The sequence below is a fragment of the Eubalaena glacialis genome, chromosome 1, assembly GCF_028564815.1.
Source record: "Eubalaena glacialis isolate mEubGla1 chromosome 1, mEubGla1.1.hap2.+ XY, whole genome shotgun sequence".
Taxonomy (NCBI): Eukaryota; Metazoa; Chordata; class Mammalia; order Artiodactyla; family Balaenidae; genus Eubalaena; species Eubalaena glacialis.
Genome location: NC_083716.1, coordinates 205,799,262 through 205,926,490, shown reverse-complemented (window position 1 = coordinate 205,926,490; position 127,229 = coordinate 205,799,262). Strand labels below are relative to the sequence as shown.

General features: G+C 38.3%; 4 protein-coding genes and 1 non-coding gene across 8 annotated transcripts; 3 read left to right on the top strand and 2 right to left on the bottom strand.

Annotated features, from left to right (window-relative positions):
- Positions 1–17,866: 17,866 nt before the first annotated feature.
- ORC2 (origin recognition complex subunit 2) lies at positions 17,867–67,004 on the top strand. Of its 2 annotated transcripts, XM_061203787.1 has the most exons (19): positions 17,867–18,126; positions 19,540–19,639; positions 21,198–21,244; positions 22,178–22,281; positions 22,748–22,891; positions 33,951–34,040; positions 38,597–38,689; positions 39,359–39,390; positions 41,332–41,392; positions 43,819–44,012; positions 45,004–45,102; positions 53,892–54,001; positions 56,104–56,236; positions 57,064–57,160; positions 59,112–59,258; positions 59,864–60,035; positions 62,358–62,419; positions 63,480–63,598; positions 65,747–67,004. In XM_061203787.1, the coding sequence occupies exons 4-19, from the start codon at positions 22,185–22,187 to the stop codon at positions 65,831–65,833; spliced, it is 1,737 nt and encodes a 578-aa protein (XP_061059770.1). In that variant the 5' UTR covers positions 17,867–18,126; positions 19,540–19,639; positions 21,198–21,244; positions 22,178–22,184; the 3' UTR covers positions 65,834–67,004. The 2 variants fall into 2 exon arrangements, with proteins under 2 accessions (XP_061059770.1, XP_061059776.1); XM_061203793.1 differs by lacking the exon at positions 19,540–19,639.
- Positions 67,005–70,333: 3,329 nt separating this feature from the next.
- NIF3L1 (NGG1 interacting factor 3 like 1) lies at positions 70,334–86,733 on the bottom strand. 2 transcript variants are annotated; one of them, XM_061186246.1, is made up of 7 exons: positions 86,662–86,733; positions 83,499–83,959; positions 82,153–82,315; positions 78,695–78,821; positions 76,915–77,053; positions 75,238–75,321; positions 70,334–71,745 (listed from the first exon to the last, which is right to left on the bottom strand). In XM_061186246.1, exons 2-7 carry the CDS (start codon positions 83,932–83,934, stop codon positions 71,561–71,563), a joined length of 1,134 nt encoding a protein of 377 aa, XP_061042229.1. In that variant the 5' UTR covers positions 83,935–83,959; positions 86,662–86,733; the 3' UTR covers positions 70,334–71,560. The 2 variants fall into 2 exon arrangements, with proteins under 2 accessions (XP_061042229.1, XP_061042238.1); XM_061186255.1 differs by lacking the exon at positions 86,662–86,733 and adding an exon at positions 86,269–86,392.
- Positions 86,734–86,930: 197 nt separating this feature from the next.
- On the top strand, positions 86,931–96,898 carry PPIL3 (peptidylprolyl isomerase like 3). Its single transcript, XM_061186268.1, has 7 exons — positions 86,931–87,082; positions 87,621–87,694; positions 88,811–88,885; positions 90,401–90,494; positions 90,867–90,934; positions 93,742–93,860; positions 96,210–96,898. Exons 2-7 carry the CDS (start codon positions 87,692–87,694, stop codon positions 96,334–96,336), a joined length of 486 nt encoding a protein of 161 aa, XP_061042251.1. The 5' UTR covers positions 86,931–87,082; positions 87,621–87,691; the 3' UTR covers positions 96,337–96,898.
- On the bottom strand, positions 94,820–94,926 carry LOC133079041 (U6 spliceosomal RNA). The gene has a single exon (XR_009698016.1). It is a non-coding gene; the product is annotated as a U6 spliceosomal RNA (small nuclear RNA).
- A 12,454-nt stretch (positions 96,899–109,352) lies between the features above and the next one.
- On the top strand, positions 109,353–117,947 carry CLK1 (CDC like kinase 1). Of its 2 annotated transcripts, XM_061186227.1 has the most exons (13): positions 109,353–109,459; positions 110,980–111,143; positions 111,468–111,696; positions 112,699–112,789; positions 113,189–113,255; positions 114,383–114,499; positions 114,589–114,755; positions 115,642–115,736; positions 115,827–115,956; positions 116,650–116,732; positions 117,186–117,265; positions 117,364–117,454; positions 117,578–117,947. In XM_061186227.1, the coding sequence occupies exons 2-13, from the start codon at positions 110,980–110,982 to the stop codon at positions 117,719–117,721; spliced, it is 1,458 nt and encodes a 485-aa protein (XP_061042210.1). In that variant the 5' UTR covers positions 109,353–109,459; the 3' UTR covers positions 117,722–117,947. The 2 variants fall into 2 exon arrangements, with proteins under 2 accessions (XP_061042210.1, XP_061042218.1); XM_061186235.1 differs by lacking the exons at positions 109,353–109,459; positions 110,980–111,143; positions 112,699–112,789 and having other exon boundaries at positions 111,607–111,696.
- The last annotated feature ends 9,282 nt before the right edge of the window (positions 117,948–127,229 follow it).

Below are 127,229 nucleotides of genomic sequence, written 5' to 3'. Positions count from 1 at the left end.
AGCAATATTTCCTTATGTGATTGAAAAAGGTATATAGTGTGAAGCTTATGGTTCCATAACAGAATGGTGACCATGTCATTTAAAGTGTATATACAGTATAAAATATCTTAGTTGCAGTAGTCTCGGCTATATAAGGTCAATATTTCCAACCTACATTCTCAAACTCCACTTAGTAGTTTTAAAGTAATTATAATTATTTATTAGACACTGGAATACTGAGAATAACTTGTTTCAAATTGTTCTGTTTGCACTATATTTGTGACTATTTTAATGAAGTGGGGTGTTTTTGCTACCTCACTTGGATAGGTTAGTATGGATCCATTTTTTGAGTACTTTAGTTGTTGACAATCAGTTGTCTCATTTACTTCTCTGCATGTTCATTTGTAAATAAAAACACTAGTATCTGTCTTTAGTGGGTAGTACACTATTTATACAAACACTGGCAAGGAGGATCTCTCCATTTCTGATCTTAGATTACAAAGTGAGGTTTATGGTTTTGTTTTTTTTTAAATCAGTATTCAGCTACATACTTGTTTTTCAGTTTAAAAATGTTTAAAGGCCATGCCAGTGGTCAGAAAATCTGCAAGAATTTCAGAGCAACTTTTCTATACTATGGCTATGTTAAACAGTCTGAACCTGAGATTTTTATATTTCAAGTTGAATGATTAGTCATGTTTCAAACCACGAAGTCGGTTGAGACACTTATTTGTAAGACTTTAATTTTTTTAAAGTGCTTTTTAGAAACAAATTGTTAGAAAACCAATTAGAAATAATTGATAGCTTAAACTCTAAATATTAGAATATTTGCCAGATTATAAGAAGATGAAATGCAGTGTAAAACTGTTAACATGCTAAAAAAAAATCATGAGTCACCAGATTGGTACAACTTTCCATTGCCAAGGTGGTCATGCTGATAATGTAAGACATAAATTTTAATATTACCTGTGTTGTGTACCTAATGGGTATATCATATTGGCACTGAACATACATAGGAAATGCTATTCATAGAGTCAACCAATGTGCACTTAAACTATATTAGATTTTTGGCAGTGCCAGAAATTTGTGTGGTGATCTCAACCCATTAGAATTAGAGGAGTCATATCATCCAACCTTCCCCTGCCCATATAGGTACATTCCTTCTGAACCTGACCACACAACCACAAAATTTTCGTTAACTTCAGTCTCTTCAGTATTTTTGTAGTCTTTGCCATTAGTCACATGAGAAATACACACAAGAGCAAACAGTTCAGGATAGACATTAGCAGAAAGCTGGGAATGATGTGAAATAACTGGCAGCATAGTACAGATATGTAAGTTCTATGTTTTGTTTCTGGATTTTAAGAAATTGTTTACAAATTAAGTCACATTCGGATGTCTGCTATTATGCTATTCTGTTTAATATAGATTTTACCCCCAAAATTAGAATTAGGTGTAGCTTAAAGTATAAATGAGTCTTTTTTTCATAATTGCATACCTGGAGGTAGGTTTAGTAAAGAAAGTCTTCTGTTTTCAAAGAAAATGAACTTAATTGGACAATCCATCCCCAACTACAGAATTGATATCAATCTGGTTTGCTGTATTTGAGTGTCAAAAGTGCCGTGTTAATTATATCAGAGGAAGTTCTTCACATCTTCATAAATTACAAAATTTACCAAAGAAAATGTATTAACCAAATATAAATTTTGGAGTACCTAACTGTTAAGGAATGAGGCCCCTTTAACATAAAGGATTGATTTCTAGCCCTGGGGGGAAATGTTCTTCCATCTGGAACAGATATACAGTACTTACAAGATTCCATTTGAGGTTTTCTTATCATGTTGTTAAAATGTCAACATTTATACTTCCAGCAAAAGTACCAGTTAAAGGTTAAGTCCAAATATTATTTCTTACGGCACATTTTCATGTCTCCTTAACTCAGATTGAGGATTCTGCTCATCAGTATTAAATAAAAGGGGGAGGGAGGAATTCCTAAAATTGGCATATTGTATGATATTGTGACTTTTGAAAAATAAAATTGACGGGTAAATTATGGAAATGTATCTTTTTAAATGGGCAATGTCAATTATATCTAGTAAATATGATATTGGCTAAAACACTATGTTTACGTATTTATGTACATGATCACTCTGGGTATTGTTTTTTTTCTTTGCAGAAAAACAGGATTGGGTTCAGAAAGCTGAAATATTCATTTTTAAATGTATAGCTTAATAAGAACTAATGGATTTACTTAAACTATTAAATAATGATTTTTTTGGAAAATATAAAACTGTATATTAACTGATGTTCCAAACAGGCTCTATGTATTATTTTTTTTCATATCAGGTGGTAGTTAAAAAGTAATGAATGTGTTGATCAGCTATCTTACAAAAGAAGGTTGGCTTTCTAACAATTACTAATGTATGTTTTTGTGGGGTTTTTTAAGTTTTATCATCCAAACTGAATTGAGAGATATGTTCAATGTTCTTTGTTGGTTTTAAAATATTTGTAATAAGTTCATTAACTACAGTGGATTCTTATTCTAAAAATTATGCTGGCTTTACATTCAGTTTAACTGGTTAAGTGAAACAGTTTTTATGGTGCAGATTATTTTCCCACTTTCTCATAATAATTTGGCTTTCCTGAGCTACAATTTTTGAAAAGTTTTTACTGCTGTAACATTAGGTAGTCTGATCTCTGTCACAATGGACAAGTATACAGGAAATAGCCCACTTTCACATGTTTGCTTCATAAAAGGATATAGATTGTATAGGTCAGCTCTTGCATTTTTGTTTGTTTGTTTGTCTTTTAACCAGCATCAACCTATTGCTTGGTGTAAACTTCCCAAGTATTCAGAGAATAGTGCTGGTTAAAACTTAAATAGGCTAGGCATGAAGAAAATATGATCTCTATTGACTGATGTCCTTTCACACTAGGACTAGTGAAAACATTCATTTTTTTTCAGAACTGAAGATAAAAAACCCATACATTTAAGATCATATTTATTGGTGCATGTAAGCCATTATCTTAACTGTCTTACTGAACTGGTTAATGCTGTTGATTGTTGAAATGTGAAATGTAGTCACTGTTGACCTTGTAAATATCTGCCAGAGATGAAAAAATATTTTAAGTTATTGTAAATAAAGATGTATAAAATTCATTAACAGTCTGCAATGCAGAAACATATCTAAGATGTTAAATATTGTGTTTCTTGAGAGATGTGTAATTTTTCCCTAGATGTATCCAGATATATTAAGAATGTAAATTTTCTTTTGTACAGTATAAAATACAGCTTTATTTGGCTTTTGACTGGATTTCCCGGAGTTAATTTTATATCTACCTAAGTTTCATAGCTTAAAATGGTCCTTCATTGCATTTTTTCAAAGCATGCAATTTTATTTATGCATGTCTGAACTTTTTACTTTTTAAATTTATTTTTCTAATACAGCAGGTTCTTATTAGTTATCTATTTTATACATATTAGTGTATATGTGTCTCCCAATACCAGTCTCCCAATTCATCCCACCACCACCCCACCCCACCCCACCCTGCATTCCCCCCTTGGTGTCCATAAGTTTGTTCTCTACATCTGTGTCTCTATTTCTGCCTTGCAAACCGGTTCATCTGTACCATTTTTCAGGATTCCACATATATGCGTTAATATATGATATTTGTTTTTCTCTTTCTGATTTACTTCACTCTGTATGACAGTCTCTAGGTCCATCCACATCTCTGCAAATGACCCAATTACGTTCCTTTTTATGGCTGAGTAATGTTCCATTGTATATCTGTACCACATCTTCTTTATCCATTCGTCTGTTGATGGGCATTTAGGTTGCTTCCATGACCAGGCTATTGTAAATAGCGCAGCAGTGAACATTGGGGTACATGTGTCTTTTTGAATTATGGTTTTCTCAGGGTATATGCCCAGTAGTGGGATTGCTGGGTCATATGGTAGTTCTATTTTTAGTTTTTTAAGGAACATCCATACTGTTCTCCATAGTGGCTGTATCAATTTACATTCCCACCAGCAGTGCAAGAGGGTTCCCTTTTCTCCACACCCTCTCCAGCACACCCATTCTAACCGGTGTGAGGTGATGCCTCATTGTAGTTTTGATTTGCATTTCTCTAATAATTAGTGATGCTGAGCAGCTTTTCATTGCCTCTTGGCCACCTGTATGTCTTCTTTGGAGAAATGTCTATTTAGGTCTTCTGCCCATTTTTGGATTGGGTTGTTTGTTTTTTAATATTGAGCTGCATGAACTCTTTATATATTTTGGAGATTAATCCTTTGTTGATTCATTTGCAAATATTTTCTCCCATTCTTGGGTTGTCTTTTTGTCTTGTTTATAGTTTGCTGTACAAAAGCTTTTAAATTTCATTAGGTCCCATTTGTTTATTTTTGTTTTTATTTCCATTACTCTAGGAGGTGGATCAAAAAAGATCTTGCTGTGATTTATGTAAAAGAGTGTTCTTTGTATGTTTTCCTCTAAGAGTTTTAGCGTGTCTGGTCTTACATTTAGGTCTTTAATCCATTTTGAGTTTATTTTTGTGTATGGTGTTAGGGACTGTTCTAATTTCATTCTCTTACATGTAGCTGTCCAGTTTTCTCAGCACCACTTATTGAAGAAACTGTCTTTTCTCCATTGTATATCCTTGCCTATTTTGTCATAGATTAGTTGATCAGAGGTGCATGGGTTTATCTCTGAGCTTCCTATCCTGTTCCATTGATCTATATTTCTGTTTTTGTGCCAGTACCATATTGTCTTGATTACTGTAGCTTTGTAGTATAGTCTGAAGTCAGCGAGTCTGATTCCTCCAGCTTCGTTTTTTTCCCTCAAGATTGCTTGGGCTATTCGGGTTCTTTTGTGTCTCCATACAAATTTTAAGATTTTTTCTTCTAGTTCTATTTTAAAAATGCCATTGGTAATTTGATAGGGATTGCATTGAATCTGTAGATTGCTTTGGGTAGTATAGTCACTTTCACAATTTTGATTCTTCCAATCCAAGGACGTGGTATATCTCTCCATCTGTTTGTGTCATCTTTGATTTCTTTCAACAGTGTCTTAGTTTTCTGAGTACAGGTCTTTTACCTCCTTAGGTAGGTTTATTCCTAGGTATTTTATTCTTTTTGTTGCAATGGTAAATGGGATTGTTTCCTTAATTTCTCTTTCTGATCTTTTGTTGTTAGTGTATAGGAATGCAAGAGATTTCTGTGCATTAATTTTGTATGCTGCAACTTTACCAAATTCATTGATTAGCTCTAGTAGTTTTCTGGTGGCATCTTTAGGATTCTCTATGTATAGTATCATGTCATCTGCATACAGTGACAGGTTTACTTTTCCAATTTGTATTCCTTTTCTTTTTCTTCTCTGATTGCTGTGGTTAGGACTTCCAAAACTATGTTGAATAATAGTGGTGAGAGTGGACATCCTTGTCTTGTTCCTGATCTTAGAGGTAGCGCTTTCAGTTTTTCACCATTGAGAATGATGTTTGCTATGCATTTGTCATATATGGACTTTATTATGTTGAAGTAGGTTCCCTCTCTGCCCACTTTCTGGAGAGTTTTTATCATAAATGGGTGTTGAATTTTGTCCAAAGCTTTTTCTACATCTATTGAGATGGTCAGATGGTTTTTATTCTTCAATTTGTTAATATGGTGTATCATATTGATTGATTTGCATATATTGAAGGATCCTTGCATCCCTGGAATAAATCCCACTTGATCATGGTGTATGATCCTTTTTATGTGCTGTTGGATTCTGTTTGCTAGTATTTTGTTGAGGATTTTTGCATCTATATTCATCGGTGATATTGGTCTGTAATATTCTTTTCTTGCAGTATCTTTGTATGATTTTGGTATCAGGGTGATGGTGGCCTCATAGAATGAGTTTGGGAGTTTTCCTTCCTCTGCAAATTTTTGGAAGAGTTTGAGAAGGATGGGTGTTACCTCTTCTCTACATGTTTGATAGAATTCACCTGTGAAGCTATCTGGTCCTGAACTTTTGTTTGTTGGAAGTTTTGTAATCACAGTTTCAATTTCATTACTTGTGATCGGTCTGTTCATATTTTCTATTTCTTCCTGGTTCAGTCTTGGAAGGTTATACCTTTCTAAGAATTTGTCCATTTCTTCCAGGTTGTCCATTTTATTGGCATAGAGTTGCTTGTAGTAGTCTCTTAGGATGCTTTGTATTTCTGCGGTGTCCATTGTAACTTCTCCTTTTTCATTTCTAATTTTATTGATTTGAGTCCTCTCCCTCTTTTTCTTGATGAGTCTGGCTAATGGTTTATCAATTTTGTTTATCTTCTCAAAGAACCAGCTTTTAGTTTTATTGATGTTTGCTATAGCTTTCTTTGTTTCTATTTCATTTATTTCTTCTCTGATCTTTATGATTTCTTTCCTTCTGCTAACTTTGGGTTTTGTTTGTTCTTCTTTCTCTAGTTCCTTTAGGTGTAAGGTTAGATTGTTTATTTGAGATTTTTCTTGTTTCTTGAGGTAGGATTGTATTGCTAAAAACTTCCCTCTTAGAACTGCTTTTGCGGCATTGCATAGGTTTTGGATTGTCGTGTTTTCGTTGTCATTTGTCTCTGGTATTTTTTGATTTCCTCTTTGATTTCTTCAGTGATCTCTTGGTTATTTAGTAACATATTGTTTTTTGTTTTTTGTTTTTTTAAAGCAGAAGCTGCAAGATCTCTATTTTTTTTAATTAATTAGTTTATTTTTGGCTGCATTGAGTCTTTGTTGCTGCACACGGGCTTTCTCTAGTTGCGGCGAGTGGCAGATACTCTTCGCTGCAGTGAGTGGGCCTCTCATTGTAGTGGCTTCTCTTGTTGCGGACCATGGGCTCTAGGTGCACAGGCTTCAGTAGTTGTGGCACACAGGCTCAGTAATTGTGGCTCACAGTCTCTAGAGCGCAGGCTCAGTAGTTGTGGTGCATGGGCTTAGTTGCTCCATGGCATGTGGGATCTTCCTGAACCACGGCTCGAACCCATGTCTCCTGCATTGGCAGGCAGATTCTTAACCACTGCACTAACAGGGAAGTCCAGTAACGTATTGTTTAACCTCCATGTATTTGTGTTTTTTACGTTTTTTTTCCCTGTAATTTATTTGTAATCTCATAGTGCTGTGGTTGGAAAAGATGCTGATATGAGTTCAGTTTTCTTAAATTTACCGAGGCTTGGTTTGTGACCCAAGATGTGATCTCTCCTGGAGAATGTTCTGTGTGCACTTGAGAAGAAAGTGTAATCTGCTGTTTTGGGATGGAATGTCCTATATATATAAACTAAATCTCTCTGGTGTATTGTGTCATTTAAAGCTTGTGTTTCCTTATTCTCTGTCTGGTTGATCTGTCCATTGGTGTAAGTTAGGTGTAAAAGTCCCCCACTATCATTGTGTTACTGTTGATTTCCTCTTTTATAGCTGTTAGCATTTGCCATATGTATTGAGGTGCTTCTATGTTGGGTGCATATATATTTACAGTTGTTATATCTTCTTCTTGGATTGATCCCTTGATCATTATATAGCGTCCTTCGTTGTCTCTTGTAACATTCTTTATTTTAAAGTCTATTTTATCTGATATGAATATTGCTACTCCTGCTTTCTTTTGATTTCCATTTGCATGGAATATCTTTTTCCATCCCCTCACTTTCAGTCTGTGTGTGTCCCTTGGTCTGAAGTAGGTCTCTTGTAGACAGCATATATACAGGTCTTGTTTTTGTGTCCATTCAGCCAGTCTGTGTCTTTTGGTTGAAGCATTTAATCCATTCACATTTAAGGTAATTATCAATATGTATGTTCCTATTACCATTTTCTTAATTGTTTCGGGTTTGTTTTTGTAGGTCCTTTTCTTCTCTTGTTTCCCACTTAGAGACATTCCTTTAGCATTTGTTGTAGAGCTGGTTTGGTGGTGCTGAATTCTTTTAGCTTTTGCTTGTCTGAAAAGCTTTTGATTTCTCCATTGAATCTGAATGAGATGCTTGCCGGGTAGAGTAATCTTGGTTGTAGGTTCTTCCTTTTCATCACTTTAAATATATCCTGCCACTCCCTACTGGCTTGTAGCGTTTCTGCTGAGAAGTCAGCTGTTAACCTTATGGGAGTTCCCTTGTATGTATTTGTCATTTTTCCCTTGTTGCTTTTAATGATTTTTCTTTGTCTTTAATTTTTGTCAGTTAGATTACTATGTGTTTCAGCGTGTTTCTCCTTGGGTTTATCCTGCCTGGGACTCTTTGTGCTTCCTGGACTTGTGTGGCTATTTCCTTTACCATGTTAGGGAAGTTTTTGACTATAATCTCTTCAAATATTTTCTCGGGTCCTTTCTCTCTTCTCTCTCTTCTTCTGGGACCCCTATAATGCGAATGTTGGTGCATTTAATGTTGTCCCAGGGGCTTCTTAGGCTGTCTTAATTTCTTTTCATTCTTTTTTCTTTATTTTGTTCTGTGGCAGTGATTTCCACCATTCTGTCTTCCAGGTCACTTATATCCGTTCTTCTGCCTCAGTTATTCTGTTATTGATTCCTTCTAGTGTATTTTTCATTTCAGTTATTGTATTGTTCATCTCTGTTTTTTTGACCTTTAATTCTTCTAGGTCTTTGTTAAACATTTCTTGCATCTTCTCGATCTTTGCCTCCATTCTTTTTCTGAGGTCCTGGATCATCTTCACTATCATTATTCTGAATTCTTTTTCTGGAAGGCTGCCTATCTCCACTTCATTTAGTTGTTTTTCTGGCGTTTTATCTTGTTCCTTCATCTGGTACATAGTGCTCTGCCTTTCATTTTGTATATCTTTCTGTGAGTGTGGTTTTCATTCCACAGGCTGCAGGATTGTAGTTTTTCTTGCTTCTGCTGTCTGCCCTCTGGTGGATGAGGCTATCTAAGAGACTTGTGCAAGCTTCCTGGTGAGAGGGACTGGTGGTGGGTAGAGCTGGGTGTTGCTCTGGTGGGCAGAGCTCAGTAAAACTTTAATCCCCTTGTCTGCTGATGTGTGGGGCTGAGTTCCCTTCCTGTTGGTTGTTTGGCCTGAGGTGACCCAGCACTGGAGCCTACATACAGGTTCTTTGATGGGGCTAATGGTGGACTCCGGGATGGCTCACGCTAAGGAGTACTTCCCAGAACTTCTGCTGCCAGTGTCCTTGTCCCCACAGTGAGCCACAGCCATCCCCCACCTCTGCAGAGACCCTCCAGTACTAGCAGGTAGCTCTGGTTCAGTCTCCTATGGGGTCACTGCTCCTTTCCCCTGGGTCCTGATGCACACACTACTTTGTGTGTGCCCTCCAAGAGTGGAGTCTCTGTTTCCCTCAGTCCTGTCAAAGTCCGGCAATCAAATCCCACTAGCCTTCAAAGTCTGATTCTCTGGGAATTCCTCCTCCCATTGCCAGACCCCCAGGTTGGGAAGCCTGACATGTGGCTCAGAACTTTCATTCCAGTGGATGGACTTCTGTGATATAATTGTTCTCCAGTTTGTGAGTCACCCACCCTGGGGTTATGGGATTTGATGTTATTGTGATTGTGCCCCTCCTACCGTCTCACTGCAACTTCTCCTTTGTCTTTGGATGTGGGGTATATTTTTTGGTGAGTTCCAGTGTCTTCCTGTCGATGATTGTTCAGCAGTTAGTTGTGATTCCGGTGCTCTCACAAGAGGGAGAGAGTGCACGTCCTTCTACTCTGCCATTTTGAACCTATCTCCCTGAATTTTTAAATGTATATGATACCCTATTAAGGAAATTTATAAAATTAAGGCAATATATAAAATTACATATAGCACCCAAAGTAAGAAATAACATGTAGGCAGGAGAGAAATTAATCCATAAAATGTGTTCCACACTTTTATGTTATTGTTGAGATACAAATTTCTCTCTGAACTTTATAGCAGCCAAATACAAAGAGGCATAGATTAGTCATGTGATTTTCAGATATCCTTAAGATAGAACAAATCAACTTCTCAGGTGAAGCACGACTGTTTCTAATACTGAGACATTAGAACTAATTTTCTTTCCTGGGTCCTTATAAGAGGAGCCATCATTATTACAGTACCATTTACACTCTTCAGCAATGTATGAAAGTGCCTGTTTTCCTGACAGTCTTACCAGCAGTTAGTTCTCTAATCAATAAACTTTTCACTCTTTCCCACATTGTCTTTTCTAAAGGTACTACTTTAGCCTTCTCTTGGAATGTGGGTTTAATGAAGGGCTGAGCCCCAGGCCTCCTTTTCCCTTCCCTTTACATGCACTCCCTAGAAAAATCTCTTCTATACCTTTTCCTTATGGCTATTATTCCTTATTGATGGACCAAAACTTTGTTTTCTCTTTTATATCTTGTTATGCCTTAATCCAAAATTGCTGGTGTAGATTAGCAGTTCCAGAAGAGTGGCTTAAGGCAACTCACCAAGCCTGTTTTTTTTTCTCCTCGACTCTAGTTCTGCATTAGTTAGGAAGAATGAGCTTTACCAGTTGACAGTTTCAATTTTCCTTTTATTAAAAATGTATTACTTGGGGCTTCCCTGGCATTCCAGTGGTTAAGACTCCACGCTTCCACTGCTGGAGGTGCAGGTTTGATCCCTGGTCGGGGAAATAAGATCCCGCATGCCATGCAGTGCAGCCAAAAAAAAAGTATTACTTGCTCATTTTGAAAACCTTAGAAAATACAGAGGAAGTACAAAGGGGAAAGTCACTTTAAGGTACTGTAATAAAATAGTGAATATTAATAAGATAATGGAGGCACTATCCCTCCACACACATACAAGTCTGGTCCAGGTCACAATACTTTATGGTCCAAAGATGAATTAAACAAAAACAACATTTATTCAGTGCTAGGATGTGCCAGGCACCATTCTAAACACTTTGATGAAAGTGCCACAATTCAATATTCAGTTAATACAAGTGTCTGATAAGTAGTTATTCTTCCTATTTAAGAAAAGGAAAGTTCATCTGTCCAAGGTCACAGAGCTAGTAAATGGTAGAGCTGAGATTGAACCCAGACACTCAGGCTCACAGACTTGTGCCAAGGCCGCTGTGGAGTTGGGAAGGAAGGGGAGATTTGACCTCAGTAGAGCTAGATAACTAACAGGCAAATTAAATCCATGAAAGAATTGAGTCCTAATACCCTAGGTATCCATAGTTATAAATTAACTTTTCTCCTACATATATACAATGGTTCTAATTGTGTACTATCCTTAATTATGTACCATTCTCTGGAGAAATGAGAAAATAGTCTTTCTGTGGTTCATATGAGGAACCTCAATTGAGAAAAGCTGGTTTGGACCATAATAAAGTAGAAGAGGCTCCCAAAATACAGAACTTAAAAATATTTTAGTTCCTTCCTCCCAACCACTGTGGAAAAAAGTGGCCAGGTAACTTAGGAAGAAATCAGTATTTTGTTAGACTTACTTGAAATTATTTTATGATTTAATGTTATTTTAAACTACATGGGAGAGGGTAGAAATAAGTCTTTTGTGTTTAGGGTCTCTAAAGGTCTAACTGTGGCCCTAGGTCATAATCCAAATAGGATGGATATAATCTGTGGTAACAGCCCTAGTTTTGTTCAAGATGTTATATCAGAAAGGGGTGGTACTGACTTTTAAAACTTGAAGGGCCAATCACTTTTGGCACTTTGTCTTAGGGAACAATGTTTAGTACACACTGAATGATGAAAACTTTTTTTTATGGCAGATTATGTTAACCAGTACAAACTTAGGTTCTGAATCACTGTATAATTTAACTAAAAAGCACTATTACATTCAAAAAGATTAATCACAGGATTTTAAGAAATCTATAGACATTAATTTATTATCAACTGCTATAAATAATGGTGTTATGCACACTGTAAAATTATTTCTGAATTGAAGATTATAGTCTATATCTAGTTTCCCAGAACTTGAATTACTGTATACACATTTTTTAGGGCTTACTCTGCCAAATCTTTCACTGCTAATTTGTGTGTGATTTATGAAGGCCTCATCCCTGGTTCAAGAAAATCCTGCAGATAAAATACCTTCTGGTTACCATATTCTTTTATTCCTAGATGCTAAGAGGTAATCACTTTTGTTTCTTGAGCATGATTAAAATCAATTGATATCTTTAAATATCTCTCAGTAGAACTTACTTGCTGAGGCATCTGCCACTGACATTCTAGACCTACTATACCCTTATCAATGTGTGTTTAATGCATAACATCTAGGTCATTTCATATCTGACAAAAATTTATTGCCAGTTTTCATTCTCCCTAGCTCAGTGGTTTTCACCCCTAGCTGAACATTAAAATCATCTGGGAATTTTTTTTTTTTTTTGGCTGCACTGGGTCTTCCTTGCAGCACACGGGATCTTTGTTGTGGCCTGCGGGGTTGCGGCATGGGGACTCTTAGTTGCGGCATGCATGCAGGATCTAGTTCCCTGACCAGGAATCAAACCCAGGAGCCCTGCATTGGGAGCTCAGAGTCTTACCCACTGGACCACCAGGGAAGTCCCTGGGAATTTCTTTTTTAAATTCTGATGAACAGGCCACATTCAGGCCCTCTGGAATTGGGATGTGGCATCAGTAGTTTGTTTGTTTTTTTTTAAATAAATTTATTTTATTTTTGACTGCGTTGGGTCTTCATTGCTGCATGCAGGCTTTCTCTAGTTGTGGCGAGTGGGCGCTACTCTTTGTTGCAGTGCGTGGGCTTCTCATTGAGGTGGCTTCTCTTGTTGTGGAGCACGGGCTTTAAAGTGCAGGCTCAGTAATTGTGGCGCACTGGCTTAGTTGCTCCACGACATGTGGGATCCTCCCGGACCAGGGCTCGAACCTGTGTCCGCTGCATTGGCAGGCGGATTCTTAACCACTGAGCCACCAGGGAAGCCCAGCATCAGTAGTTTTAAAAGCTCCCCAGGTAATTCTCATGTGTAGTCATCATTGAAGACTCTCTTTAATCCTATGACAATCTTCTGGCATTCATACCTAAACTTTCCTTCTTCCATCCAGAACCACTGACTCAGTAAGAATGTTTTCCTAAAGAAATATGTAAAACAGTAACGACAATATAAGAAAGGCAGTAATCCATTCCATAAAAAAAAATATTCATTCATATCAATGTTGCAATTTGCCTTCTCTATTACCTTAATCAGGTCATTGAACACTATGGGCATCAATACAATTTCATTGGCCCCAAACTTAAGCCCCCAACACTTTGAGGTCCTTGTACTTCTTGGCCTGCCCTAGTTCTATTCCTTTCAGTTTCTGTCCCAAAGCTTTATCACTTTAAGTATCACTTTCTCAGCAGCCTCAACTCTTGCTTCCTCCATAAAATGGAGGTCATCAAGCTAGAACACTCTTAACTTCCTCTTCTCACCTACCACTTCAAAGAACAACTATATCTGCAACTATCCTCATCCCCTTGCTGCCTGCCTCAGAAGATGAAGTATCTCACTTAAATTCTTATTGTACTCAACATCTCTGGGTAATTCTTAATTTTCCCCCTTTGGATTTAATCTATACGCTAATGACCCCTAGATCTCTCTCTCTCTCTCTCTCTCTCTCTCTCTCTCTCTCTCGACCTTGACCTCTTGAATGAATTTCAAACTCATATCCAACTGTTTGCAGGATGTTTGAATATCCCTCAGGCACTTCAAAGTCAAGATGCCTCAAGCTAAACTCAATTCTTCTACTCCTTCCCTCTATTTGTAATCTCTCTTTCATAGCACAATTGGGAACTTATACCCAAGCAACCAAACCAGAAACCTGGGAATTATATCTTTCCTCTCCCTTACCTCTATAACCTGTCTCCAAATCTTGCTGACTTTGCCTTTTTTTTTTTTTTTTTGTAAATCCATCATTTCCTCTCAACTTTTACTACTACAGCTCAAATTCATGTCTTATTTCATATCCACACTGCTTTGATAGCCTCCTAACTAGAGCCCGTGCTCCTCTCAAATTTATCTTCCTTTAGTGATTAATATAAAACTCCTATCAATTATTCAGTGGTTCCACCACAGAGGATACATTCTGTGTTCTTTAGCCTGGCCTTTACTTCTCCCATCACATCTCCTATCATTCTTTTTTTAAAAAGATTTATTTATTATTTATTTATTTATTTTATTTATTTTTGGCTGTGTCAGGTCTTAGTTGCAGCATGCAGGATCTTCGTTGAGGCATGCAGGATCTTTCATTGCAGCGCGCAGGCTCTTTGACATGGTGCTCAGGCTTCTCTCTAGTTGTGGCGTGCAGGCTCCAGGGCATGTGGGCTCTGTAGTTTGCGGCACGCGAGGTTAGTAGTTGTGGCATGCGGGCTTAGTTGCCCCATGGCATGTGGGATCTTAGTTTCTTGACCAGGGATTGAACCTGCATCCCCTGCATTGTAAGGCGAATTCTTTACCACTGGACAACCAGGGAAGTCCCTCTCCTATCATTCTTACTTACACTTAAGGTTTAAGTAACACCAAACTTTGTATTACCACACCCAGTTTGTATTACCATATTTTCTTCCTGAAATTCCTTCTCCACCCCTGTTCTCTACCGTTTAAAGTTGGAATGGCCTTTACTCTGCTACCCCACCCTCTTACTCACTTACCCACCAGGCTGAGCTAAATGGTATTTGTCCTAGCAGTTCTCAGTAAATTCTATCTTTGCACTTAACACCTTAGTATTGAAATTATCTGATTCCTTCTACCCAACTAGAATCTTAAGGGTAAGGGACATACCTGGGCACTATCTATGTTCCTGGTACAGGTAGGCGCTCAGAGTTCATTGAATAAACTGAACAGTTCAAAAAAGAAGACCCAAAGACAAAATGGATTTTTTCAAACAGCAAAAGTATCAATATAAAGCTTTTCATAAGACTGGCAATAAAAACAAAAGTTAATTGAGTTTCCCAAATTTAGGAACGAATGCAAATATCTCTTAACTTGTCCGCAAGAACTACCTGGTCCTGGTTGATTAACCTAGATCTTTCACTGACATCTATGCAGCTATTTAAGTTATATTTCAATTTGCAACATAGGAACTGGTATTCTTGAATTTGATCTTCTAAAATATGGTTTGGGTAAAAACTCTTGTTTGAATATAAAAATAATTAAACTTGAAAAAATGATTTCACATTTTTTAACTCAGTCATCTTCCTGAGGAAGAAATACATAAAGACATTCTGATTTGTTGTGCTGACAAATGAGATCATTGGTGAAGAAAAATGTGCAGCTGATATCTTGATGCTCAGTCTGCTGTTTAAAAATTAAAACTTTAAGTTATTTTTTCTTTAGAAATCTAAACTTGATGACCCACATTCTTTTTTATATTCCTTCTTTTATAGATATAAAGTCTTTATCTCTGAGGTATTTTTAATTACAGTTCAGAATAAATTTTCTTCTGGTTCCTACATAGTCTTTTTGCTCCTGGTCTATTTGTTTTGTCTCCTTCAGAATTGAGGCTTTATTCAAAAGTTTGGTGAAGCAAAAATTGACTGGAAAGTCGGCTTGCAGGGGCAGGGAGTATCAGCTAGCAGGTTTCAATGTGGATCAACAGATCAACTGGCTTTTCCCATTGGGGTCTCTTCATCTTCTGATTAGTCTTCTGAAGAAGAAGTGTTTAAATAAATGACTAGTTGCCAGTGCTCTCTGGGAGCCAAACAATAGAAAATTCCTAGTCTCCCACATAGTCTTCCAGTTCCACCCCCACCCCCAAATTCAGTATGACTTCTCATTTCTACTCTGTTGGGTCTCAATCCTCTGGTTCACCTTGTAAACACCTGCTATTATGCTAAGTATGACAAGAGATCTAGGATCTAATTGTTCCTTGTTTCAGACTTTGACCAGTCCTCCAGTTCTCAGTCCCATTCTCCTCTTCTGACTTCAGAGGTTCCTGTACACTAATTCCTGAGACTAACTGGAGTTCTGGGACAGGAACAGACTTACTGTCGTCATCCTTTGCTGGCCTGGGTTTCAGCTTACTCTGCTTTGCCTGATCACCATACATCTTCCAAAATTTTATTAACTTATCTCACTTCCTTTCCTGTTCTTTTGTGTGTATGTTTATACTTAAAAAAATTTTTTTGACTCTGTTATTTTAGTGGCATTTCAAGACAGTGTTCAATTCACCATGTTTAATCAGATTCTATTAGAGACTTTTAAAGCCTGGCCCTAAATTTCAAACTATAACCCAATTAACTGCTGGCATCTCTGCCCCCTTAAGATATACACAAAATTGACTTGGTCCTCTCTTTCTCTTGGAAAAATCTAATGTTCTACACAAAATGTGTGTGAATACATGCGGGAGTTGCCATTTTATGATCGCCTCTATCTTCAACTTCCTACCACTTCTGAATTCTGGATCTCCATTCTGAATGGTATGGCTCTTTGTTTTTATCTAGCCTAGTATCAATCTAGAAGGGAAACTCAGCTCCTTCCCTCTATTTTCCACACATATACCATTAAAAACAAAATCACACCAACTCCTCTGAGTTTGCAGAAGACTTTAGTGAAGATTTGAGGGGGAGATGGAAGAGAGTTTACATCATAGAAACATAAAGAACATATTAGTTGAATATTAAATACTCCCAGATCTTCACATTTTTAAGAACTTTTCAAGCACTTCACCGTTAACTGTTGGCTACGTTTTCTTTCATCTTCTCTCTACTCAACCCCCCAAATTCTTTATCTCCAATGTAGAGAAAATTACCTTTCTCTTTTGTTTTCTTAAATCCTGCTAACCAAAATGGAATACTGAGCTATCCAAGCTACAACCATTTCCATTTCCCAATCTGATGTCCTAAACAGCTTCCAAAATGGTGTGATTCCATCTGTCTCTTCCTTCCCTCTGCTCCCACTCTTTACCTCCTTTATCCAGAATGATCTTTCAATACAAATCTGACTAGTGCCCTAAGGGCCAAACTAGCCCTTCATAACAACAGATCCAACTTTGGCACTTGCCTCTTGGCCCTTTATACACCCACTATATTGATTTGGGCCTTCTACCTGGAAAACTTCACCCCTCCTCTTTTTCTGGCTTAAAGCTACTCAATCCTCAGGTTTCAGTTTAAATATCTCTTCCTCCAAGAAATTGTTCCTGAATCCTGCTGTACTTTAATTAGATACTCCTGCCAGTGGTTCGATAAACACTGGACTTCCCAAATCGTAGCATTTTCCTCTATATTGTCTGTTCAGTATCTTCCCGTATAGGATCTACTGTGAGGGCAGAGACCGTGCTCAGCTCGCTCAAAAGTGTAACGTTATTATCTTGTACGCAGGTTTTGTTTTGAATGAATGAATGAATCCAAATAAAATCGTATTATTAGTGGGTAACACTGTTATCCCAGCAGGTTCATTCCTTTTCTTCCTCATTATCTTTTTCCTCAGCTTTCTCCGCGTCTATTCCTTCTGTTTTCCCTGTATCTTCATCCTATTAGCAGTCTAATTCCCATCTCCACATTCAGTGCCCCAGCCGTAATTCTCTTCTTACCAGAGAGCATTGCTCCCCGCCTCCCCACCCCAGACCCCTGAGATGCACTTGATCCTACGTTTCACGGCAAATGAGGTAAAGTTGTAAATAAATAAATAAATAAATAAATAAATAAATAAATAAACTCAAATTCATTCCCATTATCTTTTTCCTCAAAAGAAGGTATAAAGAGAAACCAATGAACGCTTTCAAGATTGCGTCAAGACAGAGAGAGCCCACTCAGCCCACTCCAACTCCTCCAGTTTCCTCAGATCTAACCAACACTTCCTTCTCCCTTCACCGGAAACGGAAAGAGGAAAAGCAAAGCCCAGAACCCAGCGCTTAGGGATTCGTTTTCTTCGGGTTTCTTGTGGGCGAGGTCATCAGGCCGGCGCCGACTGGCGGGCAGAGCCGTCGCTCTCAGCCAACTCCACCTCCTATTGGCTCCCTGGGGCTCCGCCTCCTGAGCAGGGCGGGAGATTCGGTGTGCAGCAGGGAGGCTGCCCATCCCCCCCCGCCGGCCTCCTGAGCGCCCCTGCTCGACCCTGCGACCCGGCAACCCTGCTTCTGCACTGCCTAAAAGAATTTGGCCTTTCCCGCTGGGGCCGAAGCCGCCTTTCCAGCGGCGACCATTCAGCGGGGTAGCGTCCGGCAGGCACGAGGCGGCCGCCGCCGCGCCACCCGGAGACCTGGCGGTGCGTGGTTGGGCGGCGGGGCAGCCTGCCTCCCTCTCCTGCTTAGCTCGGGGCTTGTGAGGTGAGTCCAGGTGCACCCAGTCCCCGGCCTTCGCCTCAGCACTCCGGGCAGGGTCGCTGCGCCTCCCTCTCTGCCCTCCCCAGGCTGCCTCCGGCCCCGCCGGGCTGAGGACCCTCGGCTGGCCGAGCACGGCCAGCTGGTCAGTTGCGCGAGGCCCAGACTGAAGTCAGTAAATACTTGTTGGGGTGAGAGGCTCCCTCTTTAAAGACCGTTCCTCTGTCCAGCAGTGATGGGCCTTCTGTGCAAGGGGTGTCTGTTACCAACGTATCTGTTTCCCGGCGCGATGAGCCTTCTGCGTGCAGAGGGAGAACTGTAAAAATCCATACCGAAAGTAGTAAGGTGTCCTGGGAGAGGAGCAGGTACAATGAGGGCTGAGGAGGAAGAGATCTTGTCCCAGAACTACCACTGGAGCGAGAACCCTTTGATGTCATCCCAGCCTGGAATCACCAAATGAATCCTCCTAACTGAACACAGTCACCCTGGGACAGTGCTTGGTTGTAAAATGTTGATAAATCAGGCTCCTTTGGTAGAGCTTTTTAAGTTAAAACAAGTTGATGCATTACTTTTCGCTTTACAGCTGAAATCCTAATAGAACCACTACACCTTCCCCTAGTTAAATTGCAATCTGAAGAAAAATAGCATGGCCCTACACCTTTGTGTGATGGCACTGCACATTAAATGGGCATCATTCATTCAGCATTTATTGAGCACTTTTTCTGTTAGATGTGCTGACGAAAATTGATCAGTAGTCGATCTAAGGAAGAAGTGGAAAATTTTATTTGAGCCAAACAGGGTTATAACTCCGAGAACAGCCTCTCAGAAAGCTCTAAGAACTGTTCCGTTTGTTAGAAGTCAAAGCACTGTTAGATGTTTTTGAGACTGTGGGCTGTACATTAAATGGCATATTATTGACGGTTTACACAATCCAAATCTACACATACAAAGCAAATAGTGGGTCATGGGTCATCGTGGCCCCTTACAAGATAAGAAGGAAGTTATCTCCTAAAGAGGTCTGGTTAATGCAGATGCGCAATACACACTAAAGTGGAGGGAGGAGGCCCAAATAGGCAAAGAAAAATTTTATGTTTATGTTTAAATATGTTTTAAATCGTCTTGCCATAAAATATGAATTTTATTTCGTCAGACATTAGTTGGGATATGGAGTTGTACAAGAGATCTGCATGGTTAAGTTGAAATTTAAAGTAAAAATACCCATAGTAAGGAACCTAGTTAGCATTTTCATAGGCCAAGCACAGGGTCGCATTTAATTGTCACAACTTTGTCCAAAGTCACACAGTTGTAAGTGTGGAGTTAAGATCGGAACCCAGGTTTATCTGATATTAAAATTGGTGCATAGCCACTAAACTATACCACCTTCTTTTTTTAAAGGATTATGTTTTTTTTTAATTTTAGCAAATCTTTTATTTGCTCTCAAAGGAGAGTGTATTGTGTTAACGCTCATTTGGTGCTGCTGTATTACCTTGTTAACTCCTTGAAGAGAGTCTACTTAAAAGTAAGTACCAAGACAGTGCCTTGAAGAGTAAGTGGTCACTAAATATTTTCATTTTATTATGAGATTGTACTGGGGTTTTTTTGTTTTTGTTTTCAGAAAATGTTGGAGAAGAAGGAAGGAAAGGTTTCTTTCAAGGTTTTTGTAGAAATTTCAATTTTTTGATTCTGTACTGTATAATAAGATGCCTTAAAATCTAGAAAAGGAAATTACGTATAAATGCATTTGGCTACAAACAAGACTAAGTTAGGCTGCCTCTGTCCAGACAATTCTTACATAAAATACCATACGGAAATTGCCTAGGACAATATTAAGTTGTCTAGAATATTTGTTTTTAAATTTTCCTTGAAAATCTTTTTTTTTCCCCCTGAAGGGACTACTAAACTTTTGCTAATAAGAGGTAATGTAACTGACCTTTACTCCTTTTGATTGCCAGGAAGCTAAGAGCCCAAATTCTTTGTATGATTTTATTTTCTGCCTTTCTTTATATTTTCCCTGATCCAGATTCCCTATTAGTGTGTATAGTTTATCATTTGTTGTATTGCACTGCTTATTGTCATTGCTTCAAATCCTTTGTAGAACACAGCAGTATATAGTTTTAAATAATGTAGACTATGCTTCTCTTAAACGTATGCTTGATAGAACTAGTGATGTTTAACCTAATGAACTAGAAACCTAGAGGAACTGTAGAAGTTCTTGGATATTTGAACCGCTGTGTGGGAGAATGACTAAACATATTATGAATAGTTTCCAGAGGTCAAGACAAGCATTTAGGATAACAGATTTGTATTTAATGGCAGGAGAAGTGTGTCATTTAATAAAATGATCAGGGTCTTTGGAATTAGTCAAACTTGGGTTTCAGCCCTAACACACTTTCTAATTGTGTGAATTTGAGTGAGTAATTTAATCTTTAACCTCAGTTTACTCATCTGTAAATTGGGGGAATTATATATATTTTAACCATCTCAGAGAATCTGCGGATTTATTGATCTGGTATATGTAAAAGTGCCTAATACAGTGCCTGACAAACAGCCCCTTAAAAAAACTTTATTTTATACAGATAGAAATTGTGTTTCTTAATTTTGTATAAATGTCACATAGATGCATTAAACTTCTTCTCTAATGCACCCAATTCCCCATAATAAGAAGCAGTATCATGACCAGAAGGTTGGTCCAAATGGATATGTTCTACTGGCAGTGGCCATATAAATTATAGATGAAGTTTAATCTTTGTACACAAAGTATAAACCTAATGGAATTGTTGTGAGGATTAAATGAGAATACATATAGAATATTCAGAAGTGTGTCTAGCACATAGTAAGTGCTCACATTTTGGCCTCCCTCCACCTACTTGCCCCCACAAGTTAGATCTTCTCAGTCTCTAAGGCTCCCTGGCCAAAATGGTAATGGTCATTTTGCCCTTTACTGTGCCATCATAACAACTTTGGCTTTGTAAGATCTGCCTTTATCTACTCATCTTGTTTGTTAAAACTCATGAACTTCTTTGGTTGCTTTTGTTTTCCTATTAGCTGGCCTGACTGAGTTCTTTTTCCAATTACAGGTGACTACTTGAATTTCCCAGCTGCAGAATATGTAGTACCTTTAAAGGTAAATGAAAACTGAGACAAATCATTTAAGTGTGCTAGTTACAAAAGAAAACTTGCCAACATTTAGTAAGTTATCTGCATGCAGATAACTGACTCATGGGGGACTCAATCAGTAGATCCTCTTGTCAGGGGAAAAGGCATAAATAGGATTTATGAGAGAGAGAAGAGAGAAAAAAATTCATTTTTTGAGTAAACTGATTAGCTGACAACTAGTTGGAATCGTTTATTTGTTTCAGGCATTAGCATTGTAAGTTCTGAAACTAAATTTTGTCAGCGTAGCCAGAGTTGATCAAACTTTTGCTTGCCAAATCTGAAATTTGTTCAGTGAAGAACTGACTCTAAAGTACTGGAAAGATTCATGCTTACTCTTTAGTTACTGAGATACCTACAAAGCCATATTCATGATTGTCAAGTTGTTTGGTGAGCATGCAATTTAATAGTAAAGGGGGATATTTGAAGATTATTTGATCCAGGCTTGGTACACCAGTGAAGCACACAGACTTCCCCCAGTGGACTATATCTTTCTAGTGGACAGATATGAAAATCCACCAAACCATTATTCTTTGTTTGGCTGCCCCTTTTCTAAACTCTCATGTATTAACCTCCCCCTTTCTAATAATGTTGTTATTCTGTATATTGGTTAGAGCTTTCTTTACAGGCAGAATTGTTTTCTTGTCATTATATTTTAGTTGCCTTGATTGGATTTGGCTTTTTGCTAATCTCAGGCACTTCTTCCTCTCTTCCATTTTTCAGATAAGAATTGAGTTACTTATTATCAAAAACACAATATTGATATAATAATGAATAATGTATTTTTCATACTTAAAGACTTTTAAAACTATTATGCAAATACATGTATTCATTATGTGAATGTTTATTTGGCTGTTGATATGAATTTTTCATCACTTTTGAGTGCTTTATTGCTTTTGTTTAGGTTGGCAATGATGAGCAAGCTGGAATCAAAGGAAGATAAGATGCTGGAGGTTCAGTTTGTGGGAGATGATGATGTTCTTAATCACATTCTTGATAGAGAAGGAGGTACTGAATGATTATACAATTGAAGGGATGCTCATATAATGGTTATGTATTATTTCACTTTAAAAATAATTTAATCTATTTTGAAAATACAGCACAGAATATTTGATCTAGTAAGACTGCAAATAAACCTTAATTTTTAGTTTATTCCATTCAAAATGTTTTGAAAATTAAAAATAATAAAGCCTCATCTAATGTGAAATGCTTAGTAGTGGTGGTAAGTGATAACCACCCATTGTAATTAAAATGTGTAGTTATTTTGACCCCCCAAAATATATAATTTCAAGGTTTTGTTTTTTTAACTTATAAACTGTGGAAGAGAGATCTGTACTTGAATCAAAGAGAAAACACTGAATTTTTTTCCAGCTTTTAAGTAATGACTATATAATAGTATAGTTTATTTATTTAAATGTAGTGTTTAGAAAGAATTTATACCTGTCATGTTCTAATTCTTTGGATGTTCTTATAGGAGCTAAAATAAAAAAGGAGCGAGCCCAGCTTTTGGTCAACACAAAAAAAATAATAAAGAAGCCAGAATATGATTTGGAGGAAGATGACCAGGAAGTTTTAAAAGATCAGAACTATGTAGAAGTTTTAGGACGCCATGTTCAAGGTATTTGTGGGGTTAGGGGTGTGGTGGTTGTTGGAGTTGGGAGTGTACGCTCATATTTCTGTGGGTGGCCGAAATTGCTTTGCAGGATACATAAAGGTAGTCTGGTAGGTTAGGCAACATTGTGCTACAATTTTTTTCCCAATTTTTTTTTTAATATTTATTTATTTATTTTGGCTGCGCCAGGTCTTAGTTGTGGCATACAGGATCCTCGTTGTGGCATGTGGGCTCTTGGTTGTGGCATGTGGACTCTTAGTTGCGGCATGTGGGATCTAGTTCCCTGACGAGGGATCGAACCCGGGCCCCCTGCACTGGGAGCACACAGTCTTACCCAGTGGACCACCAGGGAAGTCCCTTTCCCAATTTTTTAAATTGTAAGATACCCATAACATAAAATTTACCATCTTTACCATTTTTAAGTGTACAGTCCAGTTATATTAAATACATTCATAATGTTGTGCTACCATCACCATCATCCACCTCCAAAACTTTTTGTGTGGTGTGCTATATTATTTTATTTCTCATCAGAAGAGCATTGCTTCAGGGCTTCCCTGGTGGCGCAGTGGTTAAGAATCCGCCTGCCAATGCAGGGGACGTGGGTTCAAGCCCTGGTCCAGGAAGATCCCACATGCCGTGGAGCAACTAAGCCTGTGCGCCACAACTACTGAGCCTGCGCTCTAGAGCCCATGAACCACAACTACTGAGCCCGTGCACCTAGAGCCCGTGCTCCACAACAAGAGAAACCACCACAATGAGAAGCCCACGCACCGCAGCCAAGAGTAGCCCCTACTCACTGCAACTGGAGAAAGCCCGTGCCCAGCAACAAAGATCCAACACAGCCAAAAATAAATAAATAAAATAAATAAATTAAAAAAAAAAAAAAGAAGAGCATTGCTTCAGATTTTTTCTCTACAGTTGGAAAGGTTGGAAGCACTGAGTTTCTACTGTAGGTTTTTTAATCTATACATAGTTCTTTTTTTTTTAAAAAAAAACCAGTCTGGTGCTTAAATATTTTTAGAAAGATAGTCTACAGACCAAGCACTCTAAAGTTATTTTTTTAAGATATCTGTACTTTTAACTAATTTGAAATAATTTCATAAAGCAAGTCACTTTATTATTACCTTGATCTTCTTTACAGAAATAGTTAGAAGGAAGATTCCAAGAAGTAATGTGTTCCAACCTAGGCATACTAGTGTTATGTTTTTTTACACCTAAGCCAGATTCCTGCCAGATTGTGCTTAAAAAATCTTAGTCTTGAATTATAATTTACTTAGGGCTCAAAGAGCACAGATTTATATTAGGGTGCAAGGAGCATAGACATACTTCAGTTGACTTAAAAAAATAAAGATCAAGGAACAAAATCAGTATTGTTGGGCACTAGGGGCATTGGAGCTGGGAGCATGTTAGGAAATGCGAGACTTTGCTTTCACATATCTCCTGGTCTCCCTCATGTCATCTCTGTGCATCAATTCTGTTCTCTCTATGCCACCTGTCTCCCTCACGTACATGTCTTTTACTCTCTCATATTTGACTTATAAATGGCCACTGTGACTACTCCCAACCTTTTTGTCACCTCTTGAGTGATACTGCTTCTGGATTTGTTCCCAGTGTTAAATGATATGATATACAAAACAACCATTGTCCCTCAGTAGGCTTACTGGACAGAGCATATTCTTGTTTTTTATTTATTTATTTATTTATTTTTGGCTGTGTTGGGTCTTCGTTGCTGCACGCAGGCTTTCTCTAGTTGTGGCGAGCGGGGGCTACTCTTTGTTGCCGTGCGCGGGCTTCTCATTGTGGTGGCTTCTCTTATTGTGGAGCACGGGCTGTAGGCGTGTGGGCTTCAGTAGTTGTGGCACGCGGGCTCAGTAGTTGTGGCTCACAGGCTCTAGAGCGCAGGCTCAGTAGTTGTGGCGCAGGGGCTCAGTTGCTCCGCGGCATGTGGGATCTTCCCGGACCAGGGCTCGAACCCGTGTCCCCTGCATTGGCAGGCGGATTCTTAACCACGGGCGCCACCAGGGAAGCCCTTAGGGCATATTCTGAATAGAACTTTGGATTCTTGACTATTGTGTTAGACCTAAGAAGACATTGAAAACAATATTTTTTCTAAGTGTTTTCTTTAAAATAGTTTCTTACTGTAATGGTAGTACATATCTGTAGTAGAAACTCAGTGCTTCCAACCTTTTTCTCGTAACGGCACCCACAGCAAATGATATTTGGAGGCACACTGAAATAAAGAGGAAAATTTGGGATTTCCCCGGTGGTCCAGTGGTTAGGACTTGGCGCTTTTACTGCTGTGGTCCAGGTTCAATCCCTGGTGCAGCCAAAGAAAAAGAAAGAAAAAAGAAAAGAGGAAAATGCTCCAGACCAAGGATAAATGCCTTGGGCTTCTGACCCCTGTTCCCACCCCCTTTGCAGGCCCTGACTGCATCCTCAGAGGCCTGAGAGGATCAATACTCAGCACACCTGTAACCCATGTCTTTAATTTCTGCACACTGGTTGGGGAACTTTGCTTTAAAGCTGTATTTCTCAACCTTTTTAAATTATTATCCCCTAAGGAACCTTTCTAGACTTTTTCTCCTTATCACCCCCCACCCATGAAATTTTAATACTACATATATGCTGTATATCTCTTTATGTACTAAGATTCTTTGGAGGGCAACAGACCATTGCAATATCTAAGATGTTTTCCACACTCCCCCTCCTCCCACCAAGAGCCATTTCCGTTGCATCAGGAGCAGTATTATTCCTGTTGAGAATGCATGCTTTAAGAACATGAACCTGGGACTTACCTGGCGGCGCAGTGGTTAAGAATCTGCCTGCCATTTAGCTATCAGGAACAATGTTGCTATGAATATACATCTATCCTGGTACACACATGTACTAGTTTTTCTAGAATATATCCCAAGTAGTGGAATTTCAGGGTCATAAGATGTGGGTGTCTTCAACTTTACTGGATAAGGCCAAGCTGTTTTTGTGGTTGTTTAACCTGTGGTCTCTTAAAAGTTCATAGAGTCTGTCATACAGACTGAAGTAAGTCAGAAAGAGAAAAACAAATATCGTATATTAACGCATATATGTGGTATCTAGAAAAATGGTACAGATGAACCTATTTGCAGGGCAGGAATAGAGACACAGATGTAGAGAACGGACATGTAGACACAGGGGAAGGGGAGGGTGGGATGACCTGGGAGATTAGGAGTGACATATGTACACTACCATGCATAAAATAGATGGCTGGTGGGAACCTGCTGTATAGCACAGGGAGCTCAGCTCGGTGCTCTGTGATGACCTAGATGGGTGGGATTGGGGGGTGTGGGGGTGGGAGGGAGGTCCAAGAGGGAGGGGATATATGTATGCATAGAGCTGATCCACTTCGTTGTACAGCAGAAACTAATACAACATTGTAAAGCAATTATACTCCATCAAAAAAAAAAAAAAGTAAACTGAAAAAAAAAAAGAATCCACCTGCCAATGCAGGGGACACGGGTTTGAGCCCGATCCAGGAAGATCCCACATGCTGCGGAGCAACTAAGCCCATGCGCCACAACTACTGAGCCTGCGTTCTAGAGCCCGCGAGCCACAACTACTGAGCCCGTGCACCACAACTACTGAAGCCCGCGCGCCTAGAGCCCGTGCTCCGCAATAAGAGAAGCCACTACAGTGAGAAGCCCACTCACTGCAAGGAAGAGTAGCCCCTGCTCGCTGCAACTAGAGAAAGCCCACGTGCAGCAACAAAGACCCAACGCAGCCAAAAATAAATAAATTAATTAATTTTTAAAAAAAGAACATGGACCTGTTGACAGTTTGGTGTGTATCTGTCTGTCTGCACATGCATGCACACACCTAAGTTTGTCTCGAGTCCAGGAAATGGGGCTGTTCATTTGGCTATGGGCATGTACGACAGAGGAGCCCGTAACTTACAGTTAAGTCTTGCAACCGTGACTTTTCCTGTTTTGCTTTGTTTTTTCTTATTTACCAAAATGTGTATGGGGTGGAGAGTGGTGTTTCAGATAAGGTGTAGGAAGGAGAGTTTTCTTATTTTTTTTTAATTAAAATGTGTGTTTTTATTTATTTATTTATTTATTTATGGCTGTGTTGGGTCTTCGTTTCTGTGCGAGGGCTTTCTCCAGTTGTGGCAAGCGGGGGCCACTCTTCATTGCGGTGCGCGGGCCTCTCACCATCGCGACCCCTCTTATTGCGGAGCACAAGCTCCAGACGCGCAGGCTCAGTAATTGTGGCTCATGGGCCCAGTTGCTCCGCGGCATGTGGGATCTTCCCAGACCAGGGCTCGAACCCGTGTCCCCTGCATTGGCAGGCAGACTCTCAACCACTGAGCCACCAGGGAAGCCCCCTTAGTTTTCTTTTAATGTTTTCTTTAAGGAAGAAAAGGTGACATCTATTACCATCTTCTTTAACTTTATTTGAGATACTGAACGATAAGCTTCTGCCTAATCCTTAATTACAAACAGAAGACAATAAGGATTTTTTTTTTTTTTTTTGGCAACACATCTTACTTAGTTCTCCAACCAGGGATCGAACTTGTGTCCCCTGCAGTGGAAGCACTGAGTCTTAACCACTGGACCACCAGGGAAGTCCCGATAAGCATTACTTTTAAAACACAGAGAGACATTTCACAAAGAATCTTAAGGAATATTTAAAAGGAAAAAAACTTTTCAACAAGGACCTTTAAATACTTTATTAATCAATCCCTTTACTTACTATTGAAGTATAAGCTGCTTCTTAATAAGCAACACATATCTTGACATACCTGGCATAACTCTTATATTCTATTAATCCATTCACTCTGGTGAAAAATCATTGCATGGAGGTGCTAGGTGATCTCAGGCATTAAACAGAAGGTTTTCTGAAAGATCTCCCCCAATCAGACAGGCGTCCTCAAGAGCAATTTGTCTTATTGATGCTTCCCTTAAACAATTGATTTGTTTTTTAATTTTGTGAACAGAATAATTCTTTAATTGATTATAAGTTGGCTGTTAGAAAATTCTGAGACAAATATGTGGTCTATCCATAGTATTTTTAAGAATTTGTTTATTTATTTTTGGCTGCGTTGGGTCTTCATTGCTGTGTGCGGGCTTTCTCTAGTTGCGGCGAGCAGGGGCTACTCTTCCTTGTGGTGCACGGGCTTGTCATTGCGGTGGCTTCTCTTTTTACGGAGCACGAGGTCTAGGCGTGCGGGCTTCAGTAGTTTTGGCTTGCGGGCTCTAGAGTGCAGGCTCAGTAGTTACGGCCCACAGGCTTAGTTGCTCTGCGGCATGTGGGATCGTCCCAGACCAGTGCTTGAACCTGTGTCCCCTGCATTGGCAGGAGGAGTCTTAAGCATTGTGCCACCAGGGAAGTCCCAATCCATAGTATTTTTAATTTAGCCTTATTCAGAGTTCCATTTTTGAACTTAAGGATGATGTCAGATTTTTAATTGTGGTTAAATTAAAAATCTATTTTTTAAAATTGTGGTAAAAAAATATTGTGGTAAGATATACATTAATATAAAATTTACCATCTTAACCATTTTTAAGTATATAGTTCAGTATTAAGTATATTCACATTATTTTACAACCGATCTCTAGAACTCTTTTCATCTTACAAAACTGAAATTCTGTACTCAATTAAACAACTGCCCAGTCCCCCCTCCCCCCAGCCCCTGGAAGCCACCATTCTACTTCCTTTGACTCTATGAATTTGACTACTCTAGGTACCTCATATAAGTGGAATTGTACACTATTTGTCTTTTTGTGTTTGCCTTATTTCACTTAGCATAATGTCCTCAAGGTTCATCCATGTTTAGCAAGTGTCAGAGTTTCCTTCCTTTTTTTTTTTGAATTTCCTTCCTTTTCAAGGCTGAGTAATATTGCATTGTATGTATATACCACATTTTGTTTATCTGTTTATCTGTTGATGGACATTTGGGTTGCTTCAGCCTTTTGGCTATTGTGAAACTAATGAGAACATACTGTATAGCAGAGGGAACTCTACTCAGTGCTCTGTGGTGACCTAAATGGGAAGGAAATCCAAAAAAGAGAGGCTATATGTATATGTATAGCTGATTCACTTTGCTGTACAGTGTAATAATGCTACTAGGAATATGGGTGTACAAATATCTCTGTGAGATCTTGATTTGAATTCTTTTGGGAATATTCCCAGAAGTGGAATTGCTGGATCGTATGGTAATTCTATTTTTAATTTTTTGAGGAACCACCATACTGTTTTCCATAGCAAGTACATCATTTTGCATTTCCACCAACAATGCACAAGGGTTCCAGTTTCTCCACATTCTAACCAACACATGTTGTTCCTGTTGTTGTTGTTTTTTTAATAATAGCCATCCCAATGTGTGTGAAGTAGTAGTGTTATTTCTTTCTAAATTTAACATATTGTTAAATTCTTAGAGATTATTCTCTGGACAAAAAAAACTCTAATAACTGAATAATAATATATTCTAACTTATAAATAATACATAGTTTCCTCTGTTAGACTTCTGAATTATTTCTAAGTTTTTATTATTATAACTAATGTAGTAGTGATTACCCTTGAACATAAATCTTTGTTCAGATGTCTTATTTTTTTCATCAGAGATTCTTCAAATAGAATTACTGGTGAAAGTATATGAGCTTAATTAAAAAAAAAAGTATATGAACTTTATAAGGCTTACATATTGCTAAATTACTTTCTAGGAAGATTGTATCAACTAGTATTAAGATCCCTCATCAGCATTAAACATTTTTTCTTTTATTTATTAACCATTTTAACTTCTTCTGTGAATTGTATGTTCATAGTTATTTTGGTATTGTCTATTTTGAGTAATTTTAAAACTATTAAAAAGTTTTATTTATGTATTATACTAAATCCCTGTTGGCCAGTGTGATTAGAGCCATTGTTAATTGGTCAGTTTATCAAAATATCAGAACAAGGAAATCATAAAAATAATTATATACTCTAAACATTTTGTTTTACATATAAACATATATGTAGATATTTATGTATCATTGTCTTTTCTTTAAATATAAATTTGCCAGTCAGCTGGTTGAAGAACAGCAGCACCTTTTTGTTCTGGTTTTGGGTTTTTTTAGATAGCATATCCATAATGTATTATCTAGGATTTCAAGTTTTATTTCCTTCCATTAGATTGATCATTTAAAGACACTTCTGATGCAGTCTGAATGTCGTGTGCTTTTATGTTTTTCAATTTTTTTCTTATATCTTTTATGGTTTCTCATCCATACCTAATTTGAAATCAGTTGTTTTAGTTAATAACTTTTATCAAGTCTTTCTAAAGCATTTAATTTAGTTTACATAGAAACTACTTGATATTTTTTATTCATATTTTGTCTGTGTGCCAGACATTTAATTTACATAATTACAGTAACAAGTTCTCCATAAACAGACTTATCCATATGTGTATATTATAGATATATGATAGAGGTAGCATTGCAGATCACTAGGCTAAGGATGAACTGGTCAATAAATAGTGTTGGAACAATTGAGTATCCTTATGAAAAAAAGAAATTGGATTCCTAACTGCCATCATAAACAACTTAATTACCTTAATTAAAGATTTACACATGAAAAGCAAATTTTAAATGCTTTTACAAGAAAATATAGGAGAATATGGCTTTGGTCTTAATTATAGAAGAATTTCTTTAAAAATGTGTAATCAAAAGAAAAGATTGACAAACTAATTAAAATTGAGAACTTCTCAAGAAGACAAACCACAGCTAGGAGAAAATATAGCAAAAGACATATCTATTAAAGAACTGTTACCCAAAATATACAAAAAGCTCTTAAAACTCAACAATAGGAAAACGAACAACCTGATTAAAAAATGGGCAAAGGACCTGGACATCTCACCAAAGAAGATACACAGATGGCAGATAAGCGTATGAAAAGATGTTCAACATTATATGTCATTAAGGAATTGCAAATTCAGACAACAGTGGGATACCACTACACATCTATTAGAATGGCCAAAATCCAGGACTTCCCTGGCAGTCTAGTGGTTAAGACTTCACCTTCCAATGTGGGGGGTACGGGTTCGATCCCCGGTCGGGGAGCTAAGACCCCACATGGCTCACAGCCAGAAAACCAAAACAGAAAACAGAAGCAATATTGTAACAAATTCAATAAAGACTAAAAAAAATGGTCCACATCAAAAAAAAAAATTAAAAAAAAAAAAAAAGAATGGCCAAAATCCAAAATATTGAGAACACCAAATGCTGACAGAGATGTGGAGTAACAGGAACCCATTTACTACTAGTGGGAATGCAAAATGGTACAGCTCCTTGGAAGACAGTTTGGCAGTTTATTACAAACTAAACATATTCTTACCGTGTGACTTAGCAGTTGTGTTCCTTGGTATCTACTCAAATGAGTTGAAAGCTTTTGTCCACCCAAAAACCTGCACACACAGATGTTTGTAGCAGCTTTGTTCATAATTGCCAAGGCTTAGAAGCAACCAAGAAGTCAACCAAGGATAAATAAACTGATACATCCATGCAGTGGGATATTATTCAATGCTAAAAAAAATAATAAGTTATCAATCTATGAAAAGACATGGAGGAGCCTTAAATGCATATTGCTAAATGAAAGAAGTCAATCTGAAAAGGCTACATAACTGTATGATTCCAACTCTATGACGTTCTGGAAAAGGCAAAACTATACAGACAGTAAAAAAAGACATTGCTTGCCAAGGGTCGGGGGCAAGGAAGGGATGAATAGATGGAGTACAGAGGATTTTTAAGGCAGTGAATCCATTCTGTATGATACTATAATGATGGATACATGTCATCATACTTTTGTCAAAACCTATAGAATGTACAACAGCAAGAGTAAACCGTAGTGTAAACTATGGACTCTGGGTGATAATGAAGTGTCAACATAGGTTCATCGATTCTAACAAATGTACCACTCTGGTTTTTTTTTTTTGTTTGTTTTAATTTTAATCATTTATTCATTTTGTTTGTTTTTTTACAAATGTACCATTCTGGTGTGAGATATTGATAATGGGGGGAGGCTGTGGATATGTAGGGCAGGAGATACATGGGAAATCTCTGTACCTTCCACTTGAGTTGGTTGTGAACCTAAAACTGCTGTAAAAAATAAAGTCTGTTTTTTAAAAATTCAGTACTTCTCTTCATCAAATGACATTATCAAGAAGTGAAAAGACAAGACACAGGATAGAGAAGATATTTCTTCTTCTGGAAATAAGAAACCCGTAAAAAGGTGTTAAGCTTCATTAGTGACTAGGGAAAGGAAATTAAAATGCCTTTCCCCGTGAAATTCATTTTGTACCCACTAGATTGGCAAAGATTAAGGAGTTTAGATAATACCAAGTGTTCGTGCATATACACACCAATGGGAACTCTTAAGCAGTAAAGGGAGCAAACACTGACTTTGGAAAAGTTTGGCACTTTAATAAACTCATTAAAAGTTTGGGGACTTCCCTGGCATCACAGTGGTTAAGAATCTGCCTGTCAGTGCAGGGGATGCAGGTTCAATCCCTCGTCCGGGAAGATCCCACATGCCACGGGTCAACTAAGCCCGTGCGTCACAACTACTGAGCCTGTGCCCTAGAGCCCACGAGCCACAACTACTGAGCCCGCGTGCCACAACTACTGAAGCCCACATGCTCTAGGGCCTGTGTGCCACAACTACTGAGCCCACGTGCTGCAACTGCTGAAGCCCACATGCCTAGAGCCCATGCTCTGCAACAAAGAGAAGCCACCACAATGAGAAAACTGCGCACCGCCGCAAAGAGTAGCCCCCACTCACCGCAACTAGAGAAAGCCCGCTGGCAGCAATGAAGACCCAATGCAACCAAAAAAATTTAAAAAAAGTTTGGCACAATAATAAACCCATTACATGTTAACATAAATTACATGTATTTTGATGAAAAACATCTATTTCAAAAAATTATTGAAGAGGGCATAGTTTTACATTTTTGCAAATCTCTTTAATGTCTGACCTAATAGAAGACAGCTGGATTTTCATATCTGCTCACTCATTCTGTTAGCTGACAGGGTGGTGATGTCACCACACATCATGTAGTTTCTGGATTACCTCAACATACACTCATGATTGAGGGTCCGAAAGTCAGATCTTGTCTTAGTGTTACTATGAAACAGTTTCAGCCTCAGGGACCTCAGAGACGCCCTACCCGCCACCCTGCAACAGACTACATTTTGAGAATCACTGTGATAGCAAGTAGACTACTAGCCATGAGTGTCCGGTATGTTGTAGGTAGCAGTTGTTATTTAAAGGGAGGATTAAAGAATGAAATTAAGTCAGGGTCTTAGTTGAGAGTAAGAGAACTTCTATCGTATAACAACTGTTTAAATCTCAACCTCAGGGCTTCCCTGGTTGCGCAGTGGTTAAGAATCTGCCTGCCAATGCAGGGGACATGGGTTCGAGCCCTAGTCCAGGAAGATCCCACATGCCGCAGAGCAGCTAAGCCCATGCGCCACAACTACTGAACCTGTGCTCTGGAGCCCACGAGCCACAACTACTGAGCCCGTGCTCCTAGAGCGCATGCTCTGCAACAAGAGAAGCCACTGCAGTGAGAAGCCCGCGCACCACAACGAAGAGTAGCCCCCGCTCGCCGCAACTAGAGAAAGCCCGTATGCAGCAACGAAGACCCCACGCAGCCAAAAATAAAATAAATGAAATAAATAAATTTATTTAAAAAAAAAAGCATAACTAATAAAGTCCCTTTTGTCCTCCCTCCTCAGGGGCAACTTCTATCATGAATTGAATGCATATCCCTCTAATCTGGAGTGTTTTTTAGTGGGCTTTTTATTGTTGTTGTGTTTGTTTATATATATTTTTGTGTATCTGTGAATAACATTTTTTCTGTGTTTTAAAATTTATGTAAACAGTATCATAGTCTACTGTGTATTTTAAATATCTTATTTATAAACATGTATTGTTAAACATTTATGCAAGACAGTGAGGGGTACAAATCCTAAGTTTTTGTTAAAATTCTGTCTTTTTTTTCCTGTTAATTAACCTCACCCATTTTTCCTAAATGTATGTTGCATTTTTCTTTCAGAATCCTTGAAAAATGGCTCTGCTACAGATGGTGGGAATAAAGTTTATTCTTTTCAGAATAGAAAACACCCTGAAAAGATGGCTAAATTAGGTATGTTGCTTTTCTGACTTCTGTAATCACTATTCACCTTTTCTAAGAAGGTGTATTTAACCACATTTCCCACTGTTATCACCGCATTGCATTCACTAAAAGAATGAATGAGGAATGTTATTTTATTTTCAAGCATACTTAAAGTTATTAGTTTTTTTCATGCTCAGATGTCTTCTGTTCTCAGCTAGGTTCTAAGGTTATAGTAGAGACCCTGTCTTAGATTCCTTCCCACAACATCTAGCATAGGCTCTTAACAAATTTTTGTTACGTAAACGAGTGACTTAAGTCACACAGAGGTATTCTGAATTTATTGAATAAGAGTTTTACACTGTATGTAGAAGAAAAGAGTTGTTCGTATTATAGAAAATTATTTATGTAAAATTGTTAGGAATGGGCTGTTCTAACATTTTTCTTACCCAGGTTACCACTTATACTAATTACACATGAATTACTGATTTTCAGAGAACTAAACTTAAATAAATTATATATAACATTAAAATTAAACTGGCAATTTAATTCTTTTTAAAAATTCAGGTGGCACTATTCTTGGATCCTGTGGCATGAGGGGTCATCAGTTTTGAAAGCTTTGAGGAAAGGAAATAACATGTGAAAGCACTTTAAAATTAAGGACGTCCATAAGTATATGGAAGTTTGGGAATACCAAAAAGTTAAGAGCAAGGGAATAATAATTAAGTACCTGGCAAAATGTAGTCGTTGTACAAGAGGACTTATAATCTATAATTATAGAACATCTATATATGTGTCTTAAGTGGTGTATTTTTATGCAGTCATTGTAGCCAGTGATCATTTAAACATTCAAAGTCAAATGAATGTCACACTTGTTGAGTGTTGACACTGATGAGGGACATATAAGAAGTAATTATAAGACCTGTGTTTCTGAACATAATACAATTTAAGCATTTGCAAAATTCAGTTTTTCTGAAAGGTATAATATTATATGCATCATTAATTTTGAACCTAACATGGTACATACAATAATTTACACTAATTGATGTGTTTCTTAGAGTTTATTATCTACATAAAGAAATTTAAAATGTTTTTGATACAAATGTACTTATTTACAAAACAGAAATAGACTCACAGACCTAGAAAACACACTTATGGTTACCAAAGGGAAAAGTGGGGGGAGGTTTAAATTAGGAGTCTGGGATTAACAGATACACACTACTATATAGAAAATAGATAAACAGCAAGGATCTACTTACTGTATAGCACAGGGAACTATACTTGATATTTTGTGATAACCTATATGGGAAAAGAATCTGAAAAAAATGGAATCACTTTGCTGTACACCTGGAACTAACACAACACTTTAAATCAACTATACTTCAATGAAAAATAAATTAATTTAAAAAAAAATTAAAAAATTTTTGATCTGTAAAAATGACTGAATTCTGTATAGGATCTCTGGGACACCAGAGGAAAATGCTAATATAATTACTAGAGGAAAGATCAGATAGACACCAAGGCCAAAGTGAAACCCTAAGGACAGTGAAGCATTGGAGAAGGAGAACTAATAGTGAAAAGAAAAATGGAACCTCATTGGAGTAATCAAATAGAAGTTCCCTGAGTGGATAGTCAACATGCACATAACTGCAATGATACATGTCTCATATCTATATGTGCTGTGAGGAACTTAAGTATTGTTATGATGGGCATTTCTGTCATCAGATCTGAAAGAAATATAGTCATGAAAAGATAGTTTTCTGGATAGTTTAAGACTGATCATACTTTCCAAAATCTGTGTTTAGTTAGGACCTGTGTTTAGTTATGTTGCTCTTTGACTTATTAAGTATTTTTGCTAATTGTGTTTACATCTAAATATATCAATAGAATAGAATGCCTTAATATTTTAAAATAAGTTATGATCTGTCAGAAAATCATATATTACTCTGAGTATAAAAGATGATTAAATATAATTGGACTAACCAAGATATAGGGCTAGAAATAGAGCAAGAGTTAGATTGGAAGGCTTTGTAAAACACAGAGAACACGTCCAGGATGAGTAAGTAAATGCCAAGAAAGAGCAAAAGTAGACTTACCACATAGAAAGGACAAGAACAGTAAGGAGTTTGACCAGCTTCGAGAAAGAGATGAATTTAAGGAAATTGAAACTAGATTGGATAGATAGGATCAGATAATAACCTGATGAGAAGTTATTATTAGGCAAAGAGGAGTTTTATTTTAAAATTTCTAATATGTTGCAGACCAGTTGTTGTATGAAATATAATACAAATGAATTAGAAAATTAAATAAAATATTTGCCCCAATTTTTTATTATTGAAATTAATATCCATACATGGATGACTGTCTCTTGTTTCCTTTCCTCTTCAATTCTTCCTTTTTCTTCCTTTCTCCTTTTGTAGTTTAAAGTTATTTAAAAGCAGAGAATTTTTGTTTCAATATAAAACCAAAATGATCTCAGCTAAGTTACTTTGTACTTTTGTGGCTTTTTGTTGATGTGAAGGGTTTTTTCCTATCCTGTGGATCAACAGCCTTTAATCCAAACATGGCATATTTTTCTGGTATAAAGAGAAGGCCAATGCCTGAGCTTTAGGTACCTGCAGGTTAGAATGCTTGGGAGGATGAGGGCAGTGAAGTAGAGATGGAATAACTACCAACAGTAGCCAGGGACCAGGCTAATACCATGGAACCCAGATGGAGGAACAATTTCAAAGAAAGATATAAAAAACTGTAATGAATGATACAGAGGATCAAGGAGGTTAAGGAAAAAGAAACCAGTGCATTTGTAGGGACTGTCATGAATATCTTGGGTCAGTTCCAAGATTGGATAAAGCTGTGTGAAATAGGTTAAAAAGAGTTTGAGTCAGTAAAGTGGCTTAATTTACACAAATTCAACTATACTTTCTCTTTAAAAAAAAAAAAAAGATGGAAGAGAATTTAAGTAGTGTTCTCAGTGAACAATGTTCTTAGTGTATGTTAATTGGGGAAATGTAAATCTCTTCCTTCAGTTAGACTCAATTCCCATATGCCTATCACAGTGTGAGAATGTGAGCATCTTTAAAGATAAACATTGTATTTTTCATTTTAAATGGCCCCCTTTTTTAAAAGTAAATTTATTTATTTATTTATTTTTGACTGTGTTGGGTCTTTGTTGCTGCGCACAGGCTTTCTTTAGTTGCGGCGAGCGGGGGCTACTCTTCGTTGCAGTTCGTGGGTTTCTCATTGCAGTGCTTCTCTTGAGCACGGGCTCTAGGTGCGCGGGCTTCAGTAGTTATGGCATGCAGGCTCAATAGTTGTGGCTCACGGGCTCTAGGGCACAGGCTCAGCAGTTGTGGTGCATGGGCTTAGTTGCTCCGTGGCATGTGGGATCTTCCTGTACCAGGGCTCAAACCCATGTCCCCTGCATTGGCAGGAAGATTCTTAACCACTGCGCCACCAGGGAAGTCCTGGCCCCTTCTATTCAGAAGCCAACTATTTCATCTGATGCTCAGTTGAAGAAATGCCATCTGGGACTTCCCTGGTGGTCCAGTGGCTAAGACTCCGTACTCCCAATGCAGGGGGCCTGGGTTCGATTCCTGGTCAGGGAACTAGATCCCACGTGCATGCTGCAACTAAGAGTTCGCATGCCGCAGCTAAAGATCCCCTGTGCCACAACTAAGACCCGGCACAGCCAAATAAATGAATAAATAAATAAATATTAATAAAAATGAAATGTTATCTGTTCAGTTCTATATCATATTTTATACATTATTAATATGTGTTAGGGTTTTAGACACAAGTAATAAAATAAACCACATTTTATGGGAGACTTAAGAGCTTTAAAAGTATGATTTTAAATATACACAGTTTTCAGTTGATTTTAATTAATTAATTAATTTATTTATTTATTTTTGGCTGTGTTGGGTCTTCGTTTCTGTGCGAGGGCTTTCTCTAGTTGCGGCGAGCGGGGGCCACTCTTCATCGCCGTGCGCGGGCCTCTCACTATCGCGGCCTCTCTTGTTGCGGAGCATAGGCTCCAGACGCGCAGGCTCAGTAGTTGTGGCTCACGGGCCCAGTTGCTCCGCGGCATGTGGGATCTTCCCAGGCCAGGGCTCGAACCCGTGTCCCCTGCATTGGCAGGCGGATTCTCAACCACTGCACCACCAGGGAAGCCCTTCAGTTGATTTTAGATCCCACTTTCTGGCCATTCTTTCTTAACTGTTAGCAAAGATGTGCCTCAAATATATATGATAAAGAAATGGAAGGAGTATAAACCTGTCAATGGAGAAGAGAGAGGGAGAGTGTGTGATAATTGGAGAAACCAGCAAGGTTAAAGTTAGCTCTTTATTTGTATTTTTTTGCGAGACCTGTGGGTAACTGAAGGAAGACTTGGAAGATGCTTGGAACACAGTGAGTAAAGGTGAAAGCAGTAGTACTCTTAATATGGCTAGGTTTATTTATCTTTCTGATATTAGTAGCAGCAGGTTTCTTATTTTTTTAAATTTATGTAAGTGAAAGAAGGCTATTTCCCCTCTTAATCTACTGTTGTCCATTAAAAGTTTTTTTAATATATTTCTTTTGTCTGTTTACAGCTTCAGAACTAGCAAAAACACCAAGAAAAAGTGTTTCATCCAATTTGAAGAGTGATCCTGAAATTACCACAGACATTCCTCAGTGTAGCAAGGGTAAGATTTTACTTCACTTCTTTAAAGAGAGTTTTCATAGTTGCTTCAAAGTTATAGTATGTTACTTTTTTTTCTTGTCTAAGTGCATTTTTATATATTTTCTTCTTTTCTGTTCTGAAAATTGATTCAGTAAATGCAGTTAGTACCCCAACCTGTGTGCTTTAGCATACCCATATTTAGCTATCAATAAAAGGGGAAAAGATCTGTGTGGGTTGAAGTTGTACAGATTGACAGGGCCAACTAGAAACAGTCTTAAATCCTGTTGTCATTTGCTTGAGTTAGCCAAATGTTTGTGGAAGATTTGCTTTGGCAAATACTATTGGAAATAAGGTTTTGGGGATTTGGAAGTCTTATAGTTTGGAGAATTGTGGAGCAGTTGTTTTTGAATGACCCATTCTAACTAGATTAAATAGTGTACTTTTAAAATAATGAAAAATGAAAAGGACTCCATTTTTTCTTGTTAATGAGTGCTACAGAAATGTCATTAATGGGAGAAATCATAAAATTAATAGTGACAGTTCAGCCTCTAGTGGAGATGCAGTTAATTGAGAATTCAATAATATGTAGTGGCTTCTGGGTAGAACCTGCACCTTTGCTTTTAATGAAACTAGGCTATTATGGAAAGTGAAGTATTTGTAGTAAGTAATTGTTTTTTGTTTCATTCTTTAGGGCATTCTGCTTCAGACAAAGTTCAGTTGAAGGTAAGCAATTGAGTAAAAACAAGGAAAACCCTTAGTGTTACAAAGTTAAGACATGATGAAAAATATCCATTTCATCTCTTAATTTAGATAATACTTTTATCATTTATAGGTATTTGCCAATTAAATACCTAACTTACAGATAAAGAATCTGAGGCTCAGAGAGGTGAAGTGACTTGTCTAAGTTCACCAAACTAGGAAGGAGAAAAGCTGGAAAATGAAGCTAGGTCTTCTGGACCCACCTGTTGTGCCTTTTCTGTGTCAGAACTATCCCTGGGTGTTTTTTTTGTTTGTTTGTTTTTAATTTAATTTAATTTATTTATTTTTGGCTGTGTTGGGTCTTCTGGCATTCTTTTTCAAGTTGTGGATCACAACACATTAGTGGATCTTGTTGATTCCCTAAGAGACCATCAGAAAATCTGTTAATCAGTGGTATTATATTTACATACCACAATTAAAGAGAACATCAGTCTGCGAGTCTTAGTGCACTGTCTTAGAAGGGGGAGTTCAGGAGAGAATATGTATAGGGCTTGGGGATCTGGACTCGAGGGGTTTAAGGCACATCTATCAAGATGGGGAACTGATCTGTATTAGACAGAATTCATGGCATAGTATTTTAGGAGTAGTGGACACAGTGAGGAGAGGGTCTTGAATTGAGTTTTGATAAGTAAACCAATGTTTGATAAGCTAGCTGTTTGCCCTGGTAAGTAGTCTGTTGTCCTGATGGGAAAATAGGTTGCCCAAATGAGCAAACTGTCAAGATAAATTAGTTTGCAGAAATTTCTGTAGCAAACGGTGAAGTTATTTAATAGTTTATAGCCTTATCTTTTTGAGCAAGAATTTTCTGAAATGGTTATTTTGACACAAATATTCTCAGACCTGATAATTAAGCTATATGGATATAGGTTGTCTCAACTCTCAGTCTTGAAATCAGTTTAGTAGGGCATGATCTACAGTTTAAAAAAATGAAATAGAATAAATTAGAAAATTTCTATTTTATAAGTATTATTTAATTATAATTTGGTTAAGTTATATATGCACATGTGTACTGGATCAAGGTGGCAAAACGTAAAAAAAAATTGTAAGGATCTGGACCAAAGAAGTTTGAAATATACTGTGATATACTTTATAAACCCAGTAGGTGATCAGATCACCTATTATAATAGTATTCTTAATATCCCAAATCAAAATTTAGTTATAATATTTGTAACTAGCACCCACAACTTATCACAAGATAACAGACTTAAATTTTTTGTCATATTTTCATGTTGCCAAAAAAACACAGGGTACTTTATCTTTTTATCAGTACTGTTAAGTTATCATGTATACACCAGTAGGCATTTTATTGTGCTAGAAATTGAATGGTGTTAAAGTATTGTATTCTGTAAGGAAAAGAAAAACGTGCGTTATAATCTGTAAAATGTTTAAAAAATTAAAAATACAGAAGTAAAAAGTAGAAATCTTTTTTCTCTCCTTCTCACGGACTACTTTAACACCAGTAAATTTCTCGTACATGGAAAGGCCCACTGCAGTAAGTATAGGAGTCCCATTTCCTTGCTTACTCATCATCCCTGGACAGTATTACCTTTTTTTAGAAAAAATATTCTAATCTGATGGGTGAAGAATGATTCAAAGGCTGATAAGCTTTTTCTTTACATAATAATAGAAGTGCATCCTTCGCAGGTGTCTGGAATACAACTTCTAGAACCACTCTAGGAATCCTACGGAATTCGTTGTATCGTTTTAGTTGTCATACTCTCCCCCCGCAACAAATTCATATATTGTTGTCTTCCAGGTCTAGGAAGGAGCTCATCTGGTTCTAATGTCTATTGAAAACAAAATATTTTTCTTCCTTTCTAGCCTTTCTTTCACTCAGAGACATCATTAATTTTCATGTCATCATTATTATTTGACTATTTATATTGCTTTTTTATTTTTAAACAGAACAATGATAAAAGTGAATTTCTGTCAACAGCACCTCGTGGGCTAAGGAAAAGACTAATAGGTGTGTATATCTTTTTACACCGAGTTTTTATAAAAAGAAGCATCTAAACAAGAGGCAATAATGGTTAAATATACAGGTTCTAGTCTTCGAATGCTTACTTTTTATTTTTGGGCTGCCACTTACAGGGACCTCTCTAGCCTCAATTTTTTTCATTTGCGAAATAGGGATAATAATGGTACCAGCCTCAGAGTTACTTTGAGATTAATTGAAATAAAGGATGTCAGAGTGCTTAGTGTAGTGCTTGACCTTGGTATGTGCTTAACAGGTGTTGGCTATTATTACCTTTTCTTATTAGAACTACTTATTGCTGTTTCTTTTCATGAAAGAAAGGATATGTTCATGTCTTCAATTAAGCTGTAGATTCCTTAAGGGCAAGGACTATATCTTATATTTTAACTCATAACACTTAGCACTATGTCTTTACATTATAGTCAATGGATATTGAGGTTAGTTAAAATTCTTCAATAAAATAACATGCCTTTTAGTTTATTTGCCTGAGACAGTTTTAGAAATGGTTCTGTTGATTTATTTAGAAGTTTTATCAATATATTGAAACAATTTTAAATATTTACAGTTGTACTGAATACTATACAAAGCCAAGTAAACAGACATGGTTCCCGCCTTTGGGAAAATTATAAATGGTTTTGGGTTTTTTTTATGTTTTGGGGGGGTTTTTTTGGCCATACCACGTGGCTTGCGGGATCTTAGTTCCCCAGCCCGGGGTTGAACCCGGGCCACGGCAGCGAAAGCGCTGAGTCCTAAACACTGGACTGCCAGGGAACTCTCTGGTTTGGGGTTTAAATATTTAACTTTGGGGCAAATGACTTTTTGACCTTTATATTTCTGAAAGATGTCAACTCCTTTCTTGGGGTTGACCCCTTGACAATAATGTTAGCTAACATTGTTAAATCTATGCCCTGTAGCCCTTATTTTTTCAAGGTATAGAGTTGATAATACATTTTTAATCAACATAAAAATTGTAACACTAAATTATTGTATATCTGAAGCAATAAAAGATGATATATGCAATTGATTATTATTATTTTATGTCAAATACATCCCACATCTTAAGTTTCCTCCTTATCCCACAGAAGAATCCTTTTTAGAGAGAAGGTGAACTTCCTTCTCCTTCTCAATCACCACCAAACAAATATATCAACATGTGTGATGTATTCATGTAAATAGAGTAAAGACGTTGTCTGGTACCTCCTACCACTTCTAACCCTTGCATCTACCATGGGCAGCAATCAGTGCAAATCTGAATCTGCTAAGCTATGTATGCCCACAAAATCAAGCCTTTTTTTTTTTTTTTTTCTTTTTCAGTATCTATATTTGTTATATGCTGACTCTGGATATTCTGAAATATGCTCTTCAAAATAAAGAGTGATTTGCTTAAAATTATTTCATTCATATTTTGGAAGTTAACCTTTTATGATAGTTTTATACTTATTTTGTTGAGTGTAAGTTTTATCCTTACTTTATGATTATAAAACTAGCTTTATTAGTTCTGGAGAGTGGTGGGGGTGGCTACAGTTTGTTTAAAAATATAATTCTTATATCTACTATGGGATGGATTGTGCGTATGTATTAGTAGTACTTAAAGTAGTAGCTGTCATTTATTGAGTGCTCTATCAGTTAGGGTGGCATTTTCAGTAGGCAGCAATGGAAAATTCTGTAACAATGGCTTAAGCCATGGACACTGAAGTATCTCACATCATAAGTCTAGGGATACACAGATCACGGTTGATGTAGTGACTCAACAGTGTCATGAAGGATACAGGTTCTTCCTATCTTTTCACTTTGCCGCTGGCATTTTTCATCTTTAGTTTTGATATTTTATATTGCAAAATGGCTTCCATAGCTTTAAGCTATGGGTATAAGTAAGGGGCTTTCCTTCCATAAGTGAGGAAAATCTTTCCCAGAAGCTTCCAGCAAATTTCCCCTCAAGTTTCATTGGTTAAAGGTTTACATAGCCAACTCTAGTTGCAAAGGAGGCTGAGAGAGCACGTATCTGGCAAAGGAAAAGACAATTAAATTACTGTGATTATTTATCCCTTAGGGTGGAGCACATTGCCACATTTTACAATGAATTCTATTAGCAAGGAAGAAGGAAAGAGAATGGTATTAGGTATGACTGACAATTTCTGCCACATTTCCTATGTGTTAGGCATTGTTTGTTGCTTTACATGCATTTCAATGTAATCTTCACAATGCTTTATTAAATTAGGCACTGGTAGCCTCATTTGATAAGTGAGGAAACTGGTGCTCAGAAAACTTACATAACTAGCTCTGGTGAAATCATCAGCAAGTAATGACAAAACCAGAAGTCACAATCTCTTACTTCAAAGCCCACACTCTTCTTAATACCCCACAATGCCTCTCTTGTCAAACTGTCCAATTTTCCCAATTGCTTCCTCCCCACACAGTTCCAAGGTCTCATTCTGACAGTGAAAGTGAATATTCTGCTTCCAACTCGGAGGACGATGAAGGGGTTGCACAGGAATATGAAGAGGACACTAATGAAGTCATATTGAGCGAACAGATTCAAGCTCAGAATAGAGTAGTTTCGGCTCCTGTTTGCAAAGAAACGCCTTCTAAGAAAATGAAAAGAGATAAAACGGTAAGTGAAGAGAGAGACTTTAAAGAAAAATCAGTAATATCTCAAAGATAAGCTACCTAAGAGATCCAAATGGGAGGATGAACATAATTTTTTTCCTTCACTTTTCTACATTTTCTCAGCCTTTCACATAAATTCCCGCATATATTTGTGTCTATTTCTGGACTTCGTATCCTGGCCTCTCTGTATCCATATTCATGCATCAGTACCATAGTATACGCTAAAGGTGACAATTCAGTTGAATAAAAAGAGCTTTTAAATAAATATTGATTGGATAATTGGAGGCAAGACTTCTCAGTATATACCTTTTTATATAGTTTCATTTTTGTAACGTTGCTGATGTAAAGTCAGTGTAAGTAATAAATGATGTGACTATGGACCCATGTTGCGTCGTTTGGAGAACACTGCACCTATTATGGCCTGAGAAAAGGCTAATTATCCCAGCGTGCTCTGTAAAGACTCAGAGCAGTCTAGGAAGCCTCCTGCTTGAATGACTTTCCATTCCTTCCTTACCACCACGGAGCTCAGTCCTGCCCCAAATCAGTAGAACACGTGGTGAGTCATTTTACTGGAATAGTAGGCAAGTCTTTTTTTACCTTGCTGTTGATGTCTTTCTCATTTCCACAGTCCTTCAACTGTACTAATTAAAGGATTTGCTAGGAGTGTGTGAGGCAAAACAAAGGTCCTGATGTGTAAAACCCTTTTTTTTTCCCAGTCTAAATGGGAATTATATGTTGGAATTTAGGAATCGTTTTTGGGCAGACTACTTCAATCTAGTGATTTTCTTCAACTTTTATGATCCTAAGAGTTACTCAGTTTTATTACTGGAATTAAATTTGCTTGGTCCTTAGTCTGTGTTGTTGCTTCAAAAAGAAAATACTGACTGCCAAGTAAAGAATTTCACATATCCTGTTTATGCTAATATTACTGTCTAGTCCTCATATAAAACAAATATCTGAAACTAAGAACTCACTTTGCTTTTGTCCACTTTCAGAGTGACTTAGTAGAAGAATATTTTGAAGCCCACAGCAGTTCAAAAGTTTTAACCTCTGATAGAACACTGCAGAAACTAAAGAGGGCTAAACTGGATCAGGTATGTTGCAAGGAGTGTTATTTGTAAATTCTTCTTATTGTGAGCTGAAAAATATAGTACATAAGCAGCAAATCTGAAGAGTAAGTGTACATAGCAGAATACTATCCTGATCAAATGAAACACAAATTAGTGTGACATCACTATTGCGTATTTTATTATGTAAATGGTAACTGGTTCATTGGATTAGAATTGTTTGACATACTCTAATTATACATATATAATTACATATTTTTCTCTTATTTATTGTTTCTTCAGGATCTATAATCATCAGGGTCATAGTTTCTTTTTTTTAATTTATTGAAGTATAGTTGATTTACAATTGAAGTAATTGTAATTTATTGAAGTATAGTTGATTTACAATGTTGTATTAATTTCTACTGTACAGCAAAGTGATTCAGTTATACCTGTATATATATTTTTTCATATTTTCCATTATGGTTTATCACAGGATTTTTTTTTTAACATCTTTATTAGAGTTGCTTTACAATGGTGTGTCAGTTTCTGCTTTATAACAAAGTGAATCAGTTATACATATACATATGTCCCCATATCTCTTCCCTCTTGCATCTCCCTCCCTCCCACCCTCCCTATCCCACCCCTCTAGGTGGTCACAAAGCACAGAGCTGATCTCCCTGTGCTATGCGGCTGCTTCCCACTAGCTATCTATTTTACGTTTGGTAGTGTATATATGTCCATGCCACTCTCTCACTTTGTCCCAGCTTACCCTTCCCCCTCCCCATATCCTCAAGTCCATTCTCTAGTAGGTCTGCATCTTTATTCCCGTCTTGCCCCTACGTTCTTCTGACCATTTTCTTTTTTTTTTCTTTTTTAGATTCCATATATATGTGTTAGCATACAGTATTTGTTTTTCTCTTTCTGACTTACTTCATTCTGTATGACAGTCTCTAGGTCCATCCACCTCACTACAAATAACTCAGTTTCGTTCCTTTTTATGGCTGAGTAATATTCCATTGTATATATGTATCACAGGATTTTGAATATAGTTCCCTGTGCAGGGTCATAGTTTCTTTGATATCCATGTACCATTAATCTCTGTTATCAGTTTAACCCACATATTCATTGAACCTCACACTGGTCATAAAACAAAGACTGACCTGACTCTCAGTTAAAAACCTTGCAAAAAGCAGAGAATATTCTGCTTCTTGCTATTATGGAAAGCCTGCCCATTGCAGTAAGGTAACAAGGTTGCTATATACTATGGTTCCAGTGTCTCGTTTTATAAAAAAATACCATACAGTTAGACTCAGGGCTTTGACAGATACCTCACTAAGAGAGGACAAAGAACCATCTGAATAAGAAAATCTTTCATTAGAAACTGGGCTTGAGGGACTTCCCTGGCGATCCTTGGTTAGGACTCTGTGCTTCCACTGCAGGGGGCATGGGTTCAATCCCTGGTCAGGGAACTAAGATCCCACAAGCCATGCAGCCAAAAAAAAAAAAAAGAAACTGGCTTGATAATTTAAGTCACAAAGAGATTGTTATTGACTCAGAGAGAATCAAGATTTTATCTGAAATAGGAATTCAGTGCAATTTCCTAAGGTATACAGGGCTTTTGACAGAGTTTTCCAGCTATAGAAAAGAGAGAAGAGAGGTTTACCATAGGGTAAACCTCTATGGCTTGGATGACATGGTGCTGTGTGGTTGGGGGTTTTTGGTTTTTTCTGTTTTGTTTGTTTGTTTCCACCTGTCTCATAGGTATTGCAACTCAGATCAGAGACTAGCTGAAAACATGTGTCAAGAAACCAAGCTGTTCAAGGAAGAGATGGCACTAACATCTGCGTAGTGCATGTATTTTTTTTTTTTTTTTATACAGCAGGTTCTTATTAGTCATCAGTTTTATACACATCAGTGTATACATGTCAATCCCAATCTCCCAGTTCATCCCACCACACCCACACCCACACCCACACCCACCCGCCACTGCTTCCCCCCTTGGTGTCCATACGTTTGTTCTCTACATCTGTGTCTCTATTTCTGCACTGCAAACTGGTTCATCTGTACCAGTTTTCTAGGTTCCACATATATGTGTTAATATATGATATTTGTTTTTCTCTTTCTGACTTACTTCACTCTGTATAACAGTCTCTAGATTCATCCACGTCTCTACAAATGACCCAATTTGGTTCCTTTTTATGGCTGAGTAATATTCCATTGTATATATGTACCACATCTTCTTAATCCATTTGTCTGTTGATGGGCATTTAGGTTGCTTCCATGACCTGGCTATTGTAAATAGTGCTGCAGTGAATATTGGGGTGCTTGTGTCTTTTTGAATTATGGTTTCCTCTGGGTATATGCTCAGCAGTGGGATTGCTGGATCATATGGTAATTCTATTTTTAGTTTTTTAAGGAACCTCCATACTGTTCTCCATAGTGGCTGTATCAATTTACATTCCCACCAACAGTGCAAGAGGGTTCCCTTTTCTCCACACCCTCTCCAGCATTTGTTGTTTGTAGATTTTCTGATGATGCCCATTCTAACTGGTGTGAGGTGATACCTCATTGTAGTTTTGATTTACATTTCTCTAATAATTAGTGATGTTGAGCAGCTTTTCATGTGCTTCTTGGCCATCTGTATGTCCTCTTTGGAGAAATGTCTATTTAGGTCTTCTGTCCATTTTTGGATTGGGTTGTTTGTTTTTAAATATTGAGCTGCATGAGCTGTTTATATATTTTGGAGATTAATCCTTTGTCTGTTGATTCGTTTGCAAATATTTTCTCCCATTCTGAGGGTTGTCTCTTCGTCTTGTTTGTAGCTTCCTTTGCTTTGAAAAAGCTTTTAAGTTTCATTAGGTCCCATTTGTTTATTTTTGTTTTTATTTCCATTATTCTAGGAGGTGGATCAAAAAAGATCTTGCTGTGATTTATGTCAAAGAGTGTTCTTCCTATGTTTTCCTCTAAGAGTTTTAGAGTGTCCGGTCTTACATTTAGGTCTTTAATCCATTTTGAGTTTACTTTTGTGTATGGTGTTAGGGAGTGTTCTAATTTCATTCTTTTACACATAGATGTCCAGTTTTCCCAGCACCACTTATTGAAGAGACTGTCTTTTCTCCATTGTATATCCTTGCCTCCTTTGTCATAGATTAGTTGACCATAGGTGCGTGGGTTTATCTCTGAGCTTTCTATCCTGTTCCATTGATCTATATTTCTGTTTTTGTCCCAGTACCGTATTCTCTTGATGACTGTAGCTTTGTAGTATAGTCTGAAGTCAGGGAGTCTGATTCCTCCAGCTCCATTTTTTTCCCTCAAGACTGCTTTGGCTATTCGGGGTCCTTTGTGTCTCCATGCAAATTTTAAGATTTTTTGCTCTAGTTCTGTAAAAAATGCCATTGGTAATTTGATAGGGATTGCATTGAATCTGTAGATTGCTTTGGGTAGTAAAATCATTTTCACAATATTGATTCTTCCAATCCAAGAACATGGTATATCTCTCCATCTGTTGGTATCATCTTTAATTTCTTTCAACAGTGTCTTATACTTTTCTGCATACAGGTCTCTTGTCTCCCTCAGGAGGTTTATTCCTAGGTATTTTATTCTTTTTGTTGCAATGGTAAATGGGAGTGTTTCCTTAATTTCTCTTTCAGATTTTTCATCATTAGTGTATAGGAATGCAAGAGATTTCTGTGCATTAATTTAGTATCCTGCAACTTTACCAAATTCATTGATCAGCTCTAGTAGTTTTCTGGTGGCATCTTTAGGATTCTCTGTGTATAGTGTCATCTGCAAACAGTGACAGTTTTACTTCTTCTTTTCCAATTTGTATTCCTTTTATTTCTTTTTTCTTCTCTGATTGCCATGGCTCAGACTTCCAAAACTATGTTCAATAATAGTGGTGAGAGTGGACATCCTTGTCTTGTTCCTGATCTTAGAGGAAATGCTTTCAGTTTTTCACCATTGAGAATGATGTTTGCTGTGGGTTTGTCATATATGGCCTTTATTATGTTGAGGTAGGTTCCCTCTCTGCCCACTTTCTGGAGAGTTTTTATCATAAATGGGTGTTGAATTCTGTCAAAAGCTTTTTCTGCATCTATTGAGATGATCATATGGTTTTTCTTCTTCAATTTGTTAATATGGTGTATCACATTGATTGATTTGCGTATACTGAAGAATCCTTGCATCCCTGTGATAAATCCCACTTGATCGTGGTGTATGATCCTTTTAATGTGTTGTTGGATTTTGTTTGCTAGTATTTTGTTGAGGATTTTTGCATCTATATTCATCAGTGATATTGGTCTGTAATTTTCTTTTTTTATAGTATCTTTGTCTGGTTTTGGTATCAGGGTGACGGTGGCCTGGTAGAATGAGTTTGGGAGTGTTCCTTCCTCTGCAATTTTTTGGAGGAGTTTGAGAAGGATGGGTGTTAGCTCTTCTCTAAATGTTTGATAGAATTCACCTGTGAAGCCATCTGGTCCTGGACTTTTGTTTGTTGGAAGATTTTTAATCACAGTTTCAATTTCATTACTTGCGATTGGTCTGTTCATATTTTCTACTTCTTCCTGGTTCAGTCTTGGAAGGTTATACCTTCTAAGAATTTGTCCATTTCTTCCAGGTTGTCCATTTTATTGACATAGAGTTGCTTGTAGTAGTCTCTTAGGATGCTTTGTATTTCTGCGGTGTCCGTTGTAACTTCTCCTTTTTCGTTTCTAATTTTATTGATTTGAGTCCAATCCCTTTTTTCTTGATGAGTCTGGCTAATGGTTTATCAATTTTGTTTATTTTCTCAAAGAACCAGCTTTTAGTTTTATTGATGTTTGCTATTGCTTTCTTTGTTTCTATTTCATTTATTTCTGCTCTGTTCTTTATGATTTCTTTCCTTCTGCTAACTTTGGGTTTTGTTTGTTCTTCTTTTTCTAGTTCCTTTAGGTGTAAGGTTAGATTGTTTATTTGAGATTTTTCTTGTTTCTTTAGGTAGGCTTGTATAGCTATAAACTTCCCTCTTAGAACTGCTTTTGCTGCATCCCATAGGTTTTGGATCTTTGTGTTTTCATTGCCATTTGTCTCTAGGTACTTTTTCTTTTTTTTAAAATAAATTTACTTATTTTATTTATTTATTTTTGGCTGCGTTGGATCTTCGTTGCTGCGCGCGGGCTTTCTCTAGTTGTGGCGAGCGGGGGCTACTCTTTGTTGTGGTGCGCTGGCTTCTCATTGCGGTGGCTTCTCTTGTTGCAGAGCACGGACTCCAGGCATGTAGGCTTCAGTAGTTGTGGCTCACGGGCTTAGTTGCTCCGCGGCATGTGGGATCTTCCCCGACCTGGGCTCGAACCCGTGTCCCCTGCATATGCAGGCAGATTCTTAACCACTGTGCCACCAGGGAAGCGCTATCTCTAGGTACTTTTTGATTTCCTCTTTGATTTCTTAGTGATCTCTTGGTTATTTAGTAATGTATTGTTTAGCCTCCATGTCTTTGTGTTTTTTATGTTTTTTTCCCCGTAATTGATTTCTAATCTCATAATGTTGTGGTCAGAAAAGATGCTTGCTATAAGTTCAGTTTTCTTAAATTTACTAAGGCTTGATTTGTGACCCAAGATGTGATCTATCCTGGAGAATGTTCCATGTGCACTTGAGAAGAAAGTGTATTCTGCTACTTTTAGGTGGAATGTTCTATAAATATCAATTAAATTTACCTGGTCTGTTGTGTCATTTAAAGCTTGTGTTTCCTTATTTATTTTCTGTTTGGATGATCTGTCCATTGGTGTAAGTGGGGTGTTACTGTTACTGTGTTACTGTTATTGTGTTACTGTTGATTTCTCCTTTCATGGTTGTTAGCATTTGCCTTATGTATTGAGGTGCTCCTATGTTGGGTGCATAAACATTTATAATTGTTATATCTTCTTTTTGGATTGATCCTTTGATCATTAGGTAGTGTCCTTCCTTATCTCTTGTAACAGTCTTTATTTTAAAGTCTATTTTATCAGATACGAGTATTGCTACTCCAGCTTTCTTTTGATTTCCATTTGCATGGAATATCTTTTTCCATCCCCTCACTTTCAGTCTGAATGTGTCCCTAGGTCTGAAGTGGGTCTCTTGTAGACAGCATATATATGGGTCTTGTTTTTGTATCCATTTAGCAAGCCTGTATCTTTTGGTTGGAGCATTTAATCCATTCACGTTTAAGGTAATTATCTATATGTATGTTCCTATTACCATTTTCTTAATTGTTAGGTCCTTTTCTTCTCTTGTGTTTCCCACTTAGAGAAGTTCCTTTAGCATTTGTTGTAGAGCTGGTTTGGTGGTGCTGAATTCTCTTAGCTTTTGCTTGTCTGTAAAGCTTTTGATTTCTCCGTTGAATCTGAATGAGATCCTTGCTGGGTAGAGTAATCTTGGTTGTAGGTTCTTCCCTTTCATCACTTTAAGTATATCATGCCACTCCCTTCTGGCTTGTAGAGTTTCTGCTGAGAAATCAGCTGTTAACCTTACGGGAGTTCCCTTGTATGTCATTTGTCGTTTTTCCCTTGCTGCTTTCAATAATTTTTCTTTGTCTTTAATTTTTGCCAGTTTGATTACTGTGTGTCTCAGCTTGTTTCTCCTTGGCTTTATCCTCTATAGGACTCTCTGCGCTTCCTGGACTTGGGTGGCTATTTCCTTTCCCATGTTAGGGAAGTTTTCGACTATAATCTCTTCAAATATTTTCTCGGATCTTTTCTCTCTTTCTCTTCTCCTTCTGGGACCCCTATAATGCGAATGTTGTTGTGTTTTACCCAGAGGTCTCTTAGGCTGTCTTCATTTCTTTTCATTCTTTTTTCTTTATTCTGTTCCGCAGCAGTGAATTCCACCATTCTGTCTTCCAGGTCACTTGTCTGTTCTTCTGCCTCAGTTATTCTGCTATTAATTCCTTCTAGTGTATTTTTCATTTCAGTTATTGTATTGTTCATCTCTGTTTGTTTGTTCTTTAATTCTTCTAGATCTTTGTTAAACATTTCTTGCATCTTCTCGATCTTTGCCTCCATTCTTTTTCCGAGGTCCTGGATCATCTTCACTATCATTATTCTGAATTCTTTTTCTGGAAGATTGCCTATCTCCTCTTCATTTAGTTGTTTTTCTGGGGTTTTATCTTGTTCCTTCATCTGGTACATAGCCCTCTGCCTTTTCATCTTGTCTATCTTTCTGCGAATGTGGTTTTTGTTCCACAGGCTGCAGGATTGTAGTTCCTCTTGCTTCTTCCTTAGTGCATGTATTTTTATATACGCAACATGGGGGAAGGAGAAGTGGATCTAGGGTCAAAGTAGGACTTCATAGGACCTAGAGACAAAAAGACATGTTGGAGGATGAAAGAAACACCTGTTACTGATAGTGAAGAAAGGGAGGTCTTTCATTAATTGTGGACATAGCTGACAGATACAGTCATAGTAACATGTGTCAATAAGCATTTATTTCTCATGTCTGCGGGTCACCTGGGAGTTGGCTGGTCTAGGATTTGCTCCACATGTCTGTCTTCCTTGTTGGACCTCCTTGGAAAGCTAGCAGAGGCATGTTCTTCTCATAACAATGTCAGAGACAGAAGAAGTAGAAAAACAAAAGACCTCCTAAAGCCTGGGCTCAAACTTTCTCAGTGTCACTTCTGCCTCATTCTAGTGGCCACAGTAAATCACGTGGCTGAAAACAAAGTCACAGAACAGGGGACTAGACTCCACCCGTTTAGTGGGAGGGATTGCAAAGTCACATGGCAAAGGGTGCGGATAGGAGAAGGGGCAAATATTGGGGCTAATAATGTAATTCTGCACAGATACTAAAGTTTGAAATGAAGGTGCATAGGTGACATAACATTTCAGAGTTCACACTAAGTGTGAGTATGCTCTGATAATCCAGTATAAATAACTACTGAAAATGACACTAGTGCTTTATTTGCTTTTCAGGGCCCTAGACGTTAGGAAAAAAAACATCAGATGGAGAGAGAAATTTTGTAAAGCTACTACTTTACAGTTTTACTTAGAATTTGTCCTGTTTCTCTTTAAGTATGTGGATGAATAAAAACTGTATAGGCTAGAGTGCCTGGAATCTTGGTTGCTGCTTTAGTCTTCAGTATTAAAAAAATATTTTACTTAAAGGATAGAATCATGAAAACACAGTAGTGCCAGGGTAAAAATGCATATACAGCTTTTTACTAGAGTTTTCATTTCAAGAAGTGAGCTGTGTTTGAGTCACTAGCATGAATTTCCAAGTTTTGGGTGCAGAGCAATGTATCTTCCTCAGTTTATTTTTACATTATTGTTTTAAAAACTTTGCCATACTTCCCAAAGATAAAGGATTTGTTAGAAACAGCTTTTAAAGAGGAGCAGTGAATTTTACTAATGATAATGGTAAATTATAAAGAAACTTGACTGTTTTCTGAGAATTAATATTGAACTGTTACCTTAAGCGTTTACATTTTTGCAAATCCATAGGTTTTTAAAAGAGTGTCTGGATTTGTTGTCAAAGCTGGGAGGCAGGTTTAATCGTCTCCTTATGGTAACAATTTTTTTAGAAATTAAAGACATATTCATATTTGGAATTTATAGTCATGTAAATGGTTCTAGAGAAAATGTAGCAAATTCTTTACTGTTTTACATATTTGTACTTAAAGAATGTATAAAACATTTTAAGAAAGAAATATTGAAATATTATGTGTATTCTCAGTAGATGTACTCATTACCAAACCTGATTAAAGTAATATTTCCACTGATGGCCTCTTCTAACCTCTACCTCTAAGGAAATATTTTTAGTGTGGATTGATGTGATGTATGTGGATTGAGAGTGATTTTCTTCCCTCCCTCTTCCTTTTTTTTTTAAAGCAAACTTTGCATAACTTATTGAGCAAGGTTTCTCCTTCCTTTTCTGCTGAACTTAAACAACTAAATCAACAATATGAACAGTTATTTCATAAATGGATGTTGCAGTTACAGTAAGTACTATTATCATTGTAAACCTTTGTACAATAAAGAATAATATATATTTACATGTCTATGTTAAAATCAAAGCAGTTTGACATTTAATTTTCTTTTTGCAATGAACTTGATATGTATTTTTATTTATATGTAAAAATTTGAAAAAACAGGTGTTTTCCCAATTTTATGACCCAGATGTAGAAATGCATATTATTATATGACTCTTCTCAGAAATTCCAATTTTCAAGAAATTTGTCTTTTCTAAGTTTAATCAGACTTGAAAGCTATTGTGTAAAATAGCCTTCCTTAGAATTATGAATTATTACTTATAAAAATATTTGAAAATATAATTTGTCAAGATTGATAAATATATCAGTTAGATTTTAATTCAGTTTTTTTAATTCAGAGTTTCTAAAATGAAAGAATATATATTTTTCTTTCAATCTCATTCTGTTTACATGTACTGTAGACCTTCAGAATTTCATGAGATCTGTTCTCTAAACATTATTTTACCATTTTAAAATTGTTTCTTAGAATATTTTTTTAATTTTATCATTTTTCAAATACCTCAGGTTAAATTTAAATTTCCATTAAAACACCTAGAAGAATGATAAAGATTAAAACATAGTAATTTTTTTCTATAATTACTTTTATATTCGTATTTAAAAGGACCTTAGTGTAAAGAAGTGCTTAAAGTGCTTTAGAAGGACCTTAGTATAAAGAAGTGCTTCACATTTTATGCTAAAATGTGAATGGTGCAGTAAGAACATAAAAATTGCCACAATTTTCCCCAATTGATCCTGGTTTTCTTTGCCAATAATAAATCAAAGGAGTATGCTAGTAAGAAAATAATTATCTTCCCTGTTAGGACCTCACCTTCTCTCAATAACTATTTATGGATCTGTTCATTTTGAATTTATAAGGCAGATCTTCACTCTGATCCCATCCCCCAGTCCACCAATTCTTCCTTCTTCCCATATGTCAACTTTGATAACTTGATTTGCTTTGCTTCCCAGCCTAGACCTCATAGTCAGCTACTTTAGTAGAATTGCTAGCTCTCTGAACTCCCTTGCTTCTTTTTTTCTGCTGCTTCTATCTTGCTAATCTCTGCCTTTGGGGGTTATCTCTTTTCTTTTCTATTTCCAGGCTATCCTGCATTGCTACAGAGCATCACATAAATACTGTTTCTGATTGACCTCCGTTAAAAAATCATGGAGTTGAATTTTAGCCTGACCCCTAGTGCTTGGTGTTCTGGGTTGTCTCATTTACTCCCTTGGCTTCAGTTGCTTTTTGTATGTGAATAACTGCCATAACTATATCTCCAGCCCAGCCAGATCTCACTCCTCAGCAGCAGATGTGAATGTATATTGGAAGTGTCCATGTGGATGTCCTGTAAATATTAAATCCCTCAATCCCACCTGCCCCAGCTACCTCACATAGTGGATGCACCCCATTCATGTAGTCTATGCCAAAAAACGAGCTATTCTTAGTAGTCCCTTTCACTTAACCTTCCGTGTCTAATCACTCTCCAAATCCAACCGATTTGATGTATAAAGCTCTTGACACATTTGTCTCCATGACACCTAATTCAAGTCCATAGTCTTTGGTGGTTTTACCCTCCTTCCTATCCATTCCCCCACTCAGTCAATGTAATCTTCTAAAAAGATCATGTTAACTTTCCTATTAAAACCTTTCACTTAACACCTATTTACTTTTAAATGCTCATGTTCCTTGGAATAAAATCCAATTCATGTCTTAGTTGATTTAACAACACCTTTGTGACCTGGCCCCTGATTACTTTTCCAGTTTAATCTATTAGTTAAAACTCTGCTTCAGCCTATAAGACTTCTTAGTGTCTTGTACCTAGTGCCATGTTCTCCCTTGCCTCTTATTACTTGAAAGGTAGTAGGAGCTTGAGAGAAAGTTGGAACTGCAAGCTTGGTGTACAGATAATAAAACTGTGCTTTTGCTTTATATAAGTTGGGAATCAATATAGTTATTTAGCCATGCCATTTCTTCCTGTATTCTTTATAAGCTTAAATTAAGGAAACTGGTTGATTATAAAATTGGCAATAAGAAGTACTGAACTTTAATTTCATGAGTGCTGTTTTTATTACAGCCTGGGGTTCAACATTGTGCTTTATGGTTTGGGTTCTAAGAGAGATTTACTGGAAAGATTTCGAACCACCATGCTGCAAGATTGCATTCATGTTGTCATCAATGGCTTCTTTCCTGGAATCAGTGTGAAATCAGTAAGTTTTAAAAATGTTAAAAGGAACAACATCATATCCCCTGCCAATCCATATCCCCATGTTAATGAGGATGCTATTTCATATTCTGGAGCATTCAGTTTTTGTTTTTATTGCAATAGTTTTCACACTAGTAAGATTGCACAGTGCTTAAGATCATGTGTTTGGACTCAGAGGGTTCTAGCTTTGAATCCCCATCCTTGAATTTCCTATTTGGTAACTGATAATGTATTAAATCTTAGGGAAATGTTAGCTTTGTTTACTACATTGAATACCAACAGTACTTCTCTCAAGGATAGGATTATGGGGGACTTCAATTTTATTATGCTTTTATGTCACTTTAGTGCTCTAAAAATAATAAAAATATAAGAATGGTTTATAGTTCTTTGATCATTTTTACTCCAGATGCTCATATCTCTTCATCATTTGGAAATTAATTTAAACCTTTTGAGTTCTGGATATTAACCAATGTAATATTCCTTTTTAGAAGTGTCCTTAATGTTTGGGTCCTCTTTCATCTGATAAATATATAGTTTTCTAATATTTCTTATATTGTTAGTTTTTTGTTTTGTTTTGTTTTTACTGCCTGCTTATGTTATCTTTACAACTTTGCTATTCTTCCCTGTTTCCTTTTAGTGATAACTTATGCAAAGAAATGAATTAGATGTACTTAAGTACCAGTAGAATTTTTGAAGTGATTTTTCAGACTTAGTGGGAAATCCAAATTTATTTTTAACTTATTAAAAAAAAGGATTGGTTTGCTAGTTGTATTTATCCTACATGACAGAATAAGTTATAACTGATGTACTTCTTGCACTTTTATGACATAGATCCTGAATTCTATAACAGAAGAAGTCCTTAATCATATGGGTACTTTCCGCAGTGTGGTGGATCAGCTAGACTGGATAATAAACAAATTTAAAGAAGGTAACGTGAAGGAGATGCTCTATAGTTTTAGGGTGAAGCTAAGCGTACACTTATTTGTGTACTAGTATACATAAAATTGAGGATTGTTTTAATAATGACACTTCTCTCAATGCTGATTTGATTTTGATTTCTTTAAAATAATTTGTCCTGTCTTCTTCTGTGAACTTTTTCTGTGAACTTCACTTACCTAGCAGGAAAGAATTACTCCTGCTACCTTGAATTTATATAGCCAAAGCCTCTTTTTCTTTCCCCCCAAAACCTTTTATTTCAGGATAATTTTCAAGTTTTGTTTGGCCTGTGTAAAGTGTTTCCAGTTAATTGGTACCTCTATGTCCGATAGTTTTATATTGTTTAATATGTTTATAAAGCATTCTTATCTTTATCCTGAGTAAATATCAATGCATTTGAATAATTTCATATACTAAAATCTGAGAAATGGGGAAAAAAACATTTGTTTGTTCTTTTGGTGTGAATGTTTTTGTTATATGAGTATTTCAGAAAATTAAAAATAAAATTATTTAGGGTCTAACAATTGTCATTTAGTCATTGCTTAACAATTAAATGGAGTAATTGGTTATGCTTAATGATTTAATGGATGATTTTGATATTGTTTGTACACTCACTAAAATAGGTGCCTGAGTCATTTTTTTATATATATTTATATGTAGTTACTCTATTATATATAATCCGTATTATAATAAATATTTATATATTATATAATCTGTATTATCTAAATATAATTTATATTTGTATTAAATAATTTATAATTATATAAATCATATAAATGTTTTTACATAGATATAATATAAATCTTTTATAATTATGAATTATATAAATTATAATTGTATATTACATATGTAATATAATAATTATATGTTTGTTTACATATAATTTAAATACCGACTATGGTGACTTCTAGAATTTAAGGAACCTTGGACTTCCAAAAATGTGTCATCTCAGAATCTTTGTCACTATATTGTCTCTCTTGTCCCTCTATCCCCAGTGGAAGAGAAATGTACTTATCCTCTTTAAAAGGCTCATCTTTTGTCATAAATGCTAATGTCCCATTTCTTACCAGCTCCTGAGGGACTTAGCAATGGCTTTTAAACATGTATAGAACTTCTTCCATCTTAGGAAAAATATTTACCTGATTCTACTGCCCTTTCACTCTATTTTATTTCCCTATTTCAATATGATTTGAGAGTTTTTGAAGACATGTCCTGCCTTCTACTTTTTACTTGTTTCCTTCTTAATTTCTTGCCTCTGTGCTACCTGAATTGTATGCTTGAAGATCACCTGTAATTTTTTTCATACTAAAAACACTGACCTTGCCTCACCCTTTGTTTATCTTGATCTCTCCAGTATTTGATGGTGTTGACATCTCCATCATCCAAATTCTTCCTTCACTGACTTTTATGATATTTTACTTCTCTGACCTTTCTCATGCTTTGGGCAATATCCTAAGCCTCTCCCCTTCTCTTCTTTTGTCTCTTGGCTTTTGTGATAACCAGAGTTTTCTATATTCTCTCTTAATGCTTAATGAGAACTCCTTTTTTTGGAGGAGGGGACCACTCCCTCCTTTATCCCACCTTGCAATTCAACATGCACAGATTCACCTCCAATCCAATATGTATCTTGCCTTATTTCCTATGCCATATTAAAACTCGTTTCTTCATGGTCTGATTCAAGTGTTAACCATTCCAGTTAAGTCTCTAACTGCTCCAGTGTCTACTGATTTCCAATGAATTTCTTTTTTTTTTTTAAGACTATAATAATGTCTTGCCTGTTTTATGAGTGACTGACATAGCTTCTCAAATAAATTGCATACCCCTAAGCAATAGTTCTTTTGTCCTGTGCTACTTTGATATATTCTTTAACACAGTCCTTGCATGTGGTAGGGGGCTTCACAAGTACTCACTGAAAATAATAATTGCATTCTCTTTCCTTTTAGAGTCTTCTTTAGAACTCTTTCTTCTTATCCACAATTTGGATAGCCAAATGTTGAGAGGAGACAAAAGCCAGCAGATTATTGGACAGTTGTCATCTTTACGTAATATATACCTTATAGCATCTATTGATCACCTCAATGCTCCTCTCAGTAAGTTAAATATTACTATTTTTCCTTCTTGAGATATCAGTCTTTGAAAATTAATTTTCTTAATGTTGTCACAGCATTTTTATTATTTTTAAGTATGCTTTTCCTTTGTTGCATGTTTAAAGACATAGTTGCCAAAAATATGTGTCCTCAATCTGATTTAGAACATAATTCTTGGAAATAAAAATTTAGATAGTAAAGGGTGTGTTTTACAGCTAAAGTTTCATGAAGGAGAGGAGACCCAACTATTATTTTGGTTTCTTTCTACTCTTCTTTGTGGAATTGCAACATTTATTTTATGCATTTAATTCAGACTTTGTGATAATCCTATAAAACAAAATGTTAAATTATTAAAATTTTTAAAAGAATGCCTTGGTAGTGCTAATATATTTTAACTTGTATTTAATATACAAATAAAGATTCAGATGTTGATTGACAGTGAAATTAGATTGTGAGGTACTGATTTGGATGGGGAAATAGCAAAAATGAAAATTTTCAGGATTCACTTTTTATTTAATGCTATCTTGTTCTTTCCTAGAGCGGAATCTAGTAACAAGACAATATGAAAATAATTAGTAATTCTTGTTTTCTTTGATCATGTACTCTAGTGTGGGATCATGCAAAGCAGAGTCTTTATAACTGGCTCTGGTATGAAACTACTACATATAGTCATTATACTGAAGAAACCTCCTATGAGAATTCTCTTCTGGTTAAACAATCTGGATCACTACCACTTAGTTCCCTAACTCATGTCTTACGAAGCCTTACCCCTAACGCAAGGTAAGAATGAAAACTATAGTTTCTTTTTCAAAAACCTCTATATATTTTAAGATATGCCATACTAGGTTTTAATGGCGATACTAAAGTCCTTACTTAGTTTGCAGGATTGAGAGAAATAGTAGTAATAATAGTTGCCAGTACTGGGTTATGCATTAGGCAGACTACTCAGTAGTAGTCTCAAATTGCCCGATAATAAAACAGGAGTACCAGCATTTTTGTTTTTAATAGATTTTTATATTTCTGAGTAAGAGCATCTCAGTGTTCATCATAGAGGAAAAAGCAGAATTTTGATGGATTTTACTTAAATTTGATAGTTATTTTTAATTACATATTGAACATTATGATTCAAACACGGGGCCCTTTACATGAAACAGCTCATTTGATCCTCACAGCTCTTCTCAGGTAGATAGTAAAGGGCACAGAGATTTTGATCCATATCTGCGTGGTCCCAAAGCTCATGCTCTTAAATCTCGAACATCTTCGTATAGTGTCTCCAGTGAAGCCCTTCAGCAGCCTAACCAAGAGGCATACCTGAATTAATAAAAGCTAATTAATAAAGGCTAAGGAAAGTTGTATACAGCATAAGCCAGCAAAAAATTAATTGCATAATTAACCTGTTGAAAAAAGGTGTTTAGTAGCCTCACAGGAGGCCACAGAGAAACGTTAAGAGGCAAGTCCTGAGCATTCCTTTCCCAACCACCCCCTGCCAGTATCTCATACCACAGTGCAGTGTTAAAACTAGGAGACTGACATTGGCATAATCCAGAGAGCTTCTTCAGATTTCACCATTGATATGTGCACCCATTTGTACATGTGTGTGGGTTTAGGTCTGTGCAGTTTTGTCACATGTGTAGCCTTGTGTAACTACCACAGTCAAGATACGCAACTTTATCATCACAAGACTCCCTTGTGATGTTAACCCTCAAATGCTAATTTCAGTGAATTTTGTTACTCTATAAAGCTGTTTTTGTACACTTGAAGATTATCATGCAGTAATAGTGAAATATGTATTAAATGAATATCTAATCAAAATTTTTGATGGAATTGGGAATAGAAAAAGTGTTCATTTAATTTTACTATTATGCTTACTCCTAATGGACTGTTGCAAGTTATTCCATATAAACTTGGGAATCCATGCAATGTTAATGCTCTAATGCAATTATTTTTTAGCTGGGCATACCTAAATGTCTGTGTGCTAGTCTCCAATGCTTTTTTGGTTCATTCTGTACACTCCAGTATAATTTAGTCTTTACTTGGTATGAATGTGATTGATCAAAAAATCTTCACCAAAATTCAGCAGTGTAGTCAGTGGTAGTACTTAGTTATAAAGTGGTCATTCAGATGATCCAAAATATGCTTATAGAAATTATCTTCTAGACTGTCATAAAAATGAAAATGCAAAAGGTTTAAAATTTTTGCCAAATCCAGGGATTTCTGGGGAACTTAGTTTATGTAACACTGCTTCCAACCCAATAATTCTACTTGGTACACACTCCTACAGAAACAATCCAAAATATGAAAGAGTATTTATTTACAATTGTATTTAATTTAATAATTTAATATTTTTTATTAATTAAAATTGGAAGTAATGTGAACATCCAAAACCAGTAGGGAAATGGTCAGTTTGTGGTATGATAGATGAGCAGACATTAAAAACTTTAGGAAGAATTTTTAAAGACATGGGAAAATCAATAAGTGAAAAAGAGAGGTATAAAATGGTGTATACCATATGTAAATGCATGAATTTATGTTTTCACACTGCCTTGTTCCACAAAGACTTGAGAAAGCAGCATATGCATGTATGATCTCCACATCAAATGTTAGTGGCTGTTATTTTAAGGTTATGGGGTTAATATTTTCCTCTTTAGTTTTGATTATATATTCCAAGTTTTCTATAGTGGACCAACCTGTAGTCTAAAAAAAACCAAGTTGACTCTGAACAACGTGGGGGTCAATCTGTGCCTAACTTACAGTCAGCCCTCCATATCCACAGTTCCTCCGCATCCGCAGGTTCAACTAACTGGGGGCTGTGTGGTACTGTAGTGTTTACTGTTGAAAAATATCCACGCATAAGTAGACCCACGCAGTTCAAACCCGTGATGTTAAAGGGTCAGCTGTACTCCTAGTTTTTCTTTAAAAGGAAATAAAAAAGCTTCTCCTTTTTAAGTAGACCAGGATACGATGTTCCTTGAGAAAGGAACAGAAGGTAATACAGACAGGCCAGGTGTTTCACACTCTTTGTGTATTTTACTATTAGCTGTTATCTTTGAATGCTAACATTGTGGATTTGAATTCCTGTTTGTTTGTTTTTTTTTTCCTTAGGGGGATTTTCAGGCTACTAATAAAGTATCAGCTGGATAACCAGGATAACCCTTCTTACATTGGTATCCAATATATATTTTTTAATTAATTTATTTTATTTTATTTATTTTATTTTTGGCCGCGTTGGGTCTTCGTTGCTGTGCGCAGTTTTTCTCTGGTTGCGGCGAGCGGGGGCTACTCTTCGTTGCGGTGCGCGGGCTTCTCATTGCGGTGGCTTCTCTTGCTGGGAGCACGGGCTCTAGGCGCGCGGGATTCAGTAGTTATGGCACGTGGGCTCAGTAGTTGTGGCTCATGGGCTCTAGAGTGCAGGCTCAGTAGTTGTGGCGCACGGGCTTAGCCGCTCCATGGCATGTGGGATCTTCCTGGACCAGGGCTCGAACCCGTGTCCCCTGCATTGGCAGGTGGATTCTTAACCACTGCACCACCAGGGAAGCCCCATGGTATCCAATATTTATGATATTAAATTGTGTGACTTTCTGTTTCATCCCATAAATTGTTTTTTCTAGAATCTAATAATAGCACTGCAGTTTTTCACAGCAGTGAATAAATGGTTTGCTCTGTGATATCGTGTCTGCCATATCAAAAATTTTCAAGCAGCCCTACAGATACACTGCTGAACAGGCTGTTTGCCAGTACAAATTGAAAGACAAATCCAGCTTACTTTTAAGATTTCCTGTGCTACCTATGGATGTGTGTCTACCAACTACATATATTTCATATGCTGGGCATCTTAGATTTTCTTCCCCTTGAGTGAAATAATGTGTTAAATTTAAACACACATTTTAATAATCATTCAGCTGTCATTTGACTTACTAGTTCCCTCTTTAAAAAAAAGTCAACTTTATTCGCGCTGTTTAAAACTGCCCATGGGATTATGTCATACTTGGCCACAGTTGACTGCTTTCAACCAATCAGTTCTCTTTTAAGAATGTAAGCCACAGTACATAACACCTAAGTATTCCCTAGCTTTGCTTCTTCCAGAGATACTTACTTCAACACTTACTGGCTGCTTTGACATACTTTGGTAATAGCACTTTTCTGTGTTCTTTGGCATGGGTATCCATATATGGGGTCATGTCTTAAATACTGACTTATGTTCACATTATCTTTTGAACTCTCCAGGACTTTCTTTTCAAGACTTTTACCAGCAGTGTCGGGAGGCATTCCTCGTCAATAGTGATCTGACACTTCGGGCCCAATTAACTGAATTTAGGGACCACAAGCTTATAAGAGCAAAGAAGGTGAGACTTTGCTGCTGTAGCATTGTGTGCCAGGATTAGTGTATCTCATTTACTTAAGGACAAGTATGCCTGATTATGAAACTGAGGTTGCCTGATGGGTCACAAGGATCCATTTAGGCAGTGTGCCATTTGAGTTCTGTAGACAGAGAGAAGGTAAAAGTACTCTGCTTCAGAGTAGAGCAGAAGACTTATGACTTCTAGTCCAGAGTAACAGGCCATTAGAAACGAGTCAAATAATCCTATTTCCTTCTCCCTCTCTTCCTTCTACCCTATCATTAATCCAGTCTATATTTATTGAGCACTAACTTTATATGAGATATTTCACTAAGCATTAGGATACAGAAGTTAGCAAAAACCTAATTTCTTTTCTTATAAAGCTTAAAGTCTAATGGAGGAGATGGACATTTGCCAAATAATCACACACACGTAAAATTTAAACTGTGGTAAGTCCTGTGATCAGAAGGGACATGGTTCTAAAAGAGCATATTACAATAGGTGGATTTGACCTAGTTATGGGTATCAGAAGAGACCACTGAGCTGAGACCTAGGAAGACTAGGAGATAACTGGTCAGAGAGGGAAGGGAAGAGAATTCTAGCCAGGAACAGCATGTAAAGAGGCCCCAGACAAAAAGGCAGCCAGCATGACACAAATGAGGCTGAAAAGATAGTGATGTAAGGGGTAGACTATGCATGACTTTTAGGCCAAGGAAAGGGTTTTAATCTTTATTCTGAAATAATGGGAAGTCATTTAAAAAATTGTTCTGACAATGGTATGGAGAGTGGAATGGGGCAGGGTAAGATGGTGATTGCCAGAAGTCAAGGCACAGAGACCAGCTAGAAAGGTGTTAGTAGCCTGGGTGAGATGATGGTAATCTGGACTAGGGTAAAGAGAGAAGAGTGGTTGGATTCAAAATTGACAAGAATCGATGACAGATTGGATATGGGAGCCAAGGGAAAAGAAAGTGTCAAGAGTGATTCCTGGTTTCTGGCTTGCACGACCAGAGAGATGGTGGGATCATTGGATGAGAAGCTGGAAGAGCTACATTTTGGGGGAGACATAGCATGAGTTCATGGTCTTATATGTTTGGACTTCCTCTGTTTGAGGTTCTTCTGAGATTTCCAAGTAGAGATGTCAGCTAGGCATTTGGATTCCTGGGACAAGATACCAGAGAAAAAGATCTGGGCTAGAGATACAAGGTTATGATTCCTACATATTTAAGTTATAACTGAAACCAGGCATTGGTGAGACTATCTAGAGAGAGGACATATAGTGAGATTAGAGGGCCAAGAACTAAGCCTAGCAGTGTGACACTTAACGGCCAAGTAGAAGATAAGCCTGCAGAGGTGAAACAGCCACAGAGCCAAGAAAACTAAGTTGTCACAGAAGCCAAGAGAAGCATATTTTAAGAAAGGTCAGGGACTTCCCTGGTGGTCCAGTGGTTTAGACTCCACGCTTCCAACACAGTGGGCACGAGTTCGATCCCTGGTCAAGGAACTAAGATCCCACATCCCACATGCTGCGTGGTGCAGCCAAAAAAAAAAAGGTCAGCAGTCTCAGGAGCTGCCGAGAGGCCAAAAAGACAAAGACTGAAGATATATAATGAATTTAGGAAACTGGAATTCCTTGGTGGGCTAAGCAAAAGCTCTTCTGGTGACATGATAATGGTGGCAGTAGGTAGGTTGGCCTGGGTTGAGTGAGAAGCAAGGAAATGGAGTCCACCATTTATAGACAACTCTTCTGGAAAGGTGCCAGGGTTATATGATGGATGGAGAAGAATGAGGAATCTAGTGAGGGTTATTTTAAAATGGGAGATACCCGAACCTATAGCCAGTGGGAAGGATCCAGTTGAAAGGGGACTAAAAGAACAGAGAAATCAGTGGTATAAGATTTTAGAAAGAGCAGGAAGGTGGAAAATTAAATACCCACCTTCTTATCCTTTAGTCTTTTCCACTATAAAGCGGCTTAACTATAAATTCAGTGTACTTAATAGATATATATGCCTGTGTGCCCTCTAGCCTTAATTTTTATACTTTTATATTTATATAAAATATGAATGAAATCAAATCAATTTTTTGTTTAACCTACAGTAGGATTCAAATATATCTCTTACGAATGACTAACATCCAGGGTATTCTTACATCTTTTAGGGAACTGATGGAGTGGAATATTTATTAATTCCTGTTGACAATGGAACATTGACTGATTTCTTGGAGAAGGAAGAAGAGGAATTTTGAAGCTCTCCTGTACTCTTGAATCTTCTGTGGAAGAGTTGTACCCCAGCTGCCACTCCTCTAGTCTAAAGTGTTGTGTTTACATCCAATGTTAGACTCTTTTTCCAATGTACAAGATTTAAAATTGGGAGGGGGAATGTCATCAGTTAGAACCTTGATTATTAGCCTGGCTGGTGTACCATCCTAGTACTATGCAGTGGTCCTCAAGTTGGAGACAACGTGCCTTTCATTCATTACCTCTCTGGAGACTCCTTGCTGGAAGGGACAGTGTGCTCAGGGACTATTTGGAACTGGATGTTTTGAATTCTTTTATACCAGAGATGATATTCCTAATATTTCGAGGGCCTTTTAACACTCCTGGAGCTATTTGCAAATGTGCTTGTTCCAGAGTGTGGAAGTACAAAGACACTGCAGCATCACGTAAATCGGCTTTATCTGCTATTCCATGTGTCAGAATTGAAGAGTATAACAGAGAAGGCAGATCCTCTCTTACTGTTTCTGAAATGGCTTAACAAAAGGTGTAAGACTGGGGGAAAGTAGGTGATTCAGCTTTCTCCTTTTGGATTTAGGCTACCTGCTGATAGAGGAAGAAGGAGCATGACGCTGTTCAGTTGGGAGAGCAGGAAAAACATGAAGCGTATATAGGGTGCATGCCCATCCCAGAAAGCACATGAACAGTGACAGATCGCGCTGCTCAGGACAGTTAATGTCTGTGCCGTCACCTTCATGATACAAGTTAGAAGCCAGGCTAGAGAAACACAAACCTGAATTTCATTTTAGTTATTTTTTCAAGGCAGCAGAAAATAAAAATTTAACTATTCTTGTACATCAACATGTTTTTCTTTTCTTGAATAACATGCAGATGAGCAGCATATTAATGGCTGGCTTTAAATGAATTTGATTTCTCTATCAAGCGGGCCTAAAATTCACTGTAAGACATTTCAGTTTTTTTCTTAAAATGACAATTTCAAACCTCCTAAATACGCAAGCCTTTTTTTCTCTTAGGAAAGAAAAGAAGGCTAATCTTGGCCACTGTAGTCAGCTGATAGTCTTCACATACTCCCTGAACTATTTCATACTTGGAAATGAAATTCTTCATTAAAATATCACTGTAATATACTGCATCAGCATTTCTCACTCATTTCTCATCTTGTAAACCCCTTTTATGAAAGTATTTCCCAAAATGATCAGAATTTTTAAAATCATTTCTTTGTGTCATATAATGAAGTAATTTTATTTTAAATCCATGTATTAAGGGGTTTAGTCTTAAGCATAATTACTAATCAAAATATTTAAATTTATACATGAATAGGATTCTAAAATTTTAAATTGTACCAAAGGATATTCAATGAAAAGTGATTTTCCTTACCATCCCCTGATCCAGTCCCTTAGGCAGCCACTGACAGCAGTTTAAGCATTCTTCCCAAGGTATTCTGTGCACATCTAAGGGTATTTGTCTGTATTTCTCATTTTAAAAACACAAATGGTGGCATATGATACTTGCTGGTTTGCACCTTGTTTTTGTTTTTTGCTTAATATATTTAGTTTATAATAACTTACAGTATAAAAAAGTATACGAAATCTTTAATGAACTAATGTGCAAACTTTGCATTTGCCCTTAAATATCTACTGGTTTATTTTTATAATTTTTGTGTCTATACTGTTTGCAAGCAGTATGTGTGAATAGTCTTTACTATTAATAAAGAAACCAATTTGGATATAACCATTTTTTTTCATTTATAGTACTGGGTGTTTTTTACTAAAGATATCTTGAAGTGCTTCACAAGTTTTATGAGTGCATCTTACAGTTTTATATGTTCTTCATTACCTTGTTTCAACATCAGTGTTGCTTAAGCTCTATCAGTTTGATTGCTAAGGCTCCAAACTTCTGCTGTTACTCGCTTCTCGCAAGATTGAACAGACCTGAAACCTTGAAAGATTCTTCTGGCTTCTCTTAATAAAATGGCTAAAATAGGCCAAAAAAGGCACAGGGGATGCAGGACAGACAGTTACACTCTACAAACTTGGCGTAATACTGAATTCCTTAGGCAGGGAGTTCTAAACCGGTTCTTGTGATACTCCAGAAACTGAACTTTCTTAGCATCATGTTTGTCATTTTAATATATGAACATGTCATTCATACAAAAGATCAGTAAGTTTGAGGGATGGTGCATAGGTTTTACTTAAAAAAAATATTACTAACAAAACTTTAGAAATCTACAGTTGACCCTTGAACAACACAGGTTTGAATTGTGTGGGTCCACTTAAATGCAGATTTTTTCCAATAGTAAATACTACAGTACTACACAATCCACGGTTGGTTGAACCCACGGATATATGAAGAGAAACAGCATACACAGGGAGAGCCAACTATAAGTTATACTTGGATTTTTTACTGTGCAGAAGGTCAGCACTCCTAAACCCCACATTAAGGGTCAACTGTATTCTTCCCCCCAACCAATTCAAACCTGGAGCCAGTAGCAAGTTCACAATGTATTTTCCTACATTCTAGGAGGTGAGGTGACTCTTCCAGCTTAGTCCTGAGTAGCTCTCAGATATAACAGTGAGTCATGAGAGTCTGCCTCATCACAGATTGTGTCTCCTAAAAGCCAAGGGATAAATAAACTGTCATGTAAATGACTTTCTCAGGCTTTTTGTAATTATTTGATTTCTCTCCCTTGGGAGAGTCTCGCATACTTTAATTTTTCAAATTGCTGTTATGCCATGTTAATTCATGTTTGTTGAGAACTTACTAAGTAGAAGGCTCTGTGCTAGGCAGTTGAGAGAATATGGAAATGTGATGTGAAACATCTAGTTGAGGTTTTAACAGCATTAAAAATTACAGTATCCTTAATGTGTTGAATAAAGTAAATTTGAAATAACTAATGCTATGGAAAATATAACTAAGCATGAGTATAACAAAGCTCACTACCAAATTTTCATTATTTTGGCATATATCACTTGGGCCTCAAGTCTTAAGTATTTAGGTCACCTAAACACTTCAGCATCTTTACTTTTGCTACCCAAAGTGTGGTCCTCAAAATGGCAGCATCAGCATCTGCTGGGAACTTAAGAAATGCTTGGGCCCTTACTCGAGCATCTGAATCAATCTGCATTTTAACTAAATCTCCAGATGTTCTGGTACACATTAAAGTTTGAAAAGCAATGATATATACAACTAAGCGATCAACATGTTAAAGTTAACAGTTCAGAAAATTTGACAGCTGAAAGTAAATAATCTTGAGTGGTACTTTATTTTTTAAAAACTGCACAGGAAGAAAAAAATAAAAAATAAAAATAAATCCTGCATAGGATGTGTTTGGGGGTATTTTTAATTATTTAGAAATGCTAGCATGCCAGTAAAGAAACTGGATTTAACATAAAATTACTTCAACTCCATTGAGATCCTTACTGCTGTCGTCAGTCACTGTCACAGATGAAATCACATCACACCTTGAATGTGCTATAAAGAAAAAAGGAGGGTTTGAGAGCTACTGGCCTCAGTTTATTTCTTCATCATCACCTCTGACCATACCTTCCCTGCGTTGTGCTTTCCACCGTGACAATAATGAATTAATTACTTGGGTTTTTCAATGTGCTGTGCTGTTTCTCTAATTAGTGCACTTGTTCAAGCTGTCCCTCTTGACTGAATTCTACCCCCTTTCCCCAGAAGACTTTCCCTATAAACCCTATGCGTATCTTTATCATAGTTACTTAAGAGTTTATTGTAACGGTCATCCAAATTTCTGTCCTATCCTCCCCACATGTCTATGGGCCCAGCACACAGAAAGCAAACAATGAATGAATGAATGAAGCAAATACCATTAAGACAGTCTCTCAAAGCTGCTATCTCATTCTCTCTACTTTGACAAAGCTGACCATCTCATTGAAGCTTTCTACTTCTTGGCTTCTGACACTTAGCTGTTCTCCCACCTTTCTTGGTGGCTCCTCCAACTCTAACTGGGGGGCATTTCATAAGGCTCACTCCTATTGGTTATTTCTGTAGTGAATCAGTATTACAGATGAACCACCAAGAATAATTTATGTTAGGATCCCAAAGCCTCCAGGAGAAAAAAGATTGGTAGGAAAAGGATCCTACAAAGGAAATATAAAATTCTATGCTTTCTCATCTTAGACAAATAGTATTTTAAAAGATTTGCTTTTGCCATTACCATAGTAACATGCTCAGTGGAGAAATTGGAAATACATATAAAAGCATTAAAAAGAAAAAAACTCGGGGACTTCCCTGGTGGCGCAGTGGTTAAGAATTCGCCTGCCAATGAAGGGGACATGGGTTTGATCCCTGGTCCGGGAAGATCCCACATGCCGCGGAGCAGCTAAGCCCATGTGCCACAACTACTGAAGCCTGCGTGCCTAGAGCCCGTGCTCCGCAACTAAAGAAGCCGCTGAAATGAGAAGACCGCACACCGCTACGAAGAGGAGCCCCCGCTCGCCTCAACTAGAGAAAGCCCACGTGCAGCAATGAAGACCCAACACAGCCAAAAAAAAAAAAAAAATTTATTTAAAAAAAAAAAACCAAAAAACCTCTCATCATACCCCCCAGAGAAAATCACAGTTAAAATGGATTTTTTTTCCCTTCAGGATTTCTTCCATACCTCTCATATCAGTTCTGTCATCAATGTATTTGATTAAGATACACTGTAGTTAAGCACACAGGCTCCGGAGCCAGACTGCCTGAGTTTGTGTCCTAACTAACTCCATCACTTCCTAGCTACGTGGCCTTGGGCAAACTACTTAACCTCTGTTTCAGTTCCCTCATCTGTAAACTGGGAGTAACAATACTTATATGCTTGTTTATAAAGGATTGAAAGTGTTTATACAGCACCTAGAAGAGTGCCTGGCACAAAATTAATACTGTATAAGTACTCACTAACATTATTTTGAAAGTTAACCATCTTTATATTGAATACATTACTAATAAAATTATAGGTGAGTTACCTAAAAAGCAATAAAGCAATAATTACATGAATAATGATCATGTATATTTAAAACAAAAAGCAAAACTCATCCTGAGGGACTTCCCTGGCGGTCCAGTGGTTAAGACTCTGTGCTTCCACTGCAGGGGGCACTGGTTTGATCCCTGGTCGGGGAACTAAGATCCTGCATGTGGCACAGCATGGCCAAAAACAAAAACAAAAAAAACTCATCCTGATGATAAATCTCATCCTGATTCTGAAATTTAGGTGGGAGATTAGTGATCTAGGAACAGAAACATATAGACAGACCTTATCACCCTCCAGAGGCTACTACCTATATATAGGTGTTCTAATCCCAAGTTTTTAAAGTTTCTATGTATATATATATTTTTTTTTTGGAAAAGTGTATTTTTAAAATAACTAAGGACAGAGAGATATAGAATGACACATCCCATCGATAATTAAGCTAAGGAGATGATTACTTGAGCTATTGATATTTCCCAAGAATGTTAAGTAAAAAGGTTTACTCCATCTTTCCTAGAGGTTATAATGAATACGTATTATACAATATATTCTTTAATTTGTTCTTTATAATTGTTCTTTAATGGTAATTACGTTATTGTTTTTACCTTCTGAGCTACAGAACATCTGGTGAAGCAGATCAAGAAACCAGAAATGATAATGTACCTTCTAAGACATTCTTTCAGAAGGATACCCCACTGATTCATGTTATGCATTTGAGTCGGGAGCCATTCGATTTGTAGATTGGGTCATCTGGTTGTTCCTGCATGCATTATACCACATGAAGAGGGTCCCTGTCTATTTCTGACACGATAATATTAATCTTATTCTCCAAGTAAGCACCCAGCATATCTCGAAGATCAGAAAGAAAGCCTCGTTCAGTGTTGCTATGTTCACAGAGGATCACATTTATTCCTTGGGAAGCAGCATCCAGAACATCATGATGGGACATCTCACCTGCCAACAAAAGAAAGGACAAATACTTAAATATTAGACACAGCATCTGTGGAATGCTGAAACATAACAGCAGAAATACCAACTTTGCATTCTGTATGAAGCAAATGTAATACAGCAGAACTTTACACAGAAATCTAGAAAGTTATATGCATGTTTCTTACATGTCCTCCAATTTAAAAAGAGATACAGAATTCCAAATTCTTTCTGCTTGGCAGATCCAAGGCAAGTAACCAAATTCACACATCCAACAGTATCTAATACTGCCATAACTAGACCTGTAGGAATACCCATTCAAAATGTTTCCACAGTAAAATAAATGACCATTGCTAAGTAAAATGGGGCTTTCAAAAAGTTTCTTTCTTATGTAACTATTAAATAGCAAATACCTCAAGAAAATCCTAGGCTTAGCGTGATGTGAAGCCCACACACTGCAACGAAGAGTAGCCCCCGCTCGCTGCAACTAGAGAAAGCCCGCGTGCAGCAACAAAGACCCAACGCAGCAATAATAAAATATAAAATGAATAAATAAATCTTTAAAAAAAAAAAAAAAAGGAAAATCCTAGGCTTACTTCCCAGAGACTCCTTTACACTTTGTGAGTACCAAAATTTTCAGCATCAACCGTAGTCTAATTCATAAGGATGAAATGAGCTTAAGGTTATTTCTAAATTAAAAGCAAGGTATTTTCCTTTGACTTAGGCAAAATGCCTAGAAATTCTGAAGTTACTGGTGGAAGAGGATCTCATCTTTTGTGAAAAGATTTTGGGAAAACTCAAATGTTTTGAATTTTAAAAAACACCATTTATGAATCTGATGACTTCCAACTTAAGAGCAAAAATATATTATGCACAATTTGGCTTGTTCATAAAAAGCGTAATTTTGAAATGTACTTAAGAGATATAAAGGCATTAAAAAATAAGGTTCTTAGAAAAAAAATCCCCCCTGCCCAAATCTTCAATTCCCCACACTCCCCCCTACCCAAATATGCATCATTTCATTATAAGGAATAGTTTTTATTCAGGCACCTTTTAAAACATCTTAATCTAAGTAACAGTAGAGAAAAAGTAAAAGGAGAAAAAGACACTAGGGTGGCTCAGTTAGAAGTCATGCTTTAGGAAAGACAATCTGGCTGCCTGGACTATTATAAATGCACTGGCTGGAGAAGGCATGGAAGTGGGAAAATCCATAAAGACCCTGCAATAACACCAGAAGACAAAGGAAAGAAAGGCTGGCTCAGGATGGCAGATATGGGAAAGAAAAAGCAAATGAAAGACAATTTATATTTGCAAGGAGCAAGCTCGCCATCTGCTGGTCTTTCTAGGATATTACCCTTTATGACCTAACACATCAAGCTCAAAGGAAGGGTGATGAAACTGGTCTTTTGGCTGGGGCTTCCCATCCCTGAAGTTATATTCAAAGTGATGCCTCACAGACCATAGACATCTTAAGTTAGCCAGATAAGAAGATATTTTCTGTTTCCCCAACTAACCAGATAGGAAGGACATTTTAACATTTTGGAACTGTGTGAATTTATCTTATGTACATATTGCTTTATAATAAAAAAACTAATTTAAAAAAAGTCACTATTTATGAAGAAACAGACACTCCAAACTGAGAGATATGCAACAAAGCAAATGGCCTACACTCTTCAAAAATGTCAATGCTCTGAAGACAAAGTTTAGAACTATTCCAGAGGTAGTGTGTGATCATGGATTGGATATCAACCTGAAATCATCACAACATGGTCATGTAAGAGAATGTCCTTGTTCTTAGGAGATACAATGCTGAGGTATTTAGGGGTAGAAGGTCACCATATCTGCAATTTATTACAAAACAGTTTGGGAGGAAACATGTAAATATATAAATATACTTATGCATACACAAATATATAGACACATATATTGTATGATATGTTACAGAGAGAGAGAGAGAAAATGTACAAATATGGCAAAATATAACCATTAGTAATCTAGGTGAAGGGTATACAGGAGTTCATTGTACTATTCTTGCAACTTTTCTCTAGGTCTAAAATTCCTTCAAAGTAAAATGTTAAAGTTTTAAAATAGAAACACCATGTTGTAAGATATCAAATTGCCTATACACTGAAAGTTTATTTCAATCTGGTATAAATTTGAGGGCTTATAAAAATCTCACATCTTTAGAAGGATAGAAAAGAAAACAGATAATGGTCACATACATTTTTAGTTGATTCAAAAAATACATCATGCTTGCTCAGATGCTGCACCTCTATACTTAGTGATGTGACAATGTTTCAAGTGCAGCAGCCTCTGTAAGGGGGTGTGCTAGACAATAAGGCATGGGTGTGGGTGGCAGGAGAGGCCTTAGTAATGGAGGGCCCCAGAGGTAGCCAAAGGAACTGGGGGGGGCTTAAGACCCTTGAGTCTAGTCCTAGAAGTGGGATAAGTAATCTTTAATCCCCAGTCTCCTAACCCTCAGGAGGTGCAGAGGTGGAAATACCGCTGGTAGAAGCAGTGTGCAAAGCGCCTCCAATTCCTTGGAGGAATGATGGGCCAAGTTACCAGTTAGGTACTACCCACAAGGACAGAGTATAAAGCCTGGGAGCCAAACAATTAATGTCCAATAAGAAATGCATACTGTAGGTTAAGAACAAAGTGACAGGAATCGGGAGAGGAAGTCATGACCACCAGGGGCAGGAGCTGGACACTGTCAAGAAAAAGCTTCTCAGGGGAGGTACCTTTGAGCTTACCACTAGAAGTTTAAGAAAGTGGCAAAGAGAAGACATCTTAGCCAGGGAAAACAGCATGAGCAAAGGCTGCATGAAAGAGGATGAAACACTTAGGCTTCACCAGGACAGCTGACGGAGATCACTGAAGGGTTTTTAGCCTGGATAATATTATACACCATCATATTTGTACTTTTTAAAGTTAGTTTTGGGGGAGTGTGTGGAAGATTAAGATTAGAGGCTTGATGAAGTACTTCAGGTAGAGGATGTCTGGATGGAGATACAGGTAAAAGTTCTAGAAAGATTTTGGAGTTATAACTGATAGAAACTGATGATTGTCTTTAGGGCTGAGTAAGAGGAACCATTTTCTACCTAAGACAACAAGGTAAAAAGTGTCCCATTAACTTACATAAGAAATCTGAGAGAAATCATGTTTAGGAAGAAGTTAGGTTAAATAAATGCTGAACATCAGTTTTTTAGATAATCCAATTGTTTAATGATTTTTTCCCCCTCCACAAAGAATATGGTATGTTCCCAATTTTGGCATAGTCCCTATTTATTTCAGGTTCAAATAACAGATCCATCTATATGTCAGATGCTGTCCTAAAACCTGCTATTATTAGATCCATCTATATGTCAGATGCTGTCCTAAAACCTGCTATTATTAGATCCATCTATATGTCAGATGCTGTCCTAAAATATGCTGTTTTTTAACTTGAAAGAAAATAAACCGAAGTAGGGAAGGGATGCACAAGAAAAGGGTAGAAAAAAGATCCAAAGGCTGTCCTACCTGTGAGGTAGAGGTCGGCCTCTGTTCCCTGAAGGACGCTGCTCCCAGAACCAGCGCACACGGCCACGACTTTGACTGGGGACTCTTCCAGATAAAGGAAACAAGAGGCCACTACTTTATAATTCCCCTTCATTTTAATATTATAATTTGTACCGAGAATCCTAAATGTAATGCAGATTTCACTCCTAGTCTCATCACCAGTACGTGAATTTTGCTTACCAAGTTTTAAAAAATAATAAAACACATCTTCACATAGGCAAACAGACTATTCCTTGGCAGTGCAGAGCTAACCCAAGGCAGCATTATTATTCCTTCAGATGTATGTTGCTGCAGAAGCCCACATAAGGCACCCCTGAATAGTATCAACCACTATTAGCACTAGGCTTTGGACTTTACTGCAATGCTGCTCAGTAAAGCAACCTCACCTGGGTCTCCAGGCAACAGTGAGAGGTAAGCAGGTAACTCTCTGTTCCCAGGTAAGGAAGCTAAGGAACTAAAAGGGCTAGTTAGAGGATGCTACGAATGGATCTGACACACATTTTTTTAAATACCGTATTTATCCTAAAAGAGCATCCTCTGAAGAGTGAAATACAGAATCTTTCAAGCCAAAATCCAATAAGTGTTTAGCACTTAGGTTTCTAGAATGGACACTTCATTAGTGGTATTTCAAAAGAGTGGCACTGGAGCTGGTCAGAAGTCCAATCCCATCTCTGCCACCGACCCGTTTTGGAAACGAACCCTCATGAGTTGTTTGATCCAGCTGTGGACTTTGGATAAGTTTCTCTCCAAACCTCAATTTTTTTCACCTATACAGTGGGAATAATGACACCTCCCAGACAGCTAACGACGGCTAGCATTTACTGCACTTAATGTGTGCCAGTCACATGAATTATACCACCACCTCGATGAGTTAGGTTTTATTATTTCTGCAGTTTTTACAGATGAGGCTACCAGGACACAGGGGGTTAAATAGCCTGTCAAAGTCACGCAGCAGACAGGACAAATGTGAACCCAAGGCGTTCAGATTCCACACTCATAACACCTGCACTCCACTCGCCGCCTTCACAGTGGGAACTCACACACTCAGGACACTAGGTACAGTGCTAGGCTCACTGCAGGGATCCAACAAATGTTCTGTCCGTTCCTTTTGTTACCCAGCATACTGGGGAAAGCCAAGAGGAAAGGCAGTGGCTACGAAACTCAGAAACTGCACTGGATCACATCACTTAGCACTACCTCACTATAAAATACTGCCAGTATTGTAAAATTTAAGATTTGCATTGTAACTGGAGCAATCACAATTTCCAGCTTTCTTCCTGGATATTGGTAGGATTGCACTTCATACTCTCCCTGGGTTGAATAATTCCGGACAATGAGTTGAACAGAATATGTATTTCCAGACTAGAATGTCTAACTGATGGTTTGAGACCCTCCCTCTGCAACAGTGCCCAGTCTACAAGAAGCAAACTTCCCCCACCGATTTGAGATGAATGTGGAGTGTGCCTGAGAAATAAATCTTGTTTAGGCCAATGAGATGTACACCACAGTATAACCTCAACCACCCTGATCGATAAAGTAAAGCAGTCATCTCCTGTGAGCTACTGACACAGCCAAGAGTTTCAAGTTTGTCCAACAGTATCAGTAAGTATACTGGACAAATAAAGGAGACATATTTACCTAAGGTCTTCCCTACTCCAAGAGCAAGGCGAACATGAGACAGTTTTAGGTGCCTTTTGATTTGCTCGATCATGGTTGCCAAGGAGACCGACTCATCCAGTGTGCATAACCGTCCCATCCCAGTATGTAGAAGCAGAGGCTGAAGAGAAACAGAAATTAGAAAAACTGTACGTCATCAGTCCTAGAAAACAAATCCATAGAACAAACAGCAAATGCTGAGATCAATAAAACAAGCATACTATCAGCTTGCTATAAAACCAGCTCCAGGCTAAAATTAGGGGATGCAAACCTGACAAAAACATTCTCTGACTTCTAGGAGCTCAGTCTCCTGGGAAGGCAGATGTTTAAACAATGAAAATAAAAGTGTTTTTAAATACAAAGTAGGTATTGTCCTTTTATGGGAGCACAAAGGAATGACAAAATAAATGAGTTGAGACTAGGGGAGGTGGGTACTTGGAGTAAGTGGAGTCAAACAAGGTTCTACAACGACTTGGGTCTCGAAGACAGACCAGAAAGGAGTTAAAAAAGGAGTGATGTCAAGGGCAGTGTGGTGGGTTAGGGGCAGGGTGAGATGTGGAGAGGCATTCTAAAGAGAGAGATCACGTACAAAGGTGCCAAGGTGGGAGAGACCGCACAGGGCAGATGGAAAAGCAGACAGTGTAGCTGGTATACAGAGCAAGGGATGTGGATGGAGAAGACGTGGAGACAGGGGTCCTTGCCAGTCATGAAGGGCTTCACACTCTAAGCTAAAAAGCCTGGATTGTCTCCTACAGGCACCCACTCAGGAGACTACTCATATCCCAAGTGAGAAGATGAGAGTTTCAACTACTGTGGTGGCGAAGCAAACGGAGAGGAGAAATATTTTGTAGATTGAGGGACAGAATCAGCAGGGCTTGGATTTACAGGGGCAAGGGAGAGTTGTGCAAACCGCAAATAAGATAGATGATGACGCCACCAATAAAACAGAAAAAAGTGGTATTTCAAGGCGTGGTATGGGGATAAGGTCAATACGTGTATATATTGGATTTTAAATACTTGTAAGAGTCATAAGTGGAAAATGTTCAGAAAGTGGCTGGAAATATAGGTTCTTTTAAAATTTTTTATCTTTTACCTTAAGAAAGCATTCTGAGACAGGAAGTAAAGACATAGGAATCATCATACAAATGGCTGTCAAGTTAAAGGAATGAATAAAACGGTCCAGGCAGAGGGTGTAAGAGACTGAACCTGTAACTGAGTCTCTAATCCTGAAGAAGTACCACTGTGGTCTAAATGTTTCTGTCCTCCTCAAATTCATAGGTTGAAATCCTAACCTACGGATTAGGAGGTGTAGCCTTTGGGAGGTACTTAAGTCATGAGGCTGGAACCCACACGAATGGGATTAGTGCTTTAGAAAAGAGGCTCCAGAGAGATCCTTAGTCCCCTCCACCATGTGAGGACACAGAGAGAAGGCGCCATCTTTGAACCACAAAGTGAACTCCCAACAGACACCACTCCGAATCTACCAGTGCCATGATCTTGGACTTCCCAGCCTCCAAAACTGTGAGAAATAACTTTGTTGTTTATAAGCTATCCAGTCTGTGGTACTCTGCTATAGCAGTCCAAACATGCTATAGTAGCCCGAATGGACTAAGACAAGTTCCAACATTTTCTTATTCCTGAAACATCTCCTGTTTTAAATATACTTTCCAGGGCATGACATGCCTTCAATCACCACTTTGTATCTAATAATTTACATATGAGTTTGTCAAACAAAAATGCACAGTAACATATTTTTTATTACCTTCTCCAGTGACAGAATTTCAGTCTTCTGATAATATTGTCTGTTCTGGGAAAGAAAAGCCACCACCTCCATCAAAGCTTGCTGAGTACAATTCAGACTGAGCCGTGTTTGCTCTTCATCATCAGTTCTAGAAAAAAAGTCACTTCCTGGTTTAGGATAAATATAAACAATGTATTTAAAAGAATCCACAGTTTACAACCTCCTATAATAGGAGATTAGATTTATATGGAATTTAGGATTTAATTCCAAGCCAAACTATTTTCTAGAATAGTGTTTCTCAAACTTTCACATGCATCAAAATCATCTCGTGGCCTTATTAAAACAGACTGCTGGGCCCTACCCCCCGAGTTTCTAAGTCAGTAGGTCTGAGTGGGGGCTAAGAATTGATCTTTCTAACAAGTTCCAGGGGACGCTGATGTGGCTGGTCCAGGGACCTCACTTTGAAACCCCTGTTCTAGAACAGTTCTCAGTCCTGGTCGTGCATCAGAAATCTCCTGCTGGCTTCTTAAGATAACAGCTGCTGGACCCTTCTATAGATCCAGTGAAACAGAACATCTATGAATGGGGCTGGGGCAAACTGAATTTTTTTAAAGCCCTAGAAAAGTTAATTTTCAAACATCACTGAATACAAGAATCTCCTGGACAGATTCTCAGGCAAACCCCATTCTAATTACACAGATCTAGGATAAAGCCAAAAATCTGCATTTTTCATAAGCACCCATTAGCAATGATTCAGAGGTCCCTGAATCACCGTTTAAAAAGCAATACCCTTTAAAAAAAATAAAAAAATAAAATAAAAAATAAAAAAAGCAATGCCCTTGGGAATTCCCTGGTGGTTCTGTGGTTAGGACTCGGTGCTTTCACTGCTGGGGTCCGGGTTCAATCCCTTCAATCCCTGGATCCCTGGTTGGGGAACTAAGATCCTGCAAGCTGTGGGGCGCAGCCCAAAAAAAAACCAATGCCCCAGAGCCTCTCCAAAAAAACTAGCATCAAGAAAGTTTTGTATTTAACCATAAACTCTAAATATAATCATAGAATTCTAGAACTAAGACACCTTACAAGATAATGCGGAAGTGTAGTTTCAACACTGGAACCATCTGCAGAGATTTGAAAAGAAAAAGCAAAAACAATGCCTGGCCCCCAATCTAATGGTAAATCCCAGATATTACCTGTAATATGGAGAAACTGGAACCAAACTAAATGTGCATCAGTTTTTTAAAAAGTCCATCAGTTAGGAAGAGGAATACTTCAAGAAATTACAGTACATTCATAATAAACACTGCATAGCAATTAAAAAGAGAGATGTACGTGGAAAGATTTCTAAGACATCTTAAGTTAAAAAGGCAAATACAGCATACCATTTAATTAAGAAAGCAATAAATAAGACAAAACTACACATTTCTTTGCGTCCCTATACGTGTTTGGAAAGATACCCACTTCTCTGAAAACAAAGGAAAAGACAACTTGAGTTGAAGATACCGGGATTGAGTAGAGGGGACAAGGAGAACTTTTGTATTGCTTAAATTTTTCATGCTTTATTTGTATAATTTTAATTTCAGTATTTGCACAGTATTTCAGTATGGTAAAAGACACCATGACTGGAACCTATGCAAAATCTTATAAACAATTTTTCTTAAGATTCTTGGAATTCCCCAATATTATTAGAGGACATTTACTATGATTTTACTATAATGTATCTACACTTAAAAACCACTTATCAAAGAGTCACTTTTTGGTGTAGCCTGATATAGATTTCCATTTTAGCTTTGTGCAGTGGCAGTATCGTAGCCAATGGGGTTTACCCAAGGTGCGATTATTGCAATAGATTTCCATTTTATAAAAAAGTCATTATATCTTTTTTTTTTTTTTTTTAAAGGCAAATGTTTAATGAATCATGCTCAAATACTAGCTAGTCAATGAAGAACTTTAGGTTCAAAGGGTCAGATATTCTGCAATCCCAAGAAATCGCAATCAGCTTCTCGTTCTGGTTGTGTATTTTCACATTGCATTTTGTGGCCACAAAATTAGTTGTACATTTTTGAGCGTTGATCTAACACTAAAAGATTCAAATTAGGAGGCTGAAAGAAAACATTTTGTATCTGTGTATTTAAAAAAAATCTGTGGATGAACAAGGAGCCAGGCGTCAGTTTCCAATGGGGGGAACGTTCTCATGGAGGTACTGTAAGGCCAAGTCAGTCCACTTCATTTCTTGTTCTTTAACAGACTCTGTGGTGCCGCCATTGTCCTGTTCAGGTTCAGGAAGCTCATTCAGCACCTGGCCCAGCGCGGCGCCCGCTTCCACCGGCTCTTTTTTTTTTTTTTTAACAATTATTAAGTCCTAGCTTTATATAACTTGTCTTTTATGATGCTTTAGTAGGTATTAGGGTAAATCAACCCCCCAAAAAATCTCTAATGAAGCAACATTTTTTTTTTAAATTAATTAATTTATTTTTGGCTGCACTGGGTCTTTGTTGCTGTGCAGCAACCGGGGGCTACTCTTCGTTACGGTATGCAGGCTTCTCATTGCAGTGGCTTCTCTTGCTGCGGAGCATGGGCTCTAGGTGCGCGGGCTTCAGTAGTTGTGGCATGCGGGCTTAGTTGCTCCACGGTATGTGGGATCTTCCCGGACCAGAGTTCGAACCCGTGTCCCCTGCATTGGCAGGCGGATTCTTAACCCCTGCGCCACCAGGGACGTCCCTGAAGCAACATTTTGGTATCTCAGCCCTAATTAAATAAATGATTGACCTTCCAAGAGGCACTTTAATGTATTTTTCTTTTCAAGTGTTTGGGGATCATCATTTGCTGGGAACTGATAAAAGTAAACCTATGGGGACTTCCCTGGTGGTGCAGTGGTTAAGAATCTGCCTGCTAATGCAGATTCTAGAGCACTCTAGAGCCCGCGAGCCACAACTACTGAGCCCACGTGCCACAACTAATGAAGCCCGCGTGCCTAGAGCCTGTGCTCTGCAACAAGAGAAGCCACGGCAATGAGAAGCCTGCGCACCACAAGGAAGAGCAGCCCCCGCTCGCCCCAACTAGAGAAAGCCTGCATGCAATGAAGACCCAAAGCAGCCAAAAAAATAAAATTAATTAATTAATTAACTTAAAAAAAAAAAAAAAAAAGTAAACCTATGTTATCAGCATATAACTAGGATATATCTGCATACCCTAAGGTAAAAATAACTTTCAACATTGCCAGGAAGATTAGAAATACTGTAGGATGTGTGGTATAGTCCCTCCCACATAGAAAATAGTCAATAAGTGTTACTTATCATTTTTATTGTTTTGAAAAGATCCCATGGTTCTCCTTAGGGACCCACAGGCAAATGAGAAGTATGCTGCTTTGTAAACCCACCCTAGGAAAGTGATTTGCTGCAAACTTAAATAACAGAGTCATAGAATTTGTAAGAAAGATTCTTACAAATTAATATATACAAAAAGAGGAAACGATATTGTACCTAGCAGAAAAAGAAGTGACAGATACACCTGCAATTCCTTTCACTGCAGAAATGACTTTGTCCAGGTCTTGGGTATGGGTAACATTGAATTCTACTCTGTGTGTTCCCTCTGTGGGGTAGTCAGGAGCTCTGGAAGCATGGATGGGCCTGGAGGTGCAAACTCCTAGAAAAAAAAAATTGTCAGAAATTGGAGTTTTTGTGGGTTTATTAAAAAATTAGAAAGATAAACCACTATGGGCAAAACTTCTAAGAAATGAGTATTTTTGAAAAGATTCATTCTCAGATGCTTACATAATATACACACACATACATATCCCTTATATATACATCCAACAATCCCTGTAATTTAGGGATTTAGTACAGACATACAGAATCAAATTTATTTTCAGATTTTCCAGAAGACTCTTAAATATCACAAGAAGTTGGACAAGACTGACTCATGAATTTTTACATAACATATAGAATTGTGACTGCCTAAATTTACTCATGTAAACTATGATTCAAGTCGCAAATGCTCATAATTTACTTGACCACATTAATCCAGATTATATCATCACAGAAGCTTCAGCCCAAAATGAGTAAACTAAAAAGACTTACTAAAAGCTAAAACACATATGCTGAATTCCCTCATTGTGCTGGGCATAAGGACTAATTCAATAAAACTCTATTTGATTGACATATGAAGTATATTTTGGAGAGGCTTGAGCTTTCAGTTCAGTTTAACAAGCATTTCTGGAGTGCCTGAGTGCCAGGCACTGTGCCACATGAGTAAGGAATCACAAAGCTCCATCAAAAATGAAGATTTCCTATGCTGTCCTTATTCACTAAGGATAAAAATTTCATTTTTCAAATGCAATTTAATTGCCAGATTTCAGCAAGATTATTTTAAAATATATTATATAAAAATAGAATAATGGGGCTTCCCTGGTGGCGCAGTGGTTGAGAATCTGCCTGCCGGTGCAGGGGACACGGGTTTGAGCCCTGGTCTGGGAAGATTCCACATGCCGCGGAGCTACTAGGCCCGTGAGCCACAACTACTGAGCCTGCGCGTCTGGAGCCTGTGCTCCGCAACAAGAGAGGCCGCGATAGTGAGAGGCCCGTGCACCGCGATGAAGAGTGGCCCCCGCTTGCCGCAACTAGAGAAAGCCCTTGCACAGAAACTAAGACCCAACACAGCCATAAATAAATAAATAAATAAATAAATAAATAATAAAAATAAAGGGAAAAAAAAACAGAATAATGGCCCCCATCCCTAAAACAGTTAAAACACTACTGGAAAGACATTCTAAAATTTCAAAGCACTGGTAGGGAAAATCCTGAATATGAAAGAACAAGAGGCTTCTCACCAAGCCCTTTAGCCAGCCAGTTGTTGACTCCCTGGGGAGCAGCATCATAGGCCGTGTGAGGAGAGTAGATCCCGACTCTGTTCTCCAGCGCCCGGATCACCAGGCGCTCTTTCCAGGTTTTCCAGGTGATGCGCTTCATAGGTCGGAAAATGGGCGGATGGTAGGAGAGAATGAGATCCGCCTTCTTCTGCAGCGCCTCCTCCATCACTTCTTCTGTCAAATCATTGGTTAGGAAGAGTGTGTTTACAGTGTGTGGTGGGCTTGGTTCCACCAGTAATCCAACATTGTCCCAACTCTCAGCAAATGAGAGGGATGCAAAGTCATTCAAGGAGGAAAGGAGAGCCTGTAGATCCATGAAGGAACGGGAAGAACCGCGGATCAGGGAATGGACTAGGCGGACTGCCGTGGGGACCAGGCGTACACGAGATGACAACATGCATAAGTCAGGTAAAACTGAGTATCTGAAGTCAAAACACAGAAAATGGACCTTTGAGACAGCAAAGCATGTGAGCAAAAGAGCTGTAGTCCTACGTGCCTGGCTTCAAATACTGGCTCTGCCACTTACCGGCACGTGGTATCACAGGTCAGTCATTTAACCTCTCTTAGCTTGTTTTCTCATCTACAAAATGGAGACACTATAACTTACCTCACAGGCCATCTGGAGGACTAAATGGATTAATATGTGTAAGTCACCTTGCACAAGCCTGGTGCACAACACACAATTATGTTCCTTCCCTCCTCCCTGCCCCCTCCCACACACCCTTGTTCTTGTTCTCCCCACCCGTGCTTCAACCACCCTTCTCCATTTCTCTAAATATTATCCTTTCTTCCAAGACCCTTTCGACTTCCTAAATAAAGCTTTTCTTGACAAACCTTCCCTTTCAGTGTCTTCCCTCTCCCTGTCCCACCTGCTTTTGCACTAGTTATTCTCATAATATTATATTCCTTTTTGTCTGTCTCCCCCAGTACGCTAAAGCTACTGGAGAACAGAAACTACCTTTTCTGTATCTCAGGATCACCAACATAGGCCAGCACTAAATGCTTACTATACAGACTGACACAGTCCCCCTTCCCCCATCATAGCAGAATTTGGAGTTACGGTGGTACATACTGACATTAAAAAGTGCTTTATCAAAAGAGTAACAATAGGGCTTCCCTGGCGGCGCAGTGGTTGAGAATCTGCCTGCTAACGCAGGGGACACGGGTTCGAGCCCTGGTCTGGGAAGATCCCACATGCCGCGGAGCAACTAGGCCCGTGAGCCACAACTACTGAGCCTGCGCGTCTGGAGCCTGTGCTCCACAACAAGAGAGGCCATGATAGTGAGAGGCCCGCGCACCACGATGAAGAGTGGCCCCTGCTTGCCGCAACTAGAGAAAGCCCTTGCACAGAAACGAAGACCCAACACAGCCAAAAATAAATAAATAAATTAAAAAAAAAAAAAAAAGAGTAACAATAACATATTTAAAAAGTTAAGTGTTTTGTATGGACACCAAGGGGGGAAAGTGGCGGGGTGTGGGTGGTGGTGGGATGAACTGGGAGATTGGGATTGACATGTATACACTAATATGTATAAAGTAGATAACTAATAAGAACCTGCTGTATAAAAAATAAATAAAATAAAATTCAAAAAAAAATTAGTTAAAAAAAAAAATAGTTAAGTGTTTTATCAGCAGCCAGAACCATGGGATGCACAGGTGAGTCACTCTGTGAATGGGTAGGGTCAAGGCAGGAAAGGACAGGAGCTGCTGCCCCCGAGCCAACAGCTACCTGCCACACAAAGGCCAGAATCAAGAGGTGGGAGAGGTGAAGATGTAGGGGCCCATACAGTCTGTAAGCCTTGTAGACATCTATATCCAAAACAAAAGATAACACTGTCAGCTCCATTCTTAAATTTAGTATCTATGAACACTTTTGTTTTTGAAAAAAAGCATTTCATGGTATGCAAAATAATTAACAAGAAAGCATAGTCAATTGTAAATTTAATGAAATACTCATAACTCAATTTCAAAAGCAAATTTTTTTCAATATTTGTACGCAGAAATATTTAATATTGGGACTTCCCTGGTGGCACAGTGGTTAAGGATCAGCCTGCCAATGCAGGGGACACGGGTTCGAGCCCTGATCCGGGAAGATCCCACCTGCCGTGGAGCAACTAAGCCCGTGCGCCACAACTATTGCGCCTGCGCTCTAGAGCCCGTGAGCCGCAACTACTGAAGCCCGCATGCCTAGAGCCTATGCTCTGCAACAAGAGAAGCCACCACAAGGAGAAGCCTGCACACCGCAACCAAGGGTAGCCCCCGCTCACCGCAACTACAGAAAGCCTGCGTGCAGCAACGAAGACCCAACGCCGCCAAAAATAAAATAAATAAAAAAGAAATATTTAATATTTAATGCACTTATTCAATATACAGTTTGGAGTGAGGTGGAACCACTCGAACCTGGGGTCTTGGAAGACCTTCTAAGGGTCCTTATACCACTTCCACTCTCCAGATTCCACGTCCTGATAATACTCCACTCTCCAGACTCTTCTAAATCTGGCAAACCCTCAAGTGAAGCTCTAGTGGGCCACCACGCCGGTTCTGTTACCTACTGTTACATCTGAAGGAGCCCTTGTAAGTAACAAAACACTCCCCATTTCCTACGAAGCTGAGTAGCTTGAAGTCACAATTAAAGAGAATGAGAATGGGAGGCGGCAGAGCATGGTGGGAAGAGCAGCGACTCCAAAACCAGACTGACTCCCAAAGCCACAGCTGTCTCAGAGGACTCTACCTCTGTGGTTTCCACCTCTGAAGGACGGTGCCCAGCTCCCAGCGTGGTTGCAAGGTTTAACCGTGAAGCTGGGAACAATGCCTGGCCTAGAGTCCGCACTGTTTGTTATTAAGATTCATTAGCAAGGCCCACTTTACAGCCTGCGAACTGCGCCCTCTTGTTTCAGTCCCACTTCAGGCCTTTTCTAGGACAATGAAGAGCGCAGGTGGCACGACCGATAAGTCCGTGAGTTAAGTCCACGGCCCCTCTAGAGCGCTATGCTCTCCCGCGGCAAGCCGGTTTTCTGCGCCTATCTCCTCCCCTGCCACCTTTCGATGCAGCAGGATCCTAAACCACAGCCCGCCGCCAAGACCTCAGCCACCCACGCTGGAATTTAACCCGCCCAAGACTCACCAGCCCCGGGAACTCCGCGAGCGCTACTTCCGGTCCTGCGCGGAACTTCCTGGCTTCGTGAAAGTGGGCGGGGCGGCGGAGGCGGCCGGAGGTGGTCTTGCCGATTTTGCGTCTGAGCCCAAGGCACTTCTAGAGGTTGACCAGAGTTACGTTTCTTGTCCTAGTGTAATTATTAAAAGATAATTTTGACCCTTTCATAGTCAAAAGTGTTCCTGGTGGGGAGAAATTAGTGTCTCCATAGTTCTAGTCGTTTTGGTTTGAGACGGGGGGGGAGGAGGGAGGAGGCGAGCAAGTGAGGGGCGTTCTCTCTAATGGGTCCCTTGCTCGACTTCCGGTGGCCTGAAGAAACTAACTTCGAATCGGTCAACTGCGATTGCACCTTTGCTCTTTTAACAACCGCTGTGCTAATCGAAGTGGTTAAGTAAGTATGGTGTAACGTCACTTATTCTTTCATTCACTTAACTCAAATGCTCGCAGAGCGCTGTGTATGTTAGTTCTTGGGTTGCTTCCAGTGAGTATTCTGTACGGGGAGGGTGTTGTTGAAATAAGACAATTAGTAAAGCATAGAGTATATTAGTGCTAAGTGCTATGGAAAAGGAAATCGTTAAGGCAGGTTTAAATAGAGTTATCAGGTCCAAACCAGACTTTTGAGAAGAGACTTGGAGGTGAGGAAAATAGCCGTGCATTTGTCTGAGTGTACGTGTTCTAGGCAAGGGGAACACCCAGTGCCTAGACCCCAAGGCGGGAATGTACCCGGCCCGTGAAGAGTGAGCAGTGGAAGTAGGAGTTGAGGGGCTTGAGACGAGTAGTATCGCCTGATTGCTTCCATAACCGGATTTTTATTACTTGGGGCAGGATGGGTGCTCATCGAGACTTTTTCTCTTAAATATGCGGTAAAGATGAGCAAGTGTGAGTTAAGAGAGGGAAATGAATTTAATTCTTTTTTCTTTTGGAAATAGAGGCTCGTTTTTGAACTTCTCTCAGTAAACTGAGAAAGTAACAGTACTTCCTGAAAGCATCAAGAAGAAAAATGGTAAATTTTACAGATTTCTTATGAATGTCTTTCATTATAAGTAATTTTTAGAAATTCAGTCAAAGGAAATAAAACTGCATGGAAATTTCAGTGACAAAACAGAGCAATGATGATCTGTAGAAGCATACAGTGTAAAGTGATTTCAGATTCTTTATGTTTTTCACTTAAAACACACAGAATTTACCTTTTATGGAAAAAGATTGATACAAGATGGATAGAGATGGAAAGGTGGTGTTGCAGAGTCAGAAGAGCATAGCCATGTGTGATCATTTTAATTGGATCCTTTTGCTCTTGATCTAAGGTGGACAACTAGAGCCTGAGATAGAAAGACAGCACACGCCCCTCCCCCAACACACACACACACAAACACACACACACACACACACACACACACACACACACACCCTCCCTCCTGCCCTCTGTCTTCAACCTGGTCATGCTCTGACTGCTAGATACTATTGTAAGAAGAAAATTTAAAAAGTAAGCCTCAGAAGTTTTCCACCCTCTCTGGAATGGGGTAACAAAAGGAATATTCTAGCTACCAAAACAACAGATTAAACAAAAAGCAAGCAAGAAGAAGTACTCTGGTTACCTCTGCACATTTACGATCTGAAAACACTGACGCTTTTTATGTCTGTTGTCTTTAGTGGAGAAAGAAATTGTTTTTTAAGTCTCTCGCCATTAAATTACATAAGGGAAATGGTGGAAACTATGTAAAAGTCATTTTCTTACTATTTTTCAATATATATTAATGACTTAGTGAATTGCCATTTAAGTCAGTAATACTAACATAAAAACTGTTTTTATTGATGAAAAATTCAAACTTAAAATGATTATTTCCATCACAATATTTGCTCCCAAATATTTTATCATAGATATCATTTTAACTTAACATTTCTATTTCTCCTCTGGAATTTTTTTTCTACTGCTGAAATAAATTTTGAAGAAATACAACTTATCTCTCAGAGCTACTGTGTGGGTGGATCATCTCTGAAATGGTGTTTCTTTCTGTTTTTATTCAGATAGTCATCTTTAATATCTAGTTAGGGAAATGATACAGTGCACAAAGTCACCTGAAGAAATCTCATTCGTTCTCACATTCTCTCTCCTTTTTAGTCAGTGACACTGCATACAGATGTAGGTGATATTAAAATAGAAGTCTTCTGTGAGAGGACACCCAGAACATGTGAAGTGAGTACCATAATGTATGTATAAAAGATGAGTTAATGCAACAGGATAACCACTTTGAAATTGAGTCATCTAACTTAAACAACATCCAAAAAACAAGTTTCTATAAAACTATTGTCAAGAAAAACCCGCAATGATAATTTCTGGTCTAATTTACACTTCTTTTTCTGATGTCAAAGGTGGATCAAAGAAAGGGTAGAGAATTTTTCTCTAACCATAGAGTGGCTGGTATCTTTTTCTTTTGGCTCATTTTCCTCAAGAAATGTAAATAATCATTAGATATTAGGTAAGAGAACTGTTCCCTACATTATTTCACTTGTTTAAATGACAAGGTTCTATCCTTGTCATTTAAACAAGGGAAAAAGAGGGAGTTCCCTGGCGGTCCAGTGGTTAGGACTTGGTGCTTTCACTGCCACGGCCAGGTTCAGTCCCTGGTCGGGGAACTAAGATCCTGCAAGCTTTGTGGCTCAGCCAAAAAAAAAAAAAAAAGAGATACAAGAAGGAAAAAGAGTCAGCTATATATATTCATTCATTAAGTAATTTATTTATGGAAGGCTGTCTTGCCAGCAACTAGAACTACAGTGATGAACAAGAGACATTCCTTGCTATTGTGGAGCTAATATTCTACCCAGGAAGATAGGAAGGGGGGAGGATTCATTCTAGAAAAAAAGTAATTCTAGAGGGTAATAATGCTTTGAAGGAAATAAAGTTTTGAGATAGAGAATAATGGGAAAGGATTTATTTAAAAGAAGGTGAGGGCAAGCCTAGCCAAGAAAATGATGCTTTAAAAACTGAGTGCGAAAGGTAATGAAGGCATCTCTCTGGAAGGACTTATAAAAAAGAACATTCCAGGGGTATAGAAGTAGCAGGTACAAGGGCCTTAAGGTGGGAAAGCCTGTGTTTTTTGGATGAATTTTCAGAAGCCTGATGGGGTTAACACAGTAAGCAGCAGGGAAGGGGTTATTATCATTATGAGATGTAGAAGTAGGCTAGGTCATGCAGGGCTTGCTAGGCTCTCCTGAGGATTTTGCATTTTATTTCAAGAACAGAAGGAAGCTATTGAAGAGTTTTAGGCAGTGACATTATCCAAAGTAATGCCTAAAAAATATCATTTAAATAGGTTGTTGTAGTGTTTTCAGTAAATACAATTGGCTTTTTTTTTTTTTTTTTTTTGGCTGTGTTTGGTCTTTGTTAATGTGCGCAGGCTTTCTCTAGTTGTGGTGAGTGGGCTTCTCATTGCAGTGGCTTCTCTTGTTGTGGAGCATGGTCTCTAGGCGTGCGAGCTCCAGGGCGCAGGCTCAGTAGTTATGGCGCACAGGCTTAGTTGCTCCGCGGCACGTGGGATAATCCTGGACCAGGGCTCGAACCTATGTCCCCTGCATTGGCAGGCAGATTCTTAACCACTGCGCCACCAGGGAAGTCCCTACAACTGGTTCTTTATCTTAAATATTCTTAAATCTTAAATGGTTGTTATCTTCTGCTACATCATTTCTCAATCATTGTTTTTATTCTCTTCAGAATTTCTTGGCTCTTTGTGCCAGTAATTACTACAATGGCTGTATATTTCATAGAAATATCAAGGGTTTCATGGTTCAAACAGGAGATCCGACAGGTAAGTTATTCCAGTAATACCTAGGGTATATACCTAGGGTATGTAGTGTGAAGAAGAGACTAGACAAAGAATAGAAAAATAAAAGCATGTGGGGTTTTTATAACTTACCTTAGCAAGAAATTTTTAAGCAGAAGCTACTAGCACCGAGCCCTAAAATATGAACAATATTGATAAGGAGGGTTTTTGGGTTTTGTAGAGATATTTTATTTTTATGGTTTTTAAAGTTCAATTTTGGTAAGTAAGAGAGGACATACCAAATTTTATTTGTATTTAAAGGGTTATGCTATATAAACTAGCCCTTATGTTTAGAAAATGAACCCTTTTTCAGCTTTAATTAAATACTTTTTTTCATTTGTTCATCTTGTAATATAGGTACTGGAAGAGGAGGTAGCAGTATCTGGGGCAAGAAATTTGAAGATGAATACAGTGAATATCTTAAGGTAAATCCAAAATACTTCAAAATCTATTTTTTCATGCTGTGTTTACACTTGGAAGCTTTGATACATATGTTGTAATAATACAGGTTAAAATAATTAGTAAAGATACTTTTTTGTAGTTTCTGCACACTTGATAAGTGATGTCAGGGAGAAAATATAAGTAGCAGTTCTAGCCTAATATATACTGGAATCTCACCATCACATGAATCTTGACATTAAGTGAGCTCATCTTTGGGTCCAATCTGAAATATTTAATCAGTAATGTACCTAAGGGACTTAATGCCTCACTGTAAAATTCATGTTGAATGACATGAATCATTAGCCTTTTTTTTTTTTTAATTTTTGGCTGCACCTTGTGGCATGCAGGACCTTAGTTCCCCAACCAGGGTTCGAACCCTCACCTCCCGCATTAGAAGGCGGCGTCTTCACTGGAACGCCGGGCAAGTCCCTCATTGGCATTTTATTTTGAGAGTGGAGAGGAGAGACTATCAGATCTCCTGCTTGCAATATTGCCTATTATCAATCTCCAACTTTTACCATCTTCTCTGAGATGTTTGAATATTCCTGTATTAACTTAATGTCTGTGGTAGATCTCAACTAGGTCAAAGAGAAGTGCATATAAATAAATCTTCATCATAGTAAAATTAGATATTTATATTTCCTTTTTTTTTTGTATTTTTCAAACTTTCTAAAGAATTTGTTTTTTTTCTAAAAATTAAAAAACTAGTACATGCCAATTTTTAAAAAAAATCAGTTCCATTCCCCAGAGATGACATGAGTTAACAATTTATTGTGTGGTCTTTCAAACTTGTATCTGCATAGAATGATAAGTTTATAATTAGGAAAAAAGACATCAGTTCTCCTCAATCAGAATATGTAATTTAGTATGTTATTTTTCAGTTATAGTAAAATATACTCAGCAAAACTTCTGAAAAATATTCGTTGCAGTGTTTATCTCTGGATGGTGACTAGGAGTAATTTATCCTTTTGCTTTTCTAGCATGAAGAAATATTGTTACAGAGTTGGGGTTAGGAGGTGATAAATTGTTTAAAAAGTCATCCTTTTTCTGAATTGGAAATGAAATGATTTTTTAGGCATTAATGAATGACTGCTTCCTTGGTAGTAATCTGTCATCCTATGCCAGTGGTTTTCAAACTTTGCTGTTACAGATTCACCTGTGGAAGTTTTAAAACTATAAAAGATTAGGGCCTTACCTCCCTAAGTCTAGAGAAAAAGTCAGTAGAACTGATTAGGACCTCGGTTGTATTCTAAGGTTCCCTGGTGATTCCTAGACAGACAAGGTTAAGAACTATTTTCTTATATACCAGACTTGAGGATGCGTATTGAATATTCACGTACTCTAACCCAGAAATTCCATTCCCACATGTTTACCCTAGAGAAATTCATGTACATGTGCACTAGGAAGCATGTACAAGAGTGTTCCTAGAGTACTATTGGTAATAACAAAAGTCTAGAAACAATGTCTGTTGATCTTTGAATGGACAAATTGTAGTATATTCAGAAGTAAAATGTTATACAGTGAAAGAAATCAGAACTACAGCTATGTATACATGTATGAATCTTAGAAACATAATGTTAAGTGTAGAAATCATTTCCTGGAAGACTACAAATAGTATGATACTATTTTATAGAGCTCAGAAACAAGCAAAAGGAAACAATATATTGTATAAGCATGTATTGAATGTAAAGATATGAGAACACTGGTTACCTCTTGGAGAGGCTGAAGTAATAGCTGAGAGGAGCACATAGGCATATGCAACAGTTTGGTAAATTTTAATTCTTAAAACTTGGAAATAGGTTAATGGGTGCTTATTTTATTAAGTTGTAAGTGGTACATATATTCTTATGTATGTATCAAACACCACGTATGTTATTGGTAGTCACCTTTTAGGGAACAGTAAAGCATTAATATCTCTATGAAGCTGCATCTCTGTAGTTTGTCTCATTAGTGTCCCTTGATGAATAGCTAAAGATAGAGTAATCATTGGAGTTACTTTTAGTGTATTTTATATTTGGGCATCTCCCTGTAAGACAGTTCTGTCTGTCTTCAATCTTATCAGTAAAGTCCTTTTAATTCCTGTACACAGTCCCTTGTATAGCAAATAGTATCATGAATATGAGAGCTAGACAAGGCCTTCCTTAGATCATCCAGTCCTGGGGTTATAAACTGACTGCCCATGGATGGAAGACCCACAGATGCATTCTCTATGGCCATTGGTTTAAAAAAATTGTAAACGTCATGAGGCCAGAGCTACACTATTCCTTTTGCCAGGCTCCACCATTCCCTAATGTTTACATTCTGCCCAATTATCAATTTATTATCTGGTAACCCTTGTGAGCATTTGAATTATGAATAAACCCCTGAATTAGTCCAACCTCCCTTGTTTTACAGATAAAGAAACTAGCCAGAGTCCAGTGTATATGTGAAGAGATTATGGGGATTCTGGTTTTGTTGTCTGCCTGATCATTTCATGCCAGCACACTGTTCCTTAATATAAATGTAAGAATTATTTCTATTATACATTGGTATTGCCAAAAGTGTTTGTGGCTCTGCTTCTCCAAAGATGAAATTAATTGGGGAATATGATTTGATATATAACAACTTAGATACAAGTTTCCAGAGGTACAGATAATACAGAAACTGAACATTTGGATTAGCCCTAATGGAAGCTGATTACATGTTTTCTTGATCCCTTAAATACTGGGAAGGTAGAGTGCACGTCTTGTTTCAGTCCTTTATTTGGAATACTTCTGTAAAAACAGCTAATACTTTGGTCTTTCTTTTTCAGCACAGCGTTAGAGGTGTTGTATCTATGGCTAATAATGGCCCAAACACCAATGGATCTCAGTTCTTCATCACCTATGGGAAGCAGCCACATTTGGACATGAAATACACAGTATTTGGAAAGTGAGTATTCTGGTTATGGTTTTCTTTGGAATTTCAATGCAAAGGATGCATATGAGTGGCTGTGATCATAGCATAACTAATACTCAAAGAGCAGTATGAGAGCTAAACGTACCTGAAATTTAAGTCCACCACGTAACAGCCCTGTGACCTTGGGAAACGTACAACCTCTCTGAGCCTCAGTTTTCTTATTTTGTAAAAGAAGGGCCAGTACTATTTTTTCAGGATCATTGTGCAACTTAACAGTATGTATCTGTTTTCATTAACAATAGCATCTTGCATCAACTAACACATCTGAAAAACAGTTGCTTAAACAAGATGGACTGGGATGGTGGTTCTATTATATCACCGGTGTTCCAGGTGCCTCTGTCATTCTTCTCAACCGTCTTTAGCTGTCATTCTGAAGCTCACTTCATGGCCATAACTTGGGCAGCACAGCCCCAGTCAGAACAGTTGTACTCCAAACAGGAAGAAGGAGGAAGGGCAAAGGTGCTTGCCAGCTGAGTCAGCCCCTTTCTCAAGAGCTTTCCTGGAAAGCCCAGAACTTACCTACAAGGGAGGGTAGGCAGTGTTTCTTAGCCAGACATATTGCCACTCGCAATAAAACCAGGCCTCTGTGAATAAGAAGAAGGGGAGACTGGATCCTAGGGAGTGTTTAGCAGTCTCTGCAATAATATCCATTACAAGCACTCTACCTGGGAATTGCTTTTATAAATCAACAGAAAGTCAGTTTGTCAACAAATATTTACTATGCTTAATAAACCAAGGCACAGTTTTAGGGTTTGTTTTATTTAACAGTTTGAATGCCAAGCTAGGTTAATTAAAAATAGAAGAGTCTACAACTTTTCTTTTTTATTCCATATACATGTCTAATTTATAGATTAATAATAATCAATGAAAAGGAATGTTATAGCCTTTAGTAGTTATATTATAGCCTTTAGGCCCTAATCTTTTATAGTTTTAAAACTTCCACAGGGTTCACAAATTTGCGTGTCTTCCTTGCTCAGGGGCCACGCTAACCTTCTCTGTATCATTCCAATTTTAGTATACACGCTGCCGAAGCGAGCACCAGACTCCCTTTTTTTTCTTTTCTCCCTTAACCCACCATTCAGAATTATTGATTAGTAATTACCAGGACTTATCTTACTGGATTGGTAAAAAAACTGTAGAGTTTAGAACAAGGATTCTTAATCTTTGGTCCAGTACCTCCTTGAAATTGTTTTGTATATACACATACATTTTTCTGAGAAAAAGGGTACATAGCTTTCCACCGGTTCTCAAAGGGGCCCATGTCCCAGATACTTAACTAGGCTTACTTGCCTCAGTTCTACATGCCCTTTTTTGCCTGAGATCTGTTTCTTGTACCCTCTTTTTCTCTTACTGACCCAGAAGGTGGGAAAGCCTTTATTTAGTTAGTTAGTTAGTTAGTTTTTACTGGAGTATAGTTGCTTTACAATATTGTGTTAGTTTCTCCTGTACAGCAAAATGAATCAATGATACATATACCTATATCCCCTCTTTTTTAGATTTCCTTCCCATGGGAAAGCATTTAAAACTTATAATTTCAAGACCTTAATTGTCCTACATCTGGGTGTAAAATCCAAAGGTTTGGTTATAGTATCACTTTAGTGGAAATGTAAAACAAAATGGAAATCTGTTAATCTTTTTTTAAGTACATAGTATGTCTTAGGAATTGATTTGAATTGCACTAGGAAGTATAATCTAAAAAGCCACTTTTTCTTAGCAAATGTTTTAGACTAACTTTCTAGAACATATTAGAAGGATAGCTCTCAATATATATATATTTTTTCTTGATAGAAACATGAAGTGGGCTTGCTGGAAGGGGGCTTAACTGTTGATCTTCTCTTCTCCTATTCTGAATATTGTTTTTTGTTGTCCAGAAGCAAAAAATAAAAACACCGTATTTAAACAATAAAGTGCAAAGAGGCCACCCACTTCAGGACCTTCAGTGTAGGGCAGTACTGATAATACTAGTGTCATCCTTACATACTTTCTCCAGGTTTTTCCTATAACAAAGAAAACCTTATGACTGGTTATATTGGCCCCATTTGTAGCTATTCCATGTGAATGAGGCCGAATGCAATGTTTAGATACTTTGGTGGGAATATTCCTGCCCATTGCTATTGTTGTCTAAAGGCATAAAAGTGAATTTTTGTTTCTGAATTTTGGCCCCTACCTATGGCAGAAAATCAAAGCGATATTTTACTGTACACTCAACTGGAGAATTCAAAGAACTATGAGACATGGTGAGAGACTGTAATTGCTATAGGTATTTGGATATTATGTTTCAATCTCAGGATATTTTCCAACATTATATTGTTTCTCTTTCAGGGTAATAGATGGTCTGGAGACTCTAGATGAACTGGAGAAGTTACCAGTAAATGAGAAGACATATCGACCTCTTAATGATGTACACATTAAGGACATAACTATTCATGCCAACCCATTTGCTCAGTAGCTATAATAGACCTGGACAAATACTTGGCAAACTATTTTGGAACACACCTATTATGGTTTACCCAGTTTTAATTATGTCAGAGATTGCATCATTATACAACTTGTTTACAACTAAGATCTACTTGTTTACAGCTAAGATCTTCTCTGAGTTGGTGGTACCAAGGGAAGCCAAACAGCTTTTACTCCTATTCTTAGAGGATATTCTTTACTGTAACTTTTTTTTTTTTTTCACACACATACACACTGTATTTTATTTTTACAAGAGATAAATAGACTGACACCAAGCATTGTACATGGATGACCACAACAAAAGCAACAATGATTGCAATTACCAAACATGAAACACACTCATACTATGTCATAATATTGACATTCGGTCCAGTAATCCTCCACTGTAGCAGCTCCTTTACTTTGCAGTGAAAATTGATTTGTATATTCTTTGCCTCTGAGTCCTTGTGGGATTTTTTTTTTTTTTAATTCAAACAGAAAGTCACAAAAATTATACTCATCCTCATCAGTTCACTCAGTCCCATGTAATTAATTTTTTTTTCGTCTTGATCTTTTGTTAGCACTTTTATGAGTTCATCAGTTTTTCATTAGAGTTCCGAAAATGCTTATTCATTCAGTTCAGCAGTACAGTTACCAGAAACCTGTACTTGTCAGAGTCTTTTCCATGAATTTCTTGAAGATGAAACCCTTTTATAGGAACATATTTGCAAAAGCATCAGAGTACACCCAGAACTGTCTGTAAATGACAAAAGACTTAAAAATGACCATGGTTAAAGATTTGATGAAAGTTCATAATAATGCAGTTGACAAGAAAATTAGTTATTTCTGAGATATACATTTTAAAGTAATAACTAGGATTATGACTTATAACATTATACCAGAACACATAAGATTTTTAGAAATTTCATGTAATGTCTGAAACATTTATATTAACATATTTCCATACAAATAACCCAATGAAAGTTTAGTATTAGTTGTTTTGTTTGTTTGTTTTTTTATACTGCAGGTTCTTATTAGTCATCAATTTTATACACATCAGTGTATACATGTCAATCCCAATCGCCCAATTCAGCACACCACCATCCCCACCCCGCCACAGTTTTCCCCCCTTGGTGTCCATATGTCTGTTCTCTACATCTGTGTCTCAACTTCTGCCCTGCAAACCGGCTCATCTGTACCATTTTTCTAGGTTCCACATATATGCGTTAATATACGATATTTGTTTTTCTCTTTCTGACTTACTTCACTCTGTATGACAGTCTCTAGATCCATCCACGTCTCAACAAATGACTCAATTTCGTTCCTTTTTATGGCTGAGTAATATTCCATTGTATATATGTACCACATCTTCTTTAGCCATTTGTCTGTTGATGGGCATTTAGGTTGCTTCCGTGACCTGGCTATTGTAAATAGTGCTGCAATGAACATTCGGGTGCATGTGTCTTTTTGAATTACGGTTTTCTCTGGGTATATGCCCAGTAGTGGGATTGCTGGGTCATATGGTAATCCTATTTTTAGTTTTTTAAGGAACCTCCATATTGTTCTCCATAGTGGCTGTATCAATTTACATTCCCAGCAACAGTGCAAGAGGGTTCCCTTTTCTCCACACCCTCTCCAGCATTTGTTGTTTGTAGATTTTCTGATGATGCCCATTCTAACTGGTGTGAGGTGATACCTCATTGTAGTTTTGATTTGCATTTCTCAAATAATTAGTGATGTTGAGCATCTTTTCATGTGCTTCGTGGCCGTCTGTATGTCTTCTTTGGAGAACTGTCTATTTAGGTCTTCTGCCCATTTTTGGATTGGGGTGTTTGTTTCTTTAATATTGAGCTGAATGAGCTGTTTATATATTTTGGAGATTAATCCTTTGTCCGTTGATTCATTTGCAAATATTTTCTCCCATTCTGAGGGTTGTCTTTTCATCTTGTTTATGGTTTCCTTTGCTGTGCAAAAGCTTTGACGTTTCATTAGGTCCCATTTGTTTATTTTTGTTTTTATTTCCATTACTCTAGGAGGTGGATCAAAAAAGATCTTGCTGTGATTTATGTCAAAGAGTGTTCTTCCTGTGTTTTCCTCTAAGTGTTTTATAGTGTCCAGTCTTACATTTAGGTCTCTAATCCATTTTGAGTTTATTTTTGTGTATGGTGTTAGAGAGTATTCTAATTTCATTCTTTTACATGTAGCTGTCCAGTTTTCCCAGCACCACTTATTGAAGAGACTGTCTTTTCTCCACTGTATATCTTTGCCTCCTTTGTCATAGATGAGTTGACCATAGGTGAGTGGGTTTATCTCTGGGCTTTCTATCTTGTTCCATTGATCTATGTTTCTGTTTTTGTGCCAGTACCATATTGTCTTGATGACTGTAGCTTTGTAGTATAGTCTGAAGTCAGGGAGTCTGATTCCTCCAGCTCCGTTTTTTTCCCTCAAGACTGCTTTGGCTATTTGGGGTCTTTTGTGTGTCCATACAAATTTTAAGATGATTTGTTCTAGCTCCATAAAAAATGCCATTGGTAATTTGATAGGGATTGCATTGAATCTGTAGATTGCTTTGGGTAGTATAGTCATTTTCACAATGTTGATTCTTCCAATCCAAGAACATGGTATATCTCTCCATCTGTTTGTATCATCTTTAATTTCTTTCATCAGTGTCTTATAGTTTTCTGCATACAGGTCTTTTGTCTCCCTAGGTAGGTTTATTCCTAGGTATTTTATTCTTTTTGTTGCAATGGTAAATGAGAGTGTTTCCATAATTTCTCTTTCAGATTTTTCATCATTAGTGTATAGGAATGCAAGAGATTTCTGTGCATTAATTTTGTATCCTACAACTTTACCATATTCATTAATTAGCTCTAGCAGTTTTCTGGTGGCAGTTTTAGGATTCTCTATGTATAGTATCATGTCATCTGCAAACAGTGACAGTTTTACTACTACTTTTCCAATTTGTATTCCTTTTATTTCTTTTTCTTCTCTGATTGCCATGGCTAGGACTTCCAGAACTATGTTGAATAATAGTGGTGAGAGTGGACATCCTTGTCTCGTTCCTGATCTTAGAGGAAATGCTTTCAGTTTTTCACCGTTGAGAATGATGTTTGCTGTGGGTTTGTCATATATGGCCTTTATTATGTTGAGGTAGGTTCCCTCTATGCCCACTTTCTGGAGAGTTTTTATCATGAATGGGTGTTGAATTTTGTCAAAAGCTTTTTCTGCATCTATTGAGATGATCATATGGTTTTTATTCTTCAATTTGTTAATATGGTGTATCACATTGATTGATTTGCATATATTGAAGAATCCTTGCATCCCTGGGATAAATCCCACTTGATCGTGGTGTATGATCCTTTTAATGTGTTGTTGGATTCTGTTTGCTAGTATTTTGTTGAGGATTTTTGCATCTATATTCATCAGTGATATTGGTCTGTAATTTTCTTTTTTTGTAGTGTCTTTGTCTGGTTTTGGTATCAGGGTGATGGTGGCCTCATAGAATGAGTTTGGGAGTGTTCCTTCCTCTGCAATTTTTTGGAAGAGTTTGAGAAGGATAGGTGTTAGCTCTTCTCTAAATGATAGGATTCACCTGTGAAGCCATCTGGTCCTGGACTTTTGTTTGTTGGAAGATTTTTAATCACAGTTTCAATTTCATTACTTGTGATTGGTCTGTTCATATTTTCTGTTTCTTCCTGGTTCAGTCTTGGAAGGTTATACCTTTCTAAGAATTTGTCCATTTCTTCCAGGTTGTCCATTTTATTGGCATAAAGTTGCTTGTAGTAGTCTCTTAGGATGCTTTGTATTTCTGCGGTCTCTGTTGTAACTTCTCCTTTTTCATTCCTGATTTTATTGATTTGAGTCCTCTCCCTCTTTTTCTTGATGAGTCTGGCTAATGGCTTATCAATTTTGTTTATCTTCTCAAAGAACCAGCTTTTAGTTTTATTGATCTTTGCTATTGTTTTCTTTGTTTCTATTTCATTTATTTCCACTCTGATCTTTATGATTTCTTTCCTTCTGCTAACTTTGGGTTTTGTTTGTTCTTCTTTCTCTAGTTTTTTTAGGTGTAAGGTTAGATTGTTTACTTGAGATTTTTCTTGTTTCTTTAGGTAGGCTTGTATAGCTATAAACTTCCCTCTTAGAACTGCTTTTGCTGCATCCCATGGGTTTTGGATGGTCGTGTTTTCATTGTCATTTTTCTCTAGGTATTTTTTGATTTCCTCTTTGATTTCTTCAATGATCTCTTGGTTATTTAGTAACGTATTGTTTAGCCTCCATGTGTTTGTGTTTTTTACGTTTTTTTCCCTGTAATTCATTTCTAATCTCATAGCGTTGTGGTCAGAAAAGATGCATGATATAATTTCAATTTTCTTAAATTTACTGAGGCTTGATTTGTGACCCAAGATGTGATCTATCCTGGAGAACGTTCCGTGCGCACTTGAGAAGAACGTGTAATCTGCTGTTTTGGGATGGAATGTCCTATAAATATCAATTAAATCTATCTGGTCTATTGTGTCATTTAAAGCTTCTGTTTCCTTATTTATTTTCATTTTGGATGATCTGTCCATTGGTGTAAGTGAGGTGTTAAAGTCCCCCACTATTATTGTGTTACTGTCAATTTCCTCTTTTATAGCTGTTAGCAGTTGCCTTATGTATTGAGGTGCTCCTATGTTGGGTGCGTATATATTTATAATTGTTATATCTTCTTCTTGGATTGATCCCTTGATCATTATGTAGTGTCCTTCCTTGTCTCTTGTAACATTCTTTATTTTAAAGTCTATTTTATCTGATATGAGTATAGCTACTCCAGCTTTCTTTTGATTTCCATTTGCATGGAATATCTTCTTCCATCCCCTCACTTTCAGTCTGTATGTGTCCCTAGGTCTAAAGTGGGTCTCTTGTAGACAGCATATATATGGGTCTTGTTTTTGTATCCATTCAGCAAGCCTGTGTCTTTTGGCTGGAGCATTTAATCCATTCACGTTTAAGGTAATTATCGATATGTATGTTCCTATGACCATTTTCTTAATTGTTTTGGGTTGGTTTTGGTAGGTCCTTTTCTTCTCTTGTGTTTCCCACTTAGAGAAGTTCCTTTAGCATTTGTTGTAGAGCTGGTTTGGTGGTGCTGAATTCTCTTAGCTTTTGCTTGTCTGTAAAGCTTTTGATTTCTCCATCAAATCTAAATGAGATCCTTGCCGGGTAGAGTAATCTTGGTTGTAGGTTCTTCCCTTTCATCACTTTCAGTATATCATGCCACTCCCTTCTGGCTTGTAGAGTTTCTGCTGAGAAATCAGCTGTTAACCTTATGGGAGTTCCCTTGTATGTTATTTGTCCTTTTCCCCTTGCTGCTTTCAATAATTTTTCTTTGTCTTTAATTTTTGCCACTTTGATTACTATGTGTCTCGGCATGTTTCTCCTTGGGTTTATCCTGTATGGGACTCTCTGCGCTTCCTGAACTTGGGTGGCTATTTCCTTTCCCATGTTAGGGAAGTTTTCAACTATAATCTCTTCAAATATTTTCTCTGGTCCTTTCTCTCTCTCTTCTCCTTCTGGGACCCCTATAATGCGAATGTTGTTGCGTTTAATGTTGTCCCAGAGGTCTCTTAGGCTGTCTTCATTTCTTTTCATTCTTTTTAGTCTGTTCCGCAGCAGTGAATTCCACCATTCTGTCTTCCAGGTCACTTATCCGTTCTTCTGCCTCAGTTATTCTGCTATTGATTCCTTCTAGTGTAGTTTTCATTTCAGTTATTGTATTGGTCATCTCTGTTTGTTTGTTCTTTAATTCTTCTAGGTCTTTGTTAATCATTTCTTGCATCTTCTCGAACTTTGCCTCCATTCTTATTCCGAGGTCCTGGATCATCCTCACTATCATTATCCTGAATTCTTTTTCTGGAAGGTTGCCTATCTCCACTTCATTTAGTTGTTTTTCTGGGGTTTTTTCTTGTTCCTTCATCTGGTATATAGCCCTCTGCCTTTTCATCTTGTCTATCTTTCTGTAAATGTGGTTTTTGTTCCACAGGCTGCAGGATTGTAGTTTTTCTTGCTTCTGCTGTCTGCCCTCTGGTGGTTGAGGCTATCTAAGAGGCTTGATGGGAGTCTCTGGAGGTGGGTAGAGCTGACTGTTGCTGTGGCGGTCAGAGCTCCGTAAAACTTTAATCCGCTTGACTGTTGATGGGTGGGGCTGGGTTCCCTCCCTGTTGGTTGTTTTGCCTGAGGCAACCCAACACTGGAGCCTACCTGGGCTCTTTGGTGGGGCTAATGGCAGACTCTGGGAGGGCTCAGGCCAAGGAGTACTTCCCAGAACCTCCGCTGCCAGTGTCCTTGTCCCCACGGTGAAACAGAGCCAGCCCCTGCCTCTGCAGGAGACCCTCCAACACTAGCAGGTAGGTCTGGTTCAGTCTCCCCTGGGGTCACTGCTCCTTCCCCTGGGTCCCGATGCACACACTATTTTGTGTACGCCCTCCAAGAGTGGGGTCTCTGTTTCCCCCAGTCCTGTCGAAGTCCTGCAATCAATTTCCACTAGGCTTCAAAGTCTGATTCTCTATGAATTCCTCTTCCCGTTGCCGGACCCCCAGGTTGGGAAGCCTGACGTGGGGCTCAGAACCTTCACTCCAGTGGGTGGACTTCTGTGGTATAAGTGTTCGCCAGTCTTGTGAGTCACCCACCCAGCAGTTATGGGATTTGATTTTACTCTGATTGCGCCCCTCCTACCGTCTCACTGTGGCTTCTCCTCTGTCCTTGGACATGGGGTATCCTCCTTGGTGAAGTCCAGTGTCTTCCTGTCAATGATTGTCCAGCAGCCAGTTGTGATTCTGGTGCTCTCGCAAGAGGGAGTGAGAGCACGTCCTACTCCGCCATCTTCTACTGTAACTATTATCTAATGCATTTCTTTAATCTTTTTTTTAAAAAAACCCTATGTTTAATTTTGTTTTTCCATATAAATACTCATTTTTAAATGCTGAGTCTCAAATCCAGGCATTGTTGAGCATCCTAATTACATGCTCCTACCATACGTAGTCCACATCCTGGAAATATTATTTTCTATTAATTATTTACTTTGTACAGTCAGAAAGAGGAAGGACAAATAAAGAGATGGCCTAGAAAGGCCAGTCAGTCCAGTTGCTATTTTCCCTGGTCTTTAAATTTATAGTAAAGGCTCAGAGAAGTCTCGAAGTACAGTAAACACTCAGAATTTCCCGACTGATTTGCCCATGGAACATTTTTTAAGAATATATCTTTTCAAAATGCAGGGTAAAAAATAAATAAATAAATATAATGCAGGATAGAGTTCTACAGATGATCCATTTGAAAAATACAATTAGTTGTAGAATTCTGGTCTGGGTTTGAATCACAGCTCTGCCCCCTACTATTAACTTTAGGCAAGTTAACATCTCCAAGCTTTAATTTTCTCATACATAAATAATCCTTCACATGACTCTTGTGAGGATTAAATGAAAGTGTGTATAAAGCTTCTGGCATGTAGTAAGTGTTCTGTAGCAAGTAAATGGAAGCTGTGCTCTTAACCATATCAGGGCTCTCACCTAATCAGGCCATTTATCAGGCTCTACCATTGATTTGTTCAAGAACTATGTCCCACTCACTGTCTAGATCTAACCTAGGTTAGATTTGTGGTATTCCTAAAACCGATACCAAACATTTCTTCGTTTGTATCATTTCTGCAGATGGCTGATCTAATTAATTGATTCTTTCTCAACTGCAATTTGGGAGTTAGCTTGCAGTTATTCTCTTGTTACTGTTGGTACCTTCCATACCTTACACTAAACTGAGGGGCCAGTTACACTAATGCCCTCATGTTTTGTTTCATCCTTTTAATTTAACCATTACTTTCTAGAATTAGTACTAAGGCCTCTTTTAGGCCAGAATTTGGTTTGCCACTTCTTATACTTGATATCTTTCTTCTCCAAACATGTCATTGAATTTTTATCACCACCCTTAAGAGTATTTTACTGATTGTCAGGAAGTTTTTGTACTGACTGACATTGCCTCAATTTTTATTCCAAACTGTGCCATTTTTTTAGTGGTACAAATATGACTTTTGGGTTCTTAGAGCTCATTCTTATGTCTTATTCTTATGTCTCCTTAGTTGTACCCATAAGGATCTCATAGATAGGGAGGTATACTGGCTGCCCCCTTGGGCCTCTCGTAGGCTACCATGAGGATCAAAATCCAGAACGTTGATTTCTGTCCACTCACACTGAATTGACTGGTTCACTGATCACATTAGCAGTTGGGTAATTGACATTCTGTTCCATGTATTACTTGGCAGTAAGTATAAACTACTAAGAAGACTAGAAGACTAGAATATTGCTGATCAACCCAAATTCTCTTTAAACGAAAGTAATGTGGTTCCCCAACTAGACAAGAGGTTGGCAAACTGCAGCCCTCAGGCTGGCCACCTGTTTTTGCAGATAACATTTTCTTGGAACTCTGCCATTCCCATGTTTATGCAGTGGCTCTGGCTTTTTTGTGCTACAAGAGCAGAAAAGATTGGCTGTGACAGAGACCAAATAACCTGCAAGCCTAGAATATTTACTCTCTGGCTGTTTAAGAAAGTTTGCCAACCCTTGACCCAGACTATCAGAAGTTGCCAAATAATCATGGTTTCACAGCAAAGGGAGTTGTATGAGTTTAAGGGATAGTATAAACAAACTATGCCTGAAACCTTCTTCGCCATGTTGCCGAAATATCGGCTTCCCTGTGCACCGAGGCCGAACAGAAATACGGAGACAGGGATTTTGGAGGAAGAGAGAGATGGCTTTATTTTTCTGCTAGGCAGAAGGGAAGACACAGCAAGCTAGCGCCTCAAGAACTGTGCCCCGCCCCCTCCTTGGGAATCGGGAGATTTTACATGTGGGGCTCACAGTCCGGGGTATATGATAAGGATCGAAGTAGTGAAGGTCTTGCATGCTTCCTTTCCTTTGCATTATTTCAAAACAGTCATAGCTGGCGTCAGGCTGCCTGGTAATTGGGGTCCGGCAGTCTGGTAACTGCGTCCGTTTGCCTCTGGTTTATCGGCCTGTGACCTTGTCTCTGAAATGCAAAAACTATAGGGGGTGATTTGTTACGAGGGGCGTATAGAATGTAAGTGCCGGGAGTGAAAGGCGGGGTATGTAACTTACAGAGTTAGGGGTGATGGGTGCCGAATGTAAATTACATAGTGTCAGGGAGTGAGTTTCACTTTGTAAAGTACAAATCCAGTTACTACAAATTAGTGACAGTTAAACAAGGAGTGATTAACTCTCTCAGGGCCGGCTGTGCTGCTTCTTTCTCCTGCTCGATGCTCCTTTTTTTCCCCTTGCTCTCAGAAGAAAAAAGAAAACTCTCACTTCTGTTTACATCGCAACATGATTAACTCAGGGCCGGCTGTGCTGCTTCTCTGCCTGCTCGCTGCTCCCTTTGTCTCCCTTGCTCTCAGGGGAGGGAAGACTTCATGGCTCTTTTTGCTGCAGCCACCATTCTTGAATTGTACCTGAATTCATTAGAATTCTTGAGTCCTGTTAGATCCTCGTTTGGAGCTCTTGAGTAGAAGGCTTGCAGACCTTTTGGTTAATGGCAAATTGAATAGTTGTAATTCATACCTTGGTTGAACTTGGAAATTTCCAAATCCATTTAGCAACACATTCATAATCTCTATGGTGGGTACTTCTGAAGACATGTTTTTTTGTTGTTGTTTGAACAACTAAAACTAGTAAGTAATTTATTGAGCTTCTTCCAAGTTTGGATACAAAGGTCATCGGACACTGTCTACTCCATGGGAGCACAGTCTGAGGACCTAAGAGACATGTAAATAGATAAATTTTCATACAAAGGACTCAACTTTTAATCAGTTTAGTAAAGTGGATAGATCAGTTACTATTTCACTAATGGATTGATGGTTCTTTAAATTCAATTTGTACCAATTGTGGTTCAGGTAGTGATACTCCATATAATAATTCTAAAGCAAATCTAGAAGAATACATGATAATGGAAAATTTTTTAAATATAATGAAAAAGGAATTAATCCCAATCTTTATAAAGCTGCAAATATCAATATTAAAACTGTGATGGTGTGAGGGATAAGACTAGAATAATAGAAAAAGAGTGTAAACAGTAGTGTATACATAGTTTATTTAAAGCAGTATCCAAAAATCATTAAAAAAAGAGAAGAGGGGACTTCCCTGGTGGTGGTTAAGACTCTGTGCTTCCATTGCAGGGGGCATGAGTTTGATCCCTGGCCAGGGAACTAAGATCCCGTGTGCTGCACAGCGCAGCCAAAAAAAAAAAAAAGTTATTCCATAAATTGTGTTAGGATAACCAGTAAGTGACATGGAGAAAAAAAAGCAAAAGAATTTCACCTCACATGATATACCAAAATTCCAGATGGATAAAAGAGTTGCCTCTTTATAGAAACAGAAGAAAAACTTAAAACATTTCAAAGAATTCCTCTGAAGAAGAAAGGAATTTCTCAGTTTACAAACTTGACAGAGGTAAAGATGGAATAGGTTTAACTGCACGAAAATAGGACAAAAGAGAACTGTACATTCAAAAAAGCAATAAGGTATGAATGGGCAAGTCACAAGAGAAAATGTTCAACTTCACTAATTAGAAAATAAAGTTACAAGTTCAGTATCCACCAAAATAACAAAATTTTTAATGTTATGCACTAATTTAGTTAGAGCCGCCAAAACAAAGTACTGTACCAGAGACCGGGTGGCTTAAACAACAGAAAAATTTCTCACAGTTCTAGAGACGAGTTGGGAGATCACGGTATGGGCAGGGTTGTTTACTCTGAGGCCTTTTCCTTGGCACGTAGATGACCATCTCCTGTCTTCACGTCATCTTTCCTCTGGGTGTGTGTTTCCCAATCTCTTTATAAAGACACCAGCTAAAGTGGATTAGGTCCCTCCCTAATGACCTCATTTAATCATATTACCTCTGTAAAGACCCTATTTACTGCCAACTAAAAATTGTCGCTTACCATCTGGCTCTAGTGTATAAGAGTGAAGTCACTAGCCACTGCAGTCACTGACCTTCAACACACCTTGAAAGTTCAGAGTGGAGATCAGGAATGAGGCACCCTGTGCTTTGGGGAAAACTGGCAGAACAGGCCCTCAGATAGATATTTTCAGGAGAAGATTTTAGGAGCCCAATTTCTTGCATCTTCTCATATCCAGAAAAGAACTAAAATCATTAATGGAGACACCTACCTGCTCCTCGTGACTAGCAGCAACCCTCTGCCAAAACGTGTGCTTGACTGCACATATCCCCCTTCACTAAAATCATAGCTAACACTAACTTCTCCTCCTACCTCCTGGGAGCAGTTCCTCAGCGCTGAGAGGCTATCTCCCCAGGCATTTTGCCCCAAATAAAACTTACCTCACAACTCTCACATTGTGCATTTTTTTTCAGTCCACACTACAAATACAGTCACATTCTGAGGTAGTGGAAGTTAGGACTTAAACACATGAGTATATGGGGGGGGGGGGGAGGCGGAACAGCCCTTCAAACAGCCCATAGCATGCACTAACAGACGCAGTAAAATGGCTAACTTCATTAATGAAACTTTGGGTATATCCTGAACCAGTAATCGGCTGTACGTGGGCTTTGCTAAATTTAAAACCATTTTGGAAAGCAATTTTGGCAACATGTACAAGATTTTTTCATTGGCTTTTACCCTGTAATTTTACTGTGAGGATTTCGCCTAAAGAAATTAAATACTCTAAATTGCTGTCTGCACAAACTGCAACTTTGACCTGTAATAGCAGAACATGGCTAATGCCTATATTTAGATTGCTGTTAGGATTAAGTGAGAACTTATGTACAGTGTTTAGCACAACGACTTCGATTAACTGTTATACTCCAAGGACTGGGATTCCCTAGGTTTTGCCTAACATTTAAATGTGCTGTTAAACATATACCGAATAGCTGGAAATTTCACAAGTTACTGTGAGAAATTTCTCCCTCACAAGTGAAATACTTACCTTGTACTTAGTGATCCTGACCCCATGTAAGAATCTAGGTATTAAAGGTTTTAAAGCATCTTCAAATCCATTTTGAGAAGCGGCTTAAGAAATGCAAACAAGCACAGGGATTTTGGGAATGCATATTCCTCATCTCTTTACCCTACAGTAGTTGTGCATCCGTATCGGGCAGGTTATCTACGCTGCTCTCCTGTGCAAATAAAACCAAGTAAGATTACGCTTTACCGTAACGCGTGATAATTTTATGTGTTCCACTAAATTTGTAATGAGTACGTGATTTTTTTCAAGTGACAAAATGGAGAAGGGGAGGGGCGCGGGAGTCAGAATTGGCAATTACTTTTTCCATCAAATTGCAGCTTGATTTTTGTTGTTCAGAGGTTGTTTCCTGATAATTGTCTTCTTCTAATGACCTTCCATTTCCCCCTTTTACAGTTTGCTTGACCTTTACACCGCAGAGGCCTCGCTTAACGCGGAAATGTTGCTTGTGAGGAGTTCCACTTTCTGTCTCCAGGCTTTTGCTCTCACAGTTCTTCGACTTTTGAAACCTCGGGAAAAATCTTTACAATCCAAGTTCAGTGCGTGTGGGTCCCAGCCACTGAAGATTTAACTAGTTTTAAACAGGTCTCAGAACTTTAACAAAAGCCCAAATCCAGACAATTCCCAATTTGGGGCTATTTGATGCAGATGGTGTAATTTTTTTTTAAAGCATCGTTTAAGCGGTTGCAATAGGGCACAGGCTATTTTGTACCCTGCTTCCCTCACTTTTCCTCATTTCCAGCGTTCACAAACACAATTTTTAGTGACCAAGAGCGAGTCTCTTCTCTCCAACTCTTACAATGTTTTCTCAGAGTCGGAACGGAGAGCGGGGCCAACATGGCGGCCAGCAACAGCTTCCCTCCCTCCACCCTCGGTCGCTGAGCGCCCGACCCAGAACCTGCGCACAAGTCGGAGCCTGAGTCGGCTCAGCCCTCCCGGCGTGCACGCCCCGCCCGGAGGCGGAGGCCCGCTTGCAGCGTCATCGTGTTTTCCAGGAGAGTCCTGACGCGGTGGCTGTCAGCTCCATTTTGCTGCCGGAGTTCGCAGCAGGCAGCTGCGTTTTCTCCGTGGTCGCGTTGCAAGCATTGTCTCCTTAGGCTTGGACTCTTTTCCAGGACGGTAAGACGCAGGAGGAAGCAGGCCAGGTGTCAGGGCCTCTTTTTGTGCCTCGAGAGCGCTTGTGACGCTCCCCTCCAAGCTTCTTGGGCGCCCGCAGTCTCCGGCACGGTGACCCCCCCTTTTCCCTACCCTCCCGGCTGCACAAAGGTGGCTCGCTTGTCTTCCATGCTTTGCCTAGCCCGTCGCTGCGAATTTCTGTTTGAACCGCAACGCTCCAGTCACTGGTGGAGGGTAGCGATAGAGTTTGCCAGGCGGGGTGGGGTTCTCGAACGTTTGCCTGCCCCAAACGGAGCGGGAAGGGCCGAGCCCAGGAACCCGCGGGCGCCATCTTGTCCACGGCGGTGGAGGCCTCGGCCGGGCTGTAAAATGGCGGCAGGGCGGAGACGGCAAGGCCGCCTGCGGGGGGTGGTGTTGACTCGGGCTCTGGAATGTGCCTAAGTCTCGCTCCTCTGAGGAAGTGTTCTTAACAAATGAAAAGAAAGAACACGTTGACCTGGTGTAAGGCGGTGTCACTTAATGTCCTGTTGAGTCTTAAAGGATTCCAGGGAAAATGGCGCGTGCCTTTGCCTTCAGTGGTGTAAACAAAAGTCAGGTTTAGGATCTCGAGGAAAGAAAAATAATATGGCGTATTTGAAGGAGCGCGTGAGAGAAGTCGGGCAGTGGGGCCCTTTAGCCGAAGGTATTTTTGCGGCCCCCCCCCCCCCCCCGCCCAGAACAATTGGAGCTTCTTGATTTCGAGTTGCTTTTAGAGACGAGGTGAGGCCCGGGCAGTTAGTACTGGTATGAATGGTAGTTGGTGAAAAGTTTCTATATAACGTCTTTTTCAAGTTGTTAGGAATTTGTGCTTCTGGCAGGAAAGGATTTTTCCCAACGTTCAGAAATTGGGATTTCCTCCTCTCTGTTTTTCTTTTCCAACACTCTTCTAGTAAATCTGAGCGTGACATGAATAATGCAGAATATCTATGAATAAAGTTCAGACTCTAGATTTTGAGACAGCAGAAAAAAAATCATTGGGTTTATCAGTGATTTCAGGTTGGGTGATAATGATTTTTTTTTTTTTTTTTAAAGAAAAGAAAGATATTCGCCATGTATTTCTTCTTTAGGTCTTTTTTTTTTTTAATTTATTTTTATATATTTTTTTGGCTGTGTTGGGTCTTCGTTTCTGTGCGAGGGCTTTCTCTAGTTGCGGCGAGCGGGGGCCACTCTTAATCGCGGTGCGCAGGCCTCTCACTATCGCGGCCTCTCGTTGCGGAGCACAGGCACCAGACGCGCAGGCTCAGTAGTTGTGGCTCACAGGCCCAGTTGCTCCGTGGCATGTGGGATCTTCCCAGACCAGGGCTCGAACCCGTGTCCCCTGCATTGGCAGGCAGACTCTCAACCACTGCGCCACCAGGGAAGCCCGATAATGATTTTTGAACTTTGATTTAAAAGAACAATTAAACGTCACAACTAGAGTGAATTTGCAACAGTGTTGACATGTGTGGTAGTATTTAACTGGGAAAAACTTGTCTTTTATGTAGATGAGGCACTCAAAGAGAACTTATTGTCCTGATTGGGATGAAAAAGATTGGGATTATGGAAAATGGAGGAGCAGCAGTGGCAGTCATAAAAGAAGGAGGAGATCGCATAGCAGTGCGCGGGAGAACAAGCGCTGCAGATATAATTACTCTAAAACATCTGATAGGTAATGAGGGTGTTTATAGTGTCTCAGTATAAAAATATTTTCATTACAGTGTTACATATCAGTTGTATCTCAGTAAAACCGGGGGAAAAATACATTTTCATGATTAAAACTAGAGGCGACTTAAAATAACTGATTACCATTTCTGTTTCCAGTGATAACTTGTAATGGGTGTAAAATTGTGTGGGAGGTTTTTGTTTTTGTTTTTCTTTTTGGTAAGAAAAGCGTAAAATCTTACTAAGAGTACTGTTTTAAGAGATTTACTGAGAATTTGAGGATACTTGGGATTAACATAGAGCATTGAAAACACATTTTCTCTTTTTCTAGCTATTATCTGGAAAGCAGATCCATAAATGGGAAGGATTATCATAGTCGACGATACATTGATGAATACAGAAATGACTACAGTCAAGGATGTGAACCTGGACATCATCATAGAGATAATGAAAGCAGATATCAGAACCATAGTAGCAAGTCCTCTGGTAGAAGTGGAAGAAGTAGTTATAAAAGCAAACACAGAATTCACCACAGCACTTCATATCATCGTTCACATGGGGTATGAGCTCTTCTAAAATATTTTGGAAATTTTATTTCCCTTGTGGAACAGGAAAACTTGAAATTGTGTTTGATCATTTGAGGAAGTTCTGTTTAAGATAAAGTCGTCTCGATTTTAACTTGCAGGATTCTTTGTGTTTGTACATTGGATAGGAAATTCTTCAAATACCGTATGTGTATAGTTATATAGTAATAGATTTTATTAGTAGTTGGCAACTAATTGTCATTTCAGTGACAGGAGGTAATTTAGGTTGGTTTATAGGGATTACAAGATATTCTGAAAGTTTTCTTATAGTACTTCAAGAAATGTGATTTGTTAAAGTCTTACTGCAAATAGAAGTAGAATTTTTATATTTGTACGACTGAGGATTATGCCGTGCGTGCCTCTTTGTTCTGGCAAAGCATATTCTCTAATCCTTTTTTCACTAAGGAAACCACTTAAACAGATTTGAATGTTATGGGTTATGGGTTAATTTGGAGATCAAGCTCAGATGACATTTTAAATACCATAGTGTATGCCAATTTTTTTTTCTCCCCAAAATTAGGATTTTAAATTTTATTTGCTGTTTTGTTATTTGTTTTCTTAGTTTAGCCGGGAAATTATAATTTGGCCACAGTCTACTTTTGACAAGTAAATATTCTACAATTTTGCAACATTAAATTAGGACACTAGAAACTTAAAATTATGTTTCAGTGAATGCTACAACTAAGCATTTTTTTAAAAAAGAAAAACAATTGTATTATGTTTTGTTGCCTTGCCACTTTGAGTATCTTATCTGAAAATCTGTTCCTTGCCATGTTTTTCTCCTGTTAACATAAACTATGTGCCCTGTGAATTTCTGGGGACTGAATTTGAAATTGCTCCTGCCAACCGTTTGTGGCCTGGCGTGTATCTGAATGCCTGAATATCTCCCCGCTGAATGAATTTCGTATTCTGCCCTGAATTCACTCGGGTATATTGATTGGCTGGATGATCTTGGTGCCGCCCACTTGACGTTTCCAGAAGAGTCACCGAAGGAAAAGAACCAGGAGTGTAGAGGATGATGAGGAGGGTCACCTGATCTGTCAGAGTGGAGACGTACTAAGTGCAAGATGTATAGAATATTTTTCAACACTTATTAACTTTTCAGATAACATAATCTATATATAGATTAAGATTTCAGGGATTTGGAAATCTTTTTTTCTTTCTCTGTTTTTGTTTGTTTTTTTCCATTTCTTTTGGTGGGGGGGGATTGTGTTTTTACTTTCTTTAGAAATTTAATGTTTGTTATGCAGAACTTCCAAAACAGTAAATCAAGTTAATGAAATTAGTTTAAGAATGAAATTAGACCTAAAAATAGTTATATATGTTTTTTGGCAGTGTTGACCAATAAAATATCTAGTGACTAAGGAAATTTGTAGCATCAACTAGAATAATCTGCATTTGATAGCCTTTATTGTAAGTAAACTGTTTCCACTTCTTGGTATAACTGAGTTTTATTTCTCTCTTTTAGATGAAATTGTTGATACTTTAGGTGAAGGAGCTTTTGGGAAAGTCATGGAGTGCATTGATCATAAAGCGTAAGTCTCCTGGCCTGGGATTGCACTTGGGAAGGTGAACAGTATAGAAAATTTATTCAGCTTTAAGATATAGTCTGACCATGAATTACACACATCATTATACCCTTTTAGCTTGGATTTTTGACTTATGTATAGGAAACTCCAGTAAAGTTACTAACCTTTTGTGTTCTTAAGCAGTAGCTATTAATAGTATGTATAAGTCTCTAATTACAAGCTGGGAATAGATTTTATTGTTTCAGAAAGTATTCTTTTGTTGTCCCACTGGGCACAGTTGTGGCCATTGTTGTTTTTTTTTTTTTCCTGGATCAGTAGATTTTAGCCTTGGTTTTATATTAGGAGCCTGTGGAGCTTTGCTTACCCCAGACATTGAACCAATCTTCAGGGTAGTTTACCTAGGAACCTATATTTTTAGAAAGTAACCTAATTGATAAGGGGTAACACAGCTAGAGCTGAGAACTCTCCTAGATTGGTGTCATAAGTTTAATTATCTATGCCCTTCAAACAACTGATTGAAATTTCTTAACATAGTGTAAGAAATTTTCTTTACTTTGCTTCCTGTTTGATTTTTTTTTCCCTTTGGAATGGCAAAGCTTTTCTAAATGAATTATTAGAGGAGGCTTCCTACTATTGGTTGGTAAGGTTCTGAGAACTAGAACTCTTTATCCCCACTATATCCCAACTTTTTTGGTAACCTGGACCAAAGGAAGATTGGAGTTATTAGCCAGTGACTGGTATTATAGGAAGAAACTGCTCTATGTACATTTGTTTTACGTCTTAGTTGGAATGTAAATTGAGGTGATAATGTCCCAGTATTGTTAAATTAGAGCTATTGGTACATAGTTAAAGGACCAAAAAAAAATTCAAGTGAGTGATGGTCTGATGAAAAAAATCTGTCATTCAGCATGTGTTACCGACCCTACCATATGCCCAAAGGTCATTCTAGTTGCTTACACTGAGTTGAAGTTAGAGTACTTACATATAATTAGACAAAACTGAATGCTAGACCATAAATTCAAAAAAACAAATACAATGGGTCAGAATAGAAGTAGTACAGTTTGAAGAGTGATGGAAAAATGGAATTGGACATCATCTTTATCATTTTTTTAATGTTAACTTTTCGTTAACAGGGGAGGTAGACATGTAGCAGTAAAAATAGTTAAAAATGTGGATAGATACTGTGAAGCTGCTCGCTCAGAAATACAAGTTCTGGAACACTTAAATACAACAGACCCCAGCAGAACATTGTAAGTATCAAAATAGAACTTAGAAAATGGCCTCGGGTGGATTTGAATTGTAAGAGGCTGTACTCAGTTTTTTTCTCATATGTTTATAGCCGCTGTGTCCAGATGTTGGAGTGGTTTGAACATCATGGTCATGTCTGCATTGTGTTTGAACTACTAGGACTTAGTACTTATGACTTTATTAAGGAAAATGGTTTTCTGCCCTTTCGACTGGATCATATCAGGAAGATGGCATATCAGATATGCAAGTCTGTGAATTGTAAGTGTTTGGCATATATTCCAGAAACTTGAGTTTATGGAGACTGATTTTAATGCCAGACCAATTTGAATCTTTGAAAAGAAAAAAATACAATCTAACATATATGATTTGGAGGCCTGACTTAATTAAGAGTAGGTAGGAGAGGGCTTCCCTGGTGGCACAGTGGTTAAGAATCCGCCTGCCAATGCTGGGGACACGGGTTCGAGCCCTGGTCCAGGAGGATCCCACGTGCTGCGGAGCAACTAAGCCCGTGCGCCACAACTACTGAGCCTGCGCTCTAGAGCCCGTGAGCCACAACTACTGAGCCCACGAGCCGCAGCTGCTGAAGCCCGTGCGCCTAGAGCCCGTGCTCCACAACAAGAGAAGCCACTGCAATGAGAAGCCTGCGCACCGCAACGAAGACCCAACGCAGCCATAAATAAATAAATAAATAAATAAATAAAATTATTAAAAAAAAACATTGTTTAAGAGTAGGTAGGAGAAAGATGTGGTTGATTACAAGCGGTTGGTCAGTTTACTGCATTTCATTCAGTAAAGAGTATATTGTCCAGCATATAATAATAAATTGTATAAGACTGATTTAACCTTCCTGACTTCTAAAAATGATAATCTAGAACCACTGGGTTAAAATTAAGGAATGGCAAATCTCAGCTTCATGAGAGAAAGATACTTCTTCTAAGCAGTTAGCTGTCAGTGAACTAACTTTTTAGAGGGGTAATGGGTTTTAGTCCCTGGTGGTTTTGCAGTAGGCTATTGAATGTTGACCACTTATTTGGACATATGAAAAGGCATTCAGAGAGGATTTTTGTTGTAGGGCTTTGGGGTTTGGTTAGGTTTTTGGTTTTCGATTTTTCGAATACAGGAACTTTTTCTGTTTCTTTCTCAGTTCTGCACAGTAATAAGTTGACTCACACAGACTTAAAGCCTGAAAACATCTTATTTGTACAATCTGACTACACAGAGGCATATAATCCCAAAATGGTAAGTCTTTGATCTTTTATCTTCATAGTTTTAAGTGAATATTTTACACCTTCTTAATGTAATGCCTCCTTAATCATTTATGATTTTCAGAAACGTGATGAACGTACTTTAATAAATCCAGATGTTAAAGTTGTAGACTTTGGAAGTGCAACATATGATGATGAACATCACAGTACATTGGTATCTACAAGACACTATAGGGCACCTGAAGTTATTTTAGGTAAGAATTTCTTAATTGTGCTTTGAGACCTGTGTATGTCTTTATTGAAGCTAACTTTAAAATTTATTTACAGTTCTGGGTGTTTGTGGGACTACCTTTTTCCCTTTTAGGGATTAGTATAGTAAAACACATTAAGGGTTTTAAGCTCTTGCTTATTCCAAGCAGTCAGCTCTGGGACTTTGAGAAGTTGCTTAATCTTCCTAGAATTCAGTTTGCACATTTGTAATATGTGATGGGATGTTATTTTTATTTATTTTTTGGCTGCGTGGCCAACGTGCGCCCCCTGCAGTGGAAGATGGAGTCTTAACCACTGGACCGCCAGGGAAATCCCGTGATGGGATTTTAAAACATAATCATATAATGCCTGTTATACTTCATACATGTCATGTCTAGTCAGTCTTTGCATGGTGTAGATTGCTCCCATTTTACAAGTTAGTAAATGGAGGTTTAGGAAAAAAATTTTTTCCCCAAATCAGTCCCAAAAGAGTAAGCCAGATTTGGGGCTTGAAACTAGATGTCTCCAGAGCCCTAACTAATTCTTACATGCTATGCTATCATATTATGTTTAAGCTTGGATTAAGTGATTCCTTTAGGATCTTTCCAGCTCAAACATCAGATTATATCCTTGTTTTTTAAAATGTTGATAAGAAATATTGAGGATTTTTTTCATTAACAACTTGCTTTACTTTGCAGCCCTAGGATGGTCCCAACCATGTGATGTCTGGAGTATAGGATGTATTCTTATTGAATATTACCTTGGGTTTACAGTATTTCCAGTAAGTGACAATGATCTGTTTCAATGACTTTGCAAAAGTAAATTGCCTGTTTATATGAATTTAACACAAAGTACACACATTTAGGTAGCGCTTTTTCTCTCTCTCTCATTGTAGACTGTTAATTGTAGGTAAAGGTAAAGAAATAAAATCACATGTAATTCTGATGCTGTTGGGCATTTGTATTTTCTTTATAATTTATCATTTTATTGGAAACATTTCTAAGTATATTACAAATAGTTATCTTTGTTTATTTAGGGAAATTGTTGGTGAACTTCTGTAGGCCTTAATTATTTTTTCTTCTACGCTGTAACTTGCTAAAAGTATGCCTGTTTTAGAGATCACCTTCCTTTGTGACCTGTAATCTATGGACTAAAAATTTAGCAGCTGTGTTAAATAAGAACAAAGCACAATGTGCAAATAGAGGTAGTTGATAACTTTTCTTTACTATCTTAGACACACGATAGTAAGGAACATTTGGCAATGATGGAAAGGATTCTTGGACCTTTGCCAAAACATATGATACAGAAAACCAGGTATGTTTAAGAGTAAGTGCCATCGATCACCTTTGCTAGATGTTTTAAGTTTTCATTGTCAATATTATAAACATGCATGGATATGGACTTACCCTTAGGAAACGTAAATATTTCCATCATGATCGATTAGACTGGGATGAACATAGTTCTGCTGGGAGATATGTTTCAAGGCGCTGTAAACCTCTGAAGGTAAGCCTGGGTCATTGCTTAAGTGATCAAAACCTTGAGTTTTCCCTCTTTTTTTGGTGGGGAAATAAAATTATAATAAGTGGTAGTAGAAAAGGCTGTTGATTGTATTTATTTTCCTTTCAGGAATTTATGCTTTCTCAAGATGCTGAACATGAGCTTCTCTTTGACCTCATTCAGAAAATGTTGGAGTATGATCCAGCTAAAAGGATTACTCTTAAAGAAGCCTTAAAGCATCCTTTCTTTTACCCCCTTAAAAAAAGTGTATAAATCTATAATTGTATAGCTCCCTTAAGAGATCATGTGGACTGTATCAGTCTAATTTTTAAATATTAAGTTATTTTGTACAGCTTTTGTAAATTTACATTTTTGTATTGCCATGTTTATTTTGTTTGGGTAACTCGATTTAAGTAAATATCAGCTAAGTAAAGTAATGAACATCTTTTTCAGTAATTACAAAATGATTTATTCAGAATAAATTTTTGTACTTATAAAATTTATATGAATCTGTATAGTTTGTTTTTAGCACCATTTTTGTTCTACCTGTTATTGTAAGAATGGATGTGTATCTCCTCCTGGAGTTTTCCTTAAGTCTTTGGAAATGTTTAGCTTTGTTTGCATTTTAGGGGTTGCCAGCATTGGGAGTTATGCCTTCCTTCTCTAAACCAAATGCAATGAAACAGGTTATAGAATACAAAGAACTAGAGATGAGCCAAGAAAATTTTGTTCTCCCTTTATTCCCAAATTTAATATTGCTGCTTTCTTGTCACCCCCAGTGGGATTCCACAAATGGCTTAAGTTAGTGGGGAATTTAGGATTTAGAACTTAGGATTCTATGCAGTTGGCTTTTTTTAAAGACTTTCTTAGAGTAGTTATACATTCACAGCAAAATTGAGAGGAAGGTGCAGAGATTTCCAGTATACTTCTTGCTCCACACATGTATAGCCTCCCGCATCATCCACATCCCTCATGTATTTAGCATTATAGAATACAGAGTGTTTTCACTGCTCTAAAAATCTGCTCTCTTCATCCTTCTTCTCACCTGCAACCTCTGGCAACCACTGATATTTTTACTGTCCTTAGTTTTGCCTTTCCTAGACTGTCATATAGTTGGCGTCGTATAGTATGTAGTCTTTTCAGATTGGCTTTCACTTTTTGAGTAATGTGCATTGAAGGTTCCTCTGTGTTTCCATAGCTTTATAGCTCATTTCATTTTTTGCTTACAATTTATTTTTAATTTTTTAAAATTTATTTATTTTTATTTTGGCTGCACCAGTTCTTAGTTGTGGCATGCAAACGTCTTAGTCGCTGCATGCAGGCTTCTTAGTTGCTGCATGTATGCGGGATATAGTTCCCTGGCCAGGGATGGAACTCGGGCCCCCCTGCATTGGGAGCATGGAATCTTACCCACTGGACCACCAGGGAAGTCCCCAGTTTATTTTTAAATCCTGAAAGACACCGAAAGATCTAAACTTCGGGTAGTGCTCCCCACACGCAAACACACCTGGTCAGGAACCCAGTAGAAGAGCCCCCTTTGTAGGAAGCATTGCAACAGTAGAGTTGTGCGGTATGGATATATTTTTACTGCAATTTAAAAAATTATACATGGCATATCCTCGTTAATATTTTAATGTAATGTAAATTACAAACGTACCTAATCAAATTAAAAAAATAAAAAATTTGAATTTAAGTATCCTAAAACCACATAAAATGGCAACTTTCACTCAGATTATTTACATGGTAACACTAATAAAGACTTAGCAGCATTACTACCTAATGCTGTTTTATCCTAGTTTCTGAAACATTCCATTTTAGTCTGTATCTTTGTGCAGTTCACAGTTGTCTATCATAAATATCTTTTACAAAAAGAACCTGTATGAGCATATATTTTCCAAGGTGGTTTGGTCCAGTGAAGTATTAATAGATGTGTACCAGAGAGGGCTATCAAGAACTAAAGCATTCTGGTTGCAAATAATAAACATCTGTTCTCTAAGATTATGTGGACTTTTTATCTATTTTTAAAAATTTATTTATTTGGCCATGTCTGGTCTTCATTGCGGCATGCAGGCTCTTTTGTTGCTGCACATGTTCTCTTCGTTGTGGCACATGGGCTTCTCTCTAGTTGTGCGTGGGCTCATTAGTTGTGGCACACGGGCTCTAGTGCGCATGGGCTTAGTTGCCCCGTGGCATGTGGGATCTTAGTTCCCCGAGGACCCAAGTCCCCAGCATTGGAAGGCAGCTTCTTAACCATTGCACCACCAGGGAAGTCCCTAAATTTTGTGCATGTTGATGTCCAGTTATTCCTGCACCATTTGTTGAAAAGAGGGTTTTTGTTTTGGGTGACAGGAATGTTAGAAATTTAAAAGTACATTAAGGCCGAGAGATTTTAAGTGGATTTGTCATCCATGGTATACTTCCTTGTTGCCAAGATAAGGATCCCAACTCCAGAGCCAAACTGCATAGATTCAAATCTAGCCCTTACTAGCTGTGTGACCTTGGACTATCACTAAATCTCTGCTTGCCTATATTATTTGTAAAACTACAGAAGATTATAGTATTTACGTTACAGTTAGGAGCATAAGTTAGTTTAATATATGAAAAGCGCGGTTGGAATAGTGACCTAGATTCTACATAGGCTCTTTGTTATGGAAGAAGGGACACGTGTTTTGGTATTTTCCTTTGGCCCATGCAATAGTGTTTTTTGTTTTTTAATTAATTTATTTTTGGCTGCATTGAGTCTTCTTTGCTGTGTGCAGGCTTTCTCTAGTTGTGGCGAGTGGGGGCTACTCTTTGTTGCAGTGCACCGGCTTCTCATTGCAGTAGCTTCTCTTGTTGCGGAGCACGGGCTCTAGGCACGCAGGCTTCAGTAGTTGCAGCACGCAGGTTCCATAGTTGCGGCATGCAGGCCCTAGAGAGCACGGGCTTCAGTAGTTGCGGTGTGTGGGCTCAGTAGTTGCGGCGCATGGGCTTAGTTGCTCCGCGGCATGTGGGATCTTCCCGGACCAGGGATCAAACCCATGTCCCATGCACTGGCAGGCAGATTCTTAACCACTGCACCACCAGGGAAGTCCCGCAATAGTCTTTTAATTTACTTCCCACTTAAAAATTATATCAGGGTTCCCTGTGCAGAGGATTTCTCTGAATTTTTGTAAGAGTAAACCCTAAATTGTTGATACGTTTCAAATTACTTAACCTAGGTACCATAAATTATGTACTGTATTATAGTCTTAAATTTTTAGTTGTGTAATTTTTGCCATTGAAGGTGGTGACTTGTATATTCAGTTGTACTAATTCCTAACCTAAGCTCTGAGGGTTAGAATGCATTGGTTACATGTTTGACTGAAAGATACGTTAGAGTAGATGACACAACCCTTAAGGGCCTGTATTTTCATAAATTTAAAAGAGAGGCAGTTCCAGGCTTTGAGGCTTATCCTGCCTCCTCAGGAATGGTGTCCCAGAGCCAGTTTGCTGACATCCTATTGGTCAAAGAAAGTCACATGACTGGACCCCAGAGTCTGCATGGGAGGGTATAACAAGGTTATGTAAAAGGTGTGGCCAAGGGCAGAAGTGGAGAATTTGCACCATCAGTAAGTAGTCTCACCCACCCTACCTACCCCCAGTCTATTAATAGGAGCCAGAGTATGCCTGTTAAAACTAAATATCAAGTCACTAAGTCCTTCAAAGGCTTCCCCATCAGTTTCACCACAGTCCTTATAATCACCTTTATAGTATGCTATGCCACTCCATGTTACCACATTGCTAGGTACTTTCTCCTAATGCAGGGCTGTGGCCTCACTGGCCTCCTTATTCCTGAAGCCTGGCAAGTACAGTCCTTTCTCTTATAGATATACACGTGTCTCCATCTTTCTCCTTCAGGTGTTTAATTCAGTGAGGGCTTCCCTGACTACATTACTTAAAATTGCCACAATCTCCCTTGCAAACACCATCCATATGCCCCTTTTCTGCTTTATTTTTCTCTGTAGGTATCTATTTTTACACCTCTGAAAAGTAAGCTCTATGACATCAGAGATTTTTGTTTTTGTTTTTTTTTGGGTTTTTTTAAACATCTTTATTGGAGTATAATTGCTTTACAATGGTGTGTTAGTTTCTGCTTTATAACAAAGTGAATCAGCTGTACATATACATGGTTTGGTTTTTTGTGAGCAGAGTTCTTAGGGAGAGATCCATGTAGATAATCCAGGAAAGACTATACAGGCAGAGGAAACAACAACTGCCTCTGAAGCAGAAGCATCCTTAGTATGTTCAGTGAGCACCAAGGAGACCAGTGTGGTTTAAGCTGAATGGGTGTTGAAAAAAGTGTTAGGAGATGAGGTTAGAGAGAGAGACCTAGGGGGGCACATCACATAGGATTTTGTAGATTGTTGTAGTAAAGATTTTGTTCTGCATGAGATAGAAAGTCACTAGAAAGTTCCACATGGTTGCAAGAATGGAATGGTTGCCTGCGGCCCCTGGCTTATAGTCTCCCAGTAGAAGAGAGAAAATTGTTTCAATAGTCACAGAAAAGAATTCCCAGAAAAGCTATGGCATCTTAGTTTTTCTTCAAAAAAAAAAATCCAAGGAAGGGGACTTCCCTGGTGGTGCAGTGGTTAAGAATCCGCCTGCCAATGCAGGGGACACGGGTTTGAGCCCTGGTCCAGGAAGATCCCACATGCCGCGGAGCAACTAAGCCCGTGCACCACAACTACTGAGCTTGTGCTCTAGAGCCCGCAAGCCACAACTACTGAGCCCGTGTGCCACAACTACTGAAGCCCGTGCGCCTAGAGCCCGTGCTCCGCAACAAGAGAAGCCACCACAGTGAGAAGCCCGTGCACCGCAATGAAGAGTAGCCCCCGCTCGCCGCAACTATAGAAAGCCCGCGTGCAATAACGACCTAATGCAGCCAAAAATAAATAAAATTAAAAAAAGAAAATCCAAGGAGGTTGGAGGAAGCAGTTGGGGGGCAAGGGGGCCAGTATAGAAAAAGTAAGGTTGGCCTTGAGATAATAATAGTTGAAACTGGGTGATGGGTCAGTGAGGGTTCACTATTTTTTTTTTCTTGTATATGTTTTCAGTTTTAAAGTTCAAAGAAAAAACCAACTTTCTATGGAGCTGGACCACATTGTAAATGGGTTTTACTGTATTCCAATGAAACTTTAGTTACAAAGATAGGCAATGGGTGGCTGGATTTTCAGAAATTTGACTATGATGTGTCTTGGTGTCTATTTCTTTGGGTTTATCCTATTTGGAGGTGTACTCAGCTTCTCAAATTTGTAGTTAAATTTGGAAAGTTTTTAGCCATATTTCTTTGACGACATTTTCAGTGTTACACTTTTTCTCCTTCCTGGGATTTCAGTGACATGAATACTAGATCATTTGTTAATGTTCCACAGGTCCCTGTCCCTCAGGTCAGTTTTTTTTCCCATCTATTTTCTTTATTTTTCAGATTGGATAATTTCTATTATTCAGGAGTACCCCTGATTCCCCTCTTTTATGCTGTTTAGCCCATCCATTGAGGGTTTTCCCCTTAGTTATGTTTTTCAGTTATAAAATTTCCTTTTGGTTCCTTCTTATGTCTCCTTTTTATTTGCTGAGACTTTCTAGTTTTCCATTTGTTTCAAGTGTGTTTGTAATTGCTCACTGCAGCAACATTGTGATGACTGCTTTAAAATTGTTGTGGGAATTCCCTGGCAGTCCAGTGGTTAGGACGCCATGCTTCCACTGCAGGGGGCACAGGTTCGATCCCTGGTCAGGGAACCTAAGATCCTGCATGCCGTGTGGCGCAGCCAAAAAATAAAATCATCGTTGGGTAATTCCAACACTTACGCTATCTTGGCATCTGTTGTTTATCTTTTCTCTTTCAGGTTGTAATTTTCTTGATTCTTGGTATGACAAGTGATTTTTTTATTGAAACTGGGACATTTTTGGCATTTGTGTTATGAGACTCCGGGTCTTATTTAAATATCCTATTTTACCAGGCCGCCTCTGACACCACCCTGGTCAGAAAAGAGGGGGCACTACCTCGTTACTGCTAGGTGTGGGTGGACACCCAGCTCCTGTTGACATCCAGGGTTGGAGAGGGACTTCTCATCACTGCTGGGCAGAGTTGGGAGTTCTGGCTCTCTACTAGGCCTCTGTGCCACCCTGGCTGGGAGGGGTAGGATTGCTTCATTTCCTATTGTAGGTATACCTCAGAGAGATATTGTGGGCTCAGTTCCAGACCACTGCAATAAAGTGAGTGTTGCAATAAAGCAAGTCACACAGAGTTTTTTAGTTTCCAAGTGCATATAAAAGTTATGTTTACCGGGACTTCCCCGGCGGTCCAGTGTTTGAGACTCCACGCTTCCACCGCAGGGGGGCACGGGTTCCATCCCTGGTTGGAGAACTAGGATCCCGCATGGCACACAGCACAGCCAAAAATAAAAATAAATTTTAAAAGAAGTTATGTTTACCCTACACTGTAGTCTGTTAATTGTGCAATAACAGTAAGTCTAAAACAAAGTATGTTTTAAAAACTGAAGGTTTATGGTAACCCTGTGTCAAACACGTCTGTTGACGCTATTTTTCCAACAGCATTTGCTCACTTCATGTTTCTGTGTCATGGTTTGGTAATTCTCACAATATTTCAAGCTTTTTCGTTATTACATTTTTATGGTGCTCTGTCATCAGTGATTTTTTTTTTTTTTAAGGCCTTCTGGTGAGTCTTTTTTTTTTTTTTTTTTTTTTTATGGCTGTGTTGGGTCTTCGTTTCTGTGCGAGGGCTTTCTCCGGTTGTGGCAAGCGGGGGCCACTCTTCATCATGGTGCGCCGGCATCTCACTATCGCGGCCTCTCTTGTTGCGGAGCACAGGCTCCAGACACGCAGGCTCAGTAATTGTGGCTCACGGGCCCAGCTGCTCCGCGGCATGTGGGATCTTCCCAGACCAGGGCTCGAACCCGTGTCCCCTGCATTGGCAGGCAGACTCTCAACGACTGCGCCACCAGGGAAGCCCCGATCAGTGATTTTTGATGTTACTATTGTAATTGTTTTGGGTCACCGTAAACCGCACCCATATAAGATGGCGAACTTAATTGATAAACTTTCTGACTGCTCCATCAACCAGCTGTTCCCCCATCTCTCCTTCTCCTTGGGCCTCCCTATTCCCTGAGATACAACAATATTAAAATTAGACCAATTAACCCTACAGTGGCCTCTAAGTGTTCAGGTGAAAGGAAGAGTCGCACGTCTCTCACTTTAAATCAAGCTAGAAATGATTAAGCTTAGTGAGGAAGGCATGTCAAAAGCTGAGGGAGACCGAAAGCTAGGCCTCTTGCACCAAACAGCCAAGTTGTGCCTGCAAAGGAAAAGTTCCTGAAGGAAATTAAAAGTGCTATTCCAGTGAACACACGAATCGAAACAGCCTTATTGCCGATATGGAGACAGTTTTAGTCGTCTGAATAGAGGATGAAACCAGCTACAGCATTCCCTTAAGCCAAAGCCTAATCTAGTCAAGGCCCTAACTATCTTACATTCTGTGAAGTCTGAGAGAGATGAGGAAGCTGCAGGAAAAAAAGTTTGAAGCTAGCAAAGATTGATTTGTGAGGTTTAAGGAAAGAAGCTGTCACCATAACATAAAGGTGCAAGGTGAAGCAGCAAGTACTGATGTAGAAGCTGCAGAAAGTTATCCAGAAGATCTAGCTGAGATAATGAAGGTGGCTACTCTGAACAGCAGAGTTTTCAATGTAAATGAAACAGCCTTATCTTGGAAGAAGATGCCATCTAGGACTCTCATAGCTAGAGAGAAGTCAGTGCCTGGCTTCAAAGCTTTAAAGGACAGGCTGACTCTTGTTAGGGGCTAATGCAGCTGGTGACTTTAAGTTGAAGCCAGTGCTTATTTACCGTTCCAAAACTCCTAGGACCCTTGAGAATTATGCTAAATCTACTCTGCCTGTGCTCTATATTTTCTATTTTATTTTTTATTTTTGGCTGCGTTGGGTCTTCATTGCTGTGTGCGGGCTTTCTCTAGTTGCGGCGAGCAGGGGCTACTCATCGTTGCAGTGTGTGGGCTTCTCATTGCAGTGGCTTCTCATTATGGAGCATGGGCTCTAGGTGCACAGGCTTCAGTAGTTGCAGCGTGCGGGCTCAGTAGTTGCAGCACATGGGCCCTAGAGCACGCAGGCTTCAGTAGTTGTGGCGTGCGGGCTCTAGAGCACGGGCTCAGTAGTTGTGGTGCACGGGCTTAGTTGCTTGGCAGCATGTGGGATCTTCCCAGACCAGGGATCGAACCCTTGTCCCCTGCATTGGCAGGCAGATTCTTAACCACTGTGCCACCAGGGAAGTCCCTGCCTGTGCTCTATAAATGGAACAGCAAAGCCTGGATGACAGCACATCTGTTTATAACAGGTTTACTGAAAATTTTAAGCCCACTGTTGAGACCCCACTGCTCAGAAGAAGTAAGATTCCTTTCAAAATACTGCTGCTCATTGACAGTGCACCTAAGAGCTCTGATGGAGATGGACAACAAGATTAATGTTTTCATGCCTGCTAACACAGAATCCATTCTGCAGCCCATGGATCAAGGAGTAATTTCAACATTTCAACTCTTTATTATTTAAGAAATATTAGGCTATAACTGTCATAGATAGTGATTCCTCTGATGGATCTGAGCAGTCAATTGAAAACCTTCTGGAAAGGATTCACCATTCTGGATACCGTTAAGAACATTTGTGAGTCATGGGAAGAGGTCAAAAAATCAGCATTAACAGGAGTTTGGAAGAAATTGATTCCAACTCTCCTAGATGCCTTTGAGGGGCTCAAGACTTCAGTGGAGGAAATAACTGCAGATGTGGTGAAAATAGCAAGGGCATTAGAGTGGAGCCTGAAAATGTGACTGAATCACTGCAATCTCACAATAAAACTTGAAGGGATGAGAAGGTGCTTCTTAATGGAGGAGCAAAAAGACTGGTTTCCTGAGATGGAATCTACTCCTGGTGAAGATGCTATAAAGATTATTAAAATGGCAAAGCATTTAGATGTCACATAAACTTAGTTGATGAAGCAGCAGCAGAGTTTGAGAGGATCGAGTCTAATTTTGAAAGAAGTTCTGCTGTGGGTAAAATGCTATCAAACGGCGCATCGCATGCTACAGAGAGGTGGTTTGTGAAAAGAAGAGTGAATTGATGTGGTACACTTCATTGTCTTACTTTAAGAAATTGACACGGCCACCCCAGCCTTCAGCAAACAACACCCTGATCAGTCAGCACTGAGGGAAGGCTCCACCAGCAAAAAGATTATGACTCACTGATGATGGTTAACATTTTTTAGCAATAAAGTTTTAAAATTAAGATGTGTACATTGCTTTTTAAAAAAATATTTGTTTATTTGGTTGTGATGGGTCTTAGTTGTGGCAGGTGGGCTCCTTTGTTGTGGCTCATGGGCTCCTTAGTTGCAGCACACGAACCCTTAGCATGTGGGCTCCTTAGTTGCGGCATGCGAACTCTTAGTTGCGGCATGCATGTGGGATCTAGCTCCCTGACCAGGGGTCGAACCCAGTCCCCCTGCATTGGGAGCGCGGAGTCTTAACTACTGCACCACCAGGGAAGTCCCTACATTGCTTTTTTAGACATCATGATATTGCACACTTAATAGACTACAGTAGAGTGTAAACATAACTTGTATATGCATTGCTGGGAAACCAAAAAATTAGTGTTAGTTGCTTTATTGTGATAGTTTCTTTACTGCAGTTGTCTAGAACCAAACCAGCAATATCTCCTAGGTATGCCTATAGAGGAAAGACAAATCC

Excerpts from the sequence above, each read along its gene's own strand:
- ORC2 (XM_061203793.1), top strand. The coding sequence starts at position 22,185 with ATGATGAGCAAGCTGGAATCAAAGGAAGATAAGATGCTGGAGGTTCAG. Across the intron at positions 38,690-39,358 it reads CATTCCTCAGTGTAGCAAGG|GGCATTCTGCTTCAGACAAA; the intron begins GTAAGATTTTAC and ends TTCATTCTTTAG. Across the intron at positions 54,002-56,103 it reads AAATGGATGTTGCAGTTACA|CCTGGGGTTCAACATTGTGC; the intron begins GTAAGTACTATT and ends TTTTTATTACAG.
- NIF3L1 (XM_061186246.1), bottom strand. The coding sequence starts at position 83,934 with ATGTTGTCATCTCGTGTACGCCTGGTCCCCACGGCAGTCCGCCTAGTC. Across the intron at positions 82,316-83,498 it reads CTGGCTGGCTAAAGGGCTTG|GAGTTTGCACCTCCAGGCCC; the intron begins GTGAGAAGCCTC and ends TTTTTTTTCTAG. Across the intron at positions 77,054-78,694 it reads AAATTCTGTCACTGGAGAAG|CCTCTGCTTCTACATACTGG; the intron begins GTAATAAAAAAT and ends GTTTCTCTTCAG.
- PPIL3 (XM_061186268.1), top strand. Across the intron at positions 90,495-90,866 it reads TCAAACAGGAGATCCGACAG|GTACTGGAAGAGGAGGTAGC; the intron begins GTAAGTTATTCC and ends CTTGTAATATAG. Across the intron at positions 93,861-96,209 it reads AAATACACAGTATTTGGAAA|GGTAATAGATGGTCTGGAGA; the intron begins GTGAGTATTCTG and ends TTTCTCTTTCAG.
- CLK1 (XM_061186227.1), top strand. The coding sequence starts at position 110,980 with ATGAGGCACTCAAAGAGAACTTATTGTCCTGATTGGGATGAAAAAGAT. Across the intron at positions 114,756-115,641 it reads GATATGCAAGTCTGTGAATT|TTCTGCACAGTAATAAGTTG; the intron begins GTAAGTGTTTGG and ends TTTCTTTCTCAG. Across the intron at positions 117,266-117,363 it reads CATATGATACAGAAAACCAG|GAAACGTAAATATTTCCATC; the intron begins GTATGTTTAAGA and ends ACTTACCCTTAG.